Genomic DNA, 144,179 nt, shown 5'->3' on the forward strand with positions numbered 1-144,179 from the left:
CCCCCCCCCACCACCACAAAATATGTTCACATGCTAATTTCTGGAACCCATAAATGTTACCATACATATAGCAAAAAAAGACTTTGCAGATGGAATTAAGGGTTTTGAAATTGGGAGATTATCTTGGGATTTTATTATTCAATGTAATCACAAGAGTCCTTATAAGAGAAAGAGAGAGGCAAGAGGGTCAGTCAGAGAAGAAGATGTGAGGAAGGAGGCAGAGGTCAGATTAATGTGACTGCTGGATTTGAAGAATGGAAGAGGCCCATGAGCCGGAGGACACATTCAGCTTCCAGATGAAGGGAAAGGCAAGGAAATGGATTCTCCCCTAGAACCTCCAGAGAGAATGCAATCCTGCTGACACTGAATTCATGAGACTTCTGAGCTTCAGAACTGTGAGATCATAGATTTGTATTGTTTAAACCACTACCTTTGTGGTGGGGTCTTACACTGGCCATGGGAAACTAGTACACTGGACTGTTCACAAACATGCTGTGGCCCCTCACTGCTCCCAATATGAGCAGGTGCTACATTGCCAAAAGTTCAAGTTTCCTCCTAATATGACTTCTAGGCCACATTTTCTACTGCCCCATTCATGAGCCCTGATGTACGGTGACCTAGATTTGTATCCTTTTTCTGACTTTCCTCCTAGCCTACCGTCCCTTTGTAACTACATATGCATTTGGCTTTGCCTAGAAGGTTGTTTTTCTTTTCTCCCTATACCAAAATTATTTTCTATCCTGCAAGGCCACGTCCAAATGCCTTCACAGTATTTCTAAACCTCGTTGGCCCTTTTTCTTGGCTCAGAGATCTGTCCTTCAAGGCCTAGCTATGTGCAGACCAAGCTGACTGATAGAAAATAACCAAATAGCAAAAGCATGAGTAGATTCAACACTGAATCTCTGTCATTGCCAGCCTGTGTGAATGCATGGGAGCCCATCACTGACCTTAAGCTCCTGGGGCATTCTCTAGTTTCCAAAGCCCAGAGGCTGAGCTTGAGTCATTGAGTTTATGGTTTCAGGGGCCCGGACCTGGACATAAGTTATGCATCCCAGCCCCTGTGAGGCCAACCTGGTTGTTGCTGGTCTTCTTCCAAGCTCTGTCCTTGCCTGCCCCACCCTCATGCCTTTGTGCACCAGGAGCTCTTTATGAACTCTCACATCTGTTGATTTCTTTTTTTTATTATTGTACTTTAAGTTTTAGGGTACATGTGCACTGAAGCTGGAAAACATCTGTTGATTTCAACATGAAAATCGCTATTTTGTGTTGAGACTAAAAGTAATCACATTAGGAAAAAATAGAATCTTGACAGAATCTTTAAATCTGAGCATTTTTTTTTTTGGTAGATAATAATGTCAGTCAAGGACAGAGGACCTCGTGGCCTGTCTGTGACATCAGTTTTAATGGAATTAGTGCTCCAAAATAGCCCAATCAGCTCAGAGAGCAAAAATGAAGAAACTGAAAAGAGAATGTACCTAAGGTCACACAACAAATTGATGATTGGTTCATGACTTAGTTATTAGTTCTCATTGACTTTCTGGTGTAAATAATGACTGACTCTTACTTTCTTTACTTTTATCTGATTCCGTCAACTCTTTTTCTAAGTGTAGCCAGGAAATGTCTAGCAGCATGAAGCCTCAAATTCCAGATTCTGAACTTGAAAGTGATAAAGAAGTTTCACATTTTGAACAGAATTAAATTTCCATTAAAAATTATAAACTGTATGAATTATTAAAAATACCTTTTTAAAACACGCACACACAAATTCTTTCAAGTTACTATCATAAGTATAATTATCAAATGTATGTTCTCATTTAAAGAGGTGGAAAATAATCTGGACCATTTCTAAACATATCTAAAGTAGATGTGTACACACACACACACACACACACACACACACAGAGCCTCTGATCAGTAAAGAGAGCAATAAGGCTATTACCTCTATAGAACTTCTATATTACTTCTATAGATGTAAACTCTATGTTTGTGTAGCCTAAGTTAGGAAAATGACCCTTGAGATAAAAATTGCTTGTAGAAATGCTCCTCAAAACATTGGCTTACCTTAGCCTGTTAGGACCCAAGTATCAATAAAAAACCACAGTAGATATGCTACTTCCAAATCTTTCCCCTCTTTTTCAATGTCCACCCTCTCTTTCTGGAAACTCAAATTGAATGCATAAAGAGAAGTTAACTGTTCAGATTTAAAACTTTTTCCTTCAAAAATATAGGTGAAAACCTGAATATGTTAGAAGGTTGCTAACCTATGACACACTGAATATTTTTTAGTAACATATCTGCAGAAAAGTGGCTGAATCTATGCTAATAAGAAAAATATTATATTCAGAATTCCCCCTTTCTTAGTTAGTGATTTATATTTGAGGAAGTTTAGCCACTAAACATATTTCTACTCTTAAATTATCTCACTACAGATCCAATAGAAGCCATCATACATAAGAGCAAACAGAGATGGCATAGGAATTCAGCTTAGCAAATATTTACTAAACACCTACCAGGAGGCAGGCACTGTGGCAAGTTTTGAAGAGAATGACATGAATAAAACATTGTATCTGTTCTCAAGGACTCCACAGTGCAAGCCTGAAACTGCAGGTGTCTAATAAATGTTTATAAAATAAATGAAGGAAATTTAATCGAGGAGCAAGACCTATGAAGAACAGATTGTAATGCTGTTTGATTAGACCAGTGACCAAGTATGTGCACAAAATACAAATATAGCACAGAAGAGAGTGGCAGAGTTTTGGGAGGATGTAGAGAAGGACAGCAAAGTCACCTTCCAGAGGGGGTTACACCAGAGTTATGTTGTAAAAGATGAATAGAGATTTATCCTGCAGAAAAGGTGAGGAGTCCAGAAAATCTTGGCCTTCAGCAACCTTGACCTAATTGAACACTTCCTTTGATCCTTAGAAAGCTGCATCTGCAGATAATCCTGGAGGAAGCTACCCTATCCCTGTTCATGCACCTACTAATAAAATAAAAATTTTTCCTTTGGCCACATGAAGAAGAAACTCATGCATACTTTATGAATGGGATTGTAAATCTTCAAATCTCTTAAGCTGCCACTGTTTTGAAAGTTTTAATGTGTTCTTTTACCAGTGAATTTATTTTTTATATTCCACTTGATGGTTGAAATGTATTTTTTTTTTTATTTCTAGAAGTTTCCAGTCAGTTTTACATTACAAGAAATCTGCCACAGATATTTAAACTTGGGATCATCACTTGTCTCATTATACTGGTAGTAAACAGGCAATGCAATAACATAAGAGTAATAAATGATAATGATGATACTAATGAGAAGAGTCAAACTAGTTATTTTCTTCAAGGAAGCTAATTCTTGTTTGTTTATAAAATTCCTTTGGGCATCTTTCAAATTAGAAACAAATGTGTAATTAAGCCAGTTTTTTTCCTTTGAAAACTTTTACCTTGGTAATTGAGAATGTAGTGTCCGGATACAATTAATGGATAATTTGGAATATTAGACAACCTCTTAGGAATCCAGTGGATCATCAACAGATTGGTTCAATTTTAAGAAAGAGATTCCTTCTCTTTCCTGGAACTGGAGTAATCTTACATAGACATCCTCAAGTTGGCTTGTGCTGACCAAAACTTCTCTTTTTCTTAACATATAGCATTCCATCCTGGAAGTAATAGCTGGTAGAAAACCTTGTTCTTGATGTTCTCCTGGGTATTTTATTTTAATTCCTGCCTTTTTGGAGTCTCGATTCCTCAACATTCTTGTGCCACTCTTCTTGCAAATCATTTAAAGATATGAGATCTGAACAAAGCAAGGCATATGCAGTACTAATCTACAATAAAATAAAACTGCTGCCTGCCTAAATCCATTACTTTATTTTAGTTTCCCCTACATGACCAACGTACCAAGTTAATTATTGTTGGGTGATTTCCCACAGCGATGTGAGTCTCATAAAAAGATTGCTTACTGTCATTAAATGATTTAAATCAGTTATGTAAGCAATAAACTCACTTTATCTTCCAAATTTATTTTTTTCTACTTCTATCTGATTCCACCAACTTTTCTGAGTTGTAGACAGGCAATATCCAGCAAGATTTGATCTCAAATTCCAAATCCTGACCTTGACATCTCAAATTTCAGATCTCACACAGAATTTAATTAAAAAATTATGTATGTACCTTGTTCAATGACTGAGTTAAACAATATTTTTGTTATTCAGTATTTCCCTTGTATATGTTGATTCTCTATTGCCATAGACTCCTGGATAATTTGGGCAAAATCAAGGTACTTAAGTGTTTCGGGAAGTCAGGGACCCCGAACAGAGGGACCAGCTGGAGCCGTGGCAGAGGAACATGAATTGTGAAGATTTCATTTTAATATGGACATGTATCAGTTCCCAAATTAATACTTTTATAATTTCTTACACCTGTCTTTACTACAATCTCTGAACATAAATTGTGAAGATTTCCTGGATATTTATCAGTTCCCAAATAATACTCTTATAATTTCTAATGCCTGTCTTTACTTTAATCTGTTAATCCTGTTATCTTCATAAGCTAAGAATGTACATCACTTCAGGACCACTATTGTACAAATTGATTGTAAAACGTGTGTTTGAACAATATGAAATCAGTGCACCTTGAAAATGAACAGAGTAGCCACGATTTTAGGGAACAAGGGAAGACAACCATAAGGTCTGACTGCCTGTAGAGTCGGGCAGAATAGAGCCATATTTTTCTTCTTACAGAGAGCCTATAAACAGATGTGCAAGTAGGAGAGATATCACCAAATTCTTCTCCTAGCAAGGAATATTAAATATTAAGACCCTAGGAAAAGAATTGCATTCTTGGGGGGTGGTCTATAAATGGCCCCTCTGGGAGTGTCTGTCCTATGGGGTTGAGATAAGGATTGAAATGCACCCTGGTCTCCTGCAGTACCCTCAGGCTTATTAGGGTGGGGAAAAATCCCACCCTGGTAAATTTGAGGTCAGACCAGTTTTCTGCTCTCGAATCCTGTTTTCTGTTGTTTAAGATGTTTATCAAGACAATACATGCACAGCTGAACATAGACCCTCATCAGTAATACTAATTTTGCCCTTTGCCTTATGATCTTTGATTTTGTCCTTGCCCTGTTTTCTCAGAAGCATGTGATCTTTGCTCTGCTTTTGCACTTTGAAGCATGTGATCTTTGTGACTTACTCCCTGTTCGTACACCCCCTCTCCTTTTGAAATCCCTAACAAAAACTTGCTGGTTTTGTGGCTAAAGGGGGCATCATGGACCTACCAATATGTGATGTCACCCCCAGCGGCCCAGCTGTAAAATTCCTCTCTTTGTATTCTTTCTCTTTATTTCTCAGACTGGCCAACACTTAGAGAAAATAGAAAGAACCTATGTTGAAATATTAGGGGCAGGTTCCCCCAATACTTAAGACAGGTTGTGGCAGAGAATTCTTGTTATGACAGAGGCTCAAGAAAGTTAAATAAAAACTTAAGAGATTAGGAAAGTGAGTCATCCTCCTCCTGGGTGAATAAAAGTGAAGGTTTTTGTATTTTTTTTTAATAAAAATGGACTTTTTTTTTTATTAAGTGAGAAGTTGAAATGTACAGGGCATATTTTTAAACCTTCTATTGCACCAGCTGAAAGCTCTGGAAATCTACTTTCGTTTTTGTCATGTAAATTTTGTGAATGTACTAAAAGGTCTTTATTCCACAGGTAGGGCCAGTGGGTGCCCTTGCAGTCACATTAAGTCAGAGGAGAAAACTGCCTCAGGATGAGATAGATGTTTGATGATGGAGTGGGGAAATATTTAAAGATCCAGTTTGACGGGACCTCCACTGTGCTCTAATAGTGAAAGAAGTTTGTGTGTTTGGGCTTTGGATTTTCGATTGAAGTCTATTTTTTCATTCTCAGATATTTTTTAATTTGATGCTTATGTTTCTTACATAATTTGATTGTTGCATATCCAATTCTCTACTCTTTCACAAGGGAAATATTAATTTGGACGCTTTTATAGTAGATTCCTTCAATTCTAGGGTATCGTTCCTTTGGTTTCTCAAAATTAGATTCTTTAGTGATAGGGTGAATGTTTTAGACAATGACAAGAAGCAGTCTTTAAATTGTTCTTCTATCTGGGAACAAATACCTTGATGTAATGTAAATGGATCTCGGAAGTGGCCAGGGCATAGTTAAATTTTTTATTTTATTATCATATGTGCCATTGATCCTGAGCTATAGCTTAATTTTTCAAAGATGTATTTGCTTAGTTCCTCTTGTATTTAATTAGAAAAGAGTATATTAGAAGTATGAGGGGCTTCAGAAATAAAAACAATCTAACTTCCCTTTCAAAATAGAAATCTCCTCTGAGAATTCAAATATAATGAGATAGCTCTGTGTTTAATAGACTTTTCTTTTTTTTGTCCAATTTTTTTTATTATACTTTAAATTTTAGGGTACATGTGCACAACGTGCAGGTTAGTTACATATGTATACATGTGCCATGTTGGTGTGCTGCACCCATTAACTCATCATTTAACCTTAGGTATATCTCTTAATGCTATCCCTCCCCTCTTCCCCTACCCCACAACAGGCCCCAGAGTGTGATGTTCCCCTTCCTGTGTCCATGTGTTCTCATTGTTCAATTCCCACCTATGAGTGAGAACATGTGGTGTTTGGTTTTTTGTCCTTGTGACAGTTTGTTGAGAATGATGGTTTCCAGCTTCATCCATGTCCCTACAAAGGACATGAACTCATCATTTTTCATGGCTGCATAGTATTCCATGGTGTATATATGCCACATTTTCTTCATCCAGTCTGTCATTGTTGGACATTTGAGTTGGTTCCAAGTCTTTGCTATTGTGAATAGTGCTGCAATAAACATACATGTGCATGTGTATTTATAGCAGCATGTTTTATAATCCTTTGGGTATATACCCAGTAATGGGATTGCTGGGTCAAATGGCATTTCTAGTTCTAGATCCCTGAGGAATCGCCACACTGACTTCCACAATGGTTGAACTAGTTTATAGTCCCACCAACAGTGTAAAAGTGTTCCTATTTCTCCACATCCTCTCCAGCACCTGTTGTTTCCTGATTTTTAATGATCACCATTCTAACTGGTGTGAGATGGTATCTCATTGTGGTTTTGATTTGCATTTTGTTTTAGTCTTGGAGATTTTTGACAATCTAAGGAAAGCTTTAAACCTTCCCTAACAAACGGGCATTTGCATTCAAACACAGAATTTTAAGAAATTCACAGGCCTCTGAAATCCCATTCAGGGGCCACTTGGGGTTTCCATGGTCCCAGGTGAAGGTCTCTTCCTTGTCTCCAACAAAGTGATCATGCAATGCCACATAAAGAGCCTATGGCTTCCTTGGGTATCTCATTCTGATTTTGTTCACTGTAACATTCTAAGTTCCTCTTTTTATGGAGTGGAAATGTATCTCCCCTCAATTCAACCAAAAGTCCTTTTCTAGTTCTTGGAATTCTACAGAATAATTGATCTCTCTTCCTGACAATGGCTCTTTTGTTTTGATATTTGACAACAAAATTAAAAGCCAACCCTGGGTCTTGTTTTAAATGTAATCTTATTTTACCTGATTTTCAACTTTTCTCGCTAACCTTACTACTCTAGCATAGAAAGAATTTGCAAACACAGGACATCAGTTGACTAGATGGTGGATCGTTTTTATAGAGAGAAAAGATTTGCAGAGGTCTTGCATCTTAAGATAAGCAGTGATCTGATTTCTTCTAAAAATGTTTCAAGATTCCCTACTAGGCAACTTAATAAGAATTGTGGTTTGGCATAGCTCTGATTTGTAAACTAGTATTTCTGGGAGATGAAGACAAAATTCTGATAATAGCCATGTTAAAGGTGAAATGCACAAGAAACTACAATGTATTTGTAGTCATTCTTACAGATATATAGTCCACATCCAGTGGCAGGCATGCCAGCTGACCCATAAAAGACTAGAAACGACATCTTTTGAAGGAAAGGGAAAGAACAAATTTTTAAACCAGGCAGCATGATACAGGATTCACATCCCAGGCTACTCCTTAGTAGCTCTGTAAAATGGAGCAAGCTACTTCACCTTTCAAATCCTCAACTGCTGTATCAGGACTAATAAAACAAAAGTGAAGATAATATTACTAATTTCTAAGGTAGTTATATGGTGCACATCAAATAATAAATATTACTCACTGGGTAGTTACTAATACCTGGTGGGATATAGAGATGATTATATTCCTTTCCAACTCCAAAGTGCTCTGTTACTTGTTCCTTCATTTGATGTGTATCTAAGAGATGAGTGGAGCAGGAATTGTTATCCATATTTCCTTGTGAGGAATCTGGAAACAGCTGTGATGTGCCTAACAAGCATATAGTAAACAATATGCTTACATAGTAAACAACATGCATACGGTAAACTATATGCCAAACATTCATATAGCAAACTATATGCCAAACAAGCATATAGTAAACACAAAATTTAATTCCAAGTCTATTAGATGAATTAAGTCAGTTTTTTATAGATTACTGGCCTCAAAGCTCTTATAAGAGGAGGTTGAAATTAAAATTTCCCTACAAACAGTAAGATGAAATAAAAAAGTTCCAAAGCCAAACCACCATAGGCAGAGTTGACCAAATAAATGGTTGAGAAATACCTCTTGGATTCAGGTTCATTGGTTAAATTAGACATATAAATAGGAGTTAGAATGGCTCCCACTCCTGCCCATGAAGGAATAAACACCCTGGGAATTGCTTTGCCACTGTAAACAACTATAAGACTGGTCAAAATCTATGGAACATTTGTTTCAAGATGTTGGATAACCAGGCTGTGCAAGACTGTGTGTACGATCTCTAACAGAATGGAAATAAGTCATGTGAGCTTTGCAGTCACCCTACGTCTCTGCCTGGAGGCAGTTTCCAGGCCCTGGCAAAGGAAAGAAAAGCCCAAGCAGGGCCCAGAGTGCCCCTGAATTGAGAAGATTGAGGTTGGCATCCTAGGCAGTTAGCATTTTGGAGACAAGCACTGGAGAGAAGGGAGCTGAAAAGGCCTATAGAGGATCCCCCAGAATCTCTGTCTGAATATTGAGGTGCACACGTGTGGGGTAAAACACCATGAAGTTGAACAATTCTAGGAGTTCATAGAGGACTAGGAATAGTTTGCATTTCCACCAGCTAAATAAAGAGACCTGATAAACCACACATAAGTGGGTAAAGTGCTCAGAAAGCCATAATCTTAGTATTTAGTACAGCCTCAGTTACTTAGTTTTAAACTGGAGGCTACTCTAGATGCACCCTTAGAGACACACAAATAAGCTTTAAAAGGATCAAGCTGATCCCAAGTAATGTATCTGCCACAAAATCCAGCACCCAACAAACAAAACTACACAGTGTTTGACAATATTTGATATCTAGTCATACGTTACTTGGCATACCAATTAAAAAAACTAGGAAAAAAACTTGAACTTAGTGGGATGAAAGAGTAAAAATCTGAGGCATTTTCTTGAGAAAGAGAAGTTGCTATGCTGTGAGTCTCTACCTTCTCCACACCAAAAAGGTAGGGAAGGGAATGGAAGAAATCTGCTTCATATCAAGTGGTGTGTATGTGTGTGTGTGTGTGTGTGTGTGTGTGTGTGTTGGAGGGGGAGGGGAATGTGTACCCATGGGACAACGTGGAAAGCTTGAAAGAATTCCCTACATTTTAGAGATTAACAGTCAAAAAAAATTGAACATAGCTGACTCCATCTTGCTTCTACCCCCTATAAGCTAACTGCCTTTGCTCATTCTTGCATGTAGGCCAAGCTAACTATGGGAGGAATTTAGTTTATAGTTTACCTTTAACTCAAGGATGACAATAGTCCTTTCTGGAAACTAACCCTCGAGGAAATAAGGAGGGCATACACACAAGTAACAATGTTATGTTAAAAATTGACAGGAGCATTGTTTCCTGACCAAGGACAAAGAAATTTTGTAACCCCTTCAGACACCATCTGACACCAGATGTCTGATCACCTCTCACCTCCTGACCTCAACCTCTTTTATGTTCCCCCTTCCCCAAAATAAAAAGAAGCTTGAGATTCATGCTTTTTAAGATGGTTCTTTGGGACCTTAGTCCACCATCTTCCCAGCTTTCTAGTTCTCTGAAACAAGTCACTTTCCTTGTCCCAACATTTTGTCTTTTGACTTATTGGCTATTCTGTGGCAAGCAATGCAAGCTTTGGACTCATCGAGACGAGAGGACAGATCCCCGAGACAGCTAAAGTAGCGCTTGGCAGTAGGATGATGGAGGCTGACTGCTAATTGAATTGTTCTCCAGAGTGTCTGAGTGATAGATGTGTGAATGTTTTTCTATGGATCAAATATGATGAATGAGAAAGAAACCCAGTGTTTGTCATTTTGGTTCCTGTTAAGCCACCCTAGACAGCCAGAGTGTTTCCCATTAGAGGTGAATGCCAGAGTGTTTCCCATTAGAGGTGAATGCCAGAGTCAGGAGCTGAGAATGAAATTGCAAGTGGCAAGAGATGTATCCATTATCCAAGGCCAAAGAATTGTTTGGAGAAAGATAACTACCATGAGATTTGCCATCAAAAGGACCTCAAGAGAAAAACTTACCTTTATCAGACAGACCAGAAGGTAGGAAGTCACCTGTCAGGTAAGAATTTTTTACTGCCTATCTCTTCTTCTATCAGATTAAACTGTCAAGGTGGAAAGAGTAGTTAGCTAGTAGTGATGGAGATGAGTGGAGAAAGAGCTGGTCCCAACACCTCACCTTCCTTAGAGGGAGGCAGCAGTAGCTACAGGTCTTAGCCTGGAGGAAGAGGAAGAAAAATCCAACCTTAGATCAATATCTTAAATTTGGTTCATTCTAACTTTTGAATAAAGCTGGGTTTGTTATTTAAAGTGAGAAACTCTGTCATTTGTATGCCAGAAAAAGGCATGGAATCTGGAATCTGCCCAATTTCATTTTTGTAGCAGGGTAAGATTAACTCTATTGAATACATTTTATAGGGGCAGCAAGAGACTAGCCAAAAGAACATAGAACTCTGTGGTCAATAAACCAGTTGCACTTCTTATGATAAATCAGAGCTATGTCTGTCAGCACTTGCTGGGACTTATTTGAATAAAGCTACTTATCAATCTATTTGTACAAAATGACTACTCAGTTCTGAGTTCTGTTGATTTCAACACTTACTATGTGCATTCTAAACCTTTCCCTGTATGGGGTTCTGTGATAAGAAACAGTCCTTCCCTCAAGGATCTTTCAGTCTAACTGAAGAGATAGTCTTGTAGACAAACATATAGAATATCTTTGATATGTGCAACAATAAAGTGATATTTGGAGAAATAGATTTTTTTGACCCCAAAAAGTGATAGTTTTCATTATGATAAAGAATCAAACCTTGCTTTGGCAGAAGGAGTAAGAAAAGCTTGTGATTTTTGTTTATTTATTTATTTATTTACTTACTTACTTACTTATTTTGAGAGGGAGTCTTGCTCTGTCACCCAGGCTGGAGTGCAGTGGTGCAATCTCAGATCACTGCAACCTCCGTCTCTTGGATTCAAGCAATTCTCCTGCTTCAGCCTCCTGAGTAGCTGGGATTACAGGAGTTGGCCACCATGCCCAGCTAATTTTTGCAGTTTTAGTAGAGATGGGGTTTCACCATATTGGCTAGGCTGGCTTCAAACTCCTGTCCTCAGGTGATCCTCCTGCCTTGGCCTCCCAAACAGCTGAAATTACAGGCATGAGCCACGGCGCCTGGCCTTTGTTTATTTTTAAGAAGCTTAATAAACAATTGTCCACCTCTGCTGGTAGGAAAAGCTGGTCCTTGGGGAAGAGGCAAAACAAGTTTGTAAAGGAGTATGGGGTCCAGTGATGGGGAAGAAATTGCTGTTTCACTCTCTTCACTGTTTAGACTGAGTAAACTTTGGAGTTCTTGGGCAGTTAATAGGTAGGATGGGGTAAGAAAAGCCAGTGAGAAGAATATAAATACCTCAAGTGGAAGACAATGGATTTTTCTCAAGGAAGTGATTCAGAGGCTAATGGGAAAAATACGAGAGATATAATTATATTTGCACCCCAATCTTGGAAAGCAAGGTTGTATCTGTTATATACTGAGGTACAGAGAGAAAAAAGGACTAACATTGACGATGGCTTGAAGCTGAGAAGGCTTCCAAAGTACTGTAAGGTCAAAATAAGCAGCAGATTGCCTGCTTCTTGAAGGTAGGATCTGACCTAGGTCCTAGAGCTGAGCTAGACAGACAGGAACAAAGACACAGAAGCAAGGACTTTGGATTTTATACCAAGTGTAATGGAAAAACTTTGAGGGTTCTGAGCAGAAAAGAAACCATATAAGATTTATGCTTTAACAATAATATAAAATAACCTGCTTGCTAGGTTGATAATAGACTGTTGGGGACAATGCTGGAACAGTGGGACCAATTATGAGTCTATTGCAGGATTCCAGGTAAAAGATAATAGTGTCATCATTCCAGAAGAATGATGATAGTGACTTGGCCTAGAAATATGGTTATTATACAGTTATATAAGAGCAAGAAGTCATAGAATTGGCCTGTATTTCAAAGGTAGTTCCCCTGGAGTTTGTTGATGGAAGTCGCCTGGTGTTTGTTGATGGCTTAGATGTAGAGAGTGAGAGAATAAAGGACAGTTGGGCTGAGCAATGCGTGAACATTTGGGCAACAGCAGGTTTGCAGGGCCTATTAAATGATTTCATTTTGCTGAACAGAATGGTTTTAGGATGGCAATTAGATAAGCAAATAGAGGTGGCAGTCTGACATAAGAATCTCAAGTTCAGAGGAGAAACCAGATTGAAGATATAAAATTGGAAGTTGCCATCATATTGAAGACATGGTATTTAAAGCCATGATTCTAGATGAGGTCACCTAAGAGTGTCAGCAGATTGGAAATAGAAGAGTAGGGGGAATAGGGCCTGGAACACCCCAACACTTAGAGAGTAGGATAAGGGGATTCAGCAACATGTGGGTCAACTAAGTAGAAAGGACACTAGAAAAATATTTTGTCCAGAAAGTCAATAAAGAAATGTTTCAAAAAGGAGGAGGTGATCAGTTGTGTCAAAAGCTGCTAAGATTTTGAGTGAGATAAAAACTGAGAATTGACCATTAAATTTAGTAATAAGGAAGCTGTTTCAGTGGAGTCATGGATTTGAAAGCCTGACAGGGATGCTTTCAAGGGAGAATAGAGAAAACTAATGTCGAAGATAGTCATAACAGACAACGGCTGCATAGGGGAACAGAACGATCAGGAGGTAGACAAAATCAAAGATATTTTTTGGATGGTAGAAGACTTTACAGTATGCTTATATCTAGATGAGGATAAACCGAGAGGAGAAAACATGATATAGAAGAAAAAATGAGAATTACAGAATAATATCCTGAGTGGATGGGAATGGATGTGATCTAGTGCCTAAAAGAAGGATTGGCCCAAGTTAGGAGTTGTGATGGTTAATATTGAGTGTCAACTTGACTGGATTGAAGGATGCAAGGTATTGTTCCATGGTGTGTTTGTGAGGGTGTTGCCAAAGGAGATTAACATTTGAGTCAGTGGACTAGGAGAGGCAGACCTACCCTCAATCTGGATAAGCACCATCTAATCAGCTGCCAGCATGGCTAGAATAAAACAGGCAGAAGAACTTGGAAAGACTAGACTGGCTAAATCTTCTAGCCTCCATCTTTGTCCCATGCTGGATGTTTCCTGCTCTCTAACATCAGACTCCAAGTTCTTCAGCTTTTGGACTCTTGGACTTACACTGGTGATTTGCCAGGGGCTCTCGGGCCTTCAGCCACAAACTGAAGGCTGCACCATTGGCTTCCTCACTTTTGAGGTTTTGGGACTTGGACTGGCTTCCTTGCTGCTCAGCTTGCAAATGGCCTATTGTGGGACTTCACCTTGTGATCGTGTGAGTCAATACTCCTTAATAAACCCCCTTTCATGTATCTATCTATCTATCTATCTATCTATCTATCTATTAATCAATCATATTAGTCCTGTCCCCCTAGAGAACCCTGACTAGTATAGGAGTATAGTTGTTCACTATTACAGAAGTGAAAGGAGTGTCTGTGGGTATAGACTGGGCTGATATTTCAAGGCTATGTACGTTTATGATAGTTCTAGTATGTTTAAAGCCGCCACCCATTCAAACAGATCAACACTCATGCTTATCAGTTATTAAAACTCTGTGAAATCATAGTTAGGTATAGCTATTGGGTAAGTTTATAGTTTGGGGGGTTGGAAAAGGTAGGCACTTCTTGTGGTAGTTCTGTTTGTTAGTGAAATAATCAGTGAATGTCAGCAGCTGGGAGGGAAGAAGTACTAGAATATTTTAAGATTTGAGGAAGTAAGATAAAGTCTGAAATAGTGACCCTAGAGAATGAGAGAGTGAATGAAAATGTATTTGCATTTGGGAAAAACATTGAAAGCACACTTGAAATTTGTGATCATAAATTAAAATTGAGATCCATAGGCATAATAGTATTTTTGTGTTTTAAATCTAGTTTTATTTAGCTCCTTAAATGTGGGTATAAAGTAGAGTGAGAGTTGGGTTTAACCAGGGTTGGCATGTTGCAAGGATAGAGAGAGAGGTACAGGAGAGTTGAGGGTTATAATGATGGACCAGAAATCAAAACCAGAAGTGAGGTCACTTATCATAGTGAAAAGGTGATAGGGCTTTGACATTTTGCAGGGATCATAGAACTTTTGGAGTCATGTGACTAAAAGAAATATGGGTGAAATATAAGTGGATGGAGATTGGGTCACTTAAAAGAGAAATTTTTGAAGAAATATGTTATCAACAATGAAAATGGCTAAGGGAATGACAATAGGAGTGAGTGATAAATGGAGTAGAAGTGGAGTTTTAGGGGTAAGAAACTGAGAGGCCAGTTTGTTGGTTTTATCATTTACTTGGATTTTGAAATCATCATGAATGAAGGTAGAAATGAAGGTGGTGAGGCAGAGAGTGACCCACAAGTCTTCAATGGATAAATGGTAGTGAACGTGGTCATCCATGGATGACCTCCTAGGGAAGTATAGTAGGTGAGGCCATTTGCAACAAAGGAGCCAGGGGATTTTAGGCAAGCTGAAGGAACAAAATCAGGAAATGTTAACAGGGAGCCTAGAGAAAGTTTAATCTTAACTCCAAATCCTGTAATAAGTAGGTCGTAGGGGAGAAACAATACCAGTAGCTACTTAGGACCAAGGGTCTAGAATTCCTCATTCAATGTGCTCAGTGAACTGCAGAGAATAAGCCAAAAGTTTGAAATTAGACAAACTCAGGCTCAAACCCCAGCCCCTCTAGTCACTAATGGTGGACAAGTTACTTAGTAATCTCACTGAGCACAGGCTCTGTGGCCGCCAAAATGGCTGGAGGTGAAATGAGAAAATGTGTAGGGAACTGCATCCCAAATTGTGAGGCCCGCTATCAATGGGAGAAATTAATCAATGGACTTCTCCTCCTGCCTGCCCAAACACTGTTCTTAGTCATAGTTCAGGCCTCTCTCATTTTTTGATGTATACGTTATTTGTGCATTTGATCATTCAAATAATTTACTTAACCTATTTTAAGGTGGGTCTTGTGAAGATGAATAAAGTTTAAATCTTCAAATCCCTTCAAGGTGGGGACCCTGCTTTTGATTATTATAACCCCCGATGTGTGTGTAACCATTTACAAAACATCTTCATGTATATCACTTCATCTGACCTCTATGTTACAGCTTTGGAAAAGGAGTTCAGAGAGTCTGACTTGCCCACAGTGATGATATATGATGAACCTGGGATTCCGTCACAGGGTCCTGACTCCCCAGCCACTTCTCTTGCCCCTGGGAATATGGCTATTTATGTGTGTTTTACAAAAATAGACTCCTGCCTTATGCATTTTTCTTCTCTCTATGCTTCTTTGTGGGGAACTTGATCAGTCCAAGATACAAGTTCAGCCCTTGGAAATCTTTGGAGAGAAGTAGCAGAAAACAGTGGTGCTCAATCAGATGGAGTTGGTGAGATTATGTGTGAAAAAGCTTTGTGAGCTGAAATGTATTATAAAAATGTAAGGTGGATTTACTTTATTTTATTTTAATTTTTATTTTAAGTTCTGGGATACATGTACAGAAAGGGCAGGTTTGTTACATAGGTATACATGTGCCATGGTGGTTTACTGCACCCATCAACCCGTCATTTAGGTTTTAAGCCCCGCATGCATTAGGTATTTGTCCTAATGCTCTCCCTCCCTTTGCCCCCCACCCCCTGACAGGCCCCAGTGTGTGATGTTCCAGGTAGATCTTTTTATAGACATGACAGCGGAGGTTAGAAAAATCCAAACCAAACTAACTGGGTAACTTGGAGACACTCTCTTACCCTCCATTTTCTCTGTATAAAATGAAATCAATAATACATTCCCTGTAGGGTTGTCATGTGGCTCAAATATAATGGACAAGAATATTCTTTTAAAATTGAAAAGTGATTTATCGAAAAATGGACCTTAATAGTTCTGCACTTTAAGAGAAGCAGCCTCCAGACTGTCATACCCAGGGAGCTTGAAGCGACGTGTGGTACATGTGGTGGGCAAGTTCTGGAGGAGCTTTCAGAGCACATAGCCCCGCTTGGGACCCCTGCAGATACACTATGTTTGTGGCTATCCAGAGAAGAATGATTCCTCCTGAACACTGATGACAAGTGCTAAGAGATGCAAATCGGCAGGGGCAGATTTGGCCTCCAGGGAGCCTAACTACAGCTTCTGCAATAAATGGCACTACGCCCCATGTTCTCTCTTCTCTCCTGTCTATTTGATAACTCTGTTCACACAAAGAGGTAAAAGACTGATAGAAATTCAAGACTGGATTTGTCCAAAGAGGATCTGTGCTTCCCTGTGGGATACAGCCTTGATTTAAATTATTGCTCCTCTAAATGTAGACTTGAATTCATAAGGGATTAACATCAAAAGAGACATTTTGAGGAGGGGTTGGGGGACAGTGAAGAGACTTCTGGGATCCCTGAAACTGTATCACTCATCCTGCCTTTCCATGGTGCTGTCTCCATCACACAGCACGGATGGGAAGGGTACACATCAGGTTCTCAATAAATAAAAACTGTATTCATTCTTAATAAATCTTTATTTATAATCTGTAAAGAACTCTCAATAAAAGAATCATCTTTGCTGTTGATTGAGCTAATGAAACATGTTTCCAGGGTCATTGAAAAGTAGCTTGGTAAAATTCAGGACACGATCCCTGTTGTTAAGTCCACTGAATGGCTCACTGCTGCATTTTGTGTCCTGTATCCTATAACAAAGTGGTCATTTCATTTTCTTTGTAAATAACTTAAATATCTTTAATTCACTTCTAGAGCATATTGCACATTACATCTTTAAAAGTCTTTTGCATTTATTGTTCTTTTTTCTGGCTGCTTTTATGACTAAGCACAGGCCACCCAACACATTGATGCAGGATGTTGGAGAACAGTTTTAATTTTTTTTCCCTTTCTTCATTTCCTCGCTTAGAGGCTAAATTTAACTTTCTCTTCCCAAGACTCTGCTGTACACAGTTGAGCTTGGCACTTTTGCTGAAAACTATGAGTCATTTTTCATAAACAGGGATTGTCATAAGTGCTTGATTCACATTATAACAACAACAAATACAGAAAAAGGCCCAAACTGAATAAGTTCCAAATTTTCAGATGTTCTACAAAAATAGGGGGTGGGGTGAATCACTGTCTTTGGAGAAGATTCTTGGCTCTGTAGGTCTCATGATTTTTAATGTGTAAAATTTGTAGGATAATAGGAGTATAATAGCTATATAGCCAGCCTCATAAAAACCATCTCATGGTTATTAGGCAATATTATTTGCAGATGTGGCAATATTCTTCTACTGTTTTTGAAAATATATGTAGCTATTAGTACAGTCTATTTTATTTTATAGGTTATTTAAATCATTATACTTTTTAAATGAATTATTTTTTAGACAAGAACATCATATACACAGTGGTGAAGTTAGAATGTTTTAAGTATAAGTAGGACAATATTCAGTAGAGTAGACAATTTAATAAAGCAGCCAGACAAGACCAAGTTCAGACTGTGTTGGGGAATTATGCTTCTATTGGGGATGTGAAAGTTTGATAAATAAATAAAAACATTTATTTATTATGTGAACTATAAACTCATATAGCTCCTTATCTGTATAAGAGTAGATAACCTAGGGAATGAGACTTCACCAACTGATTGGACAGAGTCAGATTACAAGGAGAATTCAATCAATCAAAATTTAACCAATCGTATGGGGGTTTCATACCACCGAATCAGAGTTCAGTGATATGGTACGAGCAGGAAGCTACTGTGGTATTTTAGAGGCAACAAAGGTAGGGAATGGTTGCAGATTTACCTATGGAATGTAACTGATTTATGAGAAAACAATATAATATTATATGGCAGAAACCATGAGTTGCTTATCCAAAACCTACTCTCTCTTTTCTTAGCAATAGAACCCTGATATACAGAGCAGCAATGTACCCAACTAAAACATCTTCCAACTGAACCAAATTCCTTTAAAGAGCTCTCCAAAAGTGCCACTCTTCGGTTGCTACTCACATATGGATATCTCTCAGTTGCAAAGAAAGTCAGGAAATACAGTCTTTTAAGTTCACATAAAGTGGGAGAGGACATCGAAATCACACAGCCAAATATTGAGAAACTGAGACCTAGAAAACAAAAGCTACATTTCCTGGCTTTTTTTGTAGCTAGAGAATGGTAATGTTATATACCTGGTGATAGTGAAATGGGGATTTTGGCCTTAGCCTCTTTCCATCCTTCTTTCTTCAAATCTAAATACAATAGCTGGAGCTCCAGCAGCTATCTTCTTACCATGAGGCATCCTTGAACATGAAAGCCACGTGCTAAAGATGGCAGACTAGAAAAGGAAAGGATTCAGTCTCTCTGGGAATGTCAGGCAGCCTTACCAGCCACAAAACACCTGCATCTTAACTTATTTTATAAATTTCTATCTTTTACAGTCAATGTTTCATAAGGTTTTCTTATTTAAAATGCAGCTGAACCCATCTGAACTGACACATAGCCATGAATACAGTGAGTGAGAGAAAAAACAAGGTAAATATTTAAATTTATATTTAAATAAAAAGGTAGATGGGAGATCTCAGAAGAATGCTCTGCTCCAGTTCTTAGAGAGAAAGAACAAAAACAAAACAAAATAAAACAGAAAAAGCTTATAAAAATCAAAAGGAGCTCTCCATGGTCCTGCCTTGGGAATTTAGGGTGGTGGGAACTTGAAAGTAATGGTGTTTATTTGGCACTTAGTGTTTTCTGTGTGCACTTTTTCCATGAGAATTTCTTGTGGAGGAGAACTGGTCAAAGACAATTTTTAACAATAGCTACATTATTGAATACACATTTTGTAGAAAAACAAATATAGTGACCTTGCAGATAGAGGACTATGATCCATGATCTTTACAGGAAAGACAATCTGAGTGCCAGAAATTATAAGTGTGTTACTCCTGGTCATAATGTTAATAAGTAATAGATGTAAAATTCAAACCCAGATATGCATGACTCTGTAATCTGTTAAAAAGTTATCACAGTATATCATTGATAAATCTGTCATTTATTATATAACTACTAGGCCCAGTAATGTGTCAGACACTGTACAATGATTTTTAAGAATCCTGAGAGCAATATTGTAGATAATAAAACTGTAGACCACATAGATTAGGTGATTTCATCAAAGTTAAGGGGACAGTATATGGGAGAGGTATGATTCAAATTAAGCCTTTCCTAACTCTGAGATTGGAACTGGGATCTTGGATTTGAGGCAGACGCCCAGATGTGGCCACTGTGTGGCATTCTGGTAAGATAAGAAGGACATGTGCACTGGTGCTGAATCCACTATGCAGAATTAGAGGTGTTTGCATGCTGTCTGCTTGGAAAAATTGTGCAGTAGAAGAGCGCAGGTGATATCAATTAGGAGAGAAGAGAGGAGCTTATCTTTGTGTGTGTGTGACAGATATCATAAAAGCTCTGTGTAGAAGAGATCTCCTGGGTTGAAAATCCTAGAGAAGACTATAGTGAGATGGCACTCCTCAGCCTCAGCAAGGCGCTCTTAGGGAAAGGACCATCTTGGTCTCCCATTCTGAAGTCCATTTTCTAGTCTTTTCAAAGTGTTCAAAATAAATTTGAAAGCTGCTTGAATAATGTGAATAAATAGGCACTTACTGATAGATAGAAATCTGTATTATACTGCAGAAATAGCACTGGAGTGGGAGTTAAGAAACCTCCTTCTGCTCCCAGTTTGCCATTTATTTCCAATGTGACCTTGGACAACTCACTGTTCTCTGGGTCTCAGTTTCTCTATTTGTAAAACAAGACATTATTGGATGAGATGACCACTCCTCCCAGTTTCCCCAGGACTGTTCCAGCTCTAAAATTGAAAGTCCCACTGCGTGGGAGCCCCCTCACAGGGAAAACCAGAATGATTGGTCCCCCTAACATTAAGGTTATGTGATGTGGATGTTCTCTTCTCTCTCTGGTCTCGAGTTTCCTATCTGAAAATTCTGGACTTGGATTTACTGAAGAGGACGGAGGCCTGGGGTGACCAACCATCCTGGTTTCCTGGGAGTGATTCCAGTTTTAGCTCTGAAAGTCTCATGTTCTGGGAAATCCCTCAGTCCTGGGCATACTGGGACATTTGGCTAGCCTAAGGGCAAGGAGCCTTCCAGCTCTGCCCTCCCAGATGTGGAGCTGGCCTAATTTATGATGCAGGCCCAGACAGATGCACTATAGTAGGCTTGACCTGACCTAACTGGCCTAATTAGCTACTGGCTCTCAAAACACTGTGAGCAGAAGGCTGGGCTGAGCTGGTTGAGTGGCTCACAATTAATACCCTCAAAGGTTCATTTTCCCAGGCAAATCTATGCAAAGCTGTATAATACCACAACAATCAAACCAATGCCCTGATTTCACACATGTGTTTACCCAGGAAAAAAGCTCAGGCAGTATTCTAATGAGAGGCTTTATGCTAAGAAAGAGCATAAAGACTGACCTTTGATTATGATACAAGTTTAATTATTTATTTATTTTTGAAGCTAATTTTATGATTCTTAACCAAGTGGCTGATATTGTGAAGGGGAGTTGCATTAGCACTTCCAGGACAGGGATCAGTATTGGCAAGCTGGCTACCTTTAGAATTCCTTGGGGATGCAGTAGGAATAGACGTGGATTTGGGGCAGAAAAGCAGGGGTAATATACTGGCTCCACAAATTATTCAGCTTGTACCACTCAGTTGTTGTCTTTGGGCCTGAGTTCAATGGCTCTCGATACCCATCTGCCTATAGTGATGATAGTGTTGCTATGGTAGACTGTTTTATTGTTAAAAATATTCCCTGCTCTTCCCTGGAGCAGGGGTGGGGGTTAGTCCTTGTGTGAAGAAAATCCTTTTCACCACCACTGCCATCAGGCTTAGCTGTGTGATGTGCTTTGTCCAGTGGAGTATGAGCAGAAGCTTTGGAAGGCAGCACCTGCTTTGTATCTCTGTTTTGCATCTGCTGCAACATCTCTTTCTCTCTTGCATCTCTCTGCAACAAAGCCAGTGTATCAGTTTGTTGGGGTTGCCTAAGAAAGCACCACACACTGGGTGGCTTAAACAAGAGAAATTTATTGTTTCATACTTCTGGGGGGCTACAAATCAAAATTCAAGGTGTTTGCATTTGCAGTTTTTTTTCTTTTTTCTTAAGGCTGTGAGAGAGAATCTGTTCCATGATTCTTCTGTAACTTCTGGTGGTTTGCTGACAATCTTTGGCATTTCCTGGCTTGCAGAAGCATCATCCCAATCTCTGCCTTCATCTTCATAAGATGTCCTTCCTGTGCCCATATCTGTCTTTATGTCTGAATTTCTCCTTCTTATTAGGGCAATGGTCAAATTCAGTTAGAGGTCCACCCTAATGACCTCATCTTCACCTGATCAACTAAATATTCTATTTCCAAATAAGATCACATTCACAGGTACTGAGGGGACAGTACTTTATCATCTTTTTAGGGAGACACAATTCAACCCATAATGACCAGCGATGTTCCAGATAGAGCTGCTCTGTCAGCCTGAGTCCTAGATTGAAAATACTGTGGAACAGAGGTGCAGCCCACCCATACTGAACATGTATGTGAACAAGAAGTGCATCTTTATTGTTGCAAGCCACACTGATTTGGGCATTTTTTTTTTTTTTGCTTCAGCAAAAAACAAAAATAACTTCATGATATGATGATGAAATGAAATTAGATAAGGTACCTGGAAGAGCTAACTTGCATATCCCTATATGGGAGTGAGGAGTAGTGCTGATTGTTTCTTCCAGCTCCCATTCCACATCATAATAGAATTCTGTCTTGTGTTGTTGAGATCCCCCTAATTGAATAGAAAAGAAAACCAGCCAGGTGTGGTGGCTCATGCCTGTAATCCTAGCACTTTGGGAGGCCAAGGCAGGTGGATTGCCTGAGCTCAGGAGTTCGAGACCAGCCTGGGCAACACGGTGAAACTATGTCTCTACTTAAAATAGAAAAAATTAGCCAGGCATGGTGGCATGCACCTGTAATCCCAGCTACTTGGGAGGTTGAGGCAGGAGAGTTGCTTGAACCCAGGAGGCTGAGTTTGTAATGAGCTGAGATCGCACCACTGCACTCCAGCCTGGTGACAGAGTGAGACTCCATCTCCCCCCCCAAAAAAAAGAAAAAAAAAAAGCACTAATTTCTGACCCTGGCTCCATCATTTCCTGGATTTGAGCTGTCTCTTCTTGATTCTGGGTTCAGTTTCCCCATCTGTAAAATGAGGGATTTGTACTTTTCACGATTTCAAAGGCCCGTTCCAACTCTGATGTTGTGTGTTTTGCTCACATTCCTCACTGTTGGCTGGATGGGTTAGATCTCCCTGGTTTGGCTCAGAATCATTTAGCTGCTGAATGTGCGGCTTTTAGAGGCATGCTGCTTTTCGAAGGGCAGCTGTGGCTGAATAGCTAATGAATTTAATCAAAGAGGCAACAAATACTGCCTCATGAAGATAGGACTGTGTTGAAGAAAAAGAGTTATTTCAGAATGCTCCAACCCAGGAAATGAATGGAATTGTCTGCCCGAGTCAGAGTAGCTGCCGAATGCCTGCCCCAGTGATTGGGGTTTCTTTGAAGAACAACTGGCTCTGGGAGAAGTGGCCAAGTGTGGTCTGCCTCAGAGAAAATAAGCAGCCTTCCAGCGCTCAGCCCTAGGGCCTTCTGGGAGAAGTTTCAGCTCTGATTCGAATGACGTTTCTGACTTTGGGCAACTCAGCTTCTGGAAACCACAATTTGCTCATCTGAAAAATGGGGCTAAAAACAGATGGTCACGAGAACCTCAGGAACTCAGGTACAGGGAATGGTTTTGAAAAATTGACAGTTTGCAAATACTATTTTTAGAGGAGTACATGGTAAATGAAGTGAGCTTTGGAATAAGCCATAGGTTTTAATCCCAGCTTTCCCTCTTACCCTGAGCAAATCACTGAATGCTTCAGAGCTCAAGTTTCCTCATCTGCAAAATGGGGATAATTATTCTTACCACATAGCATTGTTGGGAAGATTAAATGACATTATATAAGTCTCTTAACAGGGCTCACTACACATAATAAATGATGAAATTTTTCTATTTTATTGACTTTTGATAGACTTAAATATAACACATAAAATTAAAATTAGAAAGGAATTTTTGACATTTTCAAGTACCTCATTTTACAGATGATAGCACTTAAATGCAAATGGAAATCGAATGTCTTGCCCAGGGTCACACAGGTATTAAATTACACAAGTGAGATTACAACCTAGGACTCCTGACAACTCTTTTGTGATCTTTCTATGTAACTACCCTTCCAGTGAATATTCTTTACTCCAAACAGATAGGGTCAAAGGGGCATAACACATACAAAACCCAGACACAGGAAACCTAGGCCTTAGCTTAAGTCTCTTTGACATGTCACTCCAGTAGGTTGATTAAAAGGGATTAGCCAATATGAGAAAGTTAGAACTCCTCATGAGGTTGTGCTGATAGTTTACTTTGGTTCTAGATTTAATCTTCATGGAAATGTGCATTTATTACTTTATCACAGAATAAATATTTTGTAATTTTTTAATGTTCCTTCATGTTTGGTCTTTACCTTTGAGATTTTGAAACATCTCCTAGATACTTGGTAGGTAGGCAGGTATAGGTTAGGGCTAGGTTACACCCAGCTGGGAAAATTTTTGTGAGGGGCCTTCACAAAGGATTTTGTGCTCTCTTTTCCCAACATCACCAGCTCCCCAACTCAACTCATTACATTCTGAAAGTCTCTTTTATGAAATCTGTGCCTTTGTAGGGGACCATCCAGAAATTGCTAAGGCAGTCCTTACTTTGGGTGGGAGTGAGGAGATGGATGACAGGAAATCATTTTCACGCTCTTTCTCTCCCGTATGCCCACCTGGCTCATGTGAAAGCATCCACCATTTTTGGAAGCCTAGAGGAGGAAATACCTACCATTTTCTCCAACTGACTCTCTCTGCCTGAGAGAGAAGAGACCTACCTGATTAATAAAATTTGGGGACAGTGCCTTACAGATGCATGGCCCCTTCTCCTCCACTCTCTCTTGCTTGCAGGGTATGTGTGTCTCCAACTTCTCTTCCATGTGATAAATGATCAGGAAAAGCTCTGCCATGGGACGGGGTGCCCTGGATTCTCCTGAAACTCTGTATGTGACTAAGCAAGTAAAATCAACTGTAAGGGTAGAGTGGGGAAGGAGTTGGCAGAGGGGATACACTACAAAACCCATCTTGGCCTCTAGGCCAAACCAACTTCTCTAGTCCATTTTTACCTGAGATCAAGCTGATATCTTCATCCTGAATCCTGTACTATATATGTTTTTCAAAGGATTCAGAACAAGATGGGATGAGCCTATTCCCAAGTAGAATATCTCATCAGCTCCTAGTTTTCATTGAAATATGGTTTAAGGGAGAAAGCTTTGCAAGTCTATTGAGATTGCTATATTAGTGATTTCCCACATAGTCAAATAACCCATTTTAGGCAGCTGTGACATTTTATAACTGGGAGGGTAGTTAGATATGAACAACAGGTAACTTAGACATTCACCTTCCAGTTCCTACTCCCTTTGAAGTTTCAGCTCAAGAAAACCTTCTCTGGTTCCTTGAACAACATAAGCACGCTTCTGAGACCACAGTGCCTCATTCACTCTTCCTCAATGGCATTAATCATTCTCTCTTCTCATGGTTGGTTGTGCCTTTCCCTCAGTGACCTTCTGTGTACCTGGGTTTACATTCAGCAGATAATGTATTTCTCTATACATCTTAGTTAATGTGCAACTGCATACAGTGGGCATTTGGATTAAAATAGATATTAGAAGAGGTAAAAATCACAAAAAAGACTACTAAGGCAAATAATTTCTTATCTAATTAGGAAAATTATAATATATTGCAGTTGATTGAGTAGTTTAGTAGTAGTCCAATAGGCAATCCAAGTTTGTTCTCATTCTATGCAACAGTATTAGATATTTTTCTCACTTGGAATGTAGTCATTTTAATTCAAACTTGTATTTTCTCTTGTAAACCCTCATCAGCTACTTCTATGGCTACTTGCCCCATGCTGTAGTCTCTTCAACTAGAAACAAAGTAAATAAGTTTAGAAGTAAAAATGTTAAGAGATGGAGTTTTAGAATTTAGAGATGATCTGGTACAGCCCTCTCATAAAATACATGAAAAAAGTAGAACCCAGAAAAATGAATTAACTCCCAGACATGCCAATAATCAGTTAGTTAGTTTACACCAGACTAGAACTAGAGCCCTGTTGTTTAATATAAAACAGTTTCAACTTTGTATTCAGTCAGAATATTTTTATTCAGTAATAGAAACAGACTTAAAAAAAAAAACCTGTACCAAAAAATAACTTGTAAACTTCTCCTTCTACATTTTCTGTTAGCCTCTTTTGACTCCATAAGTTCATGCTGAAAGCCTTTCAGATATTTACTCATTCAGCCAATAATTGTTTGTCTACTATGTGCTACTGCTGGAAGCCCTAGGAATAGAGAGAAAATTAAGACCTGATCCCTGCGATTAATAAAACCATGGTCTTGATTATGTACACAGATAATTAGCAAATAAGGTCCTAGGATATTTACAGAATGCTAGAGGTGTATAGAGAATGGGGGTACCTAGAGTGATTTAAAAAGCTAGGGAGGACTTCCTGTAGGAGGCCATCTGGAAGATAAAGTTAATTAGCTAATTAACTGGATACACAGGGATTGAATGATGACAGAATACTTTAAGAGATAGCAGTGTGTTTGAAGGCTTAAAGAGTCAGAGAGCACCATGCATCAGCAATGTTGCAAGTATTTCAAGATTGCTAGAACATAGCATGAGGATAGAATGTCCTCATTCAATTCAAATTCAGCTCAGACACTTTTTATATAAAGAATAATGACCTGTTCTCCTCACCTCCTCAGGCACCTCTTTACAAGTTTTCCTTTTGCTTCATTTCATTATAGTTAAGTTTATTATTTTACATGTTATATATCTGTGTGATGTACATGTCCTTGGCATCTGTTTTTTGGTCTGAGCCTTGAAATCCTTCTGTTGGTAGAGTGAATTATTGAACCCTTCACTCTTTCCTGTATCCATGACTTTTGCTGTGTAAATTTGTAGTTTGCTCCACAAAAGACAGTGTATTTCCCTCTGACTATAGGCTTGGCCATGTGATTTGTTTTCACAAACGGGCTGTTGGTAGATATGATGTAAATATGCATGTGCAATGGGCCTGGCCTTCCTGCCCCTCCGTCACTGCCATGAGATCTTCCTCCGCTCTCCACCAAGTAGCTAAATCACTTCATCTTGCACCCAAGAACTAGACACTTAGAGCAGATCTGAAGATCTACACTGGCTGGACCCACAGCTTGAAGACCAGCTGTCTAGGCAAGCCGAATTGCTATCACCCCAGCTGACCAGTGATGAGAAGCAAACCTAGCTGGATCAGCAGGGCCACTCACATCTGACTCACAAGTGAAAAATAAAGGCTTATGTTTAGATGCCACTAATTTGGGGGTTGCTTTTTGGACAGAAAAGGTTGAAATGCCCTCCATATACCCTTGGCCTACATTGTCTAAGGAATGGTTGTGCAAGGTTTCAAAGGGTCTACACCTAGATGACCGGGCTTCCCATCAACACACTCATTCCTTGCCATGTCTGTCTCTGTGAATCATTCTACCCATCCCCAGGGCTCCTTCTCTCAGGAAACCCTAGTCTAGATACCTAGGGAGAACTGACATCATCAATGAAGCTCATATTCCAGCTGAGGAGATAGGAAGCAACATTACATACAGTGAAATATGGGAGACCTGTAGAAAGTAAAATGTGGAACAGCTAGGGCTAGACTGGGCATGGGATGCGTAATCCAACCAGCTCAGATTGTCCTGGGAATGTGGGTGGGACCTGGGCTCTTTCAAATGGGTGATTACAAAAGTTGAAAACTGTAAGAGAAGGTAGAGAATGAGACCAAAGCTATACACACAGGGAAATGAATAATAGTGAATAATTTCATTATTGAAATTATTATTGAGCTCATCTTCTTTTACTGTTTCTGTTATCTTTGTGATATTAAGCACAGAATTTACTTACTTAATATTTTATCTATCTGATGCTTAATATTTCATTTGTCAAGTGACTCAAATCCTTACAGACCACCATAATTTAAAATGGCTGCATGAAATAATAGATTAACAAGTACTTTGGACCCCCCCCCCAAATATATACAATTGTAAGAAGCAATAATTGTTCTTATTAAAAGGCTTACCAAGCATTTGGAAAAATATATTAGAATTTTTACAAAGTTAGATACTATTGTTACCAAATTCAGTTTTAAATAATGCCTTTCCATATTAGTGCAGTACTGAACTGTTAACATGACATTTTCTCATCCATTATTCAATTTGATCTAATTGACATCTAAAGAGCACCTAGTGTACCCACCTGGAGAGAATGGCAGCAGAAAACCTATCCTACTAACTCTGCTAGGAATGGGGAGGACAAGAGACAAAGTTTGTAAACAAAGTCATCTGTCATTGCCTGATAAGGTAAAATTTCACCACTCATCTCTAGTCAGCCACAGCACATGGGTACTTATAGAGTGGGTATGAGGGATGGAGAAGGATGGGATTAGCGTTATAAAAGAATCACTCTTGGATTGAGTATTTTCCTCCCTTCCACATATAGAGAACAAATAGGCTTGAAAATGATATGTGTCTTAATCCGCACCCCTCTCCCCCACAAGATGACAAGATGTTAAGGCCTGCCTTTAATATTTATAGGTGATAACAGTTAAAATAATTTAGGGTGTGTTAGCAAGTCATAAATAAATTCTTATTAAACTTTACCAAGAAGAAATCATATAGGTTATTATCTCTTATACCGATAGTGTAACACTAGGTATTAATAACAATAATTGAAAAACACTTTTAATAATGAAAGCAAAGATACACTAATTATAAATTATTTAAAAGCACTGTCTAAACAATTTCTATGTTTAAGTGGAAATTAAAGCCACAATATGTTTATTAGAAACCTAGTAAAAATAAAGAAACTGTAAGAGAAGGTAGAGAATGGGACCAAAGCTATACACACAGGGAAATGAATAATAATGAATAATTTCATTATTGAAAACATCAAAATGAATTAAGTTAATTAAGGATGAACCTTATGAAATTTTAATGTGTAGAAATAACAATAAAATAAAATTGTAGGAAGAAAGGGCAAACAGGGATTATAAGCTAATGCATTTATGCAAAAAAGTGTAGCATTGAAAAATTCAAAATACAGTTTTTAATTTTTTTTGAATTGAGAATAAGTCATGGAACCTCTATATTAATACATTTCACTATCTCAAAACTAATTTTTTAATGAAAACATAAACAATCAAACATGTTTCAAGAAGAATGAAAAACCTGAATAAAACCTGTAATTTAAAACACAGTAGAAAACCTATAACATGGAATGACCCCAGGAACAGGCAATGTTAAATATTTTATGGTGTTATGGAATAATTCTCATGTTATTGAAGTTGTTTCAAAGCAGAGAAAAGACAGAAATGTTCACAAATTTATTTCACCAAAATGTGACGATGATAGCACAGAAGGAACAAAGATCTCATCTGTAATTTTGAAAATAAATGGGAAAAACTTTAGGAAATGCCAAGAAATTAAGATCCAGAACTGTATTTAAAGATTGGTATACTATGACTGTGTAGGTTTTATTCCTGAAATAAAAGACTGTTATAAAACTAGTTGTATTATTTTAATAAATCTTCATGTATTAGAGAAGGAACATTTCTAATAATCTCAAAAAGTATGAGAAGTCATTTAATGAAATTATTACCCATTCCAGATTAATGGGAAATGAAAACACATATAACAGCAACGTGTAGTGAACTGGAAATTATAGAGACACTTTTTAAACATTATAAAGAATATCTAAAATCAAGAACCAACCGCATACTAATGTTGAATAATTAGAGACATTCCAATTAAAATCAGATGCAAGTCAAGGTCCTAAAAGCCCATTATCACAACCTTTCAAGAAATTAGACCATTCAGTAATACATGAAAGAGACATAAAAGTTTCAGTGATTACAAAGGAGAAGTAAAATTATCATTGGTAGAAGATGACATGTTTGCCTATCTAAGACATCAAAGAGAGTCGATTATCCAGGATATCCAAGAGAATCAGTAACCTGTTTGAATGAACACACAAGTTAGTAACATGGCTGGACTTTTAAAATATGAAAATGAACTGCTTATGTAGGTACCAGATATGGCTAGATAGAAATTATAGCAGAGTAAAATAAAATAACAATAGACAAAACACTGTTGAACCTCTATAAGACCCAGGAATAACAGGAAACATGCAGATCTGTATAAGAAGATTGTCAACTTTCAAAGCAGAATGTGAAGGAAACATGAGTAAATGGGAAGCATTTCATGTCCTCAGTTGGGAAAATAAAACATTTTAACTAATTTCAGGTTTAATTATAATTTTTAAAATTTAATGCATTATATTTTAGATTTCAATGTAGTTCTAACCTAAGAATAAATAAATAGCAAAGCATGTTTGGAGGTTGTGGAAATCTTGAGTATTTTTCCTACCAGATGTTAAAACATGTTTTAAAGTGACAATGATTAAAACAATGTACTGTGATTGACTTACTTGAACAGATGGCATACACAAACCGGGTGACTTGAGGAGAGTTGAATGAAGGAACTGTTTATAAAAGTGTAGGCAGATGGGGGAGGAGCCAAGATGGCCGAATAGGAACAGCTCCGGTCTACAGCTCCCAGCGTGAGCGATGCAGAAGACGGGTGATTTCTGCATTTCCATCTGAGGTACCGTGTTCATCTCACTAGGGAGTGCCAGACAGTGGGTGCAGGTCAGTGGGTGAGCACACCGTGCGCCAGCCGAAGCAGGGGTGAGGCATTGCCTCACTCGGGAAGCGCAAGGGGTCAGGGAGTTCCCTTTCCAGGGGTGACAGACGGCACCTGGAAAATCGGGCCACTCCCACCCGAATACTGTGCTTTTCCGACGGGCTTAGGAAACGGTGCACCAGGAGATTATAGCCCGCACCTGGCTCAGAGGGTCCTACACCCACGGAGTCTCGCTGATTGCTAGCACAGCAGTCTGAGATCAAACAGCAAGGCAGCAGCGAGGCTAGGGGAGGGGCGCCTGCCATTGCCCAGGCTCGCTTAGGTAAACAAAGCAGCCTGGAAGCTTGAAGTGGGTGGAGCCCACCACAGCTCAAGGAGGCCTGCCTGCCTCTGTAGGCTCCACCTCTGGGGGCAGGGCACAGACAAACAAAAAGACAGCAGTAACCTCTGCAGACTTAAATGTCCCTGTCTGACAGCTTTGAGGAGAGCAGTGTTTCTCCCAGCACGCAGCTGGAGATCTGAGAACGGGAAGACTGCCTCCTCAAGTGGGTCCCTGACCCCTGACCCCCGAGCAGCCTAACCGGGAGGCACCCCCCAGCAGGGGCAGACTGACACCTCACACGGCCGGCTGGGTACTCCAATAGACCTGCAGCTGAGGGTCCTGTCTGTTAGAAGGAAAACTAATAGAAAGGACATCCACTCCAAAAACCTATCTGTACATCACCATCATCAAAGACCAAAAGTAGATAAAACCAGAAAGATGGGGAAAAAACAGAGCAGAAAAACTGGAAACTCTAAAAAGCAGAGTGCCTCTCCTCCTCCAAAGGAACGCAGTTCCTCACCAGCAACGGAACAAAGCTGGATGGAGAATGACTTTGACGAGCTGAGAGAAGAAGGCTTCAGACGATCAAATTACTCCGAGCTACGGGAGGATATTCAAACCAAAGGCAAAGAAGTTGAAAACTTTGAAAAAAATTTAGAAGAATGTATAACTAGAATAACCAATACAGAGAAGTGCTTAAAGGAGCTGATGGAGCTGAAAACCAAGGCTCGAGAACTACGTGAAGAATGCAGAAGCCTCAGGAGCCGATGCGATCAAATGGAAGAAAGGGTATCAGCCATGGAAGACGAAATGAATGAAATGAAGCGAGGAGGGAAGTTTAGAGAAAAAAGAATAAAAAGAAACGAGCAAAGCCTCCAAGAAATGTGGGACTGTGTGAAAAGACCAAATCTGCCTCTGATTGGTGTACCTGAAAGTGACGGGGAGAATGGAACCAAGTTGGAAAACACTCTGCAGGATATTATCCAGGAGAACTTCCCCAATCTAGCAAGGCAAGCCAACTTTCAGTTTCAGGAAATACAGAGAACGCCACAAAAATACTCATCGAGAAGAGCAACTCCAAGACACATAATTGTCAGATTTACCAAAGTTGAAATGAAGGAAAAAATGTTAAGGGCAGCCAGAGAGAAAGGTCGGGTTACCCTCAAAGGGAAGCCCATCAGACTAACAGCGGATCTCTCGGCAGAAACCCTACAAGCCAGAAGAGAGTGGGGGCCAATATTCAACATTCTTAAAGAAAAGAATTTTCAACCCAGAATTTCATATCCAGCCAAACTAAGCTTCATAAGTGAAGGAGAAATAAAATACTTTACAGACAAGCAAATGCTGAGAGATTTTGTCACCACCAGGCCTGCCCTAAAAGAGCTCCTGAAGGAAGCACTAAACATGGAAAGGCACAACCGGTACCAGCCACTGCAAAATCATGCCAAAATGTAAAGACCATCGAGACTAGGAAGAGACTGCATCAACTAACGAGCAAAATAACCAGCTAACATCATAATGACAGGATCAAATTCACACATAACAATATTAACTTTAAATGTAAATGGACTAAATGCTCCAATTAAAAGACACAGACTGGCAAATTGGATAAAGACTCAAGACCCATCAGTGTGCTGTATTCAGGAAACCCATCTCACGTGCAGAGACACACATAGGCTCAAAATAAAAGGATGGAGGAAGATCTACCAAGCAAATGGAAAACAAAAAAAGGCAGGGGTTGCAATCCTAGTCTCTGATAAAACAGACTTTAAACCAACAAAGATCAAAAGAGACAAAGAAGGCCATTACATAATGGTAAAGGGATTAATTCAACAAGAAGAGCTAACTATCCTAAATATATATGCACTCAATACAGGAGCACCCAGATTCATAAAGCAAGTCCTGAGTGACCTACAAAGAGACTTAGACTCCCATACATTAATAATGGGAGACTTTAACACCCCACTGTCAACATTAGACAGATCAACGAGACAGAAAGTCAACAAGGATACCCAGGAATTGAACTCAGCTCTGCACCAAGCGGACCTAATAGACATCTACAGAACTCTCCACCCCAAATCAACAGAATATACATTTTTTTCAGCACCACACCACACCTTTTCCAAAATTGACCACATACTTGGCAGTAAAGCTCTCCTCAGTAAATGTAAAAGAACAGAAATTATAACAAATGATCTCTCAGATCACAGTGCAATCAAGGTAGAACTCAGGATTAAGAATCTCACTCAAAACCGCTCAACTACATGGCAACTGAACAACCTGCTCCTGAATGACTACTGAGTACATAACGAAATGAAGGCAGAAATAAAGATGTTCTTTGAAACCAACGAGAACCAAGACACAACATATCAGAATCTCTGGGATGCATTCAAAGCAGTGTGTAGAGGGAAATTTATAGCACTAAATGCCCATAAGAGAAAGCAGGAAAGATCCAAAATTGACACCCTAACATCACAATTAAAATAACTAGAAAAGCAAGAGCAAACACATTCAAAAGCTGGCAGAAGGCAAGAAATAACTAAAATCAGAGCAGAACTGAAGGAAATAGAGACACAAAAAACCGTTCAAAAAATTAATGAATCCAGGAGCTGGTTTTTTGAAAGGATCAACAAAATTGATAGCCTGCTAGCAAGATTAATAAAGAAAAAAAGAGAGAAGAATCAAATAGATGCAATAAAAAATGATAAAGGGGATATCACCACCGATCCCACAGAAATACAAATTACCATCAGAGAATACTACAAACACCTCTATGCAAATAAACTAGAAAATCTAGAAGAAATGGATAAATTCCTCAACACATACACCCTCCCAAGACTAAACCAGGAAGAGGTTGAATCTCCGAATAGACCAATAACAGGAGCTGAAATTGTGGCAATAATCGATAGCTTATCAACCAAAAAAATCCAGGACCAGATTTTTTTGTCCTGTGAACCCCAGCCGAATTCTACCAGAGGTGCAAGGAGGAACTGGCACCATTCCTTCTGAAACTATTCCAATCAATAGAAAAAGAGGGAATCCTCCCTAACTCATTTTATGAGGCCAGCATCATCCTGATACCAAAGCCAGGCAGAGACACAACCAAAAAAGAGAATTTTAGACCAATATCCTTGATGAACATTGATGCAAAAATTCTGAATAAAATACTGGCAAAGAGAATCCAGCAGCACATCAAAAAGCTTATCCACCATGATCAAGTGGGCTTCATCCCTGGGATGCAAGGCTGGTTCAATATACGCAAATCAATAAATGTAATCCAGCATATAAACAGAACCAAAGACAAAAACCACATGATTATCTCAATAGATGCAGAAAAGGCCTTTGACAAAATTCAACAACCCTTCATGCTAAAAACTCTCAATAAATTAGGTATTGATGGGACGTATCTCAAAATAATAAGAGCTATCTATGACAAACCCACAGCCAATATCATACTGAATGGGCAAAAACTGGAAGCATTCCCTTTGAAAACTGGCACAAGACAGGGATGTACTCTCTCACCACTTCTATTCAACATAGTGTTGGAAGTTCTGGCCAGGGCAATTAGGCAGGAGAAGGAAATCAAGGGTATTCAATTAGGAAAAGAGGAAGTCAAATTGTCCCTGTTTGCAGGCGACATGATTGTATATCTAGAAAACCCCATTGTCTCAGCCCAAAATCTCCTTAAGCTGATAAGCAACTTCAGCAAAGTCTCAGGATACAAAATCAATGTACAAAAATCACAAGCATTCTTATACACCAATAACAGACAAACAGAGAGCCAAATCATGAGTGAACTCCCATTCACAATTGCTTCAAAGAGAATAAAATAACTAGGAATCCAGCTTACAAGGGATGCGAAGGACCTCTTCAAGGAGAACTACAAACCACTGGTCAAGGAAATAAAAGAGGATACAAACAAATGGAAGAACATTCCATGCTCATGGGTAGGAAGAATCAATATCGTGAAAATGGCCATACTGCCCAAGGTAATTTACAGATTCAATGCCATCCCCATCAAGCTACCAATGACTTGCTTCCATTGCTACCAATGACAAGCTTCCAATTCTTCACAGAATTGGAAAAAAGTACTTTAAAGTTCATATGGAACCAAAAAAGAGCCCGCATTGCCAAGTCAATCCTAAGCCAAAAGAACAAAGCTGGAGGCATCACGCTACCTGACTTCAAACTATACTACAAGGCTACAGTAACCAAAACAGCATGGTACTGGTACCAAAGCAGAGATATAGATCAATGGAACAGAACAGAGCCATCAGAAATAATGCCACATATCTACAACTATCTGATCTTTGACAAACCTGACAAAAACAAGAAATAGGGAAAGGATTCCCTATTTAATAAATGGTGCTGGGAAAACTGGCTAGCCATATGTAGAAAGCTGAAACTGGATCCTTTCCTTACACCTTATACAAAAATCAATTCAAGATGGATTAAAGACTTAAACGTTAGACCTAAAACCATAAAAACCCTAGAAGAAAACCTAGGCATTACCATTCAGGACATAGGCATGGGCAAGGACTTCATGTCTAAAACACCAAAAGCAATGGCAACAAAAGCCAAAATTGACAAATGGGATCTCATTAAACTAAAGAGCTTCTGCGCAGCAAAGGAAACTCCCATCAGAGTGAACAGGCAACCTACAAAATGGGAGAAAATTTTCGCAACCTACTCATCTGACAAAGGGCTAATATCCAGAATCTACAATGAACTCCAACAAATTTACAAGAAAAAAACAAACAACTCCATCAAAAAGTGGGCGAAGGACATGAACAGACACTTCTCAAAAGAAGACATTTATGCAGCCAAAAGACACATGAAAAAATGCTCACCATCACTGGCCATCAGAGAAATGCAAATCAAAACCACAATGAGATACCATCTCACACCAGTTAGAATGGCAATCATTAAAAAGTCAGGAAACAACAGGTGCTGGAGAGGATGTGGAGAAATAGGAACACTTTTACTCTGTTGGTGGGACTGTAAACTAGTTCAACCCTTGTGGAAGTCAGTGTGGCGATTCCTCAGGGATCTAGAACTAGAAATTCCATTTGACCCAGCCATCCCATTACTCAGTATATACCCAAAGGACTATAAATCATGCTGCTATAAAGACACATGCACACGTATGTTTATTGCGGCACTATTCACAATAACAAAGACTTGGAACCAACCCAAATGTCCAACAATGATAGACTGGATTAAGAAAATGTGGCACATATACACCATGGAATACTATGCAGCCATAAAAAATGATGAGTTCATGTCCTTTGTAGGGACATGGATGAAACTGGAAGTCATCATTCTCAGTAAACTATCGCAAGAACAAAAAACCAAACACCGCATATTCTCACTCATAGGTGGGAATTGAACAATGAGAACACATGGACACAGGAAGGGGAACATCACACTTCAGGGACTGTTGTGGGGTGGGGGGAGGGGGGAGGGATTGCATTGGGAGATATACCTAATGCTAGATGACGAGTTAGTGGGTGCAGCACACCAGCATGGCACATGTATACATATGTAACTAACCTGCACATTGCACACATGTACCATAAAACCTAAAGTATAATAAAAAAAAAAAAAAAAAAAGTGTAGGCAGATTTTAGAGAAATGACTAAGGAATTATATGCAATACTCCAGGCCAACCTTAGACCTGAAAGGTGGTGAGGAGACAGGGGCAGTTATAAATCCACTGATGGGAGAACAGTGGAAGGCAGACACCTGGCAGGTGCTGAGCCCCTCTAGAGGGACAAACTGACCCACGGCCAGAAGGAAGCCAAGGCAACAAATGCTCCAACATAACTTACCTCCTTCCTCTGTCTCCTGTGATATATTTCCCTGGTCAAATCCAACCAGAAGCCAGAGAGCAAAGGAGTCCGTGGATGCAGTCCTTAGGCATTAGCAGACAGGGGCCAGATAAGAGTGGACATAGTGATTAGATCCAGAGAGGGCATCTCAAATAACAACAGAAAATAGCCCACAAAATGCCAGAATTGACAATGGACTAGATTAGATAGTCCAAATGTACACTCTAAAATATTCATTCATTCAACAAATATTCAATGCATAAGAACATTAGTATATTATAAATCAATAAAGAAAGTAGGAGTATTCAATATATGGCACTAGAAAACTGAGCAGCTCTTTGGAAAAATTAGATTAGTGCCTGTGCAGTACTGTGCAAATAGACTGAGTCAGCACCCACTCCCACCTCTTTCCAACTTGGCTTCTTGTACCATAGAAGCTGAGAAGCTTAAAACCACAAGCTGTACAACACAATGGGTGAAAGCACAGATTCAGGACCTGGACAGCCTGGGTAAAAATTCTAGGTCTGCCATCCAATAGCTTTGTGATATTGGGTAATCACTTAACTCTGTGTCTCGGCTTCCTTGTATGCAAAATGGGGATAATAACAATACCCTTTCAGAGGCGATTGTAAAACTTAAATTAGTTAATATCTGTAAAAGCCCTTGGAGCAATGCTTGGCATGCAATAAGCATTGCATAGTGTTAGCTTTACTGTATTTTTCAGGCATGGGTTTTGCTTAGAAGATACATGTTTAGATGCATATCTAAGAGATCCCAGTTCACTATACGTTCTCTGCCCATTGGAAGGCAGAAATGGGCACCATGAAGTAATAAGAGTCCCCCAGGAAACTGGGCCTCTTGGTAGAGTTATTTAACTGTTCTGGGGCTGATAAAGTGGGAGTTCTCTCTGGTCCCTAGCATACAGCAGTAGTGGGTTTCCCCTAAAATGCTCACATGGGGTGATCGAAGATTTCTTGCTCTTGGCTGTGTGGCATCCAAGTTTTGTGCCCTTACCCTCCTGGTAATTCAGTGAATTAGCTTAAACTATGTAATAAATCCGTCTCACCTTAAACCAGCTAAAATAGATCCATTATTTGACCAGTAAAGATTCCTGCCTTATGCCAAAATAAAACCCAGAAATTCAAATACTTGATTGTAAAATTAAAGCATTTAACCATCAGAGAATAAATGTGAGCTCTTAAATGACTTCGGCTCGGACAAAAAATATTGTAAATATAAGGATACTGGGAAAAATATTGAGAGATTTGATCACACTGTTTATATATTAAAGGTCATAATTATATATATATTTATATATATAAATCTTTATATATATTTATATATGTTTATATATTAAAGATCAGAATTAAAATACATATAGAGGATCACGAAGAAAATTTCAACATGAGAGTAGTCATACTCTTAACATATTAGTGTTTTATATAGATCATTATAAAAATATTAAAGCAGCAATATAAATAAATCCAGAAGACATCATCAAATAATTTATATTAAGCACATTTATATGTAGGCCAGGTGAGGTGGCTCACACCTGTAATCCCGGCACTTTGGGAGGCTGAGACAGGAGAATGGCTTCAACCCGTGAGGTGGAGGCTGCAGTGAGCCAAGATCATGACATTGTGCTCCAGCCTGGGCGACAGAGTGAGATTCCATCTTAAAAAAAAAAATGTATACATATATATGTATATGTGTATATGTATATTTATATTTAATTATAATTTACAATCAACTTATATTTAAATATAATAAATATATTCCAATAAAGATATATAAAATATGTGTTTATTGGTAATTTAAAAATGCAAATTAAATGTAAAATATATATATTTTTTCCTTTACCAATTTGGCAAAATAAGAAAAAGAATTAAAGCATTTAATTTTTATCCTGGCAAAGAAAGCAGTGAGGAAGTACACACATTCTCTGTTGGTGGGAACATAGATTGGTGAAATCATTCTGGAGGACAATTTGGTAACATTTACTGAGGCTTTATGCATCCTACTCCTGGCTCTAAAAGCCATACTTCAAGCTGTGGCTGGTACATAGAAAACAGCTTGAAAACAAAATCTATTTCAGGCAATTGCTCACGGCCACTCCCGCCTATTCCTGACTGTTGCTCTCTGCAACTCTCTCTTGCCACCCAGTTCCAGCTTCAAAGACCACTTTGGATTTGAGAGCTTTTGAACCCTTCTTTAATGCCAAACCGTTCAGACTTCTCGGGTCTCCAGATTGGATTTTACAGCTCACCCAATCTGAGATCCCACTCTAGTTTCCCAGTGTCTCCTTCAGTCTCAGAATGAGATCACTCCAGTTCTCCCTCCCAAGCCCAGCCACAGCCCCCACTGGATGGCCCTGCCCAAGATGGCTCCTTCACCTACATTTCTCCTCATCCTTCTTCAGTGAATATTTAAACAGTCCCCAACTAGATCCACAGTTGATAAATTTTTGTCAAATGCCAAAGTTAATATATACCTTTTAGAATAAGTATAATTGAAAAGGCTCCTTACATGCTACATAGTGTTTTTTCTTTATTTGATATTATTGTATGTGACTGAACCAATTATATGCTGTCTCTTGTTGGCAACTTTCAACAATATAATTTCTTTGACTATATTTTCTGTAGCTTTGCTCTAAGCTTTTAGTGATTACTATTCTTCTCAAATATTTTTGGATTCTTCCTGCTCCGGGGAAGTAAAATTCTTCTCTTCTCATTTAAGAATCAATAGATTGCATGAGTCATGGCTTTAGCAATTTTGAAACTTCCTGTCTTCTTTTTCTCCAAATTTTGAGCAAAATATGAATTGTCTTTCAATGGAGAAAAAAATGGAAAAGCCGCTTTTATATTCCTTCTCTATTTCTCACTGTATCTTCACTTAATATGTGCCATTTTGTAACAGTTAATTCTCTGTAGAAATCAAAATGAATTTTGAAGAGATAGTGAATGGGTTAGATTAAATGGCAAGTAGAGTCAGCCAGACAAGGATCTTTACTTTCTCATTTCAGCACCTTAATAGCCTTTCAGAAGTATTGTATTGACTGTCCCGGGGGAGAGGCAGCCGTTGTGTATTTATCTTAATATCGCCCACTTTAGTAGTTCAAATAGGATAACAGTCCCTTAGGCGTGACTTACCTTACCTTCTTAAATGCTTAAAACACACACACACATACCCTCCCTTGTTAAGATTATTATTTTATTTTATTACTTTTCTCATCTTTCACTATAGCTAGCCCAGATTTGTGCTTGTCTTAATTTTTATTATGCTTAAATATAATCCACAAGCAAGATAAATAAATGTTAGAAATAATTTGCAGTCAGAGTGCAGAAACAGGATTTGTTCATTATTTCTAGAGGCATAAAGTTTCATCAAAACATATTTGTCAAATATCTTCCGTGTGACACTCACTGGGGGCACTGAGGGTCTTAATAACATTATTGATGAACACAGGGGTGGGGAAGAGGAGGTGAAATTTTAAAATGCAGTAAGTGTTGCCATGGCGATGTGCATAGAATGTTATAGAGCCTTATCAGAATGGGGGGCAGTGATGCCAAACATTCCTGGGAATTCTGCAGGGCTCTAGAGCTGATGTTTGGGGTTGAATGAATAACAGGAGAAATCCATCTAGATAGCAGAAGAAGGAGTTTACTAAAGAGAGTGAGAAGCTGGAGAGTAGAACTGGCAGGAGATATGGCTGAAAGGCAAAGAAGAATGAGATGTATTGGAATAATTGATAGTAATAAGTGCAACCTCTTGAAGGGCAAAATAGATGCACAGCCAAACGTGCCCAAACAGTTTTACTCATTAATATCATTTCTGGAAGCCTATTTCAAAGAAATAATGCTAAATACAGGAAGAAAAAAAAGTACAAAGCTATTTGTAGCAGGTGTTTTTAATATTAAAATATGAGAAACAATCTCAAAGCCCAACTATCCAGAACACTTTAAATTAATTCAATTATTATAAAATTTAAAAACCCTGCAGTTTCATTAGAAAATTAGAAAGAAAAATTGCCCCAAATTATTCTAAAATGATGTGTCAGTTATGGTTACAGTTGTATAAAACTTAAAAGCAGAGGGATTAAAAATAGAAAAGGATCATAAAAATTGTCATAGCAGGTAGTCAAAATAAGTACTTTTTTCATTTATAAGGTTTCAAGATGATTTAATAATATATTTTTAAAATAATTGTTAATGTCCACAAAAAGAATACTCCAACCTAGTGAATTCCAAACTTCTGCACTTGGACTTGTACCTTGAGTCTAAATTTCCAATTTAACATAATAGTCCTTTTAGTCTATGATGAAGTACAAGATGACCTTGTAGAAAAGGTGGATTTGAGAAATTAAAATTTGCACTTTCAATCAAAATATATCCTAAGAGCCATAATTACTTCTGGCTGATACAGAGTGCTATGTCCTGCTAGCCTTGCCAAGGGTCTTTCAAGATAAATTTGCAGACTTGCCATAAGCTACTGGTTTAAGTCCCTCACCCTGGTTACTCAGATAAGCAAAAGAGCTGTTGGCTGTAATTTGACTATAGTTCATGCTGCAGCACTAACTGGCCTCGCTTTGAGGCTCCCTATTCTCATCTGAGAACTTGATCAGAGTAATCTTGACCTTGTCTATTTCATTAAACTGGACTTAGTTAAGACTGGCTGAGGAGTTGCCTGATATCCCGTGTTGAAATCTCCGGAGTTTGAACTGGAATTCTGGGACCATCGGGTGAGCGACATCAAAATCACTTTGGCAGCTATTTTGAAAGCGTACAAAACTGAGCCTCACCCTCAGAGATTCAGCTGGTTTGGGAGACAACTCTGGCAACTGTACATTTTAGAACCTTCACTAAAGGTGACTTCCTGCACCCTGTAATGAAATGGCTTGAACTTGACTAAACTTTCAGCTGATAATAATTATAAATTGTGGGGCGAGGAAGAACCCAGCTGCTTGTAAATACAGATAATGACCCCAAAACAGGCAGACACTGGGAGATAATTCAATCTGTGAAAGAAGGAAATCACAGTGAGCAAAATCTGTATTTTTAAAACATTTTCCCTGATGATTGACCCAGTCTGCACAGCATGTGGGTATAGAGTTGAAGCATAAAGTAACCATATTACTAGGCTGGGAAGTCAAACGTTAGAATTAGAGGATATCACATTGTCTGAGAATTGAAGAGGAAATCTTAAAAAAGGAAGGAAACATGGGGGGAGCCTCAAAATCTGTATACAAATTTCCCTTAAATTCTTGGCTGAATCCTAAAATGCATAATGTGGTCAAGACTTCAAAAGGCCCAGAGGAAAACAACCAATAAAATATTGAAAGAGCTGAGCACAGACTTTAGCAGCTTCCAAGTACAGGGTGGACAGAGTTTGAAATTAGGTACTATCAAGCCAGGATTTATAACAACTATGATAAATATGCTAAATAATATATAGGGAAATGTGGCTATAGTAGGAGAAAAGATGAAGAATGTAAGGAGAGGTATGAAAATTGCAAATAACAGCTAACTGTAATTCAAGAATTAAAATACATGACAATGAAAATTCAAAAATTAAATTATGATTAAGAGCAAATTTTAATAACAGAACTGATACTGAAGACAGAGTAGTAAAAATAATACTAGCTGAAACACAGAAAAACAGGTTGCAAAATATGAACAGAGCTATAATGATCTGTTAAACAAAATCAAGTGGGCTAATATGCATGTAATTTACTAAAAAGAGAGAGAATGGGGAATTAATATTTGAGGAAGATTGACTGGAAAGCGTCTAATTATCAAAATTGGCAAAACGCAGATAAGGTCTGCAAATCCCACAAAGGATAAATGCAAAGAATACTACACCTAAGTATATCATAGTCAAACTGTAGTAAATCACTAATTTAAAAAAATGTCTGAAAAGCAACTAATTAAAAAATTAGAACTGTGTGGTAAATGATACATTACACATAGGCTAAAAATAATCAGAATGACAACTGACTATGAATTCAAAATAATGGTGACAAGAAGAGAATGGAGTGATATCACATTCCTAAAAAATAGAAATATAGTCTATATCCAGCAAACATATGTTTTAAAAAGGAAGGGGAAATAGTGACATCTCACATAAGTGAAAGTCAGTAAAATGTGTCATTAGCAGTCTCGCACTACAGGAACTGCTAAGTTCTTCATACTAAAGGAAAATGATAGCAAATAAAAATAGGGATCCATGAGAAGCAATAAAGAGGAGTACTGTGGTAAAGATGTGATTAACATGAAAGTTCTTTTTGTTTTTTTTTTAAAGTCTCTTTAAAAAAGGAATTATTTAATTATTTAAAGACAAAAACAACAATGTACTATGGGTTTTATAGCAGATTTAGAAGTAAACTATGATAACACTAATACAAAGAATGGAAGGTGGTGTATGTTTCTTAATTATACACCAAGTAATATAATATTAATTCAATGCCAAAATTCCTAGATCAAACTATAGAAAATTATACAAAGCTAAAAACTCAAAAAATAAAATAGGTAGAATTCTGAAGATATTTCGTTAACTCAAAAAAGACACGAAAGAAACAAATAACAGAAGGAATAAATAGAAAAATAGCAAGATGTTAGACTTAAAACACAAGCATACCAATAATTACATTAAATATAATTGGACTAACCCCTCCAATTAGGACACAATATTTTCAGAATATATTTTAAAAAGACATAGTTATGCAGTGTTTATGAGGCAAACTTTAATTATAAAGACATAGGTTGGAAGTAGTAGGATGCAAATACTAGGCAAAAGAAAGATAGTGTAGCTGTATAATGTCGGGCAAAGTAGACTTCTAGGCAAGGAGTATAAGCAGAGATAGAGGGATATTTCAAAAATGATAAAAGGATATCTCTCAAGAATAGCAGAAATAAAAAAAATCATTAAGGACATGGAAGATTTGAGCAACACTCTTAAATAACTTGACCCTATAGGCATATATAAAACATCATATATAAAACAACTGCAGAAAAAACATTATTTTGCAGTGTATATGACACATGTACCAAGATAAACTACATGGACCATAAATAAAGTCTTAACACATATCAAAGCATTGAATTCATGCAGTATATACTCTCTTTTTATGCTAGAATTAAACTAGAAATCATAAACAATATCTATAGAATATTTGAAAATTAAGGGACATATTTTTAAATAATGCTTAGGTCAAAGAAAAAGATTTATAAAGCCAATACATTTCTAACTAGATTCATCATGGTAAAAAAAAAAAAAAAGGACTGAAAATGAAAATTATCACATTCCTTGAAATTCTTCACAGGTGATTGTAGTACACAAAGTGATAATCTCTGGTCTAAAGGATGCCACATATTTCCTAACTAATTTGTGTCCTGCCATTTCTCTAATCCATACCACCATTACCTCCAAGCTTTTTCTACCTCTTCAGAACTGAAAATCTTTAAGGGCACTCTCATTTGCCCAAACGGTAATGTCCTGGTTTCTTAATTTGATATAAAATATACTTCATGACTATTTCTTGCTTATCCAACCTTTCTTATTTTCACTTTCACCTGTGTCTTGCATTCCAGCTATAAAATCAAAACATGTAAGTACATTTTTATTGATTCAATGATGCACATTTTTCATATTTTAACACCTCTAATATTGGGATGTAGTTTATATTTATATCTAATATTGGGATGTATCATATAAACAATTTGCATATTATTTTTGTATTAGTGCAAGTTAAAAATAATGTTATACTTTTTTTCATGTGTCTTTGATTAAACACATAGAATCTTGCTTCCTCTTTTTTTGTGTACATCTGGCAATCTAAACACTCAACAGTGTTCACAAATGCTGTATCTATGTCAACTTTTTTAAAATAAAAACTACTATTTGAGTGTCTACTGTGTGCTGGCCTCTATGCAATGTGCTTACAGTACTTCTTTCTAAGTTTTATGACCACATGATTAGCGAGTATTATCTTAGTCTCAGAGAGGTAAATTTAATAGCACAAAAGTCACACAGCTAGCTAAAAAGTGACACAATTTGGATACAACACAAGACTGTTAGGTCCTAAAGCCTTCGCCATTCCCACTTGCCATGAGTCCTTTCCTGGCAATGCTCCATTACCTGTCAATTTAGGCGTACGATTTTCAGAGCTCTCACAGTATCTCTTTCACTATGTTGTAATGATTTTTCTTCCATATCTTTCTTATTTGTGACACATGAAATAATTTATTTATGTATTCTTAAGACTTAGCAGAGTGCCTGATACATAGCAATACCGCATAGTATGAAGTATAAGAAATTAACTGATGAGGTATCCCCAACAAGGTGACTTTCCTATTCCCCCTTCCAACCATATCCATTATAGTGTCAGTGACACTGGAAAGTCAAACAATCTGAAGATAGGATTATGGTCTGAAACTCAGAAGCCTAATCTGTAAGACAGTGACAAGAAATGGTTTTCATCTTAACACTTACTCTTAGTGTTCAGAAACACTCTGAACCTGTCTTAGCTCAGTGAGAAGTGCAGGGATTCATACCTGTGTCATCTTCCCTGGACATGGCTGGGTGGGGGATGGGGGAGGGGCAGCATTCCTGTGATGGTTTGCTATCTGTGCTTGAAAGAATCCTGTTCTCTCCACCCTCAGGGCCTTTTCTGTTACTGTTCCCTGTATTTGGAAAAGTCTTCTCCTAGATATGGCTCTCTGCCACTCTCTCACTTTATTCAAACTTCTGTTTAAATATCAATTGATCAGAGAGATAGACCTTGCCATTCATTCTAAAACAGCACATTTCCCCATCACATAATTCACTATGTATTTATTGGACTTTTAAAATTATTTGTTGCACTTATGGACACTTCACATTATCTGGTATATTTTTGTGTATTCACTTATTGTTTGTCTCCCCTATGTAAGCTGCATGAGGGCAGATACTTTATTCTGTTCACCAGCCACCTGAAGAATGCCCAGCATATAGGAGATGTTGAATCAATAACAATCGAGTGCAGTATCCTCTGTGTCCTTTTCCCTTGGTGGCAGTAGTAGCAAACAATAAGTATGAGAAAGGATATCTATGTTCTTAATCTATTATCCATAAGATGGATCAATTTTGCAAAATATATTGTGTTGATGCCTTACATATTCTGCATCTCTAACCATTTATGCATTTCTCATTCTTTTTTAAATTTTACACCTCTCCACCTCTCTCTTTCTGGTCTTTACCATAAGAGACATTTGCTGTTTCTCTAAGAAGGGGGAATTTCAAAATGCCTTTAACTATCCAGTCCAAAGAACCATGCTTTTTGTTTTCTTAATGAATGATATTAATGAGTTCAGATTATTGACCCCTACACTTTAAATTATTCTCTTTCCCAGGTATTTTCTGAAAATAGGCCTCCAAAAAGCCTAGACCGTGATAAATTGGCTCATTTGTTAGTATCTTAAGGTCAGTTTGAGTATCAGTCCCAATGCTGAATTTTCTTTTTTTCAGTGTTTGGCCTCTTGCAAGATACAGAGCCAAGTTAAGAAGAGAGGAAGAATAGTCTTGTCTTGAATGTTAACAGTAAATTTAAAAACTTTAGGAAAGAGGATAGCGCAGTTGTCTAGTTCAATCTGCATATTATAGAAAGTCACTAGTAATGGTTCCCATGGTGCTTTGTTCCAATAACACATTTAAGAAGTATATTGGTTTGTATATAGTTTCAGTACCTTGTGACAAAAATTGAAAATAACAGTGGTATACACAAGGCAGACATTACTTTGCTTCTTCCAAAAAGCCTGAAGATGCCATGGAGATGGCAGCTGTGGGCTATGAATCTCTCAGGAGCCCAGGCTCCTTTTGATCCAGTTTCTCGAACATTCTCAGAGTTTTCTTTGTCTACAAAGCCATAAATTGTGCACTACTTCATCTCCATGCCAGCCAGCAGGAAAGAGAAAATAGAGTTGGGAGGGGCACACCTCATCCCTCCAGGGTCCAGTCAGGAAACCCAACATCACTCCTGTTTACACTTCCTTTTTCAGAACCTAGTCACACCAAAGTGCAAGATAAATAATGTTTATTCTTGGAAGCTGTGTAGAGAACTCAATATTAGACTTGCTCTTACTGTAGACAGGGAGAGTGTTTAAAGGCATATAGCTAATGGTTTTTTGTCACAGGAATAGTGGGTAGGATATTTTTGGTGTCTTCAATCCTATCTGATCAAGAGCCATCAGTGGAAGACTTGGAATTCTTCTCATTGATTTCCCTTATGGCCCAGAATGTGGTTTTCTAAAAATACAAGCTGGTTATTTAGATAGAGTCACTAGAGCTGTTTTTCAGTTTTGTAGGTACAAAAAATATACGGGCAAAGATTTGTGCCAAGCCTACTCTCTGCTATGTTCTGAATGTTTCTATCCTCCTAAAATTCCTGTGTTGAAGTCCTTAACCCCAAAGTGAGGATGTTAAGAAGTAGGACTTTGGGGAGGTGATTAGGCCTTTGGAGAGATGAATGGAATTCATTTCTACATGGAACAGGCCCTGGAGAGGACTCTAAATCCTTCTGCCATTTGTGGTTAGAGTGAGAAGACAGATGTCTATGAGGAAGAGGGTCCTTTCCAGACACCCAATCTGTCAAAGCCTTAATGTTGGATTTCCCAGCCTCCAAAGTATGAAAAATAAATTTCTGTTGTTTATAAGCTACCCAGTTCAGGGTGGTTTGGTATTTTAATAGCAGCCTGAATGGTGCTATTTTAAAGAATAAAGATATTCTTTAAAAATGGATGTATAAACCAGAAAAAGAAGCTAACTTAGAATGAGAAAAATAGCTATTGATTGGCACAGGGAGTTTGTCTTAACAGGATCATATGGGAAGCTATTAGGAAAGCCAAGGGATAATGGGAAGTGTCTGAATGAGTATAAAGAATAACAAAAGAAGCCAGTTATTTCAATAAAAATTCATAAAAATTATCAATGTAAGTGACATCTGGAACAGGCCTTATAGACTTTTAGAACTTGGAGGATATTTAAAGATCATTTAATTCAGTCTCCAATTTTGAGAAATAAGGAACAGAGGTCCAAAGTGGAACAGTGACTTGATGAAAGATCTCATAGCTCATTACAGGGAGAATGAGGCAAAATGAAAACAAAACAAAACAAACATATTTCCTCATTTCTAATACAAGAGTCTTTTTCAATTTAATTTACACTGGATTTCATTGATTGTTTCATTTATTGAATTATTCATTCAACACGCTTAAATATTTTAAAAACTTATTTAAATAAATAAAAACACAGCCATATAATTACCACCCAGATTAAGAAATAGAATGTGATCAGCACCTCAGAGGGCCCCTTAGTGTTTCTCCTCTTCACTATGTTCTATCCAAAAGTAACCACTATCTTTATATATAACACTATAGCTTAGTTTTGTTATTTTAAAAACTTGATGTAAACAGAGGAATGTGTACTCTTTTGTCCAGCATTATGTTAATGAGATTCATCATATTATTGCATGCAAGAGCAATTCAATGACTTTTATTGCTGTAGAGTATGCCACTATATGAATACAGCACAAATTATTTGTCTACTGTACTGTTGGAGATTTGAGTCTTCCCCAGCCTTTTGCTATGACTAATAACACTACTTTTAAGATTCTTGTACGCATCTTTTGTTACACCTATGTACACATTTCTAGAATCCATACATGAGTGAAATTGCTGGGTCATAACGTATGAGTATTTCCAAGCTTAGCAGAAACTTCCCAAAGGTACTGTTATCAGTTTAAATGCCCATTAATTGTGTACGTGAGATCCAGGGACTTCACATCCTCAGCAGCACTTGGTATTGTCAGTCTTTTCAGTTTTACCTTGTGGTTGGTGTGTAGTGTAAAGTAGAAATAAAAAGAACTTCCTTAGCTTAATAAAGAGTTCCTACCAAAAATCTACAGTAAACATTATACTTAATGTTGAAACTTTAGAAGCTTTTTCTTTAATATCAGGAACAATATGAAAGTACTTGTTAACATGGTTTCTATTTAATCTTGTACTGGATGTTCTAGTCAGTGTAGTAAAACAAATAAAATGAAATAAATAAGTAAGTAAAAATATGCAGGAAAATTCTGAAAAGGAGGTCCTGAGGGATGATCAGTCCTATTGGCTATTAAAATAATAACTAAAGCTACAGTAATTTTTATGGCATACACATAAAGCATTAAAACACAGACCAATGACAAATAATATAATAAGAAATAGACCCACGTATAGATGAAAAAATGTAGAATATGATAAATAGGACATTTCAAATCAATAGGGAAAGAGGGCTTATTCAACTGTGTAGCCATTACAATCATAAATTTGGATCTATACCTCACTTCTTATAACAGAATAAACTTCAAATAAATTAAATATTTAAATCTGAATTAACGAAAATATAAACCTACTAGAATAAAGCACAATATAATTTCTTTAAAAAGGGCCTTTGTAAGCAAGATACAAAATAAAAAACTGATACTTTCTATTTCATAATGGTATGGCAAAATCACCAAAATATAGGCAAAACTAATTGTAACACATTCACAAACAAAGGGCTAATAAGCCATTTGCCTTATTAAGGCAAAGAGCTAATTTTCCCAATTTCTAAAGAGCTTCTCAATTTCTAGGGGAAAAAACAGACTTTATTTATTTATTTATATTTATTTATTTATTTATTTATTTTATTTATTTATTTTGAGACGGAGTCTTGCTCTGTCACCCAGGCTGGAGTGCAGTGGCGTGATCTCGGCTCACTGCAACCTCCACCTCCTGGGTTCAAGCGATTCTCCTGCCTCAGTCTCCGGAATAGCTGGGAGTACAGGCACATGCCACCACGCCCGGCTAATTTTTTGTATTTTTAGTAGAGATGGGGTTTCACCGTGTTAGCCAGGATGGTCTCAGTCTCTTGACCTTGTGATCCTCCTGCCTCAGCCTCCAACGTGCAGACCTTATTATTTTTTTAAATATGATTGAACTGACAAAGTTGAGAAACAAAAAGGAAGGTCCAAGACTACTGGAATAAAATCAATATATAAAAATTAATAGCATTTATCAAAAAATAAATTTATCACCAATTTACAATATGTACATTCACCTTAGATATAACAAAAAGATCTATGAATCAATCTATTAAACAAAACCACAAGATTTTCTCAAAAAAATATAAAATTCTATCAAAAATGTAAAATACATTATTAATATTTATGATAATAATGAGAAAAAATGAAAACCCTATCAGATAAATGGATAAAGATATAAACAGGCAAATCAGATTAGAGAAACACAAATGACTAACAAACATATGAAAAGATGCTCAAACTCACTGGTATTTAGGGAAATACAAATGAAAACAACCATGAGATATCACTTTGCAACTGCCAGAGTGGGAAAATTAGGAAGATGGATAATGCCCAGTATGGGTGGGATTTGTGGTTACAGAGACTCATATGCACAGCTGCGGAGAACACAGACTGGAGGAATCACACTGGAAAGCAATCAGGCAGTACTTAGTTCAGATAGGTGTATGTATGTCTGATGACCTAGCATTCTCTCTTACCCAGGAGGTGGCAAGGACTAGGGAAAATTATAGCAGCACTATTTGTTGTAGTGCAGAGCTAGATGCAATCCAGGGAAGTCTGCTAGTTAAGAGAAGTATAGCATAATGGATGCATAGAAGCAAATCAGGAAGCACCCAGTAGTCTTAGACAGATCTATGATGTAAATAGATCTTAGAAACCTAGTGCTAGGTGAAAAAAAAAAGAAACAATATGAGATCCATAGCACAACATCATTTGTGTGCATTTATAGGACGTACACACAAAATAAAAATTCATGCTAATATGACCATGTACAAATAAAGAGATATATATTAAACTTATTAGACTGGGGTCCTATGATGAGGATGAGCAGGATGGAAATTAAGATCGTAAATAAAAAGAAATCAATCAATAAAGAATGTGAGATTTCACGTATCAATGATTGTGATAGGCCATGAACATAGGCATATGTTAGCTTTTTGCAAATCAGTGCGCGTGTATGCACATAAATGTGTGTGTGTGTATCCTAAAATCTTTCGTGTTCATTTACTCAGTCACTCCATATCCAGAAATATATTCTAAGGAAATAGCCCAAAATAAAGAAAAAAGTATCTATCCAAAGATATTTATTGCAGCATGGTTTTCAATACCAAACAGTGTAAACAATGCAAATATTTAACAATAAATACAGTGATTAAATAAGCCATGGCATATCCAGTTGATATAATACTTTGCAACCATTAAATTGATGTTTACATGGAGTTTATATTGACATTGGTGATGCTAATAGCATATTAATAAGTAAAATGTATGACATAAAATTGTATTTGTGTGAATACAATTAAAATTGAGACATGCTTTGAAAGGTTAATAGAGGAAAGTACACATACGTGAATAGTGGTTTTATATGAGTGGTAGAATTATAGACAATTTTTTTCTTTCTTCCTGCATTTTCAAATGTAATTTAATGAATAGCTATTACTTTAAAAAATGTAAGACAAATTATACCAAGAAAAGAAAGCATTGCTTCTAGTTTAAATGCAAATATCCTAAGAAATACAACCAATTATGAGCTGTCAGTACTTTTCCTAAGTGCAAGGAAACAGAACAAATTATGAATCCACCTGAGTTCCTGGAGCTGGGAACAGCCAGTGAATGCTGGTTTCTTTAAATAATAGAGTGTTCAACTAGATGCTTTGACTAAGTCACTGAGAGAGAAAAGAGATGGAATGCTACAGTGAGAGCTAGAAACATCCACAGTATGATAATAAACTGGTTTAGACAACTCTTAAACCAACATTGAGGAAATACCATGTCTGTTTGGGCTGCTATAACATAATACCATAAACTGTGTAGCTTATAAACAATTTACACTTATTTCTCCCAGTTCTGGAGGGTGGGAAGTCCAAGATCAAGGTGCCAGCAGATCTATGTCTGGTGAGGGACAGCTTTCTGGCTTATAGATGGTGCCTTCTCACTGTGTCCTCACATGGTGTTAGAAGTGAGCAAGTTTCCTTGGACCTATTTTATAAGGGAACTAATCCCATTTGTGAGGGCTTTTCCTTGAAGTTTTAGTCAACTCCTGAAAGGCCCCATCTTCTAATATTATCACCTGGGGGGTTAGGATTTCAACATATGAATTTTGGGAAGACACAAAGATTCAGACCACAGCCTACAGGGAGAGGATTTCTGAGGATGGTGGTGCACTGAGTCCTCGCAGGCCTCCTGGGCATAGGATGGAGCAATTCCATCTCACCTCAGGCCTAGCACAAGGGGCTTCAGTAAACCACTGGAGATTCCTTCATTAGGATTCCCTCCCAGGATATCCAGAGGACAAGAGGCTGGCCAACTGCAGGATGAGCCTATGCTCCTGTGCTGGATATAGGCTACACGCAAGAGAAAGCTTGGGTGGGATCTCCTGATATTTCACCCAGCAGAGCTTCTAGGCAGAGGAATTGCTTCTCACCTTACCTGGCAAGAGGAGGGAGGATATGGTTGCTGAAAAGAGTACATTCACCCAGGTCGAGGGGTTCCAGTTGCAATACCAGGAGTTGGTGGTTGGTGGGTCTCCTAAGAGCATCCATGAGACAAAGATCCAACTCTAAAATTCTGCTAGGCACAAGAAAAACACAATGTTTTTATTTATTAAAAGTGTCAATGAAGTCATACATTTCCTGACTGCTTTACCAGCCTTCTACCACCATCCTCTCTACATCCCTCCTCCCCCAACCCCTACACATGCACATGCTCTAGAGGAGTGGGTCTAGAGTTATCAACATAGGTCAAAAAGTAAAGACAGGCAAAGCTGTTCCCATTGGGAGAGAGGCAAGTCCCAGGACTTTTAATAAAGTTGTAAATTCACTCTTTGCAGGGTATAGGCTTTCCAAGCTCCGCTTGAGATTTTGTTTCTGCAACTTGGAGCACCATAGAACTTTCTGTTACCTAAGAGAGAAGAGAAAAAGTTAATGAACTGGCCTGACTTTACCCAGTGACAGGGGAGAAACTACCTTCATGAATAAATGTGGGATTTAAAAAAACAAGATAGTTTTGATTGTATTACTTCATGCCAGTTACATGTGTATTTCACTGATGTGGTGATTTGGCAGATGGACATCCTGAGTATGAACACCAGGAGAAGCTAGTTGAAAGCTACTTGGAAAGCTAGGCAAGATCTCATTGCAGTGGTTCTCAAAGTGTGGTCCTGAATCCTGTGGGATCCCAGAGACTCTTTTACAGGATGCACAAGCTCAAAACCATTTTCACAATTCTACCGTTTTGGCTTTTCTACTCTATTCTTATGCAAGTGTTTACAGGAGTTTGACAAAGGTTACAGGATGTGTTATATGAGAACAGTTTGAATGCAAAGGCAGACATAAGAATCCAGTTGTCTTCTATTAAAACAGTCATTTAAAAAATTTGCAAAAGTGTGAAACAATGCCACTCTTCTCACTCTTCTCTTTGGAAAATATAGTTATTTTTATAAAAAGCATCACTATGTAACAGGTAATAGTTTTGTGATTTGGAATTTTAAAAAGTGTTAATATTTTAAAACCTAGTATTATTTCTGTCATGGCAAATGTTGATAAATATAATTTCCATAGACAAAAACTCTTTGGCCTCCCCAGCAATTTAAAGGCCCTGAGAGCAAGAAGGTTGAGAACTGCTGTGCTAATAAAATAGGCAGAGGCTCCAAAGAGGAGACAGAGTCTATGAGGAACTGATGCCTCTACAGACTGAGGAATACCATATTTATACAATTTTCCTCTCACTTTTAAAAGTCTGAGTAAACACACAAATAAAAACATAACTTTTATAATAAAGAGTCATGTGTGTAAGACCTTCCTCCAATATATAACAGAGATAAACCTTGCAATAGAGTTTTCAGTTGAAAGGGCAGAGAAGTAAACTGTAAGCATTGGGAAGTCCTTAAAAGCAGTGAACATAGACGAGAGTGCAATAGTTCTCAGTGAAGGGAAGGAGGATAATGCCTGGAGAATCCTCTGGCCATGGGAATACAGCTGTGGGTACTATTTTTAGACTTTCAGTGCAGCTTAGATGCAGTCATTGAATAAAATATTAGGAGGAAGTATTTGTACTTCCTTTAATAGAATAGTGTCATAGTCCATTTGGGTTAAAATACCATGAACTGAGTGACTTATCCTCACAGTTCTGGAGGCTGAAAATCGAGATCACAGTGTCAGCATGATCAAGGTCTGGTGAGGGCCCTCTTAATAGTTACAGATTGCTATATTCTCATTGTATCCTGACATGGCTGATAGAGAGAAAAAGCAAGGTCTTAAGTGTCTTTTTATAGAGGTACTAATCCAATTCATGAGGGGTCCACCCTCATGACCTAACACCTCCCAAAGGCCCCATCTCCTAATATCATCACTTTGGGGGTTAGGATTTCAACATATGGATTTGGGGAGGTTACAATGATTGAGTCCACAGCAAGTAGTTCATATATTCATTCTAAGAAACACTCATTTTCATTGTCCTCAGAGCACCTCTATTTGGATAAAATTTTAGTTGCCCTTTGACTTTTATCAAGAAGTGTTTGAACTACTTCATGTTTGAAATTCAGCTAAGGGGGTTAAAAAATGAGTAAGAGAAGACCCATTCTTTCCAAAGATTTATCACCTATAAAGACAAATAAAACACATTTAAAAATTAGGAAACCTGCAATCTCAGTGATAAAAGAAAATTCACTTAGTATTTTAACTTAATTCAGCTAATGTCTGCTGATTGCCTTTTATGTACAAAGGATTGTGGGTGGACAGATTTATAGACATTTAGTTAGCTTCATCCTAACATTGTGAGTTAGGGTTCATAGTCTCCTGTTAAAAGGCTGAGGGATAGAGGCTCAGGGCAGTGACTTGTCCAAGAAGCAAAGAGCTGGATGTGTAGCCATGTGTTTTTCAAGTCCAATGTCCTTTCCCATATACCATCTTTCTCTGAGACTGTTTACTGAGTGGGTTTCATTTATTTGGGTCTATTTTGATCTCCAGTGAGTTCATGGTTCACGAGGAATAACTAATCTCATTTACAAATGAATACCAGATATGTTTTCATGAGAATGGTCATGGGTAACTTGTTTTACTGCAGCATCTCATGGTAATGCTCTTCCAGCTAAGTTAAATAGGGATCTTTACATCTGTAGATAGGTCCTTCATCCAGATTAGTGCCTGGCCTGTCTCATGTCATTACCCTGCTGTTAGGCCTGGCCAGTCACTGAACAGTTATTATTTTGTACAACTATTGCAGGTTGTTGCTGGAAAAATTTTAATTAAAATTGCAAATACACTTTTTATCCAGAATATTTAACTTCTTATTAAAAGCATGCTATGCATTGACATTTGTTCTTGTTCAACTCATTTTTGAAAGACATTTTTCCCAACACATGATCAACAGCATAGTATTTATTGATGAATAAATGAAAAGTCCTTTGAGAATTACCTTGGACCCCTGGTTACCGACACAGACGCCTTGACTATTATCCAACAGATGCACCTCTGTTTCTAAAGTTGAGAATGAAAAACAAAAGAATCTGAAAATTGAGGCTTGATTCCATTTTGACATTTGGACATGTACTTGAGACTTTCATTCCAGGAGGTTGGACATCAAGTATAGGTGGTTAGTGTGTGTTATACAATTGGTCCAGAGTTTGAATGGATTTGCCTTTTTGAATACCCTGATACCTACCTCTCTAAGGTAGATCATTGTGAAAAATTAAGAGCTCATCTTCATTAACTGGCCACTACTAGAGCTTTGATATAAATACCCCACGCATTCACTGAAAACATTAAATGGGTTTTGTTCTATAAGAAAAAGGTGGAGGGAGACATTTGATTATTCCAGGAAAATCTTACAAGGGACAGAGAGCTGTAATGTTTTGGATCAGAACCCCTGAGTTAAAGTGCTGGGTCTACTAAATGCAAGATATGTGATACTGAGTTGGATGTTTTCCCCTTCTAAGCCTCAGTGTCCCTATTTGTATGCAGGGAACAGTAAGACCTGACAGACACAAGGTTGGTCATCAGGACAATTGACTACGTATGCTATACATTTCTGAGCAAATGTCAATAATTATTCTTCTGATGTTGTAGACTTAGTTGCCTCCTTACATTATTTCATCTTTATAAGCAAATATGATATTCAGGACACTATTGTAAGTAATAAAAGGTTTTTCAAAGGAAACAAAATCACTGTGGCCCTATAAGGTTGGAGACTTAAGATATTATATAAGTGTTTGTTACTTAAAATTACCCTGATGGATGGGTTCTTCCTCTAAGCAGCCCTTATTAAATTCCAAATGTAATCCTATTGGAAAAGCAGAACTACAACATCAGCAATACTCCTTGAAAGTTCTTGTCAATTTGACAGATTTGACAGGCAGATAAATTTAATTTATTAAAAGATTCCGTCTAGCATTTTTAAAAGACAAGGGGTTTTTACACTGTAAATGGACTGTTTTCACAGCCTTATTAAAATAAATGCATAAAGTCAGCTGTTTTTCTTTGGAATTCATTAACATTAAGGAATTGCAGTCCAGAAGCTGATGGTTATATACCTGGATATTTTGGCAAACTTATCAATCTTTGTATATAACCTGGAATTTCTGCTTCTTAAAGTAAATAGGAATTGCACACAAGAAGGAACATTTTGTTTGTATGATGTGCCGAATTTCATAGAGACATTTACTGTAGTTATTAGAGGCATTTAGAAAGCCAATGCTATGTGCCAAAGGCCATTGGAAACACATGAGCAAATTCAAGATTTCTTTGGACAAGAGGCTCAGATTTGTTTTTCTTCAAAGAAATTCAATTATTTATATTGAAAGAATACTGTCAAAGTTAACAGGTTTTCTGTTTTGCTTTTTCCTTCAGAAGGCCATTTTAAATTAAACACAATATGCTTTAAAATTGAAATATTTATATAGATTGTGAGCCAATACCATTTTTTAGAGTTGTTAATTCCCTTTTAGCAACTGTTGCACCTCAATTATTATTTCTACTTTGGAAAAGGGTCTTTGTCCTGAAACATTCTGCACACTGCATCTGATAGTTGTCCTCACAGCTCCAACATCCTGCTTGTTCTTTCTCTTTATAGCTCCCCTAGCTCCTCAGCACTGGCCTATGACCCTGTCTTCTTGTCTGTCAGTTCAGCCTCTCTCCTTGGGTGAGACTATCCTCTCAGGTCATCACTGCTTTGGGTCCAGCCCCACTCCAAGAAGCTCTTGTATTTTCACAGTTACCGATTAAAGAACTTGTCCCAACCCTGTGAACTGAATCTTAGGCATCCAATCAGTCTATCAATCAAAGACTGTGTCTACAAGTGTACACTGGGAGGTGAATTAATTGTTAAATCCAATGCTAATAATCTGCTGATCTTGGTAGTTTAACATCAAAAGGACTTCGCTTAAACACATTTAAACTGTACTTCTGCAGACTTCATAAGACCAAACTCACTCTAAAATGGTATTTAATATACAATGACAGAAGATAGTCTATTATATTTAAATAACAAGAAAGTATATTTATCTATATTTCCACCTAATAATAAAAATTAACAAAAATGTGTAATTATCTCAGAAACATCATTCAAATACTCCATGCCAGTCAAAGACTGATTTTTGAAGCTGATGTATACCTTCAAGTGTTTCTTCCTTTGACCTCCTATGGTATTTTTAAAAAATTATACCTGGGTAATTACCTATATTCCAGGCTATAATGGATTATAGCTAATAGTGGGCCTGTCTCCTTTGTCCTGTCTCGTTCTTAAAATCTAGACTATGCTTTGTATGCACGTGAAATTAAAAAAAAAAATGCTTGCCTTTATTAGGGACCCAACACATGTTTAAGGAGTTTATCTCCCACTAGGACATTAATTTCAAAATACAACTTACTGTTCTTGTAGTAGAATTGTTGTTTTTGAACTAAATTAGATTCAGAGAATTAAGTCAGCATTGATCGAGGACCTACTATGGACCAGCTACTAGTTACTAACCAATCAAAGATCAAAGTGCCAAGACACCTTCCTCAAACTTATTTCAGAAGGCAATCAGGTTCTCATTAACTTAAATAGATTATGTTTGACATAGTTTAGGGGCGAAAACTGTAATATTAAATGGACGGCATGATCATTAAATGTTTGGAGAAAGTGCTACACCAGAAGTTCAAATGGGAGAGGATGAATTTAGCCAGTTTTAGCTGTTTTTGTAGGGGGTGTTGCAGGCAAAGGAGAAGCTTCACAGAACAGCTGGTGAGTGAACAGAGTTCTCACCAGGACTCTGGATGAGGAGGACTTTTACATGTGCCAAGGAGAGTAGAAGAATGTTCCATACAAGTGAAACAGCTTGAGCAAAGGCATACAATCACTAGGCTTTGGGGAAAGGTAGGTGGTCCAGTACACATGCCTCCCAGTGAGAATGTACTGTGAAGATCAGGGGATGAAGCTTCAGAGGTTGGGTGTTGGGGTTGGAGGAGGGGAGTATGGGACAGACTGGAGCAGAGCTTGCGTGCTGCCAGGGAGTCTGGGTTTTATCTTATGAGTTATGGAAAGCACTTAAAGGCTGTAAGGAGGTAACATAGGCAGAATTAATCTGGATTTAGAGCCTTTGTTTTGTTGGCCTATAAAGGATGGAGTAACTACCTCTCCTCCCATTTTCTTTCATAGATCCTGTCTTATAAAATTATACACAAATAAAGCAGACACATGCAAGGGGCACCAATTTCTGAAATCAGAATAGTGAGGCTGCATAATGAAAAATCTCCTCCACTGTCTACTCTGGAAATTGCTCTCAGGCCATAAGCAATGTTTTACCAGAACCTCTATTTACCTGGATTTCGAATCCCACATTAGTAATATTTCACTCTAAAGAAGCTCTCTAGAATTTTGACACTTTTTTTCTCAACAGGATATTGTGGTTTAAAATCCCAAATTAAAGTAGCTTGTCTTAGATACAGGTAACCTTAACCATGTCCAGAACCAGATTAAACTAAATTAAATGTCCAGAGGTGCTAAGAGAATAATAACTCCCTATAAAAGGAAGGGGTGCTCCTCCTAGGAGTTCCAAGGAACACATCAATATAAAAGCATATATATTTCATAAGACATTAATCTAGTTACATTCTCAGTGCTCATTTGCATTTCAAATTATTCTAGCTGTTCAACCAGCCTGGAGGTCCAACCGTCAATCAAAGGAGGCTGTTTTTCTTCTGCTCCCCCTACTGGAAGATCTGGCAAGGTGATTTTGTTTTGTTTTGTTTTGTTTCCCCATACATGCTGTAGGTGAATGTAGGTGAATTTGCTTGGTAAGATTGGGAGAGATTTCACTTTCCAAAAGGTAAACAATGCCTAGGTTTTCAGTAGACTCTTTCTTCACTGACTGAACATCTCTGGCAGTCTACAGCCCATTCACTACAGTGGTCTATTCAAGAAATGTCTGGTCTCATCTTTAATTCTTGCAAATCAAACCTCAGGTGCCTTCGAAATTTGCAACACCCAAAGCTACCTCACCTGGGCAGAAATTAAATGATCAAGAGGAGAAAAATTTGTATTTCCATAGTAATGCAACTCATAAAGTTCATTCAAGAAGAAATGTTTGTACCAGTATACCCGGGACAGAGAAACCTTTTAAACTCTGTATAGCTGATCTCCCATCACTTGCAGTATAATATACCACAGTGAAGGTTCACATCATTCCAGCTTATTTTCTAAACGGAAACTAAATTTCTACTGTATGGTTCTTAAGAAGAATCTCGTATAAGTTGATATGCACTGTTAGCCCATTCCTACCGTGGTTTACCTCCTAGAGGGATGCTGGGCGGTATTCCTCACATACCTTCCCCGGTTCCTCCATTGAGTGAATAGACTCTAATTGAGCACCTACTGCAGGTGTTAGACTTTCCAGAAACAAAAAAGAGAAAGTCACAGAGCTTTCCCCAATAGACCTAGGAAGAGACAGACATAAATGGTATTTGTAGTTGAAGAGAGAGTCTGGGGGTGCTAACAAACTACAATGGGAACTACAAAAGAAAATAACTAAAGCCACCTGAGGGGCTAGCATGGAGCTCGGCCATAAAGCATAGATGAAGAAGAGTTTGCTGTTCAGCAATTTAGAATGGTAATCAGGTTAAGGGGACAACATAGAAAGCCATGGAAGTACGAATGACAACTACATGTTCTACAAAAAGTCGTGTGTGGCCGGAGTATAAGCTGAGAGTTGAAGGAAATGCAAGTTGGAGAAGATAGGGGCCAGACCATGGAAGATGCTGACTGCCCCACTAAGGAGCTCAGCCTTTACTTGGGAGTGATGACTCTGTGGTTAGATACATCACTATAGACACAGGTGTTTGGATAGAGGAGCTAGAGGGGTAGAGACAGGTGAGGAAGCTATAGAAATAGCCAGATGTAAAGTGACAATCCAGATTGGGATAAATAGGTGGGATAAAAAACAGTAGCATACAGTATTCCTGACTGTATCTAGGAAAGTATTCATCATAACCCCAGGTAAAGGATGGTGTCTCTTATAAAATAGAATCAAAGGAGTACAAGAAACACCTACCCACCTGCATCTACACATACACACAACCAACTCTCTCTCAACGATCATGGGGGCTGTGAACTCTTCTGAGGCTTCTCCTGTACTATGTGCTCATTCCTAGGACTGAATTTGACTCTGGCCTTAAAAGACACATGGAAAATCTCACAGGACCTCAATGTTGTGGGTAGGGGGTGTGTCCTTAGTTTTCCAGCTCCAAAAAGTCAGGGGGCTCTATTGCTTCTTAGAGTTGATAAAATTATCCTTGAGAAGGGTTGCCAGATAATAAACTGGACATGCAGTTACATTTGAATTTCAGATAAGCAGATAAGTTTTAGTACAAACAACCTAAATATTGCAGGGAACATATTTATCCTAAAACAATAATCCTAAAATCAATAATAATTTATCTGAAATTCAAATGTAACTGAGCATCCTGTATTTTTATTTGCTAAATCTGGCAATCCTACCTCTGAGCCTTGCCTTCCTCTAGCTCAGACCCCCTGGGCAGACACTTGCACTGAGAAGGGAAAGGTGGGAAGAAATAAAGCGCGTGTGCTGTTGGGAGTTGAGAGATGTTTTACAAAGTCATCATGGGTATGATCTCCCTAGATCTGCTCACCCCCTTGCAGAATCTGAAATCTACAGTGGACTTGGAAGTGAGCAAAGAGCTGGTATGTCATAGGGCTGTCACAGGGAAAATAACTGAATTTAGAATAATAACTTATTTGCTAAAGTAAATATCAGTGTACTTATAATAAAGAAGCTCTCGAATAGAACATTAATGTCTATATCACACATTGATGGCAAGAATTTCCTTAGGATACATATAAGCAATAGCCTTATATGATCTTTTTCAATTTTTTGAAACATTAAATGGTGCTCAAAGTAACTTTTGAAGCATTCATTTTGTGCTTGAAATTTAGGACACTGACTCTATTCATACCTAGTATTTCATAAGCATCTATCCTTTGGACAAAATAAAGTTCAGAACTCATGTTCATATTAAGAATTGGATTATAAAAGCCAAGAGGCATAGCAATTATTTTAATATATAAATGAGTAACGTGTATTTAGAAAAACACCCATGACCAGACTCCATCAAATCTAATTTTCCCAGAGATAAGTGTACATCTAGTAAATCTATTCCCATATACCGAAGAAAATTTTTAGCAAGAGCTACAATCAGCTTCCTTCTAAAGGAGTAATCTTGTGATTTCATGCAAGAAAAATCTCTCCTTGAGGTGAATGAGAGATGAAGTCGTGAAAGTTACAGTTGGAACTATTAGTTTGCTTTTCCCTTTCTGACTGAATGACAAGAGAACATTTTCTACTTTTCCTGGATTCTTTGACTGTTTTCTCTGCTAGAAGCAAATCGAATATTACAAATACCATTCAACTGAAATTAGCCTTAAGCCCCATAAGGTATATTTCCAAGAGCCTTTTGTGGTGGAAAGACCCTGCCAGTTTTGGTTAGAGAAATTTCTTTAGGCTCGCCTTTGCAGGCAAGGCAAATGATGGGCTTTCTGGTTTTCCTGGTAACCAAGAATCAGTGAGAAGCACTTGTACTAGACAGCTGCCGTAGTCTTACATTTATGGAGTACCTACTGCGTGCTTTCTACTATCAGCCATCAAAAAGAATGATAAAAGTCCACAGCGCAGGAAGCCATTCATCTGAGTGTTCTGCCAAAAAAATACAGTAATTACAAGTAGTGTCACCATCAGTGACAAGGGCAGGGAAGACTATTTTTCCTTTTTTTCTCAACCTATTCAAATACTTAAACCTCTTCTATTTCGAGTTCAAATGAGGTAAACATACAACCTCAAAGGTAAACTCTGAGTTATGAAATAATAGGATTTTATAAATTACTAAATGACTGAAAGATTGGATCTTAGCTTCTCTTTAGTGTCTTCAGTTAGAAGGGAGAACAAGTGTCCCCTATTGAAAAGTTTATTAGCTCATTATATGATCTCATAGCCTCCCCACTTTATCTTGCTTCTTATTTTTCAGTTACTTCCTAATATTTGCAACTTTCCTTTGAATTTTTTCCTTTTAGTTAGAGAAACCAGGAACATATTCTTCCAAAAAATGAGAATAAAACAAATTGCACAACTCCCACATATGACTGCCAGGGCTTTTCTTCCTGTTTCTGTATATCTCAAGTCACTCTCCATTTTGTTTTTAAGTAGCCTGTGTGTGTGTGTGTGTGTGTGTGTGTGGATCTGAATGAAATAATTGCTAGCTATAGGCAAAAATGTATGTGTACACAGGTATATATACGTGTATATATGTATATGAGTGTATACTTACATATATGTGAATGTATATATGTGTGTATGTATACGTATACATGTACACATATGTATATTATACCAATAGCTAGTAATTTCAAAAAAAAAAAACATTGACTTGAGTGTTAGATAACCATTCTCTAAATTCAGTTTTTGATGTTTCAAGAAACCCAAAAGCCTGTCTTTTCACCTACAGACCCTTTGTGCACACGGGAAATCACCTCTGAAAGGCAAAAACTAACTGGATTCTCTTCATTTGTTCAAAAAAGAGAAGAAATCTTTAAAGATATGCCTATAAATAAAAGAAAATTAGGTTGCTGTATTATGATTGTGTAATAAGTATTAGTTTCATTGAAACTTGACCCTGTTCCATTTATTAGATGACCAAGACATTTAACTCTTAGGGATGTTGAAAGTGCACCACAAAACATAAGTAATCAATAAAGCAATGTTTGAAGACTTTTAGTATATACTGCTTATTCAGGTAATTCATTATTTTGTAAATACTAATAGCATATTTTTCCAAGAAAAATAAAAAAGCCATGTTCTAACAAAAGTGTTCACCACAGAAAAATTAAACATAGGGGAAGGTAAACATTAAAGTTTTAAAAAAACAGGTAAATCATACAGCTGCTTCTGTGCTTGATATTCTAATCTGGCACAAGTGTTTCCTAACTATAATATACGTTATTATTTTTAAAAAATACGATCATGACAACAGCTTACATTATTAAATATTGAAGAATACTTTATATCAATTTAACTCATACTTAAAACTGTAACATATGTCAATTCTATAGTTTTTTTTTTTTTTTTTTTTGGAATGTACTTTGAGAATAATAGCATTTCAGGGCTGGTTTTGTTTAAAGTATACCCAGCCCTCCTCCTTATTTTATTTGATTTTTGGTTTAAATAAAAGTATAGCAAAGCACTCTTTGAAGTAAAAGTACCTGTCTTTTCTTTTCTTTTTCTTTTTTTAAATCATAGTTTGTTTTACCTGAAAGTTGAGAAAGAATGCAGTATAAATATAGCTTTTCTCTACACTGGAGCAGGGGGAACAGAACCAATCCCCAGCTTAGCCACACCCAACATCATGGAAATTACTGTGAAGCTGTTGTCTCTTGAGGACATCTAAAACCAAAACGAAATCCCTAACATTATTAAAATGTTAGGAAACTTTTCAGGTAATTGCTGTAACTCTGGTAAAATACAGAAAGATTACATTCACTCATAATAAAAATCAAGCGTGCCCATGCCATCTGCAAAGGGAACTTGCACCATCTTGGTTTCACTCACATTGTTAACAATGCCCTAAAAGTATACAACTTTTTCAGGATAAAACCGTCAGGTAATATCTTTATCATATCCTCTGCATGATGAACTATCACTCAAATTATTCTGTCATGGGTTACCTTACTAACACTGACAAAGAGATAATAAATGATAATTTCAACAGGGATAGGAGAAACCTTGCAAACCTTTCAAGTTTCTTTCATAACTATTGTTTTATTATTGCATATTTGTGGAGGTATTATCATCAACCCGATCCTTTATAGGCCAATATAGTAACGAATGCTAATTTAACTGCCCAACTCATTTTTATTGTCAGTCTAGCCTCAGCAAGTATAAAACTGACAAGACATTCCTCTATGAGAGTGACCCTCTTAGTGAGAGAGAAATCTATGTACCATCAGAGGAAATAAATCTTAGTATTCGGTGTGATAGAGACTAATTCATTTCTTTTGATGAGGTCCCACTCTTTGAGTGACTTTGAGGTGGAAGACAAATGTCAAGAAGGAGTCCTGCAGGAACAGGTGCTTAAGATGGTGTTTAATACAGCAGGGAGCCAAGATACAGTAGTAGGACACAGTAAAGAATGTGGAGTGTGTAGATACAATAAAGAATTCATTTTATGATCTGCCACCTGTTACTTGAAAGAGGAATAAGTTAGGGAAATAAATGACTTTCAGTTCTTCATACATGCAAAGGTAAGTTAGTTATTACAAAAGTTTTTGCTGTTGTTTGTGCTGAAAGAAAAGCATATGCATTTAAACATTTTTTAAAAAATAAATCACTCAATAGGCTTAAGAAAAATACTTTAGTTCATAGTTCATTGATCTGACCTTTTGATTTAAGATCAGGGGATGAATCCAGGATGAAAACCAAAGGAAAAAAAAAAAGAAAAAGAAAGAAAAATATAGAAGTGAATCATTTACCATGAAAAAGGCATTTCCAGTCTCAGCTAACCTCAACTAGTTTTTATTGCATTATTTTTGAAATGCCAAGAAACTGGCTTTGGCCATAATACTTGCTGTCCAATGAAATCACAGCTGTTAATATGCAATTGCTTGCAAAAATTAGCTAAACAGCATTATTTGACAAATTCCCTTGAAAGAGACATAGATGCTATAAGTATCTAGCACACTGAATCAAGTAACTATCAGTTGGGCTGGGGCCGCAGCTGGAGGGAGGAGAGAAGTTTACAAATCCTTGTCCACAGAAGGGGTTTCACACCCAGCCTTAAGTTTTTGAAAAACACACATTTGTCCTGATCCTACAAGTTCATCCCTGTTTTCAGGAAGAACTGAACTGTGGAACTGGCTAAAGAGGAGGGGGAAAAAGCCACCAACTCTACATTCATTTTTAAGGAGATCAGGAGGAGAGGAAGAAAAATAGAAATGCAAATGTGAAATGGTAATGATATACAACATGGAGAAAAAAATAACATCATGGAACCTGCTAGCAATTTCCACCAATTTCCACCAAAGCAGTGAACCCCTTAACTGACAGAAATTCAGTACAATATACACATTAATTAACAACTCCACCATTACTAGGGCTGCTGTTGAAAGCCAAAAAAATTAACTACAATATTCAAAAACAGAATTCTTATATTTGAGAAAAATAGAGTGAAAAGGCAATGTTAGCTAAGCTCTTAGCTACATCCACTCTTAATGGCCCCCAGTATTTAAACTATCATGGATTAAAGCCATGAAAATAAAAATTTCAATTTGAAATTTTATTAGCATGTTGCTAAAATGGTCAATAAAAACATCAACACGATAGGCTTTGTTGACATAGTTGGAAAACTGCTCTCTCATTTTTAAAACTTTATTTCCACTTCCCCACCTTTGAAGATTTCTATGTTAGGAAAAGCCAAACTAAATATACTGGCTATGGTGTTGTAATAATGCTGGTTTCTGGAATGGTGCCATGTCCTCCCCCTCCCTCTCCTCCAACTCCTTTAAAAATATGACTATTTTTGAAATGCAGCCCGAGGAGGGAGCAATCAAGGGTTCAGAACAATAAGCGCCCTTCACACATTCAAGTTCCCAGACACCAGGTGAACCAGCGAGCTCCTTGTCGGGGGCGGGGCCGGCTGTCCTCACCGAATTCGCTGCGCCATCTTCCTCCCGGGACTGGGCCGGCTTCCCTTCTGCCAGCGAGGGAGACTCGCAGGCAAAGGCGGGTGGGGGTGGCGTTCGCTTCCCACGGTGGAAAGAACGGGAGGCAAACACTGTCTGGCTTAGCCCGCAGCCTGGAACACAATGTCAGGAGACCTGGGGCTGGAGAGCTGGAAGAGTCCCGGGCAGCCTCAGGATAACCCGGAATCCCGAAGTGCTGTCTTGGGGAATTATTCCCAAGTGCACAAGGGACAGGCTCGATTTCTTGGAAATCCTGCGATCTGGGGACGCATCCACAGAGGAGCTGAACTGTGTCCTGTAAAGACCAGGTCTCGCCTCCGACCGGTCTGTGTGCGCACGCTCGGGGCGGTGATGGTCCCTTTTGAGAAGAGGGTTGTTTTCGAGTCGGGCCACAGTCACTGGCCATGGACTCGCGGGGAAGGCCGTGTCCTTTCTCCCCTCAGCCCCTTCCCCGTTCCCGGTTTACATCTCAAGGGGAAAGCGCACGGGGGTCTCCCAGCACCGTCACCGCCACAGTGGCTGTCAGCCAGGCGCTCGCAGCGGCGCCCTTTCGGCCCTGGGGCAGTTCCTGAGACTTCCTGCCGCTGGCCTGGGGATGCGGGGGTGCAGCCCGGGCCCGGGCCACCGGCTGCGGACGCGCGTGGAGGGGCAGAGGTTGAGAACCGCCAACTGCGAAGTCCGGGTGCGGGGAAGGGAAGGGAGCAAGATGCGGGGAGGCAGAGGGGCCGGCAGCCCCTAGGCGGCTACTCCTTGTCGTCCACGAGGTCGGCGAGCTCCTGGAGCACTCGCAGGCGGCCGCTGGCGTCGATGCGGCGCTTCTCGCGGATGAGATCTTCCAGGCTGTGAAACCTGGCGGTGTGGACCTTGTTCTCTCCCAGGTGCACCTTGAGATAGTACTGCTGCTGCGGGGGCTGCGTGCCGGCCGGCACCTCCCCTCCCGCCTTGAACTCCCGCTTGCCAAATCGGCACCAGGCGGCGAAGCTCTCCGAGTTCGTCCAGCAGATCTCCTCGCTCTTGAGGCCCAGGTGGCCGCAGGCGTTCTGCACCACCAGCTCGGCCACCAGCGGGCGGTAGCGGTACCAGCTATTCACCACCCGGCCCACGTTGGCCGCGCCCGCCTCATACAGGCTGTCCTGGCGGATCTCGCCTTGGTGCAGGTGGATGATCTGCCCGCCGCCCACGTAGACGGCCCAGTGCGGGGCGGGCGCGGGCGGCTCCGGCGCGGGCTGCAGCCACAGCAGCTCCAGCAGGTCGCCGGGTTCGCAGAGCGCTGGCAGCGCGGTGACCGCGTAGACGCTCAGGTCGGCGCCCTGAGGGCCACCGCTCACTTTGGAAAAGATGCATTCCTGGCCCCGAAAAGCGGAAAACTGAGTCTCGTTGAGGACCAGCTGGTGCAGCAAGTGGTGGTGGTGGCGGCTGGGGCTCTCTGGGCAGGGGGTGCAACCCGGGGGGGCCTTCACGCCAAACTTGTCGGGCTGCCCGCGTTCGTCCAGGTCTTCCTCATCATCCGAGAAGAAGTAGGCAACCCCGACCCGCAGTTCGTCCTTTTCAATCCCCGACGGGTCCCCTGTGGGCAACTCGCTGTAGCTGAGGTGGGTGATGCGGTCCAGTTGATTGCCCATCAATGAGGTGGCGAGGCGAGGGCCAGGAGCGGGGATCTGCGGAGGCACAGAGAGGCAGAGACACCGTCAGAGTCCGGGCTGCCCCTTTCGGTGTCCCTCCCCAAGACGTGCAGTGCCCCTGGGACCTGCGGCTAGCTTACGTGCCCTCACCGGAGTCACCCTTTCCAGCCGAGTCCTCCGTGCCTCCCCGGGGGTAGGAGGGGCGGAGAAGCCGCCACCGGTCTGGCGAGAGCAGACGCCACCACACAGCCTCCGACCCCTTCCAGGAACCCGGTCCAACTCCCAGAAGAAAACACCCAGGCTGGCTGGAGAGCTTGCGGGGTCCCGGTGGGGAGGACAGCGCTGGCTGTGGCAGTGTGGGAGACGGACACCCAGGAAGGACGGAGGGGCGGGCTGAAAGGGAGAAGGGAGCCTAAGGCCAGTGAGCTGGGAGCAAGCTCCCATTTCTGTCCCCACCCTCTCCAGCCCACCTCCCAGTTTTGCACTAGGTTGCCTTCCTCCCCTTACAGCGGCTCGCACAATGACAATCAGACACATTCTCAGGCATTCACTTGACACCAGCAACATTTTGGACACTTAGGAGTCCAGACACTGGCAGGCTGGTATACTGGTGAATAATGTCACATACACCCACAATGGCAAACCTTCGCGACGACACACTGGCACACTTAGACCTCACACATTCGTACACAATTTCAGCTCCACGCTTGCACGCTCGCCGTTGCACGTACGCCCAAGCACCCGGGCACACCTGCCCTCACAGGCAGGTGCACTCTGCCCCTTACTTCTCTTGCCTTGCCCCCATCAGGGCCAATGGGACTGCGCCAGGGCGAGGCTGCTCTGTCTAAAATAACCTAACAAAGAGGCAGGGGAAGGATGGAGAAAGCCAGTGCAGTGTATGTGTGTGGGTGTGGGTGGGAGCGTGTGTGTGTAGAGAGGTTCACTTTTAGCCCAAAGACCCCTCTCCCTCCTACCCAGCACAGGATCCAAACAATCGGAAGAAGAAAAACCGTTTCCAAGGCAAAGAAAGCCGCTTCTCCCTACCCGTGATTTCCCTGCTCCTGAAACCCCAAACTCCTTTAAAGTCTCCTGGTCCCCATGGGTGCTGAGGAAGCGGCGGTGGCGAGTGGGTCCTGGGCTGCGCGTGGGGCTGCGGCTCCGCTCTACCCCTCGCCGAACCGTGCGGTGCGGCGCCTGTGCGCCTCCAGGTCTGCGCAGGCCGGGGTGCCTGCTCCCACTGGACAGTCCCGGCTCGGCTCTGCTTTCCCACCGCCGCGCCGACGACTCTAAGTAGCCGGAGCCGCCGGTTCCAGGGCCCGCCCCAGGACGCGCTCATTGGTTGGGGCGGGTGCCCGAGCTGTGTCAATCTCCGCCGGCGGGGGAGGGGAGCAGAGGCGGGCCTCCTGTGCGCTTTGCTCCGCTCCGCCCCGCCCCGCCCCGTCCCCCGCACACCCGACCGCGCGCCGCCCTCGAGAGCGGAGGTGTGCGCACCCGCGGGGGGCGCGGCGCTTTCTGCCAGGCTGTGCTGCCCGCTTGCGCCCGCGCCCCCCAGCTCATTCGAGCTGATTGTGACTGAGAACACAGCCCGCCCGCGTTCCGTGTTCCGGGAAGACAGACTCCAGCGGGGAAGCTGAGTTTGGGTATGGAGAAGAAACCCCAGGGCATCCCAGTATGGCCCAGGCACTGCGAGCGGCCCGGGGCAGGCAGCGACATTGTCCGAGGCGGGCGCCTGGGCCCTGCTGGGATTCCCCAGAGCCTTGGTTCCTGATGGCCCCTAGGCTGGTCCTTGGATCGAAGACCCTTTTCCTTCCCCAGACGTCTTTGAAATTGCTCCTGCGACGTTTGGCTCCTCTTCTTTGACTGGAGTGAGGCTGCTGACCCAGAGCTGATGCCCGGTTTAAAAGGAGCTTGGTGTCAAATGCCACCCAAAAGCCTGAGCTTTGGCCGGTGCATTACCTGGCTGTGCCTATGATATTGGCCTCCAATTTTCTGAATATAGGAGGAGTACCTCACAACTCACGTATGTGAGTTCATACATGCAGGCAGAGAGTAGGATGTAAAAGTGTTTTCCAAGCCTCAGAATTGGGATTGCTAAGCAAGTTTTGTTTGGTTTTGTGGGAAAGGGGGCTCCAGCAGTAGTTAATGATTACACTTCTGGATGGAAAGTTAATGAATGAATGTGTTCTGAATATTGGATGCTGAAAAAATGAACTTCATATATACAACATTCCAGACCAATAGTTTCAAAAGTTCCTAACATTAAGCCTCAAAGAGTTGTTAGACATCTGGTTCTGGCCCCAATGCTACTCATCTTTAAGGCTGGGCTCCAGCAGCTTTTCTATGAAGCCTCTTTTCTTTCCCAATGAGGAATTTGATACTTCCTATTTGAACCCCCCACCTCTTCCCTACAAAGTGAATTCCTTGAGAATAGACTTTGCATTCTGCACAACCTTGTATTCTGGGCCTCTTTCCCAATGCTAGCCATGCAGTGGGTTCCATCAGTAATAGTAAAAATGAAAACAGCCTGTATTGACCACTTATACGTGGCCAGACACTTAAGAGTAAATTAAGTAGACAATTTAATCGTTATTTCTCTGTAGGATACTCACTAATATCCAAATTGTAACAAACAGGGAAACAAAAGCTCCAGTACTAGTACCAGCAATCCATCCAAGCCTATGGGATACCAGATCCAGTCTTTCACTAAGTTGTAGTGTTTATTGAATAAAATCCTGTTTCATAAAATGAGAAAACTGGTGTTCCAGAGAAGTCAGCTGATTGGCTCAAGGTTACATGGAGACTGATCCATATTAGAACCCCCTTTTTCTTTGCTAGACTTTTCTGCTTGAATATCTTCAAACCGCCAAGCCTCCAGTTTATGTTTGCTTTCTGAAGGTCTCTGTACACCCCCACAGCCTCCAAATGCAGTGATTTATCAAATTAGATGCTAAAATATTGCTGGAAAAAATGGTTTTAAATGACTCTCTGTATACAATTGATGTACCTAAATCTTTTTAGAAATTTGGCTATTGTCCATGTGCATGCGAGTTATCAGAAAACAAGTTGCCATTCGTGGAACTGACCACAGGTTGAGATGGCCTTTTTTATACTTGCCATAAGTAATAAACAACTCATTCTGGCCCTGAAGTCAAGAGAATTGAACAAGTAGCTTTAGAGATAAGGAGTGAGTTACTGGTCTTGTTATAAACTGGACTTCAGGGCTCTCTGGGATGAGGGTATCTGAAGAGTTCATTATTGATGTCTGAGAAGAACTCTTTGAAAGCAACTCAGCGTTTGAATAACTTAAAAAAAATCCTCCCTCCATCCCCAAGATCAAGCCTTGTGCACAAACATTTGCAACTCATTTGTTGTGTTCTGCCCTACGTGTTCTATTTCATTCTGCTCCAGACTACAGAGTAAGCAGGTCGTTCCTCTTTGTTTAGTATTCCAATACTATAAAGCATAATTAAGATAAAATGTTGTCAGTTATTGGAGATATAGTGCCTAAAGTTTAAAATTTTTGGCCTCTCCCTTTCCTCTCATTCCCCCTGCTAGGCTAAAAGGCTAACTGCTTTTGTAATCACATGGGAGAAAAAATACCCTGGAGCCCCCTTGAAACATAAGGCAGGGAACACATTGACTGTGAGGCTTGAAATAAAGGGAGCTAAAAGTAAACTAAGGAAAATACATCTACACTTTGTCTTCTTTTGGCAATTACCAGATAATAAAGTAAGACAATCGAATGAAGGATGCTGATTGTAGAAAACGTTTTATGTTCATCACAAAATATTGTTTTCAAATTGTTTTGACTTTTATTTTTTACTCCATCCTGCCTGCTTTTACAATGAGAAAATACAGTGCTGTCCAAAGTAGAATATAGTTGTCTAAAACACAAACTCTGAAAGCCAACTAATTTAAACTCTTTTTCAACGTTTATTGCTGGGTAACCTCGAGTCAGTTATTTAACCTTTGTGGGCGTCAGGAAACTTCCTTATCTGTAAAAAAGAGATAATAATAGTGGTTACCTCACTGAATTGTTGTGAGTTCATACATGTAAGCATAGTGTCTGACACACAGTGAGTTTTCAATCAAGGCTACCTTATTATTATTCTTGGTGGAAGAGAGAGGTCTCATACCCTACTTGTTTATGACAGCTGTGCAGTTCTCTTTCTCCTTTGCCCCAGGCAAAAGGTAGAAATAGATAGTGTCCAAGGCTTTCCCTGATTGGGGTGTAGGACTGCTTCTGTGTTAAGGTGGTGAGATCGCTGCCTCTCCTTCAAATACTCTGAGACCTAAAGCTCTCTATAGATTTCAGCATGTGAGCCTCTGGGCTGATCATGTGGTGGCAGGGAGTGGGGTGGGGGTTCCCTGAAGGATTTTTAATTGTTTTAAATGAACATTTCCAGTGTGAGGAATTTGTGTGTGGAAAAAAGTTACGGGGGAGTGATTAGGAGTCAATGAAATGTATGTGATCTTTTCTGCTGGTGCCATCTGGTGTATCCTCTTTCTCTCTCTCTCTCTCTCTTTTTTTTTTTTTTTGGTTGGTTCTTTGGCACTATTTGAAAAGCTTTTCTCCAAATTTTACTGAACCGGTCCTTGGCTCAAACTGTCATCCTTTAAAATTGGCCTTGGAGTAAGGGTTCAGGAAAATTATATGCCCCACTTTATCCTTTAATGAAATGAACTGTTCCATCTCCTGCCCTTCACTGCCTCAGGCAGTTAACATACTCACCCTGATCTGAGCTAAAGAATACTGTGTATCCATCTGGATTAGAGATGGTTATATGGCTTCACCAATCCCATTTCCCTTCCTTCTGGGCACCCAGCTAAATGACAAGTCCCAGCATGCCTGCAGTCATTTGCCCTGTGCCCTGTGATTGAGTTCTGGCAAATGGAATGTGGGTGGAAGTAGACTAAGCCACTCCCAGGTGCCGCTCCTGAAACTGAAACCATTAACACAATCTTCCAAAGCTTTATTTTGCCATTTGGCCATTTGTGGAGGACTCATGGCAGGACTCCTAGAATCTAATAGATGCAGGAGCCACTAGATGGAAGAAGGCTGGGGCTCCTGAATGACTGTGTAGAGCTGATAATTTCCCCTCCCAAGAAAACTGCATTTGACTGTGAAGAAATAAATCTTCCTGGGTTAAGCCACTCTAAAATTGTGTGGTTATTTATTATAGCAGTTAGCCTGTACTGACTGATATACTCTCCTTCATTTTAGACCTATCTCGGAACAATAAAAATCTCCCCGGCTGCCCCCGTCCCCACACACACCTCCTTCTTCTCTCTTTGTATCTGTCCTCACTGCCAAGGCTAACTTGCCTGGAACTCCTGCAGCATTTCAGCAGGTTCACATCACCTAGATTGTAAAGAAATCACTAATGAACACAGCTGTCCCCTCTAGGTACTACCCCATGTCTCCCTACTGTTTGTTCTAGAAATTTTGACAGCTTCCATGTGACTGACTTACCAAGCTCTCTAAACATCTTACCTGCTTTCTACTTTTATAGACCACAAAAATGGCCTGGGAAACCCCTCTCAGTAAACTCCTTGCAGCTGGTATCCTGCTTCCCTTAACCCGCATGCATGTATTGACACTCTGGCTATCAATTTCCTCTTCAGTGCCCTCTTCCAAGTTTGGCTTCCACATTTCCATGTTCTCTAATTTCCTTCCCATAACTGAGTGTTCATATTAAAGTGTCTTTTGTGGCTTCTTATCAGCGAACCATTAAAGACTCATGAATGCTCCCTGGGCAAAACCTTTAGCACTAATTGGTTTAATATTTTATTTTATGTGGATTATACAAAGATATCTTCACCTAGCATTCATTTTTCTCTGTGTTCTCTCCCAATTTTAGGAGAGTTCATGCCTTTTGTGTGGGCCCACTTCCCCATATTAGTGATGGTTGAACTTTCCTGTGTAGGCATGGGTCACTATTACAGACACACTACTTGCTCTTCCTTTTCTCTGGAATGTCTTTCTCTGCCTGTCTGATCTAACCTCCACTCAAAATTAATAACCCCTCCAAGTGTCAGCCCCTCCAATATATCTGTCCCCTCAGCCTACTCTAACCGAGACCCTCCTTTGTGCTTCCATATCACCATCTGTATATTGGACACAAGATATGTCAGAAATTTGTCAAAACACTTATCAAATTGAGCTGGCATCATGGGTTGACTTTCCTCTTTTTCTTTATTAATAGACTAAAGAATATTTGAAGAAAAGTCCAAAATCTAATTCAAGTCTATATTCTCTTTGCCAAGTATAGGGTTTGGTGCAACGTGCACTCAATAAATACACCTTGCCTGACTCAAGGCGCACGTGAATAATGGTCTCTGTTTTAGTTAGTGAGGTGTTGGCATTTGTGTTTGTTTCAGCTTTCACTAATTTGAATGCTTCAATGCCCAACACATGTATTAAATTAGACAATGTGTGGGAAGTTGTGCTATGTGATGTATAGTGTTGGGTTTCCAAACGGTCCTCTAGCATCATCAGGGAACCTGATAAAAATGCAGATTCCCAGACTCTATCCCCAAGCTACTGAAACTTAATCTCAGGATTGGCTCTAGGAAATTTGCATTTTGAACAGTCTTTCCAGGCCTTTTGGATGCTGTATAGTAATTACAAGTCAAACGCTACTCAAATGTAACAAAAAAAATTCTTCTTAAGTACAGGGACAGCCCTTGAGGAGTAGGCACTTAATAAATACTTGGAATTGCACTCTCTAGACATCCTCTGGTTCATTTCAACAGCAGTGAGACTCATTTTACACTTGCTCATACGAAGATGGTAAATAAAGGTATCAGTTTGCATTGTGAAGTCAAGGGGCTTGTTTAAAAGTCATATTGCAGGTGCATCGTAGAGCTGAGGCTTTATCTTTTTTTCTCCTTGCTCAAACTCTGTGCCCCCGCACACTGTGCTCATAGGCTGTGGTTAGAGCAGAAACCTGCATAAACAGGAAAACTTTCTTGTCCTAGGTGTCAAATTCCCTTTTAGGCTACTGATTGACTGATTATGAAAATCTTGGTTCTGTCTCTGCAAAGAGTAACTTTTATGCTCTTTGTGTTGCATCTGGATTGCCCTTCTGTTAGTGCCTTTGCTGGCCCCATCCTGGCAAAGACAAGTCCATCAACCTGGGCTCTGAATGCCACCTGTTTGTGCCCTCTCAAGGACATCACACTTTTAATAACCCCTTCTCTCCACCTTCGTATATAACTCCACCTATTCTCCTGACTGCTTCCCAGTTGCATGGAATCGTATTTGTCTCTCACATTGTAAAAACATCTCCTAACTGTACCTCTCCCTTGAGATACTCTCCCATCTTGCCGTTTATCCCAATCCACCACAGGCTGTCTTGTGCAACCATTGCTCCATCACTGAGCAACTCTCACCAAGGGGACCAGGGATCTCATCAGCATTGAATGTGATGGATGTTTTTCGGTTCTTACGTTACTTCTGAGAAGCATGTGCACAGATGACAACTTCTTCCTTGTTGAGCTAGGCTCTTCGTTTCCTTCCGTTGTACTACAGTCACTCTCCTGGTTTCCTTCAACCTCTCTGGCTATTCATCTTACAACATTTTGTGGACTCATTTCCTTTAACTTCTTTCAATAGTGGTTTTTCAGGACTTCTTCTGTTTCCACGTTCTCTTCTCAATGCATCCTCATTGAATGGCTTTTGGAAAAGTCATATTGAGGGTGATCTTGTCTGCTTCTTTGGCTTTCATCCCGTGTCTATCTGATAACTCCCTAATGGAACTATAGACCCAAACATCCAACTGCCTAGAAGACACATCCTTGTGGCGGTTCCACAGACATGGAAAGGCCAGGATGTACCAAGCTCTGAGCACTTCTTTTGCTTTTCTTTTTGTCTTTCATTTTGCTGATAGGCACTGTTGCCCTCCCAGTTTTGCAAGCCAGTGCCTGGGCATTATCTGTCACTTTCCCTTTACCCCGGGCTACATATGGCCATGTCCAACTCCTGTTACGTCTCCCTCATGCATACTCTTTCTCATCTGTCCCCTTTAGTCCCTTCCTACAGCTCACCTTAGTCCCAGGCACCAGGCACTCCCATCTACGTTGTTGCAGTTGGCTACGAATTATTCCCCCAACCCCAACATTGTTGTTCCCCGTGGTCATCTCCCTGTACTGTATACAGAGTGATTTCTAAAATGTACATTTTTTTAGGTCACTTCCCTGCTTGAAACTCTCAGTAACTCTCTGTTGCCCTCAGGAAAATATTGAACAACCATATGGCAGATTCATGATCTTGCCCTTGTTTACTGCTCCACCTTATCTTTTGCTACCTGCCCTCTTGCTTCTTGCTTCAGCCTTTCTGATTAAGCTTATTTGTTTGTTTGTTTGTTTGTTTTTGAGGCAGAGTCTTGCTCTGTCGCCCAGGCTGGAGTGCAGTGGTGTGACCTCGGCTCACTGCAACCTCCACCTCCCAGGTTCCAGCAATTGTCTTGCCTCAGCCTCTGGAGTAGCTGGGATTACAGGCGCCCTTCACCACTCCCGGTTAATTTTTGTATTTTTAGTAGAGACAGGGTTTCACCATGTTGGCCAGGCTGGACATGAACTCCTGACCTCAAGTGATCCACCTGCCTCAGCCTCCCAAAGTGCCGGGATTATAGGCGTGAGCCATCCTGCCTGGCCTATTTGTTTGTTTTTAACTATTCTCTGCCTCATTGAGAGCCTGTGCTGTTTCTTATGTTACTGCTTATGTTTCCTCTGCTGAGATTCTTTCTTCCAATCTTCTTTTGACAAAAAAAATTCTTTCTTCATCTCAGTTTAGATTTCACTTCCTCCTGGCAGCCTTCTCTGACTTACAAAATCTGCCTTGGGTGCCCCGCTAGGTGCTCCCACTGTTCTCTGTTCTTTCCCTGTTATATTGTCACTACCTAGCTCTGTGTCTGTATCCACTATGAGACTGTGAGCTTTTTAGGGGAGGGACTGTATCTATGATGTTCCCACCAGTATTTCCATCATTGAGCATGATCCATGCTGCAAGGTAGAAGTTTAATACACGTTGGTTGAATACAAATGAATTTGAATTGAGAGTGATAACTTTGGGAGTCAAAGGTGCTTTCTCTCTCTCTTTTTCTATTTCCTCTACCTACCTCCTCCTCCTTTCTTAAATTTTCCTACAACCGATAGCACAGGGTAGGGAATCTATGGAAAACTTGCAATAAATGCATTGCTGATTGATACAGATACCTTCACATTTTTTTTTAAAAAAAGTAGATACATGCTTATTCAAAACAGTAAAGTGCCTGCTTAGATATGTGTTTCATTTGTTCTTCTAGATGTTTATTTCTGGTGTCATGGCACATTTTTATAGCTACCAATGATGATTTATTTTGTTTTCCTTGCTTAGTAATTATCTTTATCATAATGAGGTATTTATGTGTTTTCAAGTTGTCAAAATGAATCTAACTACAGACATAGCACATAGTTAATAAAGTATGGTTTTTATTTTAAAACATGTACTTAACATGCCACTCCTACCAGCAAATTCTCAGACCATTTCTAAATTACCAAGAGCAAGGAGCTCAATTTACTCAAGTCCTCATGTTTCCATTCCCTCATCCCTCTTGCTCTAATATTGTCTTAATTGCTCTCTGAGTCTTTGCCTTTGATCCTAGTGTCTGAGCTTGTCCTCCTACCATAGGTCAGCTTTAGTCTCAGGGTTCTATTCTGAGTGCCTGGATTCAAATTCTGGCTCACCTACTTATTCACGGTATGGTTTTAGGGAAGATGCCTAGTTCCCATGTGTCTCAGTTTATTCATCTTTCAAATATGAATAATAGTATTTTTCCTTAAAAGGTTTTGATGAGTATTAAATAAAATAGTATATTAAAACACTCAGCACAGCATCTAACCCAGAGTAAGGTGTTAGTAACTATCAGGCCTTTTTTTTTTTTTTTTCTGAGACGGAGTCTTGCTCTTGTTGCCCAGGCTAGAGTGCAATGGTGCAATCTCGGCTCACTGCAACCTCCGCCTCCTGGGTTCAAGCGATTCTTCCACCTCAGCCTCCCGAGTGGCTGGGATTACAGACATGCACCCCCATGCCCGGCTAATTATTGTATGTTTAGTAGAGACAGGGTTTCACCACGTTGGCCAGGCTGGTCTTGAACTCCTGACCTCAGGTGATCCGCCCTTCTTGCCCTCCCAAAGTGCTGGGATCACAGACATGAGCCACTGTGCCCAAGCACTATCAGGCCTTATTAAAGAATCCTACCCTACTGAGTCAATAACATTTTATTTTTCTATATTCCTCCTTTTTAACATTCTGTGGTATTTCATTATTACTCTAGAGCACATAGTAATAAGCTTAAGTATTTGATTTAGAATATACCTTAGATACTATCCATAATATTAACTTCCACATTTGATTTCAAAGCATTTATTGAGCTTGTCCTGTGAATCAGAGATAGGACTTAGACCTGGGTTGCAAAGGTGCAGAAGACACATTCCCTGTTCTCAGTGGAGCTCACATTATATGTGGAGGGGTGGCTAAGATATGAACAAATGCAAACTAACAGAAGCAATAAAACTTTAAAAGCACAGAAGAGGGAATTATTAACTCTGGAAGAGATAAGGAGGAGGCTGTTTTATAAAGAAGTTTAATAGAATAAATATGATTTTTCTGACCAGGAAAGAGTGGAAAGTTCTTTCAGCTACGAGGAGCAGCATACATAAATTTCAAGAGTCATAAATATGTGATATTTTCACAAAAACACCAAGTGGTTTGATATTGGTAGAATGTGAAGTAGGCATGAATCAAGTCAGAAAGGGGTCCTCATGATATACCTTGGGCCCATAGTGTCAGGTTTATACTAAAGAAGAAAGAAGCCAGAGGCAGGGAGACCACCGAAGGGGATGTGGTAAGAGATCAGGTATCTTAGCCCATTTGTGCTGCTATAAAAATACCATAGACTGGGTGCCTTAAACAATAGAAACTTATTTCTCACAGTTCTTAAGGCTAGAGATCCAAGATCAAGTGTGGGCCTAGTTGGTTTCTGGTAAGGGCCTGTTTCTTAGTTTGCATACTGCTGGATTTCAGACTTGGATGGAGCCTGTAGCTCCTTTGTTTTGGCCAATTTCTCCCATTTGGAATGGCTGTATTTACCCAATGCCTGTACCCCCATTGTATCAAGGAAGTAACTAACTTGCTTTTGACTTTACAGGCTCATAGGTGGAAGGGACTTGCCTTGTCTCAGATAAGACTTTGGACTATGGACTTTTGAGTTAAGGTTGAAATGAGTTAAGACTTTGGGGGACTGATGGGAAGGCATGATTGGTTTTGAAATTCGAGGACATGAGATTTGGGAGGGGGCAGGGACAGAATGATATGGTTTGGCTCTGTGTCCCCACCCACTTCTCATCTTGAATTGTATTCCCATGATTCCCACATGTTGTGGAAGGGACCTGGTGGAAGATAATTGAATCATGGGGGCGGTTTCCTTCATACTGTTCTCGTGGCTGCAAATAAGACAAGATCTGAAGGTTTTATGAGGGGTTGCCACTTTTGCTTCTTTCATTCTGTCTTGCCACTGACATGCAAGAAGTGCCTTTTGCCTTCTGCCATAATTGTGAGGCCTCCTCAACTATGTGGAACTATGTGTTCATTAAACCTATTTTTCTTCCCAGTCTCGGGTATGTCTTTATCAGCAGCATGAAAACTGACTAATATAGTAAATCTATCTTCTTGCCGTGTGCTCACCTTGTTGGGGTAGGAAGTCATGAGTTTTACTGAGTTTCCTTATAAGGCCACTGATCCCTTCATATGAGCTCTGCCTTCAAGACCTAATTACCTTTCAAAGGTCCTATCTCCAAATACCAAATTCCAACACACTGGGAATTAGAGTTTCAACATAAGAATTTTGCAAGAACACAAACATCAGTGCCTAGCACCAAGTAAGCCAACTTAAGGTGCTGGAATAGGGCAGAGATAGTGGGGGAGTAGAGGAGTGTATGGGTTTTAGATCTATGTAGAAAGTAGAATCAATAGTGATTTGTGATCATTTGGATAATTTTGATAATAGGATGAATTAGGGAAAGTGATGACTTCTAGCTTTCTTGATTGGACATCCAAGGCATACCTAGAATACCTGGACAGTCATGCTTCACAGACCATAGTGCTACTCTACAAAAAAGGTATTTCTACTCCTCTCTAAAATTCAAAATAAGCTCCTCCCCACCTGCTTGTGAATACTTGTCTTTCATTATTCATTGACAGTTTTTCAGTAGGGAAATAACACTACTCTCTGCCTTCAGAGCTTTGGTTTTGAAATTCTTTCCCTGTGGCATGTGCTCTGTTTTTTCTACCTAGTCTATTCTTGAAGGCTACTCTAATCTTACCTTCCTGGGAAAACTTTCCTTAACCACTCAGAATGACACCACTCTCTTCTACTTCTGATTTTCCCATACATCTAATTGACTGTCTGTGGCAGATATAATGCTGTGTTATGGTCACCATTTCTCTTTCTAGATACACAAGGAGGTTACATATCTCCGGCTTCCACATAGTTACAATTCTAACCCCATATTCCTGAGTTCTCACTGTTGGGAATGTGAGCAGATGTGATGTGTCATGTTAAGCCTGAGCAGTTCTGAGTGTTGGGAGCTCTTCCTGCTTTGCCTCTCTGTTCATTTGAAAGGAGGAGCTCTAACACCCTAAGTAGAAAGATGGAAGCCATCAGAGATGAAGTAATCTTGTAGAGATAATTGACTTCAAATCAGACCAAAAACAAACCAAACCAAAAAAAAAAAAGCTTTATTTTGGTAAACTACTGAGATTTGAGGACTAATTTGTGAACACAGCAAAGCACAGTCTATTCAGACTAGCATGACCAGATATCCTCTTATGGGGTAGATACAAAATCATGGTTTTTGTTTTTTTTTAATTTCACATTGATATTCTTGGTTCTTAATATCTTTTGAATGAATTGTACATTTTTTGATAACTAAATGAAAACAGACATCTTAGATGGGAGATAAAGTTATAACCAAGTGTTGATAGCCCCATCTACCCCTGTTTTTCTCACACTTAAAAAAAATTACCTTCTTTCAATTAATTCATTATCTTGTGTACTTGACTCCATTTCCTCAGTTCAGAAAATGGACAGTGTTCATTGATCAGAATTTAAGAATATCTCTTAGTCATGTTCCACTGAATTATGCTTTGTATTGAATTATACCATAAATAGAAGAGAGATAAAAGGAATGAAACTTGTCTACTTCTGATTATTATTATAGTCCTTTGATAGAAGTAGGTATGTGCATGCATAGTTTTTCTTTCTTTCTTTGTTTTTTTTATTTTAGGGATACAGAAATTCTGATCCCAGCCAAAGTGTTGTTAAGTGTTGCTATGTTACCAATGAGAATGGGCCCCATTTTTCCCTCTTACATATAACACAATCTTTTATTGCATTTTTTCTTGGTATCTCTGTTTGGGTGTAATGCCACCAATTTGAAATGTGTATGTATTGCCTCCTGCCCTCAAGGATCTTAATTGAAATGGAATGTTTTAGCTAAAATGAAACAGTAACAATTTCCCCCTGCCCTGCTGTTTCATTTATAATAAAAACGCTGTGCATCTATAAGACTTTGATTTTTCAAGTTCATTATCTCAAAAGTGATAGTTTAAAATTTATAAATAATGATACATGATAGAAAAGCAAAGGGGAAATTCTATCCAGATGACTGCAGCTATTCATACTTCTTCCACATTGAATATTGGCAGAATCTCTCAACTAATTCATAGAACTGGTTTCAATAGAAAATTTGAACCATAGTACTTTCCACTTCTTTATATTTTCTTGTTTTTAAATGCAAGCTGCATATTCAGACAAAATCGTCTTTTCTGATTATGGTAAGTATGACTCTTAAGGCTTTGAAATATATATTTACAAATGTATATTATATATAAAATGTAAATAGTTATATATATTTTCTGCTGCAGTCTCTTTCTAGAATGGAGTATGATTAGTAACAGGAGTTCATTTTCCTTTCTTTTGTCAACTCTATTGTACTGAAAAGAGGAATACAGAATAAGAATCAGGAGACTTGAATCCTTTTTTAATCATGAAGTCTCTGGGTGACTTTCAAACAGCATATATCTTCTTATTGGACCTCCATTTATCATGTGAATTAGATAACAGTCTGACTCTGTTATGGGTCTCAACAAGGAGTACACATTAGAATCAACCAGAGATCATCCTTAAAACTTGCATTGCTGGGCTCCATTCCAGACCTACTGAATCAGAGTGTCTAGGAGGGGGCTTGAAGTATTTGTAGTTTTCAAAGTTGGCATGATCTGTAAATCAGCTTCCTATGGACACAGGCATTCCATAAAGTTTTGCTGGATAATGAGAGAAGTAGGAGTCTGGAATAGTGATTCAGGACAGGAAGGTAGACCATAGAGTGAAGCTTTGCAGTAGGGACCGGGAGCAGTCCGTGACAGTTGCAAGCAGCTGGATGGGCTGTGGAAATAGACCACCACAGTGCATGCAAGCTGATGAGCAGTCGTGAAAGCTAAGCCACATCTCTTTTGCCATCTTGATTCGGCTCTGCATTTGCTTGCTTTTGTCTGTTTTACAGTGTGCATATGTGTGTCTGTGTTTTCAGTGATCATGATTTTTTAAAAGAATACATTTCTGGGGTATGCTCTGCAGCTTCCCAGTAGCTCTCTGGGTGGGGGAAAATCCTGGCCTGGCTTCACTCAGTTACACAACTTAGCTTAAATGGATCCCTAATAGAAGAATTATAGGGACGTAATGAGGGTGTAACCACACTGTGAAAATTGGCAAGCCTGTCTTTTGTCAGGTGGTCAATTTCATTCAGTTCAGTCTTCATGGATGAATATCTCTGAGTGCTGTCATGTGCAGTTAAAGTATAGGTGTGGATGGAAGGTAAAAGAGGGAGGAAACAATGAATAAAACCTGCACTAGCAAGGGAGCAAAGATAGATTTACAAACAACTATAAGAAAAAGGAGTGGAGGTACTAATACCAAAGGAAGTACAGACAGAGCAATGAAATTCGTAGAAGCCACTAATTGTGACTGGGTTTCTAGAGCCACTGTGCTCTGTAGACAGTGGGAGGCTTTCTAGAAAACACACTGCCTGCTAGTCTAGAATTCTCTTATACTGATTTTGGCAGGGGTGGGGGGCATGGAGGAGGAGTCTCATTATAATTATTATTGTCTCCTTTATTTTGTTTTATTCCAAAGCAGTGGAAAATCCTTCCTTCTAATAGATTAATCTAAGAATGAGACATTACTTTCCTGCCATCCCTGAGACACTTATGTGTACTCTTTGAGAGTCATTTCTTTTCTATTTTATTTGTGTCTATGTCATTTTGTGTTGGAATTGTCTGTTTTCTGAAGGCAGGGACTGGGTCTTCTATGCCCCTTTCTCTCTTCATTGTGCTGGGCACACAGTAAGTGCTAGTTGAATAAGTAAAAGCATGATTAATGTAGATCAATGGAATAGTAATGAGAAATTGATGAGGATGTTAATAACTAAAATGTATTTTATTTAGAAGAGATCAGGGTATGTCAATGTCTACACATATTTTTTCATTCTAGCATTACTCTGGGCTAAATACAAAGCAGTAGAATCTCCCCTTTATAGATAGAAAAACTGAGGCAAAGAGAGGTGCAGTGGCTTGCAAAGATTGTACAGAATGCAAATCCAAGGATAAATCCTGATAATAACCGCTCTCACTTGCATAACAGCCCCACACCGTGAGGTGGGAAGCACAGAGATTATTTGCATTTTATAGATGAGGACCTCAGGCTCAGAGAGGGGACAATAAACAGGACACATTGACAAGTACTGGTAGGTCCCTGACAAAATGCTCTGTGTGAATTGCTTAAGCACAAATCAGTTTGGGGGATGCTCTATGAAAGACAAGGGGGTTAGGATGTGTCAGTAGGGTAGAAAGGACATGGAGTTGGGGCTCAGGAGATACTGGTGTTTGTCCTACCTCACCCATGGATTTGTTACGTCAGCTGGGAAAAATGACTTCCTTTTTCTTGGTTTTAGTTCCACAATGAGAGAGATGGGCCAAGATAATTTGTGAAGTTGCCTGTAGCTCCAACATCATGCTGACTTAAATATATGTTGAGTATTCCTTATTCAAAATGCTTGAGACCAGACATGCTTTGGATTTTGGAACTTCTCGTATTTTTTGAAACGTGCATATATATAATGAAATATATTGGGAATGGTACCCAAATCTAGACTTGAGATTTGTTTCATATACACCTTCTACACATAGTCTGAAGATAATTTCAAACAATATTTTAAATAATTTTGTTCATGAAGCAAAGTTCATGTACATTGAACCATTAGAAAGCAAAGGTGTCATGTTAGCACTCGAAAAGTTTCAGATTTTGGAGCATTTTGGATTTTGGATTAGGGATGCTCAACCTGCGTATAGAGATACCATATTGGGAAATCATGATGGGCTGAATCATTTTAGGATAATATCATAATTACTGATATTTATAGCTCTAAAAATTCTTTATTTAAAAAATTCTGTTTAAATCAAATTATCTCCCCTGAAATCCTTCAATGTTGGGGGCATATCGAGGAGAGATGATTGTGACACAGAGTTAATAAGTGGAACATTTTGTAATAGTTTTTGGTGTCACCTAATCACAGGGTGAGGGATGAAGCACGTGACACTCTCTTCTGGGCTCTCTTCTTACCTGTCATTAAATACTATGATGAAATAGAAACGAGTAACCCCAGCTCTGTGTGTTTTATGGGCTCAGATGAGTATTCAGTTTCTTCATTTAAAAATAGGAATAGGCCGGGCATGGTGGCCCACGCCTGTAATCCCAGCACTTTGGGAGGCTGAGGCAGGCAGATCACTTGAGGTCAGGAGTTTCAGAGCATCCTGGCTAACATGGTGAAACCACATCTCTACTAAAAATACAAAAATTAGCTGGGTGTGGCAGTGCACGCCTGTAGTCCCAGCTACTCGGGAGGCTGAAGTATGAGAATCGCTTGAACCCGGGAGGCGGACGTTGCGGTGAGCCAAGATCATGCCAGTGCACTTCAGTCTGGGTGACACAGTGAAACCCTGTCTCAAAAAAAAAAAAAATAAATAAAATAAATAAATAAATTAATTTAAAAAATAGGAATAAAATGAGCAGCCTTGCCCCTTTCCAGAGGATCCTTATGTTGATCATGTGGGATAATCTGTCTGGAAGTATTTTGTAAACTGTAGAGAGCTGTTCAAAGTCTCCTGTGGATGTGAGGGATTATTACTAACTCACAAAAGCCAATGACCTTGAGTATATTCATGTGGGGACAGTGGTGACCTACTGTTGCCTGAATTACTTGACTCTGGCCTCAATGTTGGGCTTAGGAAAAAGAAAGTGAACCGATTCTTATTTAGTTTTATCTAAATCCCTCGAGTTACCTGGCTCGCTTCCCAGAACCTCATCAAAACGGAGCATGAGCCAGCTGGGTTGTCCATCCTGGAATGGAAAGGAAACACCATTAAATCCTCACCTTCGCTGGGTGCCTGTCATGTTTAAAGGAATTTTATTCACCTGACCTGATTATCCACCACTGTGCATTATCACATTTATGTGACCTTGAAGAAGTCATGTCCCCCCTGTAGGCCTGAGTTTCTTGCTCTTTCAAAGTTTAAGAGGTTTGACAGGATAATTTCTGAGATGCTATCCAACCTCTTGGTTTAACAAGGTTTTTAAATGAAGGATTTGTTCACATAGAAAACAGCATCAGAGCCTCTCCAGTACAACTGTACTCAAAGCTAGCATTTCACTGTGCTGGCGGGAGAGGGGTTGCGCCGGGTGACTTACCACTGACTTTTTTTCTTTTCTGTTTTCATTTTTTCCAGCTGAGTCAAATGGGCTGATGTGAACATGAGTCCCGCTGTGCTCTCTGAGAGATGAAGCTGGTTCAGGAATTCTGAACGTGAGCTGCTTAGCAGCTGCGAATCAGAAAGCTCTGGGCAAAAATTGGAGTTGTTTCCAAGACAAGCGGGAGCTCTGAACAGCCTGCCCCAGTAAGGCTACTGGGCCTCAGCTACCCATATGTTCCAGGCCATGGCATTGAACTCTGAGACATCATCAGATGTCTCATCCCTAACACATGATGGTCATTGCATACTTACCAGTTATGGAACTTTGATAATTAGATAAGAAAATTCATGGACATAGGACATAAAACCAAAAGAAAAGCAAGAACATTGTTATCATAACATCTGGATAGGGTTTCTAACGGGTGGGAGAGAGAGAAGGGACATATGAGGGGCTTCTGGTTCTGATAAGATCCTTTTAATTTAATTTGGGTGGCATGTACATTGAAAACCATTTTATAATTATTCATTAAAATATACATTTACTATTTTATGAATCTTTCTGTGTCCATGTTTACTGCAGATTTTCAAATATTAAAATATGAGATAGTGCATGTGAAGCATGTAATGCACCTGGCAAAACATAAGCATTTAGTAGATGTTTTTATTGAGACAATTGCAGCCAGGTAACAAAGCAAGTCAAGAAGGATACCTCCAAATTCAGAATCCGGCCCTGGGGGACAAAGGAATTCAGATGCAGAAGGAGATGCCTTCAGAGGCAGCTATGTGATCAGGCAGGGTTCCAACATCTGTCCCTGACTCTTACTGTCAGTGTAGAAAATTTATTCCTGAGACTCTTTCTTTTTTCCTTCCTTCCTTCCTTCCCTCCCTCCCTCCCTCCTTCCTTCCTTCCTTCCTTCCTTCCCTCCATCCATCTTTCTGTCTTTTTAATAGGTTATTAAGTCCCTGCTATATGATTAATATCATTAGGTATAAAGTCAAAGATGAATAGACAAAGTTCCTTTCCCCCTTTTTGAGAAGTCTGTCTGGGTAACAAACATGTAAGCAGATTGGTACTCGAATGTGTCAGAAAAGCCAAGCTATAATTTTCGAAGGTGCTGTTTTACAGGCATATGGTACATCCTCGGAAATTTTAGTTGCCATCAGAGGGTCCTGTCAAGTCTGTGGGGCCCTGAGGTTCTAAGGTGGCTTCTGACAAACAGGTATGATGTTAATTGACAAAGCAGAGAGTCAGAAGACTATTTTAAATCCACAGATTTTGCAGTTCAACCAGAGTGTTTCCTTCCCCCCAAGGAATGCAGAAGGAAGTGCTAGTGACTTAGGCTGAGCTGGGAGGGCAGGTTTATCTTGTGTGAGAAAGGTGTGCTTACCTGCTCGGGTACACTGGATGTCCTTTAAACTATGTTTGAACATTGTCACTTTATGAAAAACCTCTTGGGATTTCAGAAGAAACAAATTTCCTTGATTTTAAATTTAAAAAATAAAATGATTTTAGCCTTCCTCAGAGATTGAACTATGCGGTAGCAGTAGTAATTAGTTGCGGATTTCTATCTTTTTTGAGATAACATTTCATTTCTATATAATTTTTTCTTTAAATGTTTCATTTAGTTTTCCATGGACATTGCTGGATTTTTCTACACAAGAGTCTCACCCTTTTACCATCCCACCAGTAAAGAGCAGATCTAGCTTTTAGACACAAGGATACTATAAGGGATGATTTATTCAAACTTAATGTGTGAATGCGAAATGAATCATAGCACTCATTTTTAAAACATTTCTTTGTATATGCTAATCCCTAGTTCTAGAAAATGTGGTCTAAGTGTCTGGATGCATACCAAACCTCTCACCAGAGGCTTGGTGGAAAGCAAACTCTGGAGGCAGAGCATCAGCACCCGGGAATGGATAAGGGACTCCCCTGAGACTCTGCAAAATGCAAATGCACAAATGGTTGTCTTCTAGATATTGCTGCTCTACTTTGTTTCTGTACTCTGTTTCCTGGTTCCCTTCCTGCCATTCTCCAAGACATTCAGCTCCTCTTGCTGGACCTGTTGTCCCAGACTCTGTCGCTCCAATTGCTGAACATCTCTTCTCTCTCAACTTCTTTCCTTAAATTCCTTCCTCAATGATCTATTTTGTCCACTTGCCTATGCCATGCACTTAACAGATGTTCTGGAGGATCAGATCAGTAAGAGACATTTTGTAGAGGAGTCAATAGACCAGTAAAATGAAAACTTTTTGAGAATCTGCTGAAAAGTATGGACCCCCTTCACATGAAAAATTATACACCCCACCTTAGAAAGTCCTTGTCATCTTGAATCATGGTGCCCAGCATAAGAAGGCTTTTAAGAACTCAGCAATATAGGCCAGGTGTTGTGGTTCATGCCTGTAATCCCAGAACATTGAGGGGCTGAAGCAGGTGGATTACTTGAGTTTGGGAGTTTGAAACCAGCCTGGGAAATGTGGTGAAACCCCATCTCTAACAACAAATTAGCTAGGGTGTGCCCGTGGTCCCTACTACTCAGGAGGTTGAGGTGGTGGGAGGATCTCTTGAGCCCAGGAGGCAGAGGTTGCAGTGAGCCAAGATCACGCCACTGCACCCCAGCCTGAGTGACAAAGTGAGACCTCATCTCAAAAAAACCAATCAACCAAACAAAAAAAACCTCACCTAATAGAAATACATAGTGGTGGACAGTTCGGGCACTTCTCTCTCAACTAAATTCCTATTCACTCAAGGTTTAGTCTTTGAGTTACATAATAAAACATAATGATATAAACATAATACAATTAAAACCAATGAGATGAGGAAATGGAACGTTCTTTGTAAACTAGCATTCATTGTATCAGATAACGTATCATTATTATAACCAACAGGTAGTTTCAGTAAAGACAAGTGAACTTAGTCTTCTCAGATAAACATTAACAGTATTTACCATTAGCTGCTTCCCCTTCTCTTCTTTCAGGACACAAAAAAGACTGAATGTCTTAGTCTCTTGGTAGTTGAACAGGGGTATATGATTAGTCTTGGAACTGACATCTGTCACCCCAGGCTGAGATGGTAAAAAGCCCACTTGCAGTATTTCAGCCTGAAAATTATCCTCCCTGTTAGGGAAGAGGCTTCCTGTTAAGAAGATGGGGCCACACAATTGAAGCAGAGTGCATTGCTCAGAAACCATAGGAGCATCACTGAGACTTGCACTGACATTTGCATGAATGAGATATGAACCTTTATGTTATGCCACTAGGAATTTGGGGGTTGTTTATTACTGCAGTATAACATGATTTATCATGACTAATGCATCCCCCAAGTGTACTGGCATTGAAGAAGAGAGGCATGTTGATTTACATGGAACTCTGATTTTGTTTTTGAGCAGTCGGTTCTTCCTTGTGTATGTCTCTTATTGTCCTCCTCTACAAAATATAGAGCAGAATAAAAATGTCAGCCACATCTATATGTCAAAATAAAAATAGCAACATTTTAACCTTTCTTGTCAGAAAGGTTGGTGACTCCAATTTTAAAGGAATAATTGGTTACACGTGCCTTGTAGCCATTGATAAAAACGTGTGTTTTACTTCTTTCCCTAGGAAGTTGCATGAATGGGATGCAGGAGAGAAGAGGGTCAACACATGATGGCTAATGTGATTAATTAAAGGGCTTAGTATAAATGGCCAGTGGTATTTAGCGATACCTTAGAGAGATTAATGCTGGTTAAACACATGGGTAGAGGGGGCAGATTAATGAATGTTTCAGTGGCTGTAAAAGATGTTGGATTATTTTTCAGTGGAGCAATGAATAAACATCTCTACCTCCACATTATATATGAGGGATCTCACTTTAATCCTTTAAATGCTTTCACCATCTGTAATTAGGCAATTAGTTCAGGGAGCAATGTAGCACATACATAAGGAGAAAGAAAAACAACAAATGTGTATGACTAACTAACAGTTATTTATTTTATATCAAATCAGTGCTTCTATTTCTTTTCTTGGTGAATAGCAATCATCCCAGGAGCCTTCCTGCCCTTCCACAGGGATGGGGACATAGTTTTCCCTCTGCTCAAAAGCCCTGCAACTAGCACAGAATTGGAACCTACTGGCGCTTCATTAAATAGATGCCTTTTAGTTGATTTCTAAGCAGACATCAGAGAAGAGCTTAAGACTGGGCCCTGGAAGGCCATTCATGAGCAGACATACCACATCTGAAAAGAGACCTTGGCCAATTCTCTTGGATAAAGGAATATTGAGTCACTGCTTTTTATTCTTGCTCCTTCTCCCTTCCTTCAATTATTTCCTTTCTTTATTCCTTCCTCAGTCTGTGACCTTTCACAGCAAGACTAGGTGCTATGAGATGCTTAAGATTTTGCCTTTTAGAAGTTCACAATTTATTTGGAGTTTGAGAAATAAGGCACAGACCTATGGTGAGTTAACTAATTATAAGGCAATATAAGTTTTGCATTAAATTACTAGGGTATATGATGAGGTTTAAATAGGCCTTTAGGGCGTTGGTTTCTAGTTGTGTTTTGTCCTTCTTGCTTCTTCTAATCTTCCTCAACACACACTTGTATTTTCTTCTCCAGACCCGTGGTCTATGCCTGCCATAGTGTAGCTTTGATCTTTGGTGATAATGAAGGTACAGATCGTTTTTAAAAGTATTTTGTCTATGGAATAAGTGACTTAAGGAAAGGAGTTATCAACCTGGAAAGATACTTTTCAAGCAGATTCAGTATGATAAAAAAAAATGGGTGAGTGTTCCTTTTTTGTTGTTTTATAAGTTTCAAACAAATGGGACATCTTTGGAAGAGTGAACAGAAAGGCTAAGAGAACCTACAAAATAGAGAGATTACAAGAGTTAGAAAAGCAAGGATCGAGGGTGCATGATTCACCAACTCATACCTAATGCTGGGCACAAGTTACTCAGTTATTTGCCAAATAGTAAATGAATAGTGAGAGTGGAATATGAGGAAAGAGACAAAGGGCCACCGAGGTGGGTGTCAGAGATGGCTTTTGAGGTACAGAATTAGGGGAATTTTGAAAATGAATCACTATTATTGTAAAGGATATTAAGAAGGGCATCAATAGTGAAAGAGAAAGGGTAAGAAGATACATTTATTCTGTCTTAAAAGGGTATTTTCTCAAGAGACTGTAGAGATTTTAAGTGCTGTACTTCATAATATTTAATTGGTGGTAGTAAACCGTGTTTTTAATTTTTTTTCTTTGTTTTCTTTGGTTTATTTATTTATTTATTTATTTTTGTTTGTTTGTTTTTCTGAGGCGGAGTCTTGCTCTGTCGCCCAGGCTGGAGTGCAGTGGCATGATCTAGGCTCACTGCAACCTCTGCCTCCACGGTTCAAGCATTCTTGTGCCTCAGCCTCCGGAGTAGCTGGGACTACAAGTGTGAACCACCATGCATGGGGCTAATTTTTTTTTTTTTTTTTTTTTTTTTTTTTTTTTGAGATGGAGTCTCGCTCTGTCACCCAGGCTGGAGTGCAGCGGCACAATCTTGGCTCACTGCAAGCTCCGCCTCCTGGGTTCAAGCCATTCTCCTTCCTCAGCCTCCAGAGTAGCTGGGACTACAGTCGCCAGCCGCCACGCCCGGCTAATATATATATATATTTGTATTTTTAGTAGAGACGGGGTTTCACTGTGTTAGCCAGGATGGTCTCGATCTCCTGACCTCGTGATCCGCCCGCCTCAGCCTTCCAAAGTGCTGGGATTACAGGTGTGAGCCACCGCACTTGGCCTGTTTTCTTTGGTGTATAATGTGATCTTGCTCTGAGATGGAGCCTTGTGGGACTCTAGGATTCATTTGATTTAGGCTACTGTTTATGAGAGCAATTTCTGCCAGGCAATGCACCATGTGTTTTATGAATATTATCTTCTTGAATCCTCATCTCAACCCTCTTGGGCAGCTATTACTAGCTAGATATTATTTTATCCTTTTTAAATAAACTGAGGTCAATAAATTTTTAGCAATCTGCCTATGGAGATATTCTACACTAACTGTACACTTAAGATTTAACCCCATACTCAAAAGACCATTACCTTAATCCTGCTTTATGAATCTATGGCCAAATTTATGTGTGCTGTAGTGTGTCAAGGAAATGAGAAATTTAGTGAATGGACCTGATTCTCATTCTCCACTTCCCTCTCTGTTATTTCACCTGTTTGGTTGCTAGCCTTTTGTTTTCCTATCTTGTTTCTATTCCCAATCTAAGTTTGATTTTTCTATTTTGACTCATAGTGTTCTTTTTGAACAGAGATTTCCACTTTTCAACATTTTTTTTCATGTATAATCTGGCAGGCATGTATTAGCACTTATGCTAAGCCCTGGCATCACAGATATGAAGGAGACATCATGCCTACTTTCCAGGAGGTCACAGGCCATGGACAGAAAAAGACACATGAACAGATCATTATGCTGAGGTGTGGCTAGTGTTATGCAAAATGAAAGCACCAATCATTGAAGAGGCTCGGGAAAGGCATGCCTTAATGAGGACCAGAGCAGAAGGTGGGCATTGAAGGGTGGTGAGAAGTGACACAACCTCAGTTTAGAGAGATCAGCTTTGTGCCCAGACCTCTCTGTTTTCCTGCTTCCATCACCGCAGGTAACGACTTCACCTAATGAAACCCTTGGACTCAGTTTTACCTGACCTTAGGTGACTTGAACAGCTTTCGTTCAAGGTATACCTGAAAACCAACGAAGGAGTGTTAGGAACATTTCAAAAGTTTTAAAATTTTGTATTTTGCTGCTAATATATAGAAATACAATTGATTTAAAAAATAAAAACCTTATATCCAGTAGCCTTGCTAAATTAATTAATTCTAATGGATTATAGTGTTTTTTTTTTGTGTGTGTGTGTTTTCTACATGCACAATCCTTTTACCTACAAATAGACTGTATCCCACAAGGTCATTATATTCTGTAGGTTTTTTTGTTTTGTTTTGTTTTTTCAGTTTTTTCTCTCTAAATTGTAGTTTGAATATTTTCTATTAATCAGTCCTCCAGTTCATGAATCCTGTCTTTTTCAGTGTCCAATCTGTTGTTAAACCCACTTATTGAGTTTAAAATTTTATTATATTTTTATTAATATATTGCCTATTGTCCATTGAAATTATTTAAAATTTTTAATTACTTACGAAAGTTCTCCAGGTTTTTTAGTCTGTTTTGTCCATATTTGTTGTTGTTGTTTAGGAGACGGCATCTCACTCTGTCACCCAAGCTGGAGGGCAGTGCCGTGATCAGAGCTCACAGCAACCTCGATCTCCTGGGCTCAAGTGATCCTCCCGCCTCAGCCTCCCAAGTAGCTGGGATGACAGGAGTGAGCCACCGCACCTAGCTTCCATCTTTTTTTTAATTATTTTCTCCAATATATTCATCATAGTTATTTTAATGTATATATCTGCGATCTCTAATGCTCTTAACTCTGCTTCTGGTATCTTTTTTTAGTTTTTGGTCATACCGTGCTGTATATTCACATGCCCATTAATTTTGATTGATGGTTAGACATGGTATATGCAAATTGGTAGGATCCCCAAATGATGTTTTATTTTATGAAATGCTGACCACTTTGCATGACCAAGCTGGGACAAGGCAAGGTGGGTAGTGTTTGTAAGATGTAGTCTGCCTCTGTTGCTTGCCCCTGTTGCTGACGTGTCACCCACCAAGACTGTCAATTGAGAGCCTGGTAGTTGTTTGTGTGCTCACAACTGAGAGACTGGGAATTTCCCCTCTGCCTTTTTGAGAGGTGCTTGGCTCACCTCTTTAGGGAGCCAATTTCTTCAGGCAGAGTCCAGCTTGGGATCTTTGGGTCATTCACATCCCTTCCTTTGTTACTTTCTCCCAAAGTAACCACAAAAGTTCTGATTTTTTTTTTTTTTCGAGATGTAGTTTCACTTCTGTTGCCCAGGCTAGAGTGTAGTGGCATGATCTCAGCTCACTGCAACCTTCACTTCCTGGGTTCAAGCAATTCTCCTGCCTCAGCCTCCCGAGTGACTGGGATTTATGGTGCCTGCCACCACTCCCGGCTAATTTTTGTAATTTAGTAGAGGTGGGGTTTCACCATGTTGGCCAACCTGGTCTCAAACTCCTGACCTCAGGTGATCCACCTGCCCCAGCCTCCCAAAGTGCTGGGATTACAGGTGTGAGCCACCGTGCCCAGCCTCTGATTTTTATTTTTTTGTGGGTGTTAAAATAGTTAACATTTATTATTGCTTACCATGTGCTATGCATTGTTTTAGGAGCTTTATATGTCCTTTATTTTCTTTTATCTTTTTTTCATTGTAGCAAGAAGACTTAACATGAGATCTACCCTCTTAAATTTTTAAGTGCACAATATAGTACTTTATAGACACAATGTTGTATAGCAAGTATCAAGAAAATGTTCATAGATGGATAAATAGATAAGGAAAATGTGGTATATACATATAATGGAATATTATTCAGCCATAAAGTGGAAGGGAACCCTGCCATGTGCAACAACATGAATGAACCTGGAGGATATTATCCTAAATGAACTAGCTAATCACAGAAAAACAAATACTGCATGATTCCACTTCTGTGAAATATCTAAAATAGTAAAACTTACAGAAACAAAGAATAGAATAGGGGTTGACAGGTGCTGGGGGGAGGAGAAATGAGGACTTGCTGTTAATGGGGTAAGGCCTCAGTTCTGCTAGTTTCTTTATATCCCAACAGCAGCCTTTTGCCAGCTCTCCCCACATGGGCAAATGTCCCCTGGAAAAAAGTTGTTGGAGGCCTCAGTGAAAGTCACCAGGTTTCAAGACATTCCCACTCTCATCTGTGGTTCTCCTATAGGTTTTATTTCCTTAGCGTGGGAGACTGCAGGGAAGTTCCATTCTGCTGTTTTGAAAATTTGACTTAACCTTTTGGTCTCCTGATCTATGCACTTTTAGTGTATGTTTGAGTGGTATTATGTTTGGGATTTTGTACATGTTTGGATGATGAAAACTGACTCTTTGAGGGCATGCAAATATCTAATTTGGTCCCTGCAATCCTTTGCACTGAGATTAGCTCCACTGGTTTCTGTCTCACAGTAGAGGCCCCTCACCTGCCTCTAACCAAATAGTCCGCTTTCAGCTCACACCCAAGATCCATGACCACATCCAGCTATTGCTGAAAGTGCTCAGGGTGCCTCTTCAAGGGGCTTCCTTCTTGGGGGAATTACAGTCTTCATTCTTCATTGCTTCTCTGATTCTTTGAAATACATGTTTATTTGTTTATTTGTTTGTTTGTTTTCATGTATCTTGCTGTTCTGATTGCTTTTTTGTGGAATAGTTGTTGTGTCTTGAAGATCTGCCTCTTTCTTAGAAGCAAAAATCCTCAAAATGTATTTCCAAATTTAATGGAAATGGAGATTCAACATTATTACTTGAAAACACTAGGTGGGCCATGTGGGAAGAGACAACTAACCAACCAACCAACAAATAAATAACTTCAGGAGGCGTATTAGTCAGGGTTCTCTAGAGGGACAGAACTAATAGGATATATATATAATACGATATATATATATAGGATATATATATAAAAATATATAATATAATAGGATATCCATATATATATATGGAAGTTTATTAAGTATTAACTCACACAATCACAAAGTCCCACAATAGGCCATCTGCAAGCTGAGAAGCAAAGAGAACCAGTCCGAGTCCCAAAACTGAAAAACGTGGAGTCCGATGTTTGACAGCAGGAAGCATCCAGCACAGGAGAAAGATGGAGGCTGGGAGACGAGACCAGTCTACGCTTTTCATGTTTTTCTGCCTGCTTTATATCCTGGCCATGCTGGCAGCTGATTAGATGGTGCCCACCCACATTAGTGGGTCTGCCTTTCCCGGTCCACTGACTCAAATGTTAATCTCCTTGGCACCACCATCAAGGACACACCCAGGATCAATACTTTGCATCCTTCAATCCAGTCAGGTTGACACTCAGTATTAACCATCACAAGAGGGTAGTAAAGATCTTACAAGCAGTTACAGTGCAGCTAACTGGATATTTCTAAGTCAAAAAATAAAATAACTTTCTTTATACAGCATGAAAAAAGGTTTTTAAACCCAGTTGCAGAACTGTTTTTATTAATCTCTGCATTTGAAAGAGATTTAATGTATTTACCTCATTTTTTTAAGAGGAAAAGATTGAATACCAAATGTCACCAGTTTCACCAGTCATTTTAAAACATGCAAAAGGAACACACACACGAAATTAAGCTACCAAATATTTCTTGGAGGAAAACAATCCTTCTTATTTCCTGATTCCTTTAAGACCCATTTCTTAATTATAATACTGTCCCAACTTTGTGATAGATGGTTAGAGTCATTTCTTGAGGAAAGGTAATTTCATTTCTCAGTCTTGGCCTCAGTGTCTCTGTACCTAAAATGATAACATTGGATTAAATGATAGCTAAAGTGTAATTTCTCTGACTCCCTTGTGAGATTGGCTTTTGAGATTTACACTTTTCCCCCCAATACATTTCAATAAACTGATATGTATAACCAAAATTACCATTAAAATTGCATGTTAGTGAGTATAGGGCTTCCTCTATCCCCAGCAGATTTTGTTCCTTATCTAGAACTCATCTAACTTAGTATAACTATGTTCCTCATATAGAAAATCACATAGAAAATCATCATTATCATTTATTCTCTCTGTATGACAGGATCCACTTCAGAAACTTTCTGGGGCTATTCTAACAGTCACAACTGAACAAACCTTCGTTCATCCAAAGCTAAGCCAAAGTTGATTTAGACTTCAAGGTTAAGTTGTTGCTGTGATTAACTGGTTCCGTGGAATAAACATTGAATAATATGTATTTTGGTGTTTAAAAATTGTAATTTATTTGGAACATCTTGTTGTGCATTACCTTTTCTTTCTAGAAATTTTGAAATGGTTTTTAAACATCAGAGATGAATTTCAGATCTTCATCCCCGGTGATCAACAGATGTTTATCTCTTAAAGAGATTGTTGGAAGTTTCCTTGTCATGGTCTGGACATAATGCAGTGCCTGGATAATACAGGTTTTCCAGGATGTGTTGTGATCCTATGCGGTTTTTCTCAACAAACCTGAGACAATATGCAGTGGATTAAGAGTTGTGAGGCTTGGATTGTAGCAAAGGCCTACCACCAACCAATCCAAAGACTATTCAGAATCTTTTTTTTCCCCACCTTGGTTCTGACTTAATCTTGTTTGTAAAACTGGGGTGGGTTTTTCGGAAGGGGGTGAGATGTTGTAGCTTCAGTAGTTCTCAAGAGGAGACAGGAAGAAGAAAGGAAGACAGGACCTCTAGGAAATCATGAGGGCATTTTCAGCTGTCACAATGAGTGGTAGGTGTTAAAGGCAGTTGAAAGCCTGAGACCAGATATGTCAAACTTCCCACAAACTAAAGAACTGTATCAGTCAAAATGCTAATGAGTCCTTCCCCTCTGAGAAACACTAGCAAATGACCTCTAATGTTGTTTTCTCCGTCACTACTTTCTTCAAAAGACTCACCTGAGCCTTGTTTTGCCTTTCCCTAGCAAGTTTACAACTTTTCCTTCTTCCCATTCTGGATAGACTTCTCTAGAAGTTAGATTCAGGATGCTAGTGTATGAATTTCTCATCTTTCCTTGCTCAGACATCTCTGAAATTATAAGCCAGGGCTCCAGAAAATTTTGTCTGTAATTATGTGGTGACCATATACGTAAAATAGCTTCATTCTCTGGCCATTTTTGTTTTCAGAGTCAGTTTACCAGATTTGAATTTTCTTTGTCTTTTTTTGCTAAAGAGAAAGGTCATGAGAAGCACTTTCTTCCTGCATCAGAGCTGTCTTAACCAAGCTAAATGCCATTTATTTTCACAGTCCTTTTCAATGCTCTTTTCTACCACGAAGGCTTCTGTGGTCTGTCTGCCCCAGCGGCTTAGAATGAGGTTCAAGGAAGATGGGTGGGAGATTGAAGGACTGGGTTGCAAGTTATAGAGCCAGAAATTATTTCTCTGTTTCTTCTTCCTTAGCCACTTACCTTTTCTTACTCCACTAACATTGAAAAATTATTTCCAGAAAATTCCAGCCAGTATGTACTTGTGTAAAAGAGTAAGGAGCAAAACAAAGGAAATAAAATTGGTTGAATCCGTCAATACCAACCCTTAACAACATCATAAGAGTTTCTGTTCTTCCCAGTTAGTGCTTCCTTCCCTCCCCTCCCTTCTCCTGCCCCAGTCTGTGGTTCCCACGTGCTTTTAAATGCTCTGAGTCTCCTCAGCATTTAACATTATCTTGTCTGATTCTTTCTATTAACATTTATGCCTCAGATCATCCCCAGCTCCACTTCTTTTCACACATTCCATCTTAAAAGTTTAGAGCTGCAAGGCTACTCTGAGGTAGTCTTGAACAGCCACCTCATTGATCGATCAGGCTGGGGCTGTCAATAGAAATATAAACTAAGCCATGGAATGTAATTTTAATTTTTCTAGTAGCTACTTTTAAAAGAGAAACAGATAATGTCAATTTTAATTACATATTTTAATTCAATACATAAGGAATATTATCATTTCAATATGTGTTTAATATAGAAATTATTAATAAGTAATTTCTTCATATCAAATTTAAAAGTTGATGTGTGTTGTACATGTACAATATATCTCAATTTGGACTATCCTAATTTCAAGTGATTCATAGCCACATGTGTCTAGTAGCTACTGTAGGAGACAGCTTAGGTTTAGAACAACAAAATTTTAGAGAAACAAAGGACTTACCTAGGGTCATACAACAAGTTGACAACAGAGCCAAGTCTCTTGATCTCTGCTGATTCATATAATCTGCTTTTCCTACAGATTATATGAATCTACAGTGACACATTGGTGAAAAAATAATGATCAGCTAAAAAGGAGGTTATGCCTTCAAGAACATCTGTTTCATGAAATTATTATTATGTGAGGAAAACTGTGACCAGATATTTTCATTTCCAGTGCTTTTGTAGGACAAAAGAAGTTAACTTACATTGCAATGTGAATATCTTTCTTTTTCCAACCTCTTTGTTAATCTAATAATGTATTTTAGTATCTAGACACCGGTAAGTGTGTATTTCAATTAAAATTTATAAAAGTCTCCATTTCAACAATTGTTCTTATGCTGGGGGAGATTATTCTACACAGCTCATGTCACTATGTGGGCAGGTAGCTCCATCATCTATGTGTAATACTTTAACCTTGCAGCCCAGACTGGGGGTTTTGCCCATTATATTAGCCAGTTTCAGGTCCAAGGGTGCATGTGGGTCTCTATACATAAGGTCATTCACCTAATCCTAAAGTATGAAATTTGATTTAGGCCAAAATAAGCATTTCTAAGATCTAACTTGCATTATATTCAAAGTGATTAGGAGTTTTAGTGAACAAATGCCTCTGATACTTGTTTTGAATCCTCTTTCTTATTTGCCACATGCTCTTGAGACTTTGAAGAGCATGTGGCTTCCAAGAATTACTTTATTTCTTTAGTGTCTGTGTCTTTATGTATAAGTGGTGGAAAATGGTACTCTGCTATGTAGAACTTCATTTTCTAACATGTATTTCAAGGAATTCTAGTCCCAGGGGATGCACTATCAAAAAGGAATTTTATGGTAATTTGAGTTTAAAAAATTCTGCATATTCTTAGAGACTCAAAATGCATAACAGGCAAGATACAATGACTCATGCCTATAATCCCAGCACTTTGGAAGGCCAAGGTTGGAGGATCACTTGAGCCTGGGAGTTTGAGGCTTCAGTGAGCTATGATAGCACCATTGCACTCCAGCTTGGGTGACAGAGTGAGACCTTTAAAGACCTGGGTAGTGTTAAAGAAAACAGTTTGCCATTTCACTTGTGTTCTAAATTATTTCTGAACAAGGAATCATTTTATCTTTTATTTCCCCACTACCAAGTTCGTGGAACATGCTTAGAGAAATGTCATAGAGTAATTTGAAGGCATGGTGAACAAAGATGTGAAAACATTTTGATATTTGATGATAATTCTCAAGCATAGATTGTTAAAAAACTCTAATTGCCATACTTTTAAGAGCATCTTGCTGGCCAATATCAAACTAAAGCTTCCCTAACACTTGACTTTCTCCTAGAAGCATATACATTTTCATATCATCTTTCTATTTGATCATCTACTTTTGACACCAGTTAAACAATGGATATAACATAAGAACATTTTGGCCACAAAAAATCAGAGTTTAAGATAGTAAAACCGTCACCTCTTGAGCATTTCACCCCACACTCCCCTCTTACTCTGGCTCCTCTCCTGCCTCTCCCACTCTCTCCATCTCCTCTTCCTTCCCCTACTTTACTTTCCCCCTTTTCTTCACCGTCTCTGACAGCCTGACATAGTCTTTTGGTCCAAGCCAACCAAGTTTTACTGAGACTTTACGTTTGAGAAAAGTACTATGCCAATACTGGGATCCAAAACAGGTAGCACCTAGACTTGGCTCTCAAAAGTCTTACTTTCTGGTAGAGATGATGTATATGGAACAAATTAGTGTAGCTAAGAGTGACTCATGAAATAATGAGATTCTCTGTAAGGTACAGGAAGTAACCCAGAGGAAGGAGTGGTTAATCTTGCTGGGGAATGTGGGAAGGGAAGCTTATTAGTTAGGGTTCTTCAGAAGGAGAGAACTAATAGGATACATGTATGTATGAAAGGCAGTTTATTAAGGATAATTGACTCACACCGGTATATATGAAAAGGAGTTTATTAAGGATAATTGACTCACATGATCACAAGGCAAAGTCCCATGATAGGCCGTCTGCAAACTGAGGAAGAAGGCAGCCAGTAATGGCTGAGTCTGAGTCCAAAAGCTTCAAAAGTAGGGAAGCCAACAGTGCAGGCTTTGGTCTGTGGCCGAAGGCCAGAGAGCCCCTGGCAAACCACTGGTGTAAGTCCAAGAATCCAAAGGCAGAAGAACCTGGAATCTGATATTCAAGGGCAAGAAGCATCCAGCTCAGAAGAGAGATGAAGTCCAGAAGACTCATCAAACCAGCTTATCCCACCTTCCACCTGCTCTGTTCCAGCGTGCTGGCAGCCAATTGGATGGTGCCCACCCACACTGAGGGTGGGTCTTCCTCTCCCAGTTCATGGACTCAAATATTAATCTCCTCTGGCAACACCTTCACAGACACACCCAGAAACAATACTTTACCAGCCATCTATGCATCCTTCAATCCAATCAAGTTGGCACCTAATATTAATCATCATAGGAAGGGTTTACTGAATGCTTCACAGAGTAGGAGATGCCAGAGCAAGTGAGTTGGCATTTCCTGGGCAGTCAAGGACAGCATGGTGATTCTAGTAGGGATAGTAGATTGTGAAAAGCCACAGAGGCAGAGACAGAGAGAGGGAAAGAGAGAGAGAGAGAGAGAGAAACAAGTTAGATGACATGCAAATCTGCAAATCATTAAAATGAGTAGTGGAAATGTGGAGAGAAGCTCACACCGCCCTTTGGGCAGTGGCTTTCTATCATTTTTAAGCTTTGAAAACTCCTTGGCTTTTTACCTGAAAGCTCAAATTTTACTTTGCACCTTCTGTAGCTGAAACAAGGGAAGAGAACTTCCACTAGGCACTGTTGGAAATCCACGGCTGTAGAACATGGGCATATTTGTTTTCTGGTAGCACTCAATAAAGTTTTAATAGTGGCATGAAAGGATGAAAGTTTACCAAAACTAGAGAAAAGAAAAGGGGCAAATGAAGACACTTTATTGGATTCTATTTCAGATGAAAAACCAGGATCCATCTGTTAATCCAGTAACACATGTAAGCAGCTTTCAAGCAAAGGAAGTGCTGATGTACATTAGCTCCTTCTGCTATTAAACGTGCTGGAACATATTTAAAAACAGTTTAGAGCTAAAATTATACCTATTTATGTCTTCTATTCCTTTGAGGTCTTTTAGTGATAGACAAGTCCAAACTACACTTATTCACTTGGGAGAAGAATTATCTTTGATTACCAAGTACTTTCTGCTTGGATGAAAGCTATAATAAACCACTGCTGGGGTATGTAGGGGTAGGTGTGTTTCTGTAAAATCAAAATGGGGAAAGTTTGAGTGAAAGGAAATTTATTGCAAGCATTGTAAAAATTCAGTTGACTTCCACCTCCCTGTTTAGCCATGGCTCTGAATTTAACATGAATGCATTAGAAAAGGCTTTGGGTTATTTTTCTTGGCATACCTAGGTTGGTGTCCCCAAAGGGACAGCTTTATCCTCACATGGGTGTCTTCTATCAACCCTCACCTGGTGAGAAGGATATTTAAATCTTTAGCTCTGCCCATGGCAATGCCGTGCTAGAGACAAACAGAGAAGGATATTCTGACCTGGCTTTATCAACCTTGTTATTTATATCTTGGCTGTTTTTTCCCATGGAGACAGAAATGCCAAACCAAGGCTCTGGTATGTTTTATCTGTTTTATTTGTAAATTACTCTTTTTTCACAAAGGAATACATGTTCACTACAGATACATTTTAAAAACACAGATATGCAAAGGGAAGAAATTGAAGCTATTGGTGATGCTTAACTCCTAGAAATAATTACTATTAACATTTAGAGTATATCCATATATATTCATCTTGTCTTATACACTTTACAATGCTTAAATGATGTTACACAGATTATTTTGTAACCCAATTTTTGCATTTTAAATATATCAAAACAAAAATACTTTTAAATTCAGTAAATATAGTTCTACAACATAGCTTTTATATGGATGCGTGCTATTTCATTATAAGGATACATTCCAATTCATTTAAACAAACAATTCATTTTTGAACATTTGGCTTCTGATCTGGAACCAATATAAACAGTGTAGCTGGAAATATACTACTCGCTAAAATTTGCACTCATTTATACTTTCCCCCTTAGAATAAATCCACAAGTGGAATTTCTGAGTCAAAGGTATGCACATTGCCACTGCTGTTGACATACTTTGAAAAACTGTCCTCAAGAAGGAAGGCTATTCTTGTTATACTCCAAAAATGAATGCATGATAACACTTATTTCCAATAAATATTACCAGTTCCAGTAAATACTGGTTCAGCCAGTTTAATATCACTTAAAATTCCTGGGCTTGATATCCTCCTCTGTACATTGGGTACAATAAAACCTATACTCAAGGGAAAGTGATTAGGATTAAATGAGATAAGTGAGGCAGAGGAGGTTTCCACTTGGTAGGGGCTCAGTAATGCATTTGGAATTGACTTAAGTTCATTTTGAGTATCCAACTCACAGATATAGCTCTTTGATGGATATTACATTTTAACTGTTGAAGCTTTAGGATAAGGATTAAGTCACTTACAAACAACCGTGATTTTATGCACCCTAAGGGAGGTTCCTTATCAGGTAGAGAGAAAGAGGTGCCTCAGGATAGGCACTGGAGACTCAGAAGATTGTAGGGGTGGAGGATGAGAAATCGCTTAATGGGCACGATGTACATTATTTGGGTGATGGATACACTAAATGCTCAGACTTTACTGCTATGCAATACCTCCATGTAACAAAATTGCACTTGTACCCCTTAAAGTTATACAAATTTAAAAATAAAAGGCACAACAAAATTAAAACTACTCTTAAAATCAACTTGAAATCAAGGAGCCAGGTGGGCTTTAGTGGTGCGGGGACTCCAAAAGGGTAGATAATTTTAAAGAAAATATAATCATTGGTGAAAGCTTGGAAAACACTTAAAGATATAGAGGGTAAAGTGATCTCCTGTAGAGCTGTTGTGACTGATCTGCACTTTGGCATGGTGCCATTGGCTGATAGGGTAAATTGCTTTCTTTCTGGATTGAGAAGCACTAGAGCATGGTGGTGAACTGTGCTGGGTGTGTGGAGTTGGAATTCTGGGTCTGCCATTTGCTTGCTCATTCAATCTGAGCCATTCTCCACACCTTTATCGGGTCTCTCAGTGATGATAATGATATATTGCAGGGCTGTGTGAGGATTAGATGAGCGAGCATGGGTGAGTCACTTAACATAGAGTCTGGGAATTGGTAACCATCCACACACGTGGCTGTTGCTATTTTACTTATTTTTTGGCTCTCCACTGCTAGGTTACAGAGAGGCCACCAGGAACAACTCTAGGTGACTTCCTGGGTTATGGAGGGCAACAAATGTTACCCCCACCATTCATCATTGTCCACAGAGTCCTCTTGAGCAGAGAACCATGGGAGAAGTTTCCTTCCTGTTTTCTGAAATGGAATAGTGTTGCTTGTTGCTGTTGTTTTCCTGTTAATGCTTTATTTTGTCCTCATGCATCACAAAGTCTACTGTGTCTCCCTGTCTGTGTTGGTGGCTAGAAAGCTTAGGGGTGGATTTGTGTCCAATCTCTAGCTAATATGTAGGGCTTCTTGGAATACATTTCATACACTAGTCACCCTGCTGGCTATACCTTATCTTTCTTACGTTCATTCCACATCTCTTTACATTTTGTCAAATTTAAGTTTTTCTTGCATGTATTTTGTAAACAACTTCAGATTGATTTTAGAACAAGACAGATGTAACTAAAGAAATAAAAATTAAAAAGAACATAAAACCCATCCCTGGTACACCCACTGTGGTAAATCTTGCTCATGGATTGCTGTAATTTCTTCCTCCTTCCCTCTTCCTCTCATTGTCTCTGTCTCTGTCCCTCAAATGTCTGTCCATCCTTCCAGCTTACCTGCAGGCATGCAAGGTATGATTTTCATATAACTTTATGTCCTCGACATTTTCTTTCATTATAAAGTTCTTCATAAAATGGCTTTTAATGGCTGTCTAGCCTTCTGTCATATAGATAAACCATAGTTTACTTAACTATTCTCCTGTTGTTAAAATTTAGGTTTTGTTTTTCTAAATTTTCCTTTGCTGTGTGACATTTATCTTTATAATGCTCATCACTAACTTTGCATATAAATTTATATAATGCTTTTCTGTTTTTAAACAAAATACTTTCATATATTATTGGCAATACTCCTCCTCCTATTAAAAATCAAATTAAAGCATATAATAATCTCTGTCTGCCCCAGCAGAGTCAGGAAGCAGGAGAGTGTTGTTCCCCGAGCCAGCCCTTTATGCATCAGGCAAGTTTATAAACAAGGAATAAAAATATCTTCTCCTTTTGGCATACAGAGGGCTTCATTAGAGAAGTCACTGAGGAATAGGAAGGCTTAGCTAGAAATTCCTGCTGCGCCTGGCTTCTTCTTTCTCAAACCCCCAGAGGCAGTCTCCAACCATCGAATCCATGGCCTGAGAAGCGGGAGAAGTCCTTGCTGGGGCCTCGCTCCTGGTGGGTCTGGAGTTCACAGGTATCATCAAGTCTTCCTCAAAGACTGGACCCTTCATCACTTGGTTTTCAGCAAAATGCAAGAATCTAACATCCCCAGATATGTTGAGGTTTTGAGTTGGATGTTTTCCCAACTCAGTTGGCAAAGTCTGAAGCCACGTTTAATAGAAGATGAGATGCTTAAGCTTTCAGCCTTTATCTTTAATTAAAGATTATAAGCAACATTTTAAATTCCCCTGTCAAAGAACTCCCTGCCTACAGCTCCCATGCCTTGTGATCCAGGCTTGAGGCCTTTATCTTGCCTCTGTGGCTGTGGCACCATGTTCTGTCTCAATCTACTGACTATTTTGTTTCCAGAATGCTGTTGGAGTCAGGCTCAGACCTCCTTCAAAAACAACCGTGTCGTCTGTATAGATCCTCCTGTGTTTTGGATATCTGTGTTAGCAAACATGGCTCTTGCTTACGTTCTTATTCAAGAAAAAGGCCTGGGTTGACTCTAGAATGTGGCCTCTGTCAGCTGAGCCACTGTGAACACCAATTAGAACTTCAGTTTTTATACCTATATCCAGGAAAATAATTATTTCCTTACAGAGTCACTGTGGAGACTGAGCTGTAGGAGGTTAGAAAAGATACTGTTTGAGGACATTGCTAATACTTAATCAATGCCTGTTTCGTTACAATGACCTGATTTGGATTCAAGAGTTTGACCTGGGCACAATTGGAAGGAGTCATGAAAGCAAACTGTTACCAAGTTCTTGGAATATGCCTGTTACCATCCTCAATGCCTTACCAACAATCCTACAAGGTAGGCACTGTTATCATCCCCAGATCCACAGAGAAGTTAAGTGGCTTTTTGAGGTTTAGAGCTAGATGGAAACAAAGCTATGATTTGAACTCAAACAGTCTGGTTGTAGAATCTGTTCTCTTGGCCACTCACTCATGCTGCCTAAAGCCTAACACATTGGTTAAGAACGTGTTCTTTTTAAAGATTAACAAAAGCTGTGAATGTGGTTAGGCATTGGGACCCCTGGCAGGGCATTGCATCTTACTGCCAATAAATACCCACCTTTGCCTCCCAGCCAGTCACAGTCCCCTCTCCTGGGTCTGGTTCCTGTGACTTCAGCTCTGTTTATTCCTAAAAGAGTGGAAACAGTGTATGTCTTGCAAACCTGCTTTGCCACCAAGAGGTTAACATCTCAGTAGATCCTGGACCAGAGAGACCCAAGGAAAACAACCTCTTGTGTCCCAGTACCAAAGAAGAGGGGCTGTGACCCAGCACATGCGTTGTATAAACTAGGTGTTGTTCTACACAGGAAAATCCTGTGTGGCTCCTTCCAGGTGAGACTGTCAAATTTTTTACTCAACTTCAAATTATGGCATTTGGGGGCTAACCTTTGTCCCACAGAGCTCTTAAGCTTACACAGCAGTGTGCAGTTTACGAAGCATTTTCACTGCTTTGCCCTGTATAGTTGCCATAGCTAGTTCATGAGGGAAACCAGCAGTTTTTTCTTCCATCCCTGGCTCTCTAGTCCCTCCTCTTTGTTTTATGGGGTTCCTGTGGTGGGGTGTGTTTTGAGAATTAAACAACAAAAGACAAAGCTCTTCCCTCACTTTCCCATTGAGTCCTCATGGATAACAAATGGGGGTGTGCTTTAGAATCTGGGTTTCTTGATGGGAAATCTAGGGCTTGCTCTTTCCTCAGCTTGTCTTTTCCAAATGGCCACCAAACTTGATTAAGCACTGAGTGCTGACATATCAGTAACACAGGGATCATAGTGAACCTGTTGCAGAAACTGTGGGCTCTAGGCCTGATCTTCTGCATCCTTAGAAAATGGCTCAGATCCAGGCAGCTTGCATTTAATAAATCCTTTTTGAGGTTGCAGCCAAGGCTGACAGCAGCTAGTGGTGTTAATGCTACATCTTGCAGAAACAAGAATGGTTACAATCAAGAACTAATGTGCCCTAACAGCACCTTTAAAACAGGACAAAACAACTATGAACATACTAATTTCTTAATCCATTAATTAATTAATTTGTTCGCTCTGAAATGGGGTGACTCCTACATGGTAAAAGAACACACTTGTCATGTCCATTCTATCTCTAGAATACCAGTGATCAGTCTCTGCAAGCCCCACAAACTCTCCCATCAATAATGAGCAAAAACTGTACAGTTTTTTTCTCCTCTTTGACTTGGGTCTTGAGGATGAAGGTGGCAGGAGAAGGGCATTCATTTCTACTTCGCAAAGTGGTGGCTAAGAAGGAGGTCAACTTGGTGAGTTGCATCCAGGCACAATAACTGTTTCAAATACTTTTCCCATAGTAGCTGCAGAGTCAAGGCGTCATCAATTTCTGCTGTAATGAGACTTCAGCTTGGGGCTGCCCACTCGCTAGTACTTAGAAAGAGGTGACAATCAAACTGGCAAAGGCACTGTAGTTTAACGTTCTCTCAGCAGAGATTTGGGTGAAGGAAGGTCAATGGTAATGCTGCCACTTACTGGGCATGGTGCATTAGGAATGTCGGATGGTATGTAGGGAGGTGGTGGGCAGGTCCCTCTAGCAGAAGACTGAAGCTATCAGGAGTCGTAGCACCCAGGTCAGAGAGTGGGTCTACTGCTGGTCCTATTATATTCCTGTCTCTCATGTCATCTGTCAGAAAACAAAGAGTTATAGCTCTACTGATTGACCATTTCAGCCTTTCCCATGGCTACCTCTCCAAATGGCTGAGCTAAGACATATTCAGGCACTTGCTACATCAAGAACCCAGATTCTCCATCCTTTTCCCTTCCTGAAGATAATATTTCCTTTTGAAAACTTTAAAATGAAAGGGTTCCCATCAGGTATTTTTTTCTCAAGAAGGTGAATCTAATGACCAGCCTTCTGAGTAGGTCACCCTTAGGATTCCAAAGTGATTCTCATTCCTGCCAATATTGTAACATATCTTGTAATTGCACTCTTTAAAAAAAATTCTGTCAGATAATCTGCCTCCCTTCATAGATTCATTCATTCCAATGCCAAACTCAAGGGTCCGGGAATTTGTAAATAAGTCATAGATATTCTAGACATGTGTCTAGCAATAAACTTGATTTTTATATATTTCTCTAATTCCCCAGGATCTGCCTGGCTCCTGACATTTGGACTTTGTTTCCTGTTACTGGCTGGAGGACAGCCTTCAAAGCTGATGGCTGAACTCAGCTTCTCCAGCTTGGTGTTGGGTACCCCTAGGATATGGCTGTTGCTCAATTCCTTGACCCTGGCACTCCTGACCCCTCTGTCTGGCTCCCTTTCCATACAGCCCCAGACCCATCCTAGGGCTTATCCTCCCCCATGCCCATCAACCCCTTAACACCCTGGAGGGAACGCAGCTTACTACACCTTGTCTGTTACAAATTGTTCAGAAGTCAATAAACCCTAGACAACACTCTTTCTGATTTAATTTATTCCTATAATGTGTCTTTCTAAGTTATCTTCTCATGAATAACAGGGCTAGGGTTTCACTTGCCTTGTTGATATATTGCTAAAAATAAATTGTATTTGAGTAAATCTGAAAAAAAAAAAGACTTTCCCTCCTTTCTCACCAATCCTGCCCCACTACTGTCCAATGTCAAAAATGTGCTTGATCTGAAATTGCTCAGTAAACCAGGAACGATAAAATAGAAATAATTTCTCTATAAAAATGAGGATGAATTAGTTATTCTTTAAATAACAAACTTGAAAGAAATCTACCCTGAGAACTTCTTGAAGACCTGCCTTTGTCACCAACTCTCTGGGAGGCCTGCTGTAGTCACTAACCTCTGGGACCCTCTTGTCCTCTCTTTATAAATGGAAGGCACAACATGGATATTCTGTCATCCTAAGAGGATGGCACATCATTAACAATGTAACGTGAACAAATGGTGAGGCCTTTGGTTATACATAATTTTGTTTTTACTATATGGATAAACCTTGATATTTAGAAAGGAGCAGAATTATGTTATTCTCTGTATAGCCATCTGAAGTTAATTAGGCAGTGAATCTTAATTACCTATATTAGATGAGCCTGGAAAACTAAAATAAAACAGTTTCTGCACACTGTCTTCCAATCTGCCATTAATAGCATAAACAGAGAGCCAAATTCATACATTTGGTCAGCAACCACTGACTTCAGGGTGTCTTAATTCATGGTTACATTTTTATCCCAGGTTAACAGAGTTTCCAGATCCAAGATAAGCCTCAACATTCTCTGTTGAAATGAAGATGAGAGAAGCATAAGAACTTAGTCTCTTTGGGCTGCTATAACAAATACTATAACTGGGGTGCCTTATAAGTAACAGATTTATTGCTCACAATTCTGGAGGCTGGGAATTTCAAGATCAAGGTGCCAGCAGATTTAGCGTCTGGCAGGAGCCCATTTCCTGGTTCATAGATGGCATCTTCTTACTATCTTCCCATGGTGGAAGGGGTGAGGAGCTCTCTGAAGACTTTTTTTTCTTTTTTTTAAATAAGGGCACTGATCCCAGAAGTTTTATCTCTTTTTTTTTTATTTTTTTTTTGAGACGGAGTCTCGCTCTGTCTCCCAGGCTGGAGTGCAGTGGCACGATCTCGGCTCACTACAAGCTCCACCCCTGGGGTTCACGCCATTCTCCTGCCTCAGCCTCCCCAGTAGCTGGGACTACAGGCGCACACCACCACGCCCATCTAATTTTTGTTGTATTTTTTAGTAGAGACGGGGTAGTTTTATCTCTTAATACTATCACATTGAGATTAGATTTCAACAGATAAATTTGGGAGAGGATAAAAAATGTCTAGACACTAGCAAGGACTGTAGTAATTCTTAACCTTACTCAGGCAATTAAATTGTTCTGATTCTATTAAAATTTATTTTCTTCAACTCCTAATATCTTGTATGTGCAAGTGTCTCAGCCTGAAATTTTTGTCAAAGTAGTGAAATATCTAGGACTAAGATCATCCACATTAGAATAAGACCTGCTTCAGACAATCTGGATTTGAATGTAGCAGTTCATGTCTCATTTCTTCACTATGTAGAGCAAAAGGATTTTAGAAACCACCCAATTCTCAGCCACATTTGGCCCCTTTTGCTAATAGGAAAACTAAATCTCAGAGAGGTCAAATGTTTTGCCCAAAGTCATGCAGCAGCTAGTAGCAAGCCCTAAACTAGGATACAGCCTTCTGACTTTTAATCAATGATAAAAAAAAAAAGTGTATGTTTGGTTGATTTAAAATGCTGAGTGTGGAAGGAAAATAATTTCAAAAGATTAACAACAATTACAACTTTTTTTTCAAATGAATCCCAAGCCCTTTGATGCTAAAACATTGGAAAAAGATGAAGTTTCCTTTTACAGCTGTGCAGACTTAGACTTCTCCTTTGTACCTGGAAACATGATGCATTATTCATGCAAACAGTATGTATTTGTTCTGAGACTCTGCAGAGGAAAAAAAAAGTTAATGGCAAAATTAAGAGAAGGAGTGATATCTGCAATGCTTTGACAGAACAGCTATGAACAGCTATCTAAAGTTAGACATGGAAACCCTCCTTGGGAAAGGAGCCCAAATAAAGACATTAATGAAAGCAGATTTATCTGTGCATCTGGAATTCTACTGACTTTGTTCCTTCACGTACAGTGGTGTGCCTCCTCTGGAGTCCTTACCTTTCAAGTTTTAAGGCATTTAAGTACTAGACACCCCAGTAAAAAATGCTGTGGACTCTATTTGTCCTCACTGTATGTTTTAGATATGCAAAAAATAATATTTGCATGTTGTGAGATGTCGGAATAGTTTGAAGAGGGAGGTTACAGTGTTTTATAAAAAGTAAATATCCAAAAGTGGAAATGATTACTGTGGCATCACTCAGTTAATAGGCACTTGCTTAAAAGTCTAGTGTATGGCAGCCATCGCAGTTATTAAATATGGAGAGCAAGCTTTTTTAACAGGTGACCTACAGACACCTACAGCTGACTAACTTGAGGCCCTTGACAAGATGTAGATGCGTAGGCCAATTCCAGAGCTGCTGTAGCTGAATCTTTGGGGATAGACCTGAACCTCTGCATTGCTAATCTGCTTCTGGGGGCTTCTGATACAAGAAACTGCTGTTGAGGATGAAGATTCTTTCCTTCTTTTGCTTCTTTATTCAAAGTTGCTTATTCCATTTGAGGTATACAATAAAAGATGCATTTAAATTAGGTCAAGAAGATGTTTTGGGGCAAGTTTGTGACTGGTCTTTTTTCTTCCAGATAGTTTAGAATTTACCCCATAGGAAGTAGGGAGCTAACCACAATCTTTGAGTAAGATGGAATGCCTGATTTGATGTTTAGGAAAATAATCCTGGGAGCAACAGGGACACTGCACAAAAGTGAAAAGATTAATTTGATCATTCAGGTTGTTTCTAAGTGAGTTTCTCATGTGTTTATGTTGCTCCAACATAATCTAATAGAAAGGAGAAGATCTGATATTCACAATGTAGCTAAGAGGATTTCTCCTTCTCTCTCCATGAGGAGAACATCTTGGAGTGGGTTTCTTTCTTGCCCTGCTCATTCCTCTTTACTTGTGCAGAAGTAACTAACCTGATTAGTATAATTATGGCCAGTGGTTCTCCAATTTTGATGTGCACAAGAATCACCTGGAGGGTGTGTTAAACTAAAGACTGCTGGGCTCATCCCCAGAGGTTCTGATTTGGTGGGTCTGGGTTGGGGCCCAATAAATTTGCATTTCTAACGAGTTGCCAGGAGATGCTGATGCTTAACGAGGGGCTACACCTGGAGAACTATCTTTTTAGGTCAAAATGTTCTTTCCCTGGAAGTCTCTTGAAATAGTAAGGGCAGTGGGGGGTTCCTCTTTGCTTTATTTTTCAATGAATTAAGCTCATCTGAGCTGGTCCTATTCACACTGTGGAGAGACACCCTGTTCCAACTTTTCAGTCTAAGACCACATGTGCATGTCAAGGTGAGCCTGCTTGTGCATCCAGATGCATCACTTAGGTGAGGCATAGATTAGGCTGTTCTGTTTCAGCAATCTCAAATCCAAGTTCACCATCTCATCCTTCTATTTACTAGATATTTAGACAGAAAGACAGGAAGAGGGAAAGTGATAGTATTTGAACATCAACCATCTTTGTCCTCTTTAGGAAGAAAGTTTCCTTATGGAAAATCTACATATTTGCTCACATGAGCTGATATGCCAAACCTTGGCACCCCTTAGGCCAAGAAGTTTGCAGTAGATTGTGTGTGGATGCAATAGCATTGCAGTGACAGGTAGACATTATATTACTGGGACTTTAAGTTACAAAAGTGCAGCTAAATTGCACCTATAAAACATTATTATGTGATGTTTTGGCCCTGAGATTGTTAATACTTGGGATTTGACAGAGTACTAGAGTAGCATTTCAAATATTGTCTCTGTTTTGTTTTGAATTTCATCCGGGGAGAAGAGGAAACTTTTCCTAGGAGACTTGCATGCATTTGGCTTCCAGAGGTGGAGTCACGCCTACCCACATGAGCCCCAGGTTTGTTCTAGATTCTTCCCTTCAGAAGCCCTGAACATGAATGTGGGTTTCAGAGATCCGTGCTGAGATCAATGACAGAGAAATGTTGCATTTTTAGTCAATGAGAAGATAAAAAGAAATAGGATATCTTCCTAGATCAGTAATGTGTCATTTTGGTGGATTGAGATGGAAAGCCTATGAAATGGAGAAAAAATTAAAACAGCCCATGTGTGAAACAGATTGTTTTCAGGAATTGGAGCAGAATTCGTTTTAAAAATGACAAGTTTTTGTTGTCAAGTCAGAGAGGAGCAGTGGAAATGTGGGAAAAGAAATGAAGGAATCTGTGTTGATTGCAATGGAGCAAGAGAGACATTTTCTTAACCCAAAGACTGAGAACTTATGAAACACACAGATCCAAATGGGAAAGGATTTTGCTGTATCTAATTGCTTTCAGAGGAATAACTAAAAATGAAGAGGATGATTTAGTTGTTACCAGAATGGAGGCTATATTTCTCCCCTAAATTTTGGCAACTATTAGGCCTTATCTTCTCAGAGAGGGAACTAGAATGTTTTCCCAGAGGAAGGCTGCCTTAAGCACCGTTGAGAGACCTTCTCTTAATAGTAAGTGGGGAACCAGTCATAAGAGCAAATGAGATACCACCCTAACACCTGAGACAGCTACATGAGGGGTTAAATGAGATGGTCAGATTGTTAAGGTGAATACCCACAGAACATACTTCAAGGTAGCATAACTACTTGTGGGGAAACAGGTATGGCATGTGCTATGTGGGATATGGCTAGGAAATATATGAAGTTCATGGATTCAGGGAAGCTTGCATTCTCAGTTTCAGCAAGAAACGTCAATAAGATTTAAACTGGGCCTAGATTTGCTGTAGGCTGCTGGGAAGAGACCATCCATGTGGTGGGCTGCATTTATTTTTGGCAGATCTGGAACAGACTGAATTCCTCTCTCTCATGCTGGGGACACCATGAGACAGAAGCTGGAAGCATGTGTGCCTGGCCCAAGAGCAAAGAGAAAGGAAGGAAAGCAGAGTGATCTAGCAAACAGGGTTAGCTCCACATGTGGTTAAGAAGAAAGAGAAGCAACTTAGAAAGTAGGTTAAACATTTTAAACTTTACTCAGTCTGCTGAGAAGGAAGAAAAGGAAAACAGAGGAACCAGAGCACTCAGAGACAAATCCTTCTGTGATAAAAAATGAGAAAAGAAAGACATTTTGCTGCCAGGGAAAGAGAACAAGTTAGTCAAGGCCTGAAAAATTCAAACGCTGAGAGATGAGAAGATTTTCAGGGAGCGCACATGGTCTGGGGCATGTTGATTGTTGCTGGCCTCTGGAGGTACACATGCTTTTGGAAGTTCCTGAATTTGCTAAAGGTGATTTTGAGCAGGGAGATGTGGAGAACGAGGAAGACTACCTTTAAGAGATAAGCTTCGTATGTCTAGGTAACTCAAGAGCAAGAGGTAAGATCAGTAGCCACTAGTATATGAAAATACAACATGCTTTGGAATCTTGCTGGGGGTGAAGAATGGCACAGAGAAAGCAAAGCGGTTTGGAGAGCTGACTGTTTATAGAAGTTATACACGTGAGGAAACATCCTCGTGAGAGACTCACTATACAGAGTCCACCACAATTCAGTTTTGAGTTGAACATACAGCTCAAAATGGTGATGGAATTTCAGAGGGAAAGACCCTAAGAGGGAGTATCCACCTACAACTGTCTAAATCTTGTAAAAAGTCAGGATAATCCCAAATGCTACTCCTAGGGAGGCTGTATGATAGATGGATTTATTTTTTCTTTCAAGAAATCAGGAGGTCACAATTAACCTCTCAATAGAAGATTTCTCCTTACTGGTTTTAGATAATGACCCCAGGACAGACACAATAGCCTCCGGGCAGAACTAAAGCCAAAAATATTTCCTCCTTTTTCTCAGTCAGTATTAAGCACTTGTGGCTGGAGATAGCACCTTGAGCCTTGGTCACTCTTTGATTTATGCACTAGGATCTGAAAACATGACTCTGCATGCAGTAGGTGATTCAGAAGCTGAGGATTTATTTGTGACATCTAAACAATGCTGGTATGAGTTTGGCTCCATGATACTCCTACGTATACTTCCCACTGATACTATGGAAAATGGCAATCATGAGAAACTTGGAGTTCCACTAACTCAATTTTGGAGGAGCTAAAGGCTGTAATCGTTTGGCAGAAGTGGACCAAGATGCTACTTTTGCTGAAGACAGACTCCATCAGAGTGACACTCATCTGGCTGAGGAAGAGCAGAATAAGGAAGTAGGGAGTATATTGTTTTCTAGGCTGCTGTAAGAAAGGCTGATCATCCCTAATCTAAACATCCAAAATCCAAAATGCTCCACAATCTGAGACTTTCTGAGTGCTGACATGAGGCCACAAGTGGTAAAAAACCACACCTAAATTTTGTGTATGAAACAAATTTGTGTTTCATGCACAAAATTAGTAAAAATATTGTATAAAACTACATTCAGATTATGTGTATAATGTGTACATGAAACATAAATGAATTTCTTGTTTAGACTCAGGTCCAATCCCCAACATATTTCATTATATATATGCCAATATTTCAAAATCCAAAAAAAAAAAAAGAAAGAAAAAAAAGAAATCCAAAACACTTCTGGTTTCAAGCATTTCAAGTAAGAGATACTCAAACTGTACCACAAACTTGGTGGTTGAACCCAACATGAATGTATGGTCTTATTGTTCTGTAAGTCTGAAATGGGTCTCATTGGGCTAACATTAAGTTTGGCAGGTTTGCTGTTGCCTGCTAGAGGCTTTAGGGGAGAATCCACCCTCTTGCCTTTTGCAGCTTCTGAAAGTGGCCCACCTTCCTTGGCTCATGGCCCCTTCAGATACCTTCAGAGCCAGCAACACTAGGCTGATTCCTCCTCACACTGCTGTCTCTGGGGCTCTGAGTTCCTCTTGCCCTTTTAAGGACCCTTATTGTTACATTGGGCCCACACAGATAATCTAGGATAATCTCCCTATTTTAATTAGCAACCTTCATCCTATCTGCAACTTTAGTTCTCCTTTGCCATGTAAGGTAACATTTTCACAGATTCCAGAGATTAGGACATGGACATGGGACAGTTATTCTGCCTAATACAGGGAGCAAGAAATTTTGACTTCAGTTCTTTAAACTTGAATGTATGAGGCATAGAGGATTTTTTTAAATTTTACATCCTTTCTTAGAATGTAAAAATGGGGAGATCCACATAGAAATTTAGGGCATTTTTATGTTACTCTTCATTGTATATCTCATAAGCAATATTTGAATGATGTGGCAGGGCATAATTTGAAATAAAATAGGTGACGAGTTTTTGGTGTAGGATGTAGCATTTAATGCTAATTTCATTAATGTCCTCTTCTGGCTCTTCAGCTGAACTGCCCATATCACAGAAGGGCAGTTGTTGGTCTGTCTCATATGCAGAAGCAGAAACCATTTTACACGGATGATCCTTTTCCCCATAAAGAAAATGAGCAAAGCAGTACTCCCGGCTGACCAAAGTCTTGGCCTTTGAACCAAATGTTAAGAAAGAACAAAAGTGAGGGAGAGGAAGGAGAAACATATAACCTTCTCTTTCTATGCTGAAGAAGACTCTGCTCTCCTCTCTGTGAGTGGGGAATATTGCAGTGAGCAGTTTCAGATTTTTCTCTCTAGTAGTTTGCCTGGGCCCATACTGTTATGGTTCCTGAGAGTCACGGTTCTCTCTCTCTGCTTGTCTCATGGTTCAGTAAGAGGGAAGTGAATTTTTTTCTGCTTTCTGTCCAATGTGATAAAACTATACGTACCTACTGTACAAATGCAAATTTTTAGCTTGTGACTGGTGAGAAAATCTGATAAACTTTGCTTCAGGTCTCATTACCATAAGAGGGGAGGGCAGTGTCCATTTATTCTCAGGCCCAGGTAGTACTTTCCAAACCAATTTTATCAAGAAACCCTATGTCAAGGGCTTGTATGCAATTTCGAAGATTAACAATGCTGTTATATTCATCACCATTAATTATCAGTTCTTTGAAATTGGGATGGAGGGGTAATTTCTTGACACCCCAAACTTACATGTCTACGAGATAAACAAATCCTTACAAGCAGAAACTTAAAGATGATGTTACACCTCTCATTCTACTGAAGCTGTGACCTAAGTTATTATCCACAGTTTTATAAACACATCCACTTTTATGGAGCCCTAACCCACAATGCTGTGATCTTCATCATTATCATCTTCATTAGAAGCAGATGACAGCAAAGTGTTGCCTACACATTTAGAATAATGTTTAAATAATTCCTGGGTCGGGGGTGAACCTGGTAACCTAATCAATTTTTGAGAGACTGTAGTAGGAGCTGGGGATGGGGGATTATTTAACAAACAATGTCTTCAAGAAACTGATTTATGGTCTAAGATGATGAAGAAAGTATCTTAAATTGAAAAACAGATCACTTTATAAAAAAGCGATCAGTATAAAAATCTCAATATCCTTGGGATAAATTTTTGAAATATAACATTGTTATTTGCTTTTTTCTCTTCTACGAACATTTAAGATTTAGTATAGGATATTTGGAAAATAATAGAAAAGTGCAGTGCATGCACACACATATCTCAAATTTCACTTCTGAGGAGACATCACTGTTGAGAATTGTAGTTGAACATGTTTTTGTTGTTGTTGTGTTTTTGTTTTTGTTTTTTGAGATGGAGTCTAGCTCTATCGCCAAGCTGAAGTGCAGTGGCACCATCTCGGCTCACTGCAACCTCTGACTCCCTGGTTCAAGTGATTTTCCTGCCTCAGCCTCCCAAGTAGCTGGAGTTACAGGCCTGCACCACCATGCCCAGCTAATTTTTGTATTTTTAGTAGAGATGGGGTTTCACCATGTAGGCCAGGATGGTCTCGATCTCCTGACCAAGGCCCGCCTCGGCCTCCCAAAGTGCTGGGATTACAGGTGTGAGCCACCGTGCCTGGCCTGAACATGTTTTTATTGTGTCAAACAAGCCTTATCCCTTCTACTCAAATGGCTATCCGCAAAACTCCCCTATGTAGACATTCCAGAGCTTCTTGGAACAGTCCCCAGTACTTGGTTGTGCTGGTGTCTTCCCATGTCAGTCTTCATGCTTTGTTTTCAACTTCCCTTCTTTTGAAAAAGCAAATCTCAGTATTCTGGAACATTTGTTACACTCTTGTTGCCTCCCTTAGGCCAGGCAACCTTGAAGGCAGGAGCCATTCCAGTATCAGAAGGGAGATACTAACGAGGAGGGTGCAATATTGCAGATCTGTTGAGTATGCATCTTATTGTCTGAAATCACTATATTTTTCAGCTAGTTTTTCCTCCTGATAAAGGAAGATGAACTCTCTCTGCGAATCCTTTATTTTTGTTTCTAGAGACAGAAAGATTAACAGGTATAACCTGTGTTTATAATCCTTTTTTATAGACAAAACTCAGAATCAAAATAAACTGACCTTCTCCTTCCCTCCCCTATCACCATTTTATTTTTCCTCACAATGGTTTAAAACATGATCAGAAAGATTTTTTTGTGTACTATTTTCAGGGTCCAAATACAAGAAAATGTAGCTACTGTAACAATTCAATTTTAAAATAATATTTCTAAGAAATGCTCTGAAATGAAATGCATTTTAAACCATTGTGTCATTTAATGTCACCATTTTTTTTTTTTCAGTTTGCTTCTTTACTAGTTGTCCAGGTATTTCAATCCTTTCCTTTTGAATGGCTTTAAAAATTATTTATAATAAGCTGTAGCTATTATTGTAATGAAGTGGTATTATCCCGGATAAGTGAATATATATTACTTTTGTAGAGCAATCGTTTAGGAATCATAGTGTAGACAAATCAGAGGTTATTTCTCTTTACTGGGGAGGAAATCAACTCACAGGATGTTTCATAACTTTATTTCCCTCTCTTGTTGAATACATCTCTGGCTTCTTATAACATACATAAACCCTTGAGTTACATCAGTTGCTGGTTATTGCAGTGAACTCAAGGCTGCACAGCTAGTGAATGGCAGGCTTGAAGCCAGAGCCAAATATTTAGTACCCAAGTCCTTTGCCCTTGGCACTGACTTCACTTTCTATCCAAAAAGATTAAAATAGTTTCCGTTTACTAAAAATAAGTAAGAGATCCTTGATTGGAAGACTTTTACTGTACAGAAAATTTCTTTTCATGTTTGAAAAGCTTTAAGCCCCAATTTCATTCTTCTGTATGTGGATATCTAGTTTTCTTAAAACGATTTATTAAAGAGACTACTATTTTTCATTGCAAATTCTTGGCTCCTTTGCCAAAAATCAATTGACCATACATGTATGGGTTTATGTCTGTGTTATTCCCTTGGTCAGGTTATCTATTATTATTGTTAATTTTTTGGCCAGTACCATGCTATTTTAATTACTATTGCTTTGTAGTATTGCTTGAAATTAGGTAATGTGATACCTCCAGCTTTGTTCTTTTTGCTCAAGATTGCCTTGGCTATTCAGGTATTTTTGTAGTTCCATATAAATTTTAGTATTATTTTTCTCTTTCTGTGAAAAATAATGTTGGAATTTTGATGGAAATTACATTGAATTTATAGATTGCTTTAAGTAGTATGGACATTTTAAAAACATAATCTTTTTTCAATCCATGAACACAGGATATCTTTCCATTTATATGTGTCTTCTACAGTTTCTTTCATCAAAGTTTTACAGCTTTCCGTGTATAGGTCTTTCACCTCTTTGGTTAAATTTATTCCTAAGTATTTTAGTTTTTGTAACTCTTATAAATGAGATTGCTCTCTTAATTTCTTTTACAAATCATTTGTTGTTAGTGTATAGAAATGCTAATGATTTTTGTGTGTTGATTTTGTATTCTATGACTTTACTGTATTGGATTATTAGTTCTAAAACTTCTTTGGTGGAGTTTGTAGAGTTTTCTATATATAAAATCATGTCATCACCAAACAGTGACAATTTCACTACTTCCTTCCCTACTTGGATACCTTTATTTCTGTCTCTTGCCTAACTGCTCTGGCAAGTTCTTCCAATACTGTTAAATAGAAGTTGTGAGAGTAGGCATCCTTGTCTTGTTCCAGGTCTTAGAAGTAAGAGTTTCAGTTTTTCACTAATGAGTATAATGCTAGCTGTGGGCTCCTCACACATGGCGTTTATTGAGTTGAGGTATATTTCTTGTATATCTAATTTGGTGACAATTTTTAATTATGAAAGAATTTAGAATTTTTGTCGAAAGCTTTATCTGCATATAATCAGATATAAGGTTTTTGCCCTTCATTCTGTTAATTATCTCACACCATATACAAAAATCAAATCAAAATGTATGAAGGACTTAAACATAAGATCACAAACTGTAAAGCTGCCAAAAGAAAACATAGGGGTGAAATTACATGATATTGTATGGGCAATGATTTTTTAGATTTGACCCCAGAAGCACAGGCAATAAAAACAAAAATAGACAAATGGGATTATGTTAAACTGTAAAGCTTCTGCATAGCAAAGGAAAGAATCAACAGAGTAAGGAGACACCCTACTGAATGAGTGAATATATTTGCAAATCATACAAGTCCTAAGGAGCTAATTATCCAAAATATAATGTATAAGGAACTCAAACAATTCAATAGTAAGAAAACAACACAGTTTTAGAAATGGGCAAAGGACCTGAACAGATAATTTTAGAAGAAGCCATACAAATGGTTAATAGGTGTATGAAAAGGTGCTCCACATCACTAATTATTAGGGAAATACAAACTAAAGCCACAATAAAATCTCACTTCATGCTGTTAGAATGGCTACTATCAAAAAGAAGAAATGTAAGTGTTGATGAGTATGTGGAGAAAAGGGATCCCTTGAATGCTGTTGGTGGGAATGTAAATTAATACAGCCATTATGGCAAACTGTGTGAAGGTTCCTGAAAAAACTAGAAATAGAATTGCCATATGATCCAGCAATCCCATTTCTGAATATTTATCCAGAAGATATGAAATCAGTTTGGCAAAGGGATATCTGCTCTTCTATGTTCCTTGCAGCATTATTCACAATAGCCAAGTTACGGAATCAACCTATGTCCATCAACAGAAGAATGAATTAAAAAAATGTGCTATGTACACAAACCGGAATACTATTTGACCTTAAAAGAGAAGGAAATCCTGACGTTTGTGACAACATGGATGGAACTGGAAATGTTATGCTAAGTGAAATAAGCCAGGCACAGAAAGACAAATGCCACATTCTCACTTATATGTGGAATCTAAATCAATTGAACTCACAGAAGCAGAGAGTAGGACGGTGGTTACAGAGGCTTGGGGGTGGGGTAATGGGGGACATGATGGTCAAAGCGTATAAAAACAGGAGAAATATATTTTTGGGTTATGTTGCACAGCATAGTGAATATAGTTAATAATAGGGTATTATATATTTCAAAATTTCTGAGAGTAAATTTCGAGTGTTTTCACCACAAACAATCTTAACTATTGGAGGTGCTGGATATGTTAACAAGCTTGATTTAATTATGCCACATTGTATTCATAACTCATAGCATCACTTTGTACCCTATAAATTTATAAAATTATAAGTTGTCAATTTATAATTCAAGCAAAACAAAACAAAAGCTTTGAGCTGCAGGGCTGGCTCCTACTTCACAGCCAGGATGAAACCCTTAGCACAGAGCATGCTGAGAGGATGGAGAAGAAAGACGCGGACACCGTCGTGCTTTCCCAGGGCTGATAGGGTCTTTATTGGGATGTAATTTTCTATAGCTTTTTATTAATATAACAAATGTTTATTAAACATTTGCTCTGTGTCAGAGATGTTTAGGATATAAAGGGGTGAACAAAACGAACAAATAGTGCTGTCTCCTGGAGCTCACATTTTAACAATTGTCTTAGTGTTTTATTTCTATTAATATTCCTGTTAGAAGTCTGTCTTTAGCACCAATTATCTGAATGCTATCTCTATAATAGATATTTTTGGTCGCAGAACAATTGCTACTCTTTACTGGATGCTTGTAACATTCTAGACACCATGCTAGGCAAGTCATACATTATTCAATTTAAACTACCCATCTTTGAGGCGGTTCTTATAATTTTTACTCTATATAATTAGTACATGGTAGATCTAGAATTTTAACATAGGTCTGTTTGACTCCTAAAGCTATTCTCTTTACCACAGTCTACACTAGTGTATCTTAATAATTGTTGTCTTAGGTCAGAGGTTAAAAAAAAACAAAAACTAAAACATGAAATTATGAAATTGCTTTATTTTTGTATCAGATAAATTCAACATAGATTAGCTTTCAAATCAGAAGAAAGCTAGCTGTTCTTTAAGTCCCATTGTGAGGTGGTAAATTAGAAGTGTAAACTTCAGGATGGACAATTATGTCTATTTCAACACTTGCCTAGCTTATCATACATGGATGTGTTACTGTTGAAAATTATACAGACAACCATTATCAGCATTTGTCTTCAGTCCTTTGTACTTGACCAAGAGTATACAGTAGATCATATTACATGGTTGAAATGATTGCCACTAATTTTTTTTTTTTTTCTGGGACAGGGTCTTGCTCTGTGATCCAGGCTAGAATGCAGTGGCATGAGCTCATCTTACTGCAACCTCTGTCTCCCTAACTCAAGTGATCCTCCCACCTCAGCCTTCCAAGTAAGCTGGGACTACAGGTGCCTGCCACCGTGCCAGGCTAATTGTTGCATTTTTTTATAGAGATGGGATCTCACTATGTTGCCTAGGCTGGTCTTGAACTCCTGGGCTCAAGTGATCTGCCCACCTCAACCTCCCAAAGTACTGAGATTACAGGTGTGAATCACTGTGCCTGGACTTTTGCCAATAGATTTTAATAATTATTGTATTTATCTTCGATGGAAAGTATGGGTCGTAGCTTAAGGAAGTATGTATTCAAAACATTGGCTCCATACATACACCCATTGTGGCAAAAGAGTTAATAGTGGCTGATATAAATTTATGAGTTTATGCAGCTTTTCCTCAACTCAGGTATTTGATAATACATATAGCCTTTGACTTCCAGTCTTCTTGTGACTTTCAAATGCTTACCTGTTTTCATAGCTCTGTTTCCTTCTCTTTCCCTCTGTCCTTCTTGGATACTCTTCCTTCTGCAAATATTCATTATGGCTGCTCCATGTAACTTCTACAGCATTAGAAGTTCAAAGCTGGGGCCAGGCTTTATGATTCCGACTACACTAGCTGTGATTTCAGCGTGATTTTGAAAACAACAATGAATTCTATGTGGTTAGAGAAAGTAATGATTACCATAGATGTGCAAACAAGTCTGATACAATGGAGAAATTAGAAAATAATATTGGGTGATATTAATATTAGCAGATGCTAACTATTGAGAGATTATCATATTCCAGGCAATCTTGATAAGTGGTTTGTATAAATCATCTCATTTAATCCTCACAGCAGGCCTGTGTAAAAGGTAACTGATTGCTGAGAGAGGTTCAATAACTTGCTCATGGTTTGCACTGCTTGCAGACAGCCAATCAGAATTAAAGTCCATGTAATTCTATTTCTAGAATTAGGATTCTTCTCTAGTATGTGATAGGCTCAGAGATGGTGAGGAAGCCTTCACAGAGGCAGCACCGCTGTACTTAAGTAAAAATTTCTACTAACACTTCAATCCCATTTATATCACTTTACCATTTCGGGTGTAACTGGATAGCATCAAACATCCCTTATTTAATCAGATTAACTAAACCATATAGCATAAGTAATTATAATTAGTTATCTAATCAAACAGTTGTAATGACTGAACTTTACATATTCCATGTCTTAGCACCATTCAGATTTGTGCACATTTTACTACAGCCCTGTTCATTTTTTCTTCTTACTACCAAAGAATGCTTAGATTTGATTTAAAAATCGTCTCTTTCTTCTTGTATTGTGCCTCAGATTCTAGGATCGTAACCAAAAAGCAAATATATGAGGTAGAATTTTATGATTTTTTCAATCAGGAAAATCATAGATGATAAACAAAATGCACAGGTATTTGAACAAAGTCTTTAGACATCTTGGTCTTTATCATAAAAGCTTTTATTATGAAGTCAATTAGAGACAATAATCTATTTGGCCTAACCACGTATACCCATCATGTGCCCAGAGCTGTGACTCATCTTCATTGTTCTTTTACATGAATTAAAAAAAAGTGCTGCTTCTGAATTGGTATTCAGCTAGGCAATGGGAAGAGGATTTGCTAGGGAGAAGCAGGCATTGCTTCACAGAGGTGGATGCAGCCCTGAGCTAGGACACAAACTTGGCAAGTGAAGAGAGGGATGAATTGCAGCCCATACTTGCCAACAGAACGGGAACATCTGTGAAGTAAACAACCATGCACATTGGTTCTGTCTGCCTGTTGCTATAGTGGAAATTACAGGTAGAACGCTGAATACCATGTATTCCTTTCTTATGGTCTTAAGACCATCTGTAAGGTCAGTAGTGAGGAAACTGACTGAGAGAAGCTGAGAGCACACAGCTATTAAGTGTGGGAGCTAGGATTTAGACTGAGGTCTGATTAATTCTAAAGTCTGGCTCATTCTCTCTGATACTCAAATACCTTATTTCTGCTCTGAAAGAATTTCCAAACTTGTGGGTGGCATAATTAGCCCTGATGAACAAAAAGCAGCAAGTAGAATCCTGTTTCTTGTGCACATCAAACATTTTCTCATCTCTTTGCCTTTGTTTAATCTCTTTCTTCTACTAGGAGTTCCCTTTTCTTCTCATCTTCGTGTATTAAAATCTTGCCTATTTTTAAAAATGTCAATAAAATACTACTCTCTCCATGAAGCTTTCCTTGATACCCTTTAACATGAAAATAATATCCATCCTCAAAATCACCAAAGCACATTCTTTACCACTCTGATGGATCTGACCTTGTTGGAACTTTCATATGGCTATATGTGTACCTGCCTCTTTTTTTTGCCCCTGTAATGGACCATAAATTCTTAGATGCTGATGTTATATAAAACTTTTTTATCACCACTTCTTGGCACAGTATAGGCGCTCAAGGGTTTGGTAACTAAATAAATCAATGATTGTATAAATGATTGAATGAATAAACCAACAATAATTAAGACTTATTTTCAATAAAATGATGGGCGAACCACTAATGCTGCTGGAAATAATGGGAAAATCATGATAAGAGAGTTTTGAAAATCCTAAATAAAGAGCTAACATGATGTTACCAGCTGAACTGAATCCCGCTCAAATTTGTACGTTGAGGTCTTAATCCTCAGTACCTCAGAATTTAACTTTATTTGGAAACAGGACCACTGCAGATATAGCTAGTTGTTAAGAAACTAGAGAAAAGCAGTGCATTGCCTACAGAAGAACAACAATTAGAGTGGCAGTAGAATTATCATCTGAAATCATGGAAACCAAAAGAAAGTGGCACAAAGCATCAAGTGCTAAAAGAAAAGAACAATCAACTCTGGATTTTATATGCAGCAAAAATACCCTTCAGGAATGAAGGGAAAGTGCAAGCCTCCTAAGATAAAGGAAAACTATGAAAATTTGTTGCTAACAGAAACATCCTTAAAAAAGACTACAGGTGGCTGGGTGCGGTGGCTCAGGCTTGTAATTCCAGCACTAAGGCTGAGGTGGGAGGATTGCTTGAGCCCAGAAGTTCAAGAGCAGCCTGGGCAACATAGTGAGACTCATCTCTACAAGAAATAAACAAAATTAGTCAGGTGTGGTTGGTGCATGTCTGTAGTCCCAGCTACTCAGGAGGCTGAGATGGGAGGATCCCTGGAGCGTAGGAGGTCAAGGCTGCAGTGAGTCGAGATCTCGCCACTGCACTCCAGCCTGGGCGACAGAGCGAGACTCTCTCTCAAAAATAAAATAAAATAACAGCATGGCTGAATCCCACATTCCATGCAGAATCTATCTCGCTCTTTATATCTTAGAGTTGTTGGTAGGTTCAGGATTTTTCTGGTCATCTGATTCCCACATGACAGTTCTCCAGGTGGTCTTGAACCAACCCAGTTTCCCCTTTTCCTGTTTGTAGTTTTCAACAATAACCATAGAATGTTCTGGGAATGCACATCCTGATATAAGCAGAAGCTGTCTGGAACAACCTGGGCTCTGTTACAGTCCCTCCCAGAAACAGGATGTCCTTCAAAGCTTTAGCACAGTGTGTCATGTTCCCTGGGGTATAAACCCTGGGGCACTTACATAAGAGGTTACATCTGCCTTGGGCAGCTTTCGTGACCCTTGTCCTGAAGCAAGCTTGCCCTGAATCCTGGTTTCTGTGGTCCCTTGCTACCTATTTGTAAGTAATAAACCTGCTTTCTATAACTTGGGTGTTTGAGCAGTCTGTCTCATCAGACTCTTGCTCCATATATGAATTGTGTTATTCCTCCAGAATAAAGAAGCAGTAGCTGCAGCAGATGTCTTATTTATTAAGCATTTTTTAGTTCCTGCTAAGACATCATACACAGCCCTTTAATACCTGCCCCCTACTTCTCTCTCATTCTCTGTGTGGGGCATCCTGAATGGTATTTAGCATATGTGCGGCCCTGGTCCTCTCTGAGCTTTTGCCTGTTTTCTTCTCTTTCCTTCTGGGGAACACCTTATCACCAATCTCTTTCCCAGTTGACATCTTCCAAAAGTCAGTTTTTAGGTTAATTCCTTCACAGAGGCATCCCTGATGCTCTGGATTATGTTAGATGTTCTTGGAATGTGCCTTCAAAAGATCATGTATTTCACTTACCAAGGAAAACATCCCATTCATTGGAATAAGCTGCTGGCTCCCCAGGGGCAGGAGCAGTGTTATCTTTGCCACTGTAAACCTGTGTCAGGTACACTCTTCGTGCATCATAAAAATCAATAAACATCTGCCATAGAAATGAAAAACAAGTTTATGATTATTTTCTGAGAGGTTCAGAGGAAGCTTCACTGTCCTCTGCCAATAGTGAATCAATGATCACCAATCACTGATGGACTGTATTTGGTCCCATATTGGATAATTTCTTTCTTTCTTTCTTTTTTTTTTTTTTGATGGAGTCTCACTCTGACGCCCAGGCTGGAGTGCAGTGGTGCGATCTCAGCTCACTGCAAGCTCCGCCTTCCGGGTTCACACCATTCTCCTGCCTCAGCCTCCCGAGTAGCTGGGACTACAGGCACCCGCCACCACGCCTGGCTAATTTTTTGTATTTTTAGTAGAGACAGGGTTTTACTGTGTTAGCCAGGATGGTCTCGATCTCCTGACTTTGTGATCCGCCCGCCTCGGCCTCCCAAAGTGCTGAGATTACAGGCGTGAGCCACCATGGCAACCCATATTGGATACTTTCTAAGTCATTACCCATTTCTGCTGTACTAATATTCTTTTGTGCTAGGTAATTATTATTTTAAAGTCAGGAGAAAAAAATGCAAGAAATGAAAAAACAACCTACTTTTTCTTAGTTTCCAAGAAAAATAAAAACAGAAGATTTGAGCCTCCCCTATTAGATTAAATCATTTTTCTAGGACATGCTAATTTAAGCTAGGTTGTAAAATATTCCAATTACTACATTTAGCAAAGCTATGTAGCATGAATTTTCTGTCACATTTTCCTAAAATGGGCTTCATTTATATCTTATTTTACTTTGCCTCATTTGATTTAATTGTTCTTAAAAATATTCTACATTCTTCTACAAACTTAGATCTTGAGGGCATTGCCCCCTCATGCATAACAAATTTGTTTTGTACAATCTTAAGGATAAAAGAACCTCAACCCCATTATTTCTTTCAAAAATCTTTGATATTTTAAAAATGTATTTTGTTACTTTTAAAATGCTATAATATCATAATACTATGCACTCTTTGAAACAATTTCCAAGTTATCTATGATTTTAAGAAGTTTTTATAAAATACTGAGAATTTAAAATTCTTTAGATCACAAAATTATTTCAGATAACTCATGTAAGCTTCACAGCTACCTCAATCAATAGGAGAGTGCTGTCACTTGTATCCACGTTTTACAGGGGACAGCATGGTAACATGTAGTTTTAATCCAAGATTCACATTTGTGATTTTCTTTGATATGTAGAACACATTGAAAATAACAACAATAAGTAGACTCTTCAGAAGATATAGTTCTGTTAAGCACATTTATGAATGAGAGATAAAAACTTCAGAGCATAGTAGCTGAGTCCTTACAGTGCAAATGTACTGAATACTTTTAGGTTCCTTTGCCATCAAATTAATCATTTGGCTAAAGTGGAAAAAATATGAGTCGACCTTCACATTTAAAGTTCCTCTTATCAACCTGCAAACAGAACATTCAGTTAAAAAAATCATTTTTAAAAGAGTCTATAATAAAAAAGATAATTATGGGTTTGAAGCATCTCAAATTATAGAATTCCACAGAATTTTGGAGCAAAAAACACTCTTTCAAATCTGCTAGTATTCTGAACTTTGAAAGAATTACAGTTTTCTAATACTTTTTAGAAGTGCTATAACCTGAGTTCCCAAGTACAATGACATATTTTGGTTCTGATGCATGAGGAAATTTTTATCAATTCTGAATGAATGAAAAAAAAGTCAATTTTTTATAAACTCAGTTATATTAAATTTAAAGAATTTAATGTTATCTAAGATTTTAATTGTTTCATGTTTTTAAAGTTCAAATAATATTTTCTTGTTTTATTTGGAGAAATAAAAATTGACAATCCTATCTCAGCCTCCTCCTCCCCTTCTCTGAGTGTGTATGGGAAATTTTATGAGTCTGTGATACCAAATAATTTGAGTTCAGGAATTTTAGCCACTGCTGGTGCTTCTGGAAGTATAGATGGATAAGGTAAGGGCTAGAAGTGTTCAACAACTTGCTCTAGGTCTGGGCTTGTAGCCTGGGTCCCCTGACTCCCAGGCCAGGTCTCTCCAGCTCATTGTGCTGCCACAGAAACCACAAAATAGCTGCTTTTCCCTTTTCTTCGCCAAATCCAAGAGTGAGAAACTAAACTGCGCATTAAAATTCTACTCACCAATTCATTATAAAGCATTAAAAATTTAAATTCTATCCCTTTTGTCAAGCACCTTTCCTTTTATTAATTATCTAATCCCAACAGACTCAACTGATAACCCTTGTTACATGAATGTTCAGCTTATTGGTAACGTCCGTCTGGGTACTATCGTGCATATGAAGGCAAGTGTATTTAAAAATTATTAGAGCATTTAAAATGAGGGTAAATAAAACTAGCCCAGTCTCAGCAGAATTGTGAGAAAATCACGAGGGGGGAAAATTACTTTCAATGGTAATGTTAAGAAGATTCACTCCAGCACTGAGCCTACAGAAGATAACATCTTAAATACAAATTTCATTCTCTGATGACAGAAAAACTGTTAAACAGCTGGAGTCCAAGAAGGAAAATAGCCTAGAGTAGGGTGAAATTCCAAACATGCTATAAAAACAAATGCCTGATATTTTTATTGATGTAATTTATTTTGAAAGGGAGGCGAGTAAATATTTAAAAAACAAAGTCAATAATTTTCTTTTTATTTGTTCAGACAAATGAAAAGGTCAGTAACTGAGCTCCTGATATGTGCTCCCAGGAAATAGGACCACAACAGTGATTCTTCAGCCTTGTAATTACTGCTGGTTTACAAAGAGCATACATATTTGCATAATATAAAGCAACATGTTATGAATACAACAAAATGTAGGATACAACAGCCAGTGCTGGCAAAATTAACTGGACCTAAGGGGAAATCAACTTTTTCAGCCTCCCTTAAATGTTCTCAATGCCTCTAGATAGTGGGCATTTTGGAGGTAGATGTTGGGAACAGATGTTTCCTATGATGCCGATCATTTCTGCAGATGGTACATACAATGTGTGAGAAAAACTGAACAGCAAGAAATTAGAAATAATCCTTTTTGTTTGCATGATAATCTAATATTTTACAAAACAATTTGCATATGGGAGAATGAGGTTCAGAAATGTCAAAGAGTTTATTCAAAGCCACTCAGGTAGAAATGGCTGAAGAGGAATGGAAACTAGTGACATATGATTCTGGATTCCACTTGTCTGCCACACTGTACTTCAAATCAACTCTGCTTATCACTGAGTGTCTTAGAATATGCTTGTGTCTTAACCTGTGCACTATAAGCATGTTCATTTCACCTGGGAGATGGCTGTTTCTCCTGAGTTTAGTCACTCCTTTGTATTCAGGGATCTTGAGATTCAGAGCTGGAGCCTTGCAGATGAGGGTGTAAAGTTAAATGACGACCCCAAATCCAGCTTAGGTCAAACTCCATGATCTGGCAGTCATGTCACCTGGCTCCAGGTTGACTGTTCTTTCCAACACAGCCCATTCTGTTTCTTTCCAAAGTTGCTTAGTTTTACAAAGGGGCTTGTCACAGTAGCCTGGTGTAACTTTAGGAGGACTAAAAAATTACATGATGTAAATATAATAGCTTGTAAGTGTTTAGAAAGGTACAAAGACCTAAACTAGTACTGAGCAATACTAGGATCCCCATTCAGGTCTTTAGGAATCAATCGAGTGGACTTCTAGTTATAAGTGGCTTAATTTTTTTTTTTTTTTAACAGAATCTTGTTCTGTCGCCCAGGCTAGAGTGCAATGGCAGGACCTCGGCTCACTGAAACCTCTGCCTCCCAGGTTCAAGCGATTCTTCTACCTCAGCCTCCCGAGTAGCTGGGACTGCAGACACATGCCACCATGCCTGGCTAATTTTTGTATTTTTAGTAGAGATGGGGTTTCACCATATTGGCCAGGCTGGTCTTGAACTCCTGACCTCGTGTTCTGCCTGCCTCGGCCCCCAAAGTGCTGGGATTATAGGGGTGAGCCACCACGCCCGGCTGTAGTTGGCTTAATTCTGGCCATACTGAGATTTGTCTGGCGCTGATGTTCCTCTTTATCTAGTCCAACTCAAGCAACATAAAGGAATGTCTTCATTTCCATGATCTAGTGAGGTTTTCTGTTCAATTTTGGTGTCTATAAACTTCTGTAGAAATCTCCTTTACTCTTGTAATTGCCTAACAATGCCATAACCTGGAAGCTGACTTATATTTGCATTTCATTCGTATTTTAAAACAAACATGAATAATGTTCAGCATTTATTTCTGCAATTCCTTAAGATGGCTGCCCTCTTGTTATATCCTGTAATTCACCTGTATTTCATGTTGAATCATGACACCAGTAAGGATTTTGAGAGAGACAAATTGTTCAAACACAAATACGTCATTTAAGATATTCTCAGCCCAGCACTTTGGGAGGCTGAGGTGGGTGGATCACCTGAGGTCAGGACTTTGAGATCAGCTTGGCTAACGTGGTGAAACACCGTCTCTACTAAGAATACAAAAATTAGCTGGGTATGTTGGTGGGCACCATAATCCCAGCTACCCGGGAGGCTGAGGCAGGAGAATTGCTTGAACCTGGGAGTCAGAGTTTGCTGTAAGCCGAGATGGTGCCATTGCACTCCAGCCTGGGCACCTGGGCAACAAGAGCTAAACTCTGTCTCTATCTATCTATCTATCTATCTATCTATCTATCATCTATCTATCTATCTATCTATCTAAATATCTATCTATCTATCAATCATCTATCTATCTATCTATCTATCATCTATCTATCTATCTATCTATCATCTATTTATCTATCCTCTCAGTTAAGAATGCTTTGATTTCAGCTGCATTTACCTAAACATTATGAGAATGAAGAAGAAAAAGCATGAAACTCAGAATTTGGATCCTGAAGCTCCAATCCCAGTTTCACTGCTAGGTTGCTTTATGAGCCTTGGCAAGTCTCCCTTCTGTGAGCCTGACTACAGTGAAGGATTAAATAGATGGTGCCTAAGTTCCGTCCCAGGCTGCAGTCATTACATTATCCTGAAATCTATAATGGCAGAAGGGCTTCATCTGACTTCTTGACAGGCATCTATTGCCCCATAGCTACGGGAAACAAGCTAGACTGAAACATACACAAAGCATTCCCCATTATATTCTTGGGAAAAATAATGGATCAGGTTCTCAGAGCATTTTAACAAGTCTCAGGTAGTGGTACTTCATCCTGATCCTGCAGGTTTGGAAAGGCTCATCAGCTATATTCTCATTTATTTGTGGCTATTGGCTGGTTATGGAGTGGCAGACATCTTAATTGTACATTAATGAGGAGTTAATTGCAAGTAAGTGTTTTAATAGCAGCTAGTGATTATTAGGTTTTGAAGAAAAGGCAATTTTAGTTTAAGTAGGTCCCATAGCTTTTTAGGCTGAAAAATGATGGACAGTAATAGACCTTTAAAGCAGAGAATCTATGTACAGCAGAGAACAATCTTTAGGAGAATGTACGCTTTAGATGAGATCACTCATATGACTTGGGTCTCCTCTAAGAGGGGATCAAATCCATGTCAGAGCATTGGAATGATTCCTATGGATTTAGAGTCAGGTTTCCCTATCATACCAGCTTAGACAAGCTCTGTGTTTGAGTTGCAGGGTCCTCACTGGTAAAATCAATAATTACTACCATACCTACCTCCCTGGGTGTTGTAAAACTCAAATAAGATGAAAGATACGAAAGTACTTACAAACACATGTGTATATATTCATTATTAGCTGTGCTGATCATGTAAAGTCATCTCTCATTATACTCTGGAGGACATTTAAGCCAAGACAATTTTGATACAACTGCAAAATAAAACTATTATAGAGGTAATTCACTGATAGATGAAAGGTGCATGGGACAGGGTTATTATTGAAACATGAAAATGGCAGAGGAAGTTTCCAAGAAGAAACGACTCATGCTGAATCTTGAAGAGACCTGGAGGAAATGAGGCTTCTTGTCTGGCACAGTTTACGGGCAGGCAGGTCTAGATTCCTTCCTTCTCTGTGATTCTAGGCAAAGGATCCTTACCCCAAAGTGGTTTAGACATTTTCCTTCTGTCTTCCTACATTTCCTACTTTCTCTAAAAGAAGACAGAGTTCTTATTATATCCATAGCCCAGATGTACAGACAATTTGGAGATGAGCTTAGGGCACAATTTCAGTTTGGACAACTAAACTCTCTCTATACTCTGGGTTCATGTCAACAGAGGAGCTTCCAGTGCTTCTTGTCTTTACGTAGGCTAGGGCAAAAGATTACTTTTCCCTCTAATCAGACACAGAGATAATGAAGAGGCCAGACTATTAAAGGAGTTCCTATCCCACTGGTCCACATATCCTGTGTGATGGAAGCGATTCAGTCCTCAGCCCCGACTGCCATGTCTGTGACTCTTTCCTTAACTGTCCACTGGCCCCTCTTTTTGGACCCCTCTCCTTTCTCCCCAGGTCCTGCCATCTGTAGAAACTAGTGGTATCTCCATTGCTGGATTTTTCATCCTTCTCTTTCTTCTCTTCCCCCTTCTTCCTTTTTCGGCTTCTTCAAAATAGTAATAATGATAATTAGTATAGCAAAATGCATTTGGCTAAGAGTTTGTAGATCTGTAACCTGATATCACAACTGAAGGGTATGAAGGTTTCCATTTTATAGAACAGGAAAATAATACTCAAGTTTGCATGATCAAGAAAAGACTTATTCAAAGTTCACATGGCTACTTAGAGAGAGTGTTAGAATTTGTGTCTGTAGGTTCAATGTCCTGTGGTGTTTGCATCACACCGTGTTTCTTTACCTGTGTACCTAAATTTATTCTAAACAGAAATCAGATATTAGTCAAGCATATGTTATTGAGAATGAAAATGTTTTCTTCTGTTTATGGAATTACTTGTCCTTTGGTAAGTTGATTTCACATAAAAATAACACTAAACTGGGCAGTCGGAATTCCAGGGTTCAAATCTCAGATCTCCCGTCTGTAAGACAAATCCAGGACTTAATGAGCAGTTTTCCTACTTTTTGCTTAAATGTATCCAAGGCCTCTCTGTTATACAACTTTAGGTGTTGATGTTTACTTTGTGTCCCATGGCAGGGATGTTGTTTTTGTGTATAATATTTTGGACTCTAATGGCATTTCAAATGTAAAAACCAATAATTTATTTATTTTTCACTTGGCCTATTTGTTTCATATTATGGTATTGATATTTTGGTTGTACAGAATGTGTAAAATCTGTTTTAAGTGTTTCTTTGTCTTAAATACATGTTAATTATAATGCCAGCTGCATGACTTTCCTCAAACTATGTAACTTCCTTGATTCATGGCTTCTTTGACTATGTAGAATCGTCTCAGGCTGGACTTCTAATATCTTCTAATCTACAGCTGTGCTGTGCAGATTTTAAAATATGCTCTCAGGAATGAGTTTGTGTATTTCTCTCTCTCTCTCTCTCTCTCTCTCTCTCTCTGTTTGTGTGTGTGTGTGTTGAGACAGTTTTGGAAGTGTGGCCAGGAGCCCATTTCTCTAAACTGTTTCTGAAGCCAATAGTATCCATTGTTTTCTTTGTGCTGATAGCCAGCCTTAGCTGCTGTAGGGGCATTCAGGGCTTGAGTCATTCACTCATTCATTTATTATTGAACTCAACAAATATTTATGAAGGGCTGACCCTGGCAGGCCCTGTACTGTGATGAGTCAGACCCTAACCCTGTGTGAAAGAAACTCATGGATCAATGTCAATATAGACAGGCCAAGAAACTATCAGAAAGCAATACTGTATGAGCTATGGTAGGAGCACTAAGGAAGCCTTCCAAAATTATTCAAGCAGTCAGGGCAAGAGAGACTTCATTACTGATTTACCTATTGAGGATGAGTTTTTCAGCAGAGTGGTGAAGGAATGGGTAATGAGTTGGGAAAGATTTCCTGGTAGAGAAAACAGCATGACCCAAGATATGGTGATGAAATTGGTTAATATATTTGTTTATTTAATCACTTAATCTATCCCGATATTGTGCCTTTACTTGGGACAGGAGCAGACTAGGGCTGTAGCTGGAGGCTGAAGAGAGCCACTTTGTCCTAAGAGAACGAGGAAAGCAGAAGCAAATTTCTAAAAAAAAATTTCTTGAGACATTGAATCTTTCACTAACAAGCCTAGTTCCTGAGCTCTGAGACTGAGTTCCCCACCCAGCTGGACCCATGGCACGATGACTGAATCCTGAGTGACAGATGAAAGAGAGACCTGGGATGCAAACCACATACCAATTTAGCAAAAGAGCCCTCTCAGGATTTCCTCTAAGATCCTGACTGCAGAGAAATGACACCATTTCCTGGCTTTAAAATGTATTTTTGAAAACCTTTCTAGTAACCTGCTCCATTTGTATTGATTCACTTAACTATGCATGGGAATTGTCTTTGGTGGTGATGGAGGTTGTTTTAGGGAGAACTGGAAGGCTTTTTTTTTTTTTTTTTTTTTTTTTTTTTTTTTTTTTTTTTTACCTCCAATAGGCTCAAATTTCCTATTCTGGGATATAAAACCGTGCTTTTCACATGGTAAGATAATGCTTAGAAAGCCAAGCTCCAGAAAGAGCTGACACAGCAACTCTGTTCAGGTGGGCTGTATTCTGCAAATCAGGGGTCCTTGACTCTGCCACTCACTGGCACAGCTCTCTGGAATGTAGTAAAGTGAGAGAATTAAACTATATGATAACTACATAAACAGTTCATCTTCCAGGGCAACTTCTAGTAGAGTTTGGGTTGGCTGGAAGCATCTGATGGTGGCTAGAAGACTATGCCTCGTGGGTAAGAATGCACCAAAATGGGGGAATTACCATCCATGGCTGGCCCTGCTGGGGGGCAGGCCCTTCGTTTTGGATCCTCGGGGCTGAGCTCCACCCATCTAAGTAGTCCAGTGTCAGGTGCAGATACCTGTATTACAGTTAAGCTCCCTACATGCCTCCATCCATTCTTTGGTGATGGCCATTTCCCTGCCTAGATGTGCTTCCAGAATCCATCTCTGCAATGGATCAACCTACCCAGTGTGTGTCCCACACAAGTGAGCAGATTCTGTGTCCAGCTTTGGCTTTCTCACTTTTCCTTCTTTTCCAGTTCACCTGCTTGATCCTTCTGGGAGTGAGCCAACATGCCATCTGCCCAGGGCTCCAGACTGGAAAAGAGAGGGGGCACAGTTTGAAAGGCAAACTCCTCATTTATACAAGGCAGAGGTCATTTCATGGTAGAAGCAGTGTGTAATTTTATTGCTTACAAATAGCGAATTCAAGCCTGAAAAGGAGGCCATGGAAAGGGAAGATAAACTCAACAAAAATCAAAGCCTTGAAACTTACTTTGAACACATAATTTTAGTAACGATCATCATCTGGATTAATTATGAAATTATTATTGATGTTTAACCAATGAAATTACCTCTTAAAACTTTTATGCTTTTCCCCTTCCTCTTCTTGAAATAGAGAATAAATCCAAAATGATATTTATCCCAGTAAAATGCCCTGGTTTCAAAGAACAGCCAGCCTTGCTGCCTGTTGATTCTTCCCAGGTGAATGCCACCCCCAGGCTTTCTCTGACATGCCTTGAACATTATGCATGAGCAATTTGACTTGTAAAACCAGTTTGCAAATAAATGAATTTCAGAGATCTGTTTAACGAGAAGGCGAAATAGTGATCAAAGTGTTCAGTTGATTAGAAGAGGAATATGAAAAAGAGGAAGACAATAAGAGACAGAAATGAAGAGAAGGATGTATGCTATGTGTATATATGATCAAACCTGCAATCTGACAGCTCTGCAGCCTCAGGAGGACTGACACATTCACTCTCAGTGCTGTTGGGAGCCTGAGGACTAATGAGCGCTGATGGCAGATGTATTGTGCCTTTCTGCTTACAAAGTTCTTGCAGTTATGTTATCTCCTTTGATCTCAGCAATCTCCTCAGAAAACTAGACCAGAAGACCAGAATTGCAATTCCCATTTGACAGATGACATTGAGAAGAGAAGTGACTTGTCCAAGGAAATAATCTGGTTTTGTTTGTTTGTTTGTTTGTTTTTTTGACGGAGTTTCACTCTCGTTGCCCAGGCTGCTGGAGTGCAATGACGTGATCTTGGCTCACTGCAACCTCTGCCTCCTGGGTTCAAGCGAAAATCATTTGTTTTTAATAGAGCTGTGATAGAGTCAATTCTTGCCAATGAGCTACAGAGACTATACATTCTTTGTCAAGTCCACCTTCCTCAACAATTCCTTCCTCATTGCTCTGCTGTTGTAAGATAACTTGAGAAGTACCCCCATGTACATGAAATGGCTTTAGTGCTCCCCATTCCTGATGTCTTAACTCCTCAGAAATTTCTCTCCAGAAATTATATTTTTGACTTCCTAAGTTCTCTTTGAAAAGGCAAATATTGCTGGAAGGATTCATATCTTAAAGGAAAGAAGGTGGATTAGAGGAAAGAACACTTGGAAACTGCAATGGGCACAGATTACCTGAAACATCATTTAGCACTGAGTGTACAATTACACCCAAGCATCTCAGCTTGGCACTAAAAGCCCTTCACTTTAATTTTTCAGCTTTATAATCAACTTTATGATCAAGGCATGTGCTGTTATTTACTGCTTCCTAAACACACCCTGCACTTTCTCATCCCTTCCTAATAGGAAGCACTCACTTTCAACAAGAAGTTCTCTTCTTTCAATTTCCCTTCTTTCCCCTTCCTCCTGTTTCTTCTTCTTGGGACTTCTGTAGTAATTTTCATGACAGCCAGCATTGATCATAGTGTGGGCTAGTTTTCTGTTGCAGCTGTGACAAATTTCCGCACACTTGGTGGCTTAATATAATGCAAATGATCTTACAGTTCTGTAGGTCAGAAGTCTGACATGGGTCTTACTGGACTAAAATCAAGGTTTGGATAGGACCCTGTTCCTTTCTGGAGGCTCTAGGAGAGAATCTGTTTCCTTATCACTTTCAGCTTTTAGAAGCCACCCCGATTCCTTGGCTCCAGGGCCTCTTCTTTCATATTCAAAGCCAGCGACATGGGAACAAGTCCTTTGCAGGCTGCTGTCTCACTGCTCTCTCTTCTGCCTTCCTCTTCTACATATAAGGACCCTGGTGATTACATTGGAACCACCTGGATAAGCCAGGCTAATCTCACCAACAGAAGGTCATTTGGTTAGCAATCTTAATTTCCCTTTGCTGTGTAAGATAACATATTCACAGATTCCAGGGATTAGGACATCTTTGGAGGCCATTAGGCTATCTGCCACCCCATGCTTAACACACATTCAATGTGTTTTGTAAGTAGCATTTCATTTCATCGTCTGAGTAACCATTTAAATGTACTCATTATTCATATTTTCCACATAAAAAATTTAGGTTTCAGAAGATTGTATGACCTGGTCAAGCACTAAATAACCCTCTCCAGGTCACAAAGCCAGAAGGAGGGGTAGATGAAACTTGAACCAGCATTCTGACTCCAGAGGCACCTTTCTTATCTCAGTGAATGGAAATGACATTCATCTGGTTTTTTGAAGAATGAACCTAGGCATCCTGCCTAACTTCTAACTTTCCTTAACTTTTACAATTTTATAACCCAAACATCTGTTTGAACCTCTATTCTATAAAACTTGAATAAATTCACTTTTCTCTAGCCTCTCTGCTACTTCCACAGCCTGGGCCATCTCCCAACCATCACCTGCAACAGTCTAATTAGTCTTCCTGCTTTGTTTTGTCCAGTAGGTTCTTCTCTTTGCAGTAGTGACTTTTTTAGACATGTAACTGTTCTGATTAAAACTCTTCAAAGTTTCCCATTGATCTCCAAATGCTTCCAGTTACCCTTAGGTTGAAGTCTTCCCCTTAACATGGCTTTGGTCTGGTACCTTTTTCCTCTCACCTCTCCAGGTTTATCTCTAAATAAACCCTGCACTCTGTGCTCTGACCTATTATATAATCCAAACTAACTTCTAGCTAGCTTTGCCTATAATAAACCACCCTTGACTCTTCAATCTGTTTGCCTCCTGCTGTCCCTTCATGGGCCACATCAGATATAACCTTTCCCGGGAAACCTTTCCTGACCACCTTCACCCCTTATGATATGAACATGTAACATGATTCTCCTGCTCTCTCTACCACATTCTTATGTAATGGTCATGAGTTGTAAGGATTATGTGTATCTTCTTCATCGTATCAATCTTTTTTTTTTTTTTTTTTTTGAGACAGAGTCTCTATGTGTCATCCACCCTTGAATGCAGTGGTGCGATCCGGCTCACTGCAACATCTGCCTCCCAGGTTCAAGAGGTTCTCTTGCCTCAGCCTCCCAAGTAGCTGGGACTACAGGCACCCACCACCACACCCAGCTAATGTTTGTATTTTTACTAGAGATGGGGTTTCACTATGTTGGCCAGGCTGGTGTTAAACTCCTAACCTCATGACTAGCCTGTCTCCGCCTCCCAAAGTGCTGGGATTACAGGCGTGAGCCACTGCTCCCGGCCCATCATATCACTCTTAATACAGAGCAAGAAGACTGACATATATTAGGCAGAGATATTTGTTAAATGAAGGAATGAAATGCCTTTGCCATCTCAAGTTCTCCTCATCTGTAAGGGCTCAGTCTTTGTGTGGCTTCTTTCATTTCGGATGTCTCTAATTTTGGAAGTCCCTAGGCCTGCTAATTTTGGTTCTTTAGTTACTTTTCCCAGAAGATCTCCTTTAATCGCGCTAAAGAATTCCACATTTATGGCCCTACTCTTAGTCTCCCCATTTAGCTCTGAAATCAAATATCCAACTGCCTGTTGGATAATGCTGCTTGAATGCTTAATTTACAGTCTACACTTAACATGGTTAACAGAGAATTTTTTATTCTCCTCTCTGAGCTACTCTTTCTAGGTCAGAGGCAAGCCATTTATTCAAATTGCTCAGTACAAAGACCTAGGTTCTTTTTTGTTTTTTTACGTTTTCTTTTTCTTTCACCATCTACAGCCAATCCATCAGTAAGTTCTCTCTACCATCAAAATACATCCCAAGTCTTTCCACTTCTCTCCGAATCCAGTGTGCTCTATTTAATCTCCTTCATTTTTCTCCTGAATGACTCCAGTAGTAATTAAATTATCTCTAATCTCCTCTCTCACTCACCCTGCACATACCATTTTCTATGCAGTAGCCAGATTGATATTTTAAAAACACAAATCAGATCATGTCACTTCCTGGCAGAAGACCTTCCAGGGAACTCTCACTGCATTCAAGATAAAATCCGAACTCCTAATTTGGCCCCAAACAGCCCTACCTGAGCTACCTGAGCTTGTTCTTCCTTGGCATCATGGAGTGTCACCAGTTACTCTGGATTTCTTTCTGTTTCTCCAAAACCCAAGCTCATTTCTGTGTCTGGTTCTTAGTATTTGCTGCTCCCTCTGCCTGAAATTTTAAGCTCCTGATCTTTTCTTTGCTGACAATTTCTTGTCATTCAGGTCTTAGTTCCAATGTCCCTTCTTCAGTAAGGGCTGCCCTCATCTCATCATCTGATTGCCATCCCTCCCTAGTCACTATCCCATTGCTTAATCCCATTGCTTAATCGTATTCAAAGACGTCAGTATTGGCTTCTCTCTGTTTAGTTTATTTATATGCTTAAGTTTAGCACCCTGAAAGCAGGGCCCTCATCAGTCTCATTTACCATTGTAACCTTAACTCACAGTCATGACTAAAGGCTCAGTGCCTATGCCGTCTTCTCGGGGCCATTTTTCTTAACTTCCGGACCTGGAATTCAGTGCCATATTCTTCATTAGGTTGTCAACTCCTCAGGGGACATGTCCTGGTCTCACTCTCCAAGTTATGCCTCAAAGCACTCAGCTCAATGCACACCCACAACTGTGTGTAATACTGCCTCCACGCACAGAGAAGGGACTCCCCAGAGTCTAGCATTGTTTGATTGACTTTTCCTACGTTCTTATGGGCTACTGATCTAAATAAACTTTAGAATGCTCTTTATAACTCTCTTTTCCTGCAAGTGTGATCAGTGTTCATAAACAGATGAGTATTCAAGAGCTTTTCTAATTCTTTCCTGAGCCTCATAATCCTCCTGATTCCTCACCAAAAATAACTCCTGAACCCAGAACTTAGGAATTCCAAACATAAGAGGCCAATGCTGCACTGAAATGCCTAGTCGATGTCCTGCTTAAAATTCGTAGGCTTGTATTTACTGCTTGCCAACTGCCACCCTTGGGAGTCCCAGACTGAATGCTAATTTTCTTCTCGAAAGCCCTGAAGACAGACCTTAAGGAAAAGCAATTACAAAAATATATTACCACTGCCACCCCTGACTTCCTTTCAGCCATTTTAAAATTCAATTTCCCATATCTTACAGAAGAACTCATATATGAACTTTGTCATTCTAAAGGCTTGGGTTCAAATTACAGAACGGCCATTTCCTAGGTGTGTTATCTAGAGCAAGTTACTTCACACTTCTGAGCAGGGCTCCCAGCACAGCTCTACAGGCCATTCACTGTACAGCCTCAGCAGATGCCACCCACACAGATCACGATGAAAACAACTCCCTCTGGAGTTGTACATTGCTGCAGCCCCATCTGAGCTTCACTATACTATAACACATTTGATTTGAACAACTGCCGTGCATGCTGGTTATGGGGGTGGATTGAAAATAATGCATCTAAAATACTTGGCATACACTGTAGTCACAATAAATATTAGTGAAGTGTTTAGTTTGAAGCTAGCTCTTGAGATGTTCTCATGAACACTGGACTGGAGCATGTTTTACCCAACTACTAGCAGGTGGGAATTTTCAGCCCTTTCCATCCACACAAACATATAATTTGGCTTCTGATGGACTGGGGTTGATTATTGTTTACAACTGAGTGTTGTGCTTTCATCTGCATAGCCTTTATTAGGCACAGAGAAAGAAACAGGTGCTGTTCTTTTGAGGTTATCACCAGGCAGAGCTTCCTGACTCTCTCTCTTGGGCTTGGGTATAAGGGAAAGAATGTTCTAAGGCAAATGTCATTGTCTGAGTGACGTTTCTAAATCTTGACTCAGAGCACATCACCTTCCACCTATTCAGCTCATTTATTGTAGCAAAGAGGGCAACTCCATTTTTAAAATATATGATTCTAAAGAAGCTTTATTATGGCCATATATTAGAAGTGTACATTTAGAGCTAATTCTTTGAATATTTAAATATGTTCTTTATGTTTTGACATACACAAAAGGTCCTTATACTGGATAACTTTATCTGGTTTATCTAATATTTGTAATAATTAATATGCTAGGCTTTATTTTAAAAAATTATTTATTTATTTGTTCTTTCTAATAAACTCTCCACCTAAATTTTCTCTCATGGAGACTGATGATGATACACATGTACAAAGATGGTATGAAAAGATGTATAACTCACATTATGGAACTTTCTGGGGGGCGCATGGCCAGGACCCAAGGTGCTGGGGAATCATCTTAGTGAAGGGACAAGCAAGTGGCTCTGGGTGTTGTTATGGCTAGGGACTGGGGCCAGGGTGAAGGGCCCTATGCCACAGACCATGGACACATTTAAAGGACACATTGTAACTGTATGTATTTTTGAGGTACAATTTCATGTTTTAACACATATCTATGTTGTACTATGGTTAACAAATACTGTGTATTACAAAGTACCTAGAAAAGAGGCTTTCGAAAGTTCTCATCACAAAAACGTAATTGATGCATGAAGTGATGAATACATTAACTACCCTGACTGAGTCATTATACAGCATAGATATGTGACTCCATTTTTTCTTTTTTTTTTTTTTTTTGAGACTGAGTCTTGCTCTGTCACCCAGGCTGGAGTGCAGTGGCGCGATCTTGGCTCACTGCAAGCTCCGCCTCCCGGGTTCACGCCATTCTCCTGCCTCAGCCTCCCCAGTAGCTGGGACTACAGGCGCCCGCCACCACGCCCGGCTAATTTTTGTTGTATTTTCAGTAGAGACAGGATTTCACCATGTTAGCCAGGATGGTCTCGATCTCCTGACCTCGTGATCTGCCCTCCTCGGCCTCCCAAAGTGCTGGGATTACAGGCGTGAGCCACCGCGCCCGGCCGTGACTCCATTTTTTTATGTGTGACCACTCACAGTGTTCATGCTCTATCTCTCTTCCTTCCCTCTTGCTCCGTGTCTGAGTAAGCTGATTAGAAAGCCTAGGTGTACCCTCCATTTGCACCAGAAGGAAGTTCTAACCATGGAATCCCTGGCCTGAGGTATAGGGACCTTCACCCTGGCCCCAGTCCCTAGCCATGATAACAGCCAAAGCCACTTGCCCGTCCCTTCACTAGAGTGATTCCCCAGCAGCTTGGGTGCCTGGTCATGCTCCCCGCAGAAAGTTATATGATGTGAGTTGTAAATGTTTTTGTACCATCTTTGTACATGTATATCATCATCAGTCTCCATGAGAGAAAATTTGGAGTGGAGAATTTATCAAATCCTCCATTGGGCAACCATAAAACATTTTATTTGCCTTTATAACCATAAAACTCTTACATACTAGGTGGCAGCTAGGATAGAAGGAAAAGAGAATTGGACATGAGGGTGAAAGACGAGTGTTGAGTCTTGTTTTAGCCAGTTATCAGCTGTGTGGTATCAGAGAATGGCTTACATGTTTTCACTCCATTGAAATGGGCATCATGAGGAGTCAAAGGATAAAGACTTCAAGTGCCTAACCCCATGTTTAGACATAGTAGTTGTTGGAATATTATGCTGATTCAGTGGGACAATGACTAATGTGCTTAACACTGTGCCTAGAATATAGTAAGTGTTCGGCAAGAGCTAGCTTTCTTCCTTTTATACCCTCTCTTCTCTTGATTCTCCTTTATCACCATAAAGAAATTAAGCAATAGATCTTTACTTCCTGCTTAGCTATACTCAGTGTCCTGTCGAGGTCTGCCCTTGCACTGGATTCCCTATCTGAAATAAACTGAAGCCAAGAGAAGGATTTCATGATCTTAAGAGCAGAGTAGGCCTAGGAGTTGTCACTCCAGGTCTAGACAATAAGAACTTGGGACTATCAATGGCCATTTCCACTAAGACCTTGTAAAAAGAAGTAATCATATTTTGGGGGATTTGCATCAAAAAAAGTGTCCATCTTATGATAAAGTAGAAGTGATATAGGTAGATTTAATAAAATACAAATTATGATTCAGACTTTTATGAAAAGGCATTTTGGAAAGAAAGGAATGAACATCAAAGAGAGAGGTCAGACTTTGAGGTAAATGTGGGTGGGGAACTTAGAATGAAGGGCAATGGTTAAGAAAGTAATCTTGTAATATTTGTAGGTGGTTATGGTTACAACACACCCTATAATTTAGAGTCTTGTAATTTTGAAGACAACATTAAAGGTAACATGAACTGCTTTTGCCATGAGGCAATAAAGCTGTAAATGATTATCTTTCCAGTTCAGTTTTTTTACTCCATAACTAATTCCTTGTTATTTTCAAAGAAAGATTTGATAACCTTTTTGTTGCCCCGAATATAAGGTGACCTTTCTTCAACACAGAGAGAAATATTTTCTTTCAAAGGAACAGTTCTGTTTTCTGGACAACTCTCCTTTGTGAAATATAGGATTTTAGGTTGTCAGATGTATTGTATCCTTAGAGAGAATCTTAAGAAGTCCAACCCCCTCTGCTAAGAGATGAGGAGATTGGATTCCCTATCTTAAATAAACTCAAGCCAAGAGAAGGATTTCATGATCCTAAGAGCAGAGTAAACTTAGGAGTGAGACCCAATAAGGTTAAGTAGCTTGCCCAAGATCCTACAACAGGTTAATGACAGAATATCTTGCTTTTTTTCCTGTGTGGCAATACATACTATACAATTGACTATTTCTCATTATTATGAGAGACATTACCAATCCATCTGTATATTTAATGTGAGTTTGAGTTTTATCCTAAACTTCTATCTGGGTCACTAATAATGCATTTTGAAATTGATCCTGCCGTAGTTTGTGGCCTTTGATCAAATCTTAAAACTAGAGGAAAACTTAAGAGTGATATGCCTTAATATCTCCACAATGTGGGAATTCCCTTTATAACATTTCTTATCGGTAAACATGTAGTTTTTCGTTAACAATTCTAGTGGTGAAGAACTAACTGCCAGAGGAGCAAGTACAGGCCCTCACTTGCTCTAT

General features: G+C 39.2%; 2 protein-coding genes across 7 annotated transcripts; both read right to left on the minus strand.

The window, feature by feature from the left end:
• Positions 1-26,544: 26,544 nt before the first annotated feature.
• LOC129030351 (uncharacterized) lies at positions 26,545-66,980 on the minus strand. 5 transcript variants are annotated; one of them, XM_054475604.2, is made up of 6 exons: positions 65,903-66,344; positions 55,136-55,197; positions 52,542-52,621; positions 52,151-52,291; positions 36,625-36,707; positions 26,545-30,449 (listed from the first exon to the last, which is right to left on the minus strand). In XM_054475604.2, the coding sequence occupies exons 1-6, from the start codon at positions 66,342-66,344 to the stop codon at positions 30,442-30,444; spliced, it is 816 nt and encodes a 271-aa protein (XP_054331579.1). In that variant the 3' UTR covers positions 26,545-30,441. The 5 variants fall into 5 exon arrangements, with proteins under 5 accessions (XP_054331579.1, XP_063505014.1, XP_063505015.1 ...); XM_063648944.1 differs by lacking the exon at positions 26,545-30,449 and adding an exon at positions 38,177-38,298; XM_063648945.1 differs by lacking the exons at positions 26,545-30,449; positions 36,625-36,707 and adding an exon at positions 50,793-51,387 and having other exon boundaries at positions 65,903-66,980.
• LRATD1 (LRAT domain containing 1) lies at positions 64,329-68,857 on the minus strand. Of its 2 annotated transcripts, XM_063648943.1 has the most exons (3): positions 68,605-68,847; positions 67,711-67,953; positions 64,329-67,596 (listed from the first exon to the last, which is right to left on the minus strand). In XM_063648943.1, exon 3 carries the CDS (start codon positions 67,558-67,560, stop codon positions 66,682-66,684), a length of 879 nt encoding a protein of 292 aa, XP_063505013.1. In that variant the 5' UTR covers positions 67,561-67,596; positions 67,711-67,953; positions 68,605-68,847; the 3' UTR covers positions 64,329-66,681. The 2 variants fall into 2 exon arrangements, with proteins under 2 accessions (XP_063505013.1, XP_054331578.1); XM_054475603.2 differs by lacking the exon at positions 67,711-67,953 and having other exon boundaries at positions 68,605-68,857.
• Positions 68,858-144,179: the final 75,322 nt, after the last annotated feature.

Source organism: Pongo pygmaeus, chromosome 12 (genome assembly GCF_028885625.2).
Source record: "Pongo pygmaeus isolate AG05252 chromosome 12, NHGRI_mPonPyg2-v2.0_pri, whole genome shotgun sequence".
Lineage (NCBI taxonomy): Eukaryota > Metazoa > Chordata > Mammalia > Primates > Hominidae > Pongo > Pongo pygmaeus.

Coding starts and splice junctions, on each gene's coding strand:
- LOC129030351 (XM_054475604.2), bottom strand. CDS start 66,344: ATGGCCAGTGACTGTGGCCCGACTCGAAAACAACCCTCTTCTCAAAAG. Junction 52,622..55,135: donor TCGGTAACCAGGGGTCCAAG/GTAATTCTCAAA, acceptor CTTCTCTCTTAG/GTAACAGAAAGTTCTATGGT. Junction 36,708..52,150: donor ATCCTCCCTCCTCTTGCCAG/GTAAGGTGAGAA, acceptor CTAATGCCTAAG/GACTGCATCCACGGACTCCT.
- LRATD1 (XM_054475603.2), bottom strand. CDS start 67,560: ATGGGCAATCAACTGGACCGCATCACCCACCTCAGCTACAGCGAGTTG.